The sequence below is a fragment of the Battus philenor genome, unplaced genomic scaffold, assembly GCF_028537555.1.
Source record: "Battus philenor isolate CCGP_79_NKW_IND1 unplaced genomic scaffold, ilBatPhil1.0.hap1 SCAF_24, whole genome shotgun sequence".
Classification (NCBI taxonomy): Eukaryota; Metazoa; Arthropoda; class Insecta; order Lepidoptera; family Papilionidae; genus Battus; species Battus philenor.
In genome coordinates, this window is record NW_027181687.1 from 8,640,191 (window position 1) to 8,784,369 (window position 144,179).

The window sequence follows — 144,179 nt, forward strand, 5'->3', positions numbered from 1 at the left end:
AAAGGTCGATGTGCAATATTTATCGCCGGGTACTGTACAAAAATTTGTATTGACTATAGCAACAAAATGGGTACCATTTAATTTATACTGTAATAAAATAAGGAGAGTGATTAATAGATAAAATTTACCATACAACATTCTTTTAACACTCCAGAACTGATGACCGAACACTGCATATGAATTTTGTTAATTCTTTATTTGTATCTTATAATCATAACTAAATTTTCAAATAAGTAATGTTGACACAATCGTCCAAAACCATTACTAGATAGGAACATACCAATAATAAAAATATCAGAATATTACAGTGTATATAATTTCACTCTTTATTTTATAGGCTAGGATGTTAATAAAATGACAAGATACAGTAATACTCTTTATAACACGGTACTTCTATAACGCGATTTCATGTCCCCTGTACAAAACAAACCCCCTATATCGCGGGAATTTTTCTAAAGATTTATAGTGATTTGTTAGCTATTATTTTTATTTATACTGACGAAGTTAAAAATATAATCTTAAGTAATGAAAATACCAAAAGTTCAAATAGTGAAACATTTCAATTATCCTCCAATATTTATAATCTTGTGTAAAAAATATTCTGAGATACATGATAAATACAAGAAATAAAAGTAAACTCATGGGTGTGAGAGTATACGTACTTTTAATATTTAATTTTAAAAAATTATGGAAACAGTTCCGACCGAAAATAAACAAGTCATTAATTCGTTTTTAGAATCATGTAATTAATTTTGAATTATTTTGGTAGCTGTGTAGTATGTTTAAGAATTTTTATTTGATGTATTTAAATTTTATAATATAAACTCATATTTTATTCTTCTTTTATATTCAATTTTAACTATATCCTTCATTGAAAAAAAAATTAAACTGTACATACCGCATTATATGACCATGTTATATGGAGATTACTGTATTTTATTTTCATGTTTGTATTTTCAAATTACTATGGCAGTAGTAGTTTACTTGCCTATTTATTACTCTTAATAAATGTAACTTATTTCATTCAGTTTAAATATATAACTTGATAAATACCTTGTAAATTTATTAGAATTTTTTTATAACACAGCAAGTTTTTACTTCACATTAGAGATTTCCAAATTATCTTTGCTAAAAAATATGGAGGCCCCATGACTTTAAAACCAGTATTTTTTTCTGCGTTTATACAAAATATTTACAAATTTAAAAATGTTGCAATTTATTCATTAACTAAACTTAAAATTGTATTCAGTAAATATTATGTGTTTTTTAATACTTCAGCACAAATTGATATAACAATTTGATACATCTCTTATTGAGTGCTGAAGGATAAGATAATTAATACCTGAAACCCGAAAAGACCGAGCTAAAAAAAATGCAAAACCATATGTATTTTTAAGACAACATTTTTTTAAATAACAATAATAACCTGGCAAATGCATCATTTCCAAAACTCTCTAGTCTTTAACATAGAAACATTCTTTGACATTTTTTTTACATATTAATAAAACCTTTCTAAATATTGTTGAGGTACTTTGAAAGCATCAAGTAATAACTTATTTTAATTAATAAGGGTCAAATTTTACACCCAGTCCCAGTCAACTCCTAAAGTCATTTTTCGTCTATATACACCCTTAAGAAACATATTTCGATCCGATTTCGACTACTTTGGGAATCTTTACTCTTAATAATTATTATTTTATTATAATTATTCTTAAAAAATGCGATTGTATCACACAAAATATGATAGAGAATATTAAAAATATGCCTTCAATTGAATTTACACAATTTTGAAACTCTTCACAAAGCAATTTTTACCTTTGTCTACCCTAAATATTATTTTTATCAATTCTGACTTTAGTTATGATTGTGGTAAAAAATTTCAATGAAAATTCAATAAAATAAAAATATGTTTAAGTGAGTTATGTTCTGTCAATGATATTATGATGACAGGCTTATAAGTTTAAAAACCAATATTAAATATAGAATTCTCTTCACGGCATATTTCTCGTTATAACCATAGATAGGAAAATTGGATGCGTGTCTGCCTATAGTTTTTCTGGCTTAGATGTTATGGAGAGGGCTTTATATATTACTAATATATATATTAATGTAAAAGCAAAATTTTCGGAGAGCTACTCGCACATGCGAATATATTTAGTTTATATATACGTGTCCCTCGCCCAAACAGGATTCTTATGATTATAAAAAGAGTTTACCGTATTATATTTTACAACGAAATTAAGGAAATCAGCATCCCGATATCGTATCTCTGGCTATAAGGTTTATCAAACAAAAATACAGTAATGAATGAGAATAAAATTATTATTATTGTTACTCTCAGCCGCATGCAATTTCATGAAACATCGCAAATTACAAAAAAATTTAAAAAGTATGACATTAAAAAAGTTTTTATAATATTTCCTAATTAGAATAGTAACATACATTACTAGACACCAAATAAAATTTAAATAATTGTTATATGAATACTTTATTATTATCAGGAATTTCTTCTTCCAGTAGTTTTTCATTTATTTATCAATAAAAATATTAGATAGCATTTGTTAAGGCGATAAACTTTAAATGTAAATTCTATGATATAGCTTGAGACAACTATATCAAGATGTTACATCAAAAACCAAAATTTTATAAATTGTTGCATTTATTTTCCAATAAATAAAAAAAATATTAGGGTTTGTAAATCATTTATTTCGAATTGTTGTATAAATATTTCCTTCTGAATAAATGTTTTCATGTATAAATTATAAGTTTTTCTTTTTTAAATATCCATAAATTATTAATAGTATGAGACTGAAAATCATAAAATCATTAGAAGGTTTTGGTCAGTATCTCATGGTTTTATATATTTAAAAGTAGTTCAAACCATAGATAATTTTATACAAATTAATCATAAGACAAATATTTGAAATTCAATAACAATAATAGCAAGAAATATAGCAAGTTTTAATTGTTATGAAATCGGTATTTGTCTGTTTGATTCAGTTATTAACTATTTTTATAGTTTGTTTAAACTTTCTACCTTAACTTGAAATTTGACTAAATTACTACATAATGAATTTATTTTATTTATAGGTTGGTCATTTGGATGCCTATTTCCCTGAAGTTAATTCCCACGTAACAAATATATGAAGCTTCATTAACTTTCTGATAGATAAATAAACTAAGGAAAACATTTTTAGAGCGGTTTATTGTCTCACTGACACATGTACCCTGCTACTGCTTTTCAGTAATTCCATGTCAAGACAAAACATAGGTAAATATGCATCCATATAAGATCTGTTCCTGAATTTACATCATAACAATGTATAGAAAATAAACTTCCACAATAATCTCTCATTATTCTTGGAAACAATTATATGTAGTTCTTTAGTTTTAAAATAGATGTTATATTTAAAATTCATTTCACTAACAGCACTTTTATATTCAAGCACTCTTTTATATTGTACACTACTGAATTAACTTTACGTATAATATTTGTTAAAGTTTCGTTAAAAAAAAATTAAAAATTATTGAAATCACTTGGTAACGTATTTTATTATTTAATATATCTTGTCTTGTGTATCATTTAATGTGTAAAAAAATTTAAACGGGTTTCGCTATTTTCTCTTTAGATGTGAGTGCAGCTATTTTCCCCCTTTCGGGTTTTTAGAACTATTTCGATTAACAAATCATTACAGAAAGTTAGGCTTAAATGCGGAAATCCTAGACAAATATTTAAAAATTCACAAGATTTTTATATTCAGGCTAATGTTATATAATCTCGAATTTACTTAAGAATCGTTACGTACCCCATTTATTTTTATTTTATCTTGCTTATCTTATTATTTAAAAGATATATTAAAGAGAAATAGTTTCATTTAATTCCTTGGTAAGTTCTAATTACTTATATTATTACACATCGCCTGAATTGGAATATAAGTGTATTCACATAATTGAGAGAAAATCTTTATCTTAGAAAAAAATAGACGCTGATCTAAGTATATATAGTACTAATGTATTTTTTTAGCTAAAAATAAAAAATACATTATTCATTAGGAAAAATTGTTCAATTGATGCCCCTTTTTTCAAATTAGATTTTTGAACTGTTCTGAATGTTTTCAATTTTTTTTCGGCGCTAGAAACAAAATAAAATATGCATCAATAATATTTTAATTTTACTACTAAGAAAAAGTGTTTTAATATTTATATAATGTAGCAACAATAGCTTTATCATTAATTTATTTTATTTAAATATCTTTCGTATAACTTAAAAGAAAATTTGCAGTATTCGATAAATTTTAATATGGCAACCCTGTCAAAATATATCGTCAGCAGTCAGCCATTGTCACCATTTTAAATCTCCTGTCACTTCGTTGCTGTCAAACACCGAGCAGTAGTCGCAAGTTGTTGGTAGCGGCTGTACCTTTAACAAACCACAAATCCAATAGTAACATTGCATCAAAATGAGTTACAAAATACAAGAGTACAAAGACACAATCGAGAGAAGCCTGAGGGACAAAAGCAAGCCATGGACTAAATACTTTGACAAAGCCGAACATAAAACCGGCATCAACAGGGTGTATCTATTCGTAGGTGAGTTTAGAATTTAAAACCGTTTATTTATATCTTTAGCGGAGTATTTTGACGTTTGTTTTTTGTCGACAGGGGCCGTCGCTTTTACGGGTTTATATTTAGTATTTGGATTTGGAGCCGAGTTGATATGCAACTCTATTGGATTCGTGTACCCAGCGTACATGTCAATGAAGGCTCTGGAATCGCCACAGAAAGACGATGACACTAAATGGCTGACCTATTGGGTGGTGTACGCATGTTTCTCCGTTGTCGAATACTTTTCCGACTTTATTGTGGGCTGGTTTCCACTTTACTGGTTGATTAAGGTTAGTATTAACTGTTCCATATGTTCGCCATTTTGCGTGTAACAAGCCTGCCTTTTTTTTTCTTGTGTTCAAAGTTTGAACAGCAATATTGCAATACCATCTTGACAAGTGGTATAAGTATATTTTATTGAAATTTGTTATTTTTAGTCTGCATGACCTAGTAGATTCCAAGTTATGACATTATTTAAATAAAATAGAAATCAATGAATTGCCATGTTACACTCATCTATTGTCTTCATTTATACAAAGTATGATATGGTTTTTTGAATATTAATTTATATCTATAATATGAGATAATATTTTCTTAGTGAATGTAATATATGACAGTGACATATTCTGTCCCACACTTTTTCTTATCATAGATATTTAATCTGAACATTGAGATATCATCACTTGACAAACTTTTATAATGGAAAATCCTTTGAATAGAAACATCATTTTTTTTTCGTTAAAATATATGTGTTTTTAATAACATTTGAGTTTGTTAAGTAAAACATAGCTAGGAATAAAATGATGTGATTGCCTATCTAATCATACATTTTTTGAAATTGTCATCAAAAAAAATTTTTAAACCAATAGTTCTAATAAATCTTTAACAATGCAGTTGCTGCTTAAGAGAACTTATTATTACATTTACTCACTATTGACTGTAATTTGTAATTCTTTAGAAATTGCATAATATTTTGTAATGTAAATGTATATTGAATACAAAGTGACAATATTATATAATGTCCCTAGTAGTAGTAGTAGTAGTATTAGGGTATATCTCTGTGCTTAATAATGGAATTGGTACAACCTTGAAAATAAATCATTAAATATAATAATTATTATGGTGTCTCACTATGAAAATATCTTAGTTAATTAACATGCTATAATGGAGTTTTAGTAGTTATTGTTATTCCTGGCAAATTTGAAAGCCTATTAAAATTGTATATTAATCTAAATTACTATTTATGGCAATGTTACATACATGTTTTATCCAAACAAAGTAATAAATGAAGGTCAAATCACATGATGTAATCACATATCCTTGTCTTAAAATGAATAAATCTATCATTTTGTGTAATTTGTTAATTCTGTGATAATGTTCATGTACTTTTCACAATGTACTTTATTGTGTAATAATTTTTAGGTTTCTAAATATGTTATTCAGTACAATATTGGTTATACAAGTAAAGCTTTGTAGAGGTAAATGTATGTCATTATGTACTCTGTCCTTGCAGATTTTATACTGTCAGTAGTTATTGGTCTGTTGCATTTTAATTGAAAAAATAAATATGTGTAACATATTTTACTCATCACTTAATACTGGTGGAAATAGATGAAAAAGCATTAAAGCTTTTTGTTGTTCATTGGATTATTGTTGTGGGAAGAAATTACTTTATTTACATTGTTAATAATTTTTCTTATCTTATGGCTATGGATATAACATGCAAAATTTGACATTTAAAACACTGTCAAGTAGTGATAAAAATATGTTTGTTGATTATTTTTAACTGCAGCCATTTATCAATCTACTCTGTTATCTCATCATTTAGTGGCAAACACAGGAAATTATGGTTACTGAACAATTTACTTTGTACATTTTTGCACTTATTTAATATTTCTTTAAATAAGATACATGATTGCAACAAACAAAATCACTATCATTATGAATATTGAAATCCCATAAATCAATGTTGATTTGGTGATTTACAGGTTATGGGTAACTAAGAAAATTAATAAAAAAAAAACCTATATTACATACTTTCAAAATCAGTTCCATTCAATGAATGAAATGTATGCATCAATATACAATCTGTGATCTTCTTAATTATCACTACTAAAAATCCCTACTCTTTTATACTTTTAAACTATAATTTTACTATTAGTAACCCTTCTATCAATGACATAAAAGTTGATATCATAACGGTTAGTTTTTTTAGAAATATCCATTATTCATCATGCTAAATACCCATTATTCATCGTGCTAAAAAATTATGATTACTTTCATTTTTTAAAAAGAAACAATTTTTTTTAATGTTTAACTGTAATTAGCCCTGCCCTATTGCCAGGTTACATCTTGACATTCATTTATGGTACATTGTGTATATAAACTACTTATGCAATGCCTAGATTTAAAGTTAAGTTCTCATTTTACACTATGAGGAAAAAACTCCTCACAAAGACACAGTTCGAGTTACAAGGCCACAATACTTTATTCATTAGTGTTAATTACATTTTAATTATAACAAAGCATTGTGTGTTTATTTCCATTATCACTCATTTCTTAATGAGTACAGTATATCCAGAGGTTTGAATTTTTGATATGTATTTACATATATTTTATGTGCTGGCTTACTATGGAAAGCATTTTTGTGTCCAAAAAATCCAGGATCTTAGCGAGAGGGGTATGTGGTAAATTTACCTGCTTCTTAGCAAGCAGAGAACCTAAACATTGTATTGTACATAATTTTTTTTATTAAAAACCAATTTAATTAACTGTAAGTTAGAAAATTGAAGTGGCGGTGGGCAGGCCACTATTGGGAATTTTGGGTTATGGAGTGGAGATCTTAGGCTGAAAAGCACATCACATGAAGTTCACTCACATTGAAGACAAATGACCTTGATAAGGATGTTGGAAAATATTAGATACATGCCATGAATGGTGAACTCATTGAAGCCTCTAATGATTTTTTTTAATTAAAATCACTTTAGGCAAAAGTATATCAGAATGTTTGATTTTTTATTATGACAGAACAATATAATTTTTTGTCTATGTTCTTGTATATCAGCACAAGAAAACTTTAATGAACTTTCTATATTTTATTACTGGCTCTTGGACTATAACAAATAGAAAGTTGTTTCAGAATCAGATTTTTATGTCTTTTTTTGCAGTGCATCTTCATCATTTGGTGTTACTTGCCCACTGAATACAATGGCTCATTGATTATTTACCACCGCATCATCCGTCCTTACTATATGAAGCATCATGATCAAATTGACAATTTGGCCAGCTCTGGTATGTGAAAATGTTAATTGTTTCCTGTCTGTAATTTCATAGTGTTTCTATTGTAATTTAAAACATCATTGCCTATATTTCTATTGTACAAGTATTATCCTTTAGTTATTTCTACTACCTAAAGGAGCATATAAAAATGGAATTGTTAATATTACTGTAAAAGATATCTTGGTAGAAATGCAGGTTATGAATTTTTGTGTTTTGTAGATAGATTAAGAATTTTAGATTTTTTGATACAATATAATGTTGAACATTTTACACTGTTGCGAACAAGGTGTATTTTCCATATACTATATTTTAATCTGTCTACAAATTTTCTTCATAATTTTGATTTAAAATTTTCAAATTGCATGACAAGTTTTTTAAGGAGCAACACAGTCCTTAGTGAGAAAAAAAATATTTTTTTAAACAATAAGGATTTGGTTGAATTTAAATTGGCATGATTAATAAATTTCGGTATTGGATATGGGGGTTTGGTTACAAAATTTTACTAATAAATCGGTAATACATAATTTACAATGAATAATTGTTGGATAAATGTGGATATGACAAATTACCATTTTTAAAATTCTTATATACAAAGTGTTTTATGTCAAATGTATTTTGATTGCATTTGCCTGTTTTTAGACCCTTTACAAAAGATTATCAGAGATGCAAACAAGCATATGGATAAGACTCTAAAAGCCTTCAGTAAAAAGATTGATGAGTTACATAATGATTAAGTTTTTACAGCAAATTTAATCACAGGTATTATCAGGACAAAATATTGATGCTTTGCATGTCAATCATTCTGAATGTATAAAGCGGTCGAAAAAATGTTTTGACTGGATTTGCTAATGTCCAAATATTCTATATTCAATTTAAGAATATAAAAAGCCATGTCACTGCTTGATACAGATACTTGAGACAAAGGCGGTCCAGTCATCTGATACCTTTTTTTCTACCGACATACTTGATTGGTTTGCTTGTTGGCTGTCATGGGGCTTTGCTGTATTTTATTCGTTTTTGACTTTCTATAAATGTTTGAAATTCTCACAAACTGTTTGATTATTACAATTATGAAACATATATCTCTGTGTACCTTTCCTCAATTAAAATATTTATTTCTCATTCTGTTTAAATATTTTTATCTACATTTCGAATGTTTTATTTTGATAGTGATTTATATGAAATTAGCTTTGACATTTATAGCATACATGGCATTTTATTAATAAACAAATGTTTGAATAAATGTATGTGTGAATTTGTTAGGTCCCGTAAGCTAAATTGTATATATATATATTGTTATAAACAACATGTCATATCTATACTTATCACAACATTTTACATTTTGATTTTTTTAATTTTTTATTTGGAAATGAATTTAAATAATAATAACTCGAAGGAATTGGATCACTGACTTATGTATAACTGAGACATTGTATTCTTGTGCCACTTGGCAACGGATCAACAATTTCCTCAGTAAAATCTTAATTTTGTGTTTGAAATTCCCCAATCAGTAATTAAAGCTTATACATGCTGTCTTATATCCCTGATATATTTATAATTATAAAGGTTGCAAGAACATTGCAACAAGTTTTCTACTTTTTTGGTTTTTTTCCACCTGGACAGGGAAATCACAATTTCAGGTAGCAAATGTTCAAATGTTTGTGCACGATGTTAATAAAAGGCTAAACACCTCCATGAGGAAATTGAGTTCGTAATACTGTATGTTTTTTTAATTTTTTTGGTAGACAATACATTATTTAGATTGTCCAATAAATTAACATCAAGTCATATTCTGTGTTAGGGTAGGTAGTAGGTAACCTTGTGCATGTAAACATAAAACTTATGCTCATTTTCAAAGTTCTAATGTAGTAATAATGTCGCGTTCAAAATCAGATCGCCGCGTTTTGTTAAAAAAAAAATGTAAAAAGATTAGTCACAGTTATTTATATTACTACGACGTGACAATATAAATAAAAATCGTTAATGCTTCTGAATGGTATTAATTTTAAAAATACGTCACCTTTTTTTAAATTATTCCTGTAGGTAAGCCACTACCACCTGCTCTATCACTCAATGCTAGCTTGAATTGTTGATATATGAGACAACCTGTATACATTTACAGTATCTCTATAAATATAAAAAAGTTTAGATACTTTTGTTTAATTTGTATATTTCATAAAACCATTAACCATGTACAACAGATATAAAAAACCAAATACAGTCATCACATGTGTAGAATCATTTACTTTCTATTTGTTCATAATATTTTTTCATTTAATTTATGTGGTTTGTTTGATTTTGTCCTATTATTTATTTTTAACATTGGGTCACCTTTTTTAGGTAAACAAGATTAGAGCACATACACACATTAGCTTCCACTGATATGTAAGTAAACAACCAATGGGCGGACATCTTTCTGTTTTTAACAATGCAATGATAAAAAGTTACTAATCAACGTAGTCTAAAATACATGTTGGATTAAATCATACTTTTCAATTAAAAAGGCGTAAAGCGTAATATTTTAAAGGTTCCGAAAGACTCCGTTTTACTACAGAGCTACCGCAAACATTGTACCGCGCGTAAGGTATGCGCGCGGCGTGACGGTGAGAACAACGGCCGCTCCATTCCGTCAGCCGCCGTAATGGCGGATGACAGCGGCCTCGGTAGCATTATATTAACGTTTGTTGAGTCACTTTTTATCTGAACATAACAATGTCTTGCAGTGATTACTAATCCAATTAATTCTTATTCGTTTTATGTTCATTTATTAGCTCGTAAATGTTATCAAGAATATGTCTATTAACTTTCAAACGAACTCATTTTATTTTTCATCAATACCAGAAAGTGACGAATCAATCATGTATGACTGAAAATTAGATACAATTTGATTCAAAAAGGGCTATGCACGGGATTACTTTACGAGATCCAATTAGGAATAATGGTATCCGTAGACGAATGAAAGCAACCGACATAGCCCAGTGAATTAGCAAGTTGAACTGGCAGGGGCAGACCAGAGTGTCGGCAGAGCTTCTTGAATGGAGACTACTTTTTTTTTAGTATGTAACCCGATATAAAAAAATGACATAATGCCCAAAGCATTATGTCATTTTTTTATCATATTACTTCCTGGTAAAACAAATATTTTGTATATCTTGAATTTTGTAAGAGTCACTGCGAGACAAGATAGAGATAAGACTGTTTTTTTTAATCAAGTAATTGTCACGTATTTATAGCCTATTTTCACTTCATATCAGATTCATTAATTAACATGTAGTATTTATCTATATAACATCTGTAATTGATTATTACAATTACTATCACTATATATACCATATTCGAGTTAATATCAGAATTATAAAATAGATTAAAGAAGACACAGAACGAATATAATAGACACAGAACTATAGAATAGATTATAAAACATATCTCATTGGTTAGTGATAGCAAAGGATCCGTGTAGATTGCATGTTTTTATGATGATGGTTTCTGTTAACCCTATAACTCTGCATGATTTTGGAATTGATAAATTAGTTGAAAATCCTGACAGCTTCTACAGAGTTCGGAAGTCCTTTGTGAGAGTTTAGGCTTTTACAACTTGGTTCCAAATACTGTTCTATTCGTTCCACTAAATAAGTTTTAAGGTTTTGTCACTTTCTATCTAATGACAAAAATTCTTGGGGACAATCGGCTCTGCCTCCATCTGCTCACGACATATGTAATACGTCTGAAAATGAAAATTCAATTTCAATATTTATTAGAAAACCCAAAAAATAGATCTGGGAGTGTTTTAGAAACCTAGAAGACTAGGTGTTTTGAAAAAAAAATATTTATATTGACGAAATATAAAAATTTAGCCACATGTAAACACATCTTTACATTTATTTTCAATTATTGGCTCTTATTCTTGTCCCTTTCGTTTGCAATAGTACATTTAAAATAGGCTATATTAACTATGTTCGGAGAATAAAGTGAAGCAGTATGTACTGTGGTATATGTTTTTTTAATAATTTTGGTAATATGTCCAGATTAGCTTTTCTTTTCATCTATTTGCATGAACAGATTTGTTTTTAATAACTTTTTAAAGATTTTCTTGACTAACATAAATTACAAAAATGGTTTATGACTTGCATTGTTAATATAGCAAAGGTTTGTCTATGCCCTTTATTAGTCGTTACTTCCGCTTCGCATATAACTCTTAACAAAATTTTAATGCTTTGATTTAGTGAATAATTTCAACTAGTGTTAATAATCATTAAAACATTTGAATACCTTCAAACTCTTAATTTCACATTAAAAAATATTTTCTGTTTCTTGAAGTTATAAAGGTAAAGAATGTTTCAATGGATTGGTACTAATATTTAAAATTAAACCTTTGTTATTTATCGAAAAGGATTCATTACAAATAAACTGGGAATCCTATATGACAATATTAATGAGGTTTATCAATATTTTTTTTACTTGTGATAAACCTAACTCATCCTAAAAGTAAAGCTGGTATTAGATACCTTTTAATTGCTTGTTTTACAGTAACTAATATAAATTAAAGTTTAATAAGAGTGAATAATAATTTACCTTCAAATAAACTCTTTGAGGTACTTTATATTTATATGAATATTATGGTTTTGATTAACTAACATTTTATTTTACAGCCAGTCGCATGGTATCTCAAGCAGTTTCAGGAAAAAGCAAATAGTTTTTTTTTGAATAACGGAGGCAAAAGTACAAAAAATCTTACTGGCATCCATTTTTATATACGAGCTTTATGCCTACTACCTTTTAATGGCTTGTACATTTTTATACCTTTAGGTTTTTGTAAATTTGTGAGAAAAAGATTGTCATATTAACATTTATTGCACTATTCACTTGAAGTTCATTGATTTATTAATATACATCTTTAAATAAAAAGACACTAATCTCTTTTTCACAAGTAAATCGGTTTCGTTTTCAATTTTTTTATAAGTTCTACCGATTTTTTTTTCGGTCATATATAGGACACTACTGCGTGACTTACAAATACATATTGTAAATGTTAATATGACTTGCAACTTATAGATTATTTACACACATTTGGACTTTGTAAATTTATAATCCATGTAATTATTAAATCCATAAAATGGGATATTGTTGGATCAAAAAAAATTGTAAGCTCATTATAAATCATAATAAATATACTTTTGTTTACATAATCACGATTATTTTTACTCTGTAGTTTGGTTTAATCTAGTGGTTTGGTATGAACGTGATTATTTTAATTATGTATTAAATTCTAAGTATTTTTTCATTCTTTTTTCTTGAAACATGTTCATTAAATTTAAATTTTCATTAGATAAATAAGTGGATTGTGGATATGACTTATATTCCTCACCTCATATTTACGTTGTAGAACAATGGTTTTCATGTTTTTTTATCTTTATTTCCAAAATAGATTTGCATAAGTGAAGAAAGTATTGTGTATTTTTGTTGATTTGATTTTTATTCCAATAAGAATGATATTGTTAAGTAGTAAAAAAAATTGATAGATGCATTTCCCGCCAAGCTTCGTGTGTAGCTATTCTTAGTAATTTAAATGAAGCATTTATTAATGTGTGTACTAGGCCATTGTTTTTGTGTCAAATTACGAATTTTATGAAATCCACGTCGCCTTGCGTAATGCTTGCAATATAGTGTGCCTTTGAAAATTTTGGCTGTCGATGTTTTATACTCACCAAGGATTTGTTATTGAAATTTTTTCACAAAATAAAGAGGAATTCAAAGTATTTGTGTTGTTTTATTTTTGAACTATTTACAATCGCTACAGCCGAATGATTTGAAAAAAACCAAGAATCGCCTGAGCGATACGCGAACATGGACTCCTATTTTCGCAGCTACAATCGGTCGTGAAACGGCCAGCATAAATAACAATTTGCTTATAAATATTGTAAGAACAAATTACAAATTAAACTTATATGCTAACTAATCTAACTGTCCACTTCGAAGTGTGAAGATACTCCATCTTGTCCTTAATAATATTGCTTATAAAAACACTTCTGGTCACGTAGTGCTGCATCAGCAGTTATCAGCTAGTTCCCATGCTTCGAATTTAAATTCAAACGCTCAAGAATGATTTTGCATAAAAAATATTGTGGCCGTAGTATTCAGCAATACAAAGCGTGAACGCTACAGAGGTAAATCTTGCAAGGATTTTTTCTATGATCTTGTATAAGGAAAAATCCTTCCAGTATGTAACTATAATATCGATGGGTGTCTGGAACAAAACCGCAATTGCAAAAATGCAATTTTACAATAAAAAGAGTAAGTGAAATCTTGAATACCTTCTTAACTATAGGGCATAGCAAAAAGGTTTTTATGACAAAATATGCAGTATTTTTTTTTTCTCTATTGGCAGCAAAATTTAAGTCTGAAATTAAAAAACGTTAAAAAAACTTTTTATAATCATACGAGGGTCAAACTGAAAGTTCTTAGAAAATCAAAAACTAAGCATTCTAGCAAGTTATTAGTTTTATTATAACTTTTCAAAATAGCGTCCATTTACATCAATACATCGCTGCATTCGATGGAACCATTGAGAAAAGCACCTTGCCCACTCGGCCTTAGGGGTCTCTTCGACGGCGTTTTGAAACGCAGCCACTGCTTCTTCGGCGTCCATAAAATGTTTTCCTCGAAGTTTTTCTTTTATTTTCGGGAATAAATAAAAACCGCAGGGTGCGAGGTCGGGGCTATACGGCGGGTGACCCAGTAATTCCACGTCTGAGGTCGCCAAATAGTCGATCGTTTGCCTGGCGGTGTGCGACGAGACATTGTCGTGATGAAGGAGGATCCTGCTGCGAGGTCGTTTCTCTCGAACTTTTTCCAAGACAAGTGGCAAACAGTTGTTAGTGTACCACTCTGCATTAACCGTTTTCTGATCCTCTAAGACAACTGTCGCGTAATGACCTGTCTTTTCGAAGAACGAGGCTACCATCTTTTTTCCAAGACTTCGACCTCTCTTCACTTTAGCTGGCAACTCTTCGGAAGGAAACACCCACTGAGCAGACTGTCTTTTGGTTTCCGGATCATAACAGTAAATCCAGCTTTCGTCACCCGTTAGTATGTCGAACACAGCATTTGAGTCACCTCCGTTAAATTTTTGGATCATTTCTCGGCACCAATCAACACGGCGGAGTTTTTGAGCCTCGGTCAAATTATGCGGTGTCCAGCGGGCACAAAGCTTCCTGACCGCTAAATGTTCATGGAGGATTTTGTGCACTTGACTCATACCTATGCCTAGACTTGTCCGAATCTGCTGATAGGTCACTCTTTTGTCAGTCTCTATCATACGCCGCACAACACTGATATTGTCTTCAGTCGTCGCTGTAGAAGGCCGTCCCTCACGCAAATCATCGGTGAGATTAGTTCGACCACGTTTGAATTCATTAAACCAGTTGTAAACTGTGGCACGAGATGGGGCTTCATCGTGAAAAGCCAATCGAAGTCTATCATAACTTTCTTGTTGACTTATATGACATCGAAAGTCATAAAAAATCATTGCACGAAAATTTTCTCGGCTTAAATTCATTCTGACGTGCACAGACAATTTTCAATTTGCCGCCAAATCGTAAAACAAATGACAAATGAATGAAATGTATACTCAATATTATTGGTAAAGAGTTCTATTTTCAAAATTTAAACTTATTTTTTTAATATAATGCTTTTAAGTTGCCAGTTCTAAAAACTTTCAGTTTGGCCCTCGTATTGTGGCACCGTCTATTGGAAATAGTTTCCGTAAAGTACAGCGGCTTTATTACGGGAAAAAAATATAAAACTTACCGATCCGTTATAGTCTTTTGCGACCTTTTACACTGTGTAAAAGAATTGTGATGAATACTGTAATAGCATATTGCTTGAATTTATTTAGCTTGCTAGAATTTATGTCGACGTAAGTGAACTAATTTATTTGTGCGGAATTTCCAGTTTCGATGCGCCGGATACGATGTCGTAATGTTGCACCTACAGAAGTTTATTTTTCTTTAGGTCATGTTTTATGCACGCGTGCATCGAGTCACCTTCATTTTGACTAAGCCCGGTCTCAAAGAATCTATGACTAATAGTCATCTGAAACTTTGGAGCTAAATGAAGAGCAAATATGGAACAATTCTTATTGTGCCTGGGTCATCCATCCGAAATAATGAACATTTGGTAACTGATCATTAATGTTCATTTTTCAAAAACTTCAACAAGCACAGAATTTCAAAAGTTCCTCTCTTCGCAATTTTCAAATGCCACATGTAACAATAGCCTAGCTTACAACTCACATTAAACATGGTGAATACATCAATCATTATTTATACAAATGGAACATTCTACTAATATTTAAATCCTTTTGTAAGTACAATTTTTGGCAGGCTTTCCTGACATAAAGGGCTATTTCTTTAGGAAATAGCTCAAATTGTTTCACTACGCTGGCTTCAGTTTAAGAAGTATAAATATAAGATTTAATTAAGAATTATTTACAGTAAAGTTTTTTTTTTAAATAGTCGATCGGTTATTACTGCAATGATTATTATTTTTAAATTTAATTTCAATTTAATCAAGCAACATACAGTACCATAACTTGTAATATAATATTTTCTTGCCTGTAAAGCTGTTGTTAATAAAAATAAATAAGAAGTCGACAGACTAGTGTAGTAATGTGTAAAAAAATTCACATGATGTAATTCCTACCATAAATCATGAAAATGGCTTAATTGGAAAACTTCCGCTATGGCGACAGCTGTTTTGTTCCAAGCACCCATCAATATGTAATAAACAAACCTTTATAAAGTTCGGTTTTGACACACTAGCATTCTTCTTTTGGCGTAATTGATTCAAAGTCTACAGAATCTTTAAATGTCAATAAGGCATTAGATTAGAACTAATTAGAAAAACATCCTTAACGCAAAGGATGATTACAAGAAATCTTCAAGTGTTCCTGAGTTTGTTTGTCATCTTTGGTATATCACTCTGCAAATTTTGAAAAGAAGTATTAAGATATTTGCTTGATAAAGTAAATGATTTTTTTGTATTGAAATAGATGGTGTTTATATACATACATCATAAAAATATTGGGAATGTGGAACAAACTAAATAAATATTTGCATTTGAATTTTGAATTGTAACAACAATTGTACCATTTTAATGAATCTGCTTCTGATGTGCTTTTTCTAAAGTGTTCAAATATATGCAAGTTGTTTATCAAGTTAAAAGAACGCAAGTGAAAAACCTTGTGAAATTGCTAAAACTAAACTTTACTATAACAAAAAGATAGCTTGAAAATACATCATGCAGTATCTGCTGCCTTAACATTTGCTTCTGCTTCCTTCTGTTTCTCTAAATCTTCTCTTTCTTTCCTTCTATTTCTCCATGCAGTCATGTAAGAGCGGGGGTGAATAGGAAAGAATCCAGACAGGCCTGAAAAATAATGAATATTTCAATTTTAGTAGCAGTTAATACTACACTTAATTAATTATATAAAGTTAATTAAACTATTATTTAATCTCAAAGATTACTTGATGCATTATCAAGAAAATATACCTGTGAGCTTGTATGACATGTTAAATTAAAATTGCTTTTTATACTGATAACCTGACCATATGTTCCCAAAGAGGCATTAAAGATACCCGGTGGAAGCTTTTTATAGGACCAGTAGCATCTCCGAAGGTAAATAGGAGGAATCAGAAATCCCATTGATTTTTTTTTTCAAAGAGGAGGTTGTTTAAAAGATTTGGAATCTATGATCAGAACCAAGGATTGGCAAATTTGTCATCCAAAAGAGGAAAAAAAAAGAACTTAAAAGTAATGTTAAAATTTAAAATTAATTCTACAAGCTTTCTTTTAAAATAGCTATTATTGCTGTAATAAAAAATATTTTAAAAAATAATTTGGGATCATAAAATAAATCTAAATTAATACATTTTCAACTACATTTGTAATAAAACCTTTGTAGATATAACATAGAATCAATCTACTTAAATGTAAATATTTAATTCAAACTATCTTATATGAAACATGGCTTTGCTTTTTAAATTTTCATAATCCTGCTTGATTTTTTTTATTATTTATCCAGTCAGTCACTGAGTATTTCATAAGAGAACTGTATAATAGTACTTAGTCACATATGTACCTGAAGTAGACTACATGGTTATATTATTCAGTACACTAGCATTAATAAATTTTCTATAAATAAATGTACACCTTACCAAGTAACTCTGCAACCGGTGTTGTAACATGGGCACCTTGTCCAAGCCAGAATTTTATTCTTTCTAAATTAAGAGCCACCAGTTTTTCATTGTTAAAATTTGCCATTGGGTCATATGAACCGAGTTGTTCTATCACTGGCTGGCTGTTTAACCTTCTCCTCTGAAAAAGTAAGGTTTAATTTATTAAACTTTTAAATATATATGTATATATAGGAATGTATTGCTATGATAGGCCAGGATGCCTATGCATCCTGGCCATTCCACTTTTATTCATTTTTTTTAAATTAATAAATAAATAAACATTATGAATACCCATACGGAAACAATCATCATCATTAGCCATAAGCCTCCCCTACACATATCCAACAAGTTGTATGGGTGTTTCCAAATGAAAATAACAGGGCATCTGTTCACTTTGTGGTTGTTACAAAAACAATAGGAAGATAAACTGTTAAAAAACCTACTGCTTATATATATATACATGCTTATGAAAAATATTACATAATAATTTAGAGTAATGTGTAATTTTTCCTATAACTTATTAATACAGCTATGATTATAATGAATAAGATACAGAATCTCACTATGAATCAAACAGTAGAGCTATACTTGACTAGAGACAAATATGGGATGTTTTTGAAAGAACCTGAATTTTTTTTAGCCATTCTGAAACTTCAAAAAGACTTGAGCATCCAATACCCAAGATTCAGATAGCTAAAGCAACCACAGATTAAAAATTAAGTTCCTTAACATAACACATTATCTCTGTAATTGGTCCCTCAGAATCTGTACCTTAAAATACTCCTTACGTTAAATTAACTCACATTTAGCTCAGCACTATGTCTCCTCAGTTTTCCTGTACATTGTGCGGAGTAATATATGCTAACTAACAAAACATTTGAAATGTATGGGTGTACAGAGGAATACTGAGAAAATTGTGACTTGATAATGTATCTTATGATGAAAGGTTGGAGAATCAGTAAGAGTGAGGCCTTGAGTACAATTAAAAGCTTAAAGCTGCTAAACCTTATTCATATATAGTGTAATGAATAACACTATCTCCAATTAACATAGTTTTAATAGCACCAGAACACTGGCCATAACTGCAGCGCCGAATATAAATAGCCGCAAACTTCGGAAGAAGATGGCACCATATGAAGTAGCAAATCTCTTTCTGTTGGTGACTAAAGATGATTATAAGAACATAACTGAAACTTACGTGCGTAACAGATATATGAAAAAAAGGTCTATTTGTGCATCCTTGACGAATAAGCCGGATAGATTTCGCAGCTTTTACAAAGTATTTTCCAGTTCCACTGGCCGGAGGCAGAGGCATGGTTGATAGATATAACCAGTTAAAAAAAAATTACGACTAATACCAGAGTAAATATTATAACTAATTATTCAAAACTATATTTTGACAACTTAACCTAAAAATTTAAGCGTTCAGAAATAATGAAACATATTTCAGATTATACAAAACATGAGAGCATATTTTCAACCTAACGTAATTTTTTTTAGCCAATTACAATTTACAAACTTAAATTGCAGTAGTAAATGAAGAAGCTGTAGTACACCAGAGATATTTAGAGAAATATTTTCGCCTTCGTTATTAAAGCGAGGATTCTAACGTTTCCTTAACAGAGCAAAACTCCTGTACTATAAAAATATTTGATCTGTCTGTATTTTATGTAGTATGGATTTCAGTACAAAGGCAAGAAGGCAAGGCAAGAATGTTACTAAAGTTGAAACAAAACAGACAAAAAATAAGTTTTAATTGCTACTGATATGCAATAATATTGTAGTAGAGAAAAAATAAATAAAGGAAAATGGTTAGGGACGTCAGTCTTAAAAAATGCATATATTTTTTTGTTTATAATTGTTCAGGGGAATTTGATGTTTTGGTTCATAAATGAATAACAGTCTGTTATCTATGACAGGTTCGTTATTTTTTACTTATTTTCTTGCAATTATACATTTTAACGTTTTATTGGTAAAAATATTAATGAGGTACCAAAGTTTATCAATAGAGTCGCTATTTATTACCATAACAAAATTCGCGTATGATCATATCGTGTTATGTGAAAACATAGCACAACGTAAATTTTAGTTATATAGTCGTTGACTTATAATTTAATTAATTAAATAAAATATTTGTGCGGAATAAACAGCTTGGTTGTTCCATATAGAATGATTGACCGAAATACATGGTCGATTTACACAAATGTTACAATAATATCATGAAGAGTTCCTCAGTCGCGCGGCTTTTGCTTTTGAGTGACTCGTTGTGGCGACTTTGTCAACGTCATTCCGTTGTACTTTAAGTGTTATTTGAAGTGCCCCGCCTGTCAACAAGACGATTGTTCCTACTTCGCTTAAAATGTAGGATCGTTCGAGACTAGCAGATTTTTTGACTTCGTTTTTAGGGTCTCTCGTTTAAGCCCTATCACGAGCAGACGGGGCTTTATGTATATAAAATCGTTTTCATTTTTTTATTTTCCTTACTTATAAATATATAATGTCTTTCATTCTTTCTTATAATTAACTTTAAAATTTCTTTTATTCCTTTCCGTACTTTCCTTCCATACATCGCCTCACTTCCTTCGCATTCCCTTTAGGGTTCTGTAATATTACATATATATTTTTATCTTTATTCGTTATTTTAACATTTCTTTAACAATTTTTTAATTATTAAGTCTTACTTATGTTCTTACTATCTGTAACGCACTTAATTTACATTTATAATATCACAGGTATTTTATCACCTTGTTTATTACTATCTATTATTCTTAGCTTTAACCTTTTTTCACAAATTCAAAAAGATCTGGCGATACTCGTCTTTACTAACATCATCAATCTTATTCTCTCTGGTAACCGAGATTGGAAATGCTGCTCTTTCTGCGCCAAATACACGATTACCGGTGATCAGGCGCATCACAGTCTGGTCCACACCCGGATCACAGATTCGCGAGGGACTCTCTTTCCGAGTTTGAACCTATGCAGGTATTCGGAGAATCTAATAGACTCGCAGTTTGACAATTAGGCCTTTCTTCAAATGTAGCAGTTATATGCTGACATTTACTAGTTTGTCAATGGCCTATAAACTACTTTTTTTTAGACATCGTCCCATCCTTTCTTTACTGGAAGTAGTTCTTTAGCCAGAGGCCGTCTGTGTTATTGTAAATGTGACTTACGTGCCGTCAAAAGATACTGCGTAGACATTACTGTTCTGGATTGAGGGCACCGAAACTAGTGGATAGTGCCAAGCTTATATAACGCATGTAATGCGTGTTATTGTCGAAGACATTATTTTAATATATTTATATAACCTGTCGCTAACTTGGCAATATAGTGCCTAACTTAGTACTTTTTAAAATAATAAGAAAAACATTATATTTGGCGGGAGATGTCTCATCATCTTCATCATTTCAACTATAAGACGTTCACTGCTGGACACAGGTCTCCTTCATAGATATCCTATAGGTCCGATTACAATTGACCTTTATCCAAATTTTATCGCGCCTTATGCGCGAACTACCCTGTGCTTGCCGGTCCCCGCTCTCCACTCTAGAACCTTTAGGCTTCAGCGGTCAACCAGTGCCACTTAAGCTGGAAAATCAGTGGGTTATGTCGAATATTTTCGATGGTATAAATATTTTATTTGGTTTAGAAGACATCTACCTAGACAAGATCTGGCTTTAGAAACCTTTTTTCTGCTTTTCCCAACGCCAATGCTTTATCAAGTATGGTATTAGTTTTTTTTGTCCGCTGCTATTACAGATCTCTCGTACAATCCTGTTATGGGTTCACAGGGAGATTTCTTTTTCTAATTAATCTATTCGTTTTCTTTTTCTTATTATTTCCTCATTCATCTTTTATCCGCCTCAATATCTCTCACTCGCTCCTCCTTCACACGTTCCTGCTTCTCCTTCATAATCTTTCATTCCTTTACCTTTCATGCATAGCGTCTTTTGTTTTACCATTCCCTCCTGGAAAGCTTTTTTATTTTGTTGTTGTAAGTTTCTATTTTGTTTATCTGTATTTTTAACAATTGTGCTCATAGTTTTTTTTCTTTTATTCTTATATCTATATTTCTATCACAATTTTTTAACATTTATTTTTGTATTACAGTTATTTTCTCTTTACCCTTTTAAAGATTGTTATTTGTTATCTTTTATTACCTTACCTACTTGCATTCTGACATATTCTAGGAAGAACTAGCAATTTTCCTCTTGCTCTATTAAAGAAGTGATGTTTCCCTCCTCTATTCTCTGTAGTAATGATATTAGCTAGACAATAGCAACCGGCCAAGTTCAGGTTCGGACCTCTCGGGCGCCCTTGTGTCGGAATATTAAGCGGCACTACTATTATCGGCATGTGACAACTCAAGCCGAGGTCCTCTCATGGGGGCCTCTGCGCTTAGTCACTCCGTGGAGCGATCAATGAAGCGATCTAAGAACTCGGCGCCCTACCAATCAATGAAATAGTTGTATGAGTCCCGAGCAAAGACTCCACCGAAAACCCTCAAGCATCGCTACTTTGAAAGAAGGCTTAGGCCAGGCGCATTCTGCACCGAACCACCTCAAACTCGAGTAATCTGCAAATGCTATTTGGGCAGCATTGAGAGTCCATTCCAAAAAAAGAACCTAAGTGCCAGAAAAACTGCGATACTTAATGATTTTAATAACACCTCCATTGTAAAATCATTTTACTAAATTTTACAAACAGCTTTAATTTTTTTCTTACCGTATATAATCCTGCAACTTACCGTTTAACCTACCGTTCTCCGGGAAGGAGTCGAGATGGATGTTTATGGGGTATAGCGGGGTTTCCACATTTCCTCACGCGGCCTCTGAAAAAATCTGACATTTGTGAAATTTAAGACGGCGGCCACACCGCGGGTAACGATTTTTTTTCTCCTACATTTTTTAATGATATCGTTGTCATTTTCAGGTTATTGAGGGAACAAGATGGCCGCCGAGATCTCGCATACCTGTGTTCAAGCGCTCGCTTCGCGGTCGCGTGATGTAGGTTTTGTCAAAATTTTTTTCTTTTACGGAAATATCTCCAATTTTACCTCCCCGGATGAATTTTTATTTCGCCCTCCCAAAAGCACCCACCCTGTCGCTGTCGGTTTACTGATATTTAACCATTTTTGTCAACGTCTAGTGGCAGCACTGGCCACAGGATTTTTTCCTTCTATCGGAAGCTTCACCCAAGTCTCACTCCCGCAACGTCGGAGATAGAGGTAGGCAATGTATGAGGCATTTTTTCATACTCTGTAGTGTATTTACAAAAATATGATATTAAGCATACGTAAGATGGCAGCCGCGCTTCGTGACTTGAGTTTTTTGCTTTTTCCATTTTCCCCGAGATCGGTTTTGTTTTCGGCGAATTAGTAAATTGGCAATACGGTCAATGTTGAAAACACAAGAAAAACAAAATAGCCGCCGAGGCATTCGAGTTTCAAATTCATCAATTTCGGAGATTAGTTTGCGGGCTCGCATCGGGTAGGGTTACGAATAGAATTTGGACATAAACCTTTTATCCCCCTTTCAGGTGCCCATAATTTGACAGTTGGGAAAGATTTTTTTAAAACTGATTCGGATTTCCAGAGTGATTCGTGTGGCACCTTTCAAAAAATAGCACTTTTCGAAGAGAAATATCTGTGTTGTAGACTACGTAGAACTGGCTACGGTTTGTAAGAAGCGGCTATGAAGATCATTGAGTTGTATTACCATATGTAGTTTGTTTCTCGCTATTAAAGCAAATTTTGGACCTATTATTTAAAAACATGAAAAGTTGGAGTGGATTTTTTGATTAAACGACTGCACCGAATAATGTGACGTAGCTATAACAATACCTTTGACTGTTTACGTCGTTAGCGACTGGCAACACCAGCTGCAGGATTTTTTTTCGTCTTCTCACATTTCCCTACAGCCGAAAATATAGGTGAGGGATGAAATATATTTATAACAATGTTGCTCCGTTTAGAAATGTGATTTATTTTAATCACATTTCTAAACGTCATACTTTACTTACATAATTTTCGGGCAGTTGCCGTTGTGTCACAAGTATATCATGTAACAGAAAATTATCGGAGCTAATAAATTGTATAAGATGGAAATAATATGTCGTATTGCCATACGAAACAAAAAGGTTTTTATTCAAGAATATGAAAAGTAAAAGGAAACACATTTGAGATGAAAATTTTGCTTCAGGCGACGTGTTGCAGTTGTAGCGATAACATTTGACCATTTTTATCGCTAACAACTGGCAGCACTATCACAGGATCGGCTTTTCACTTTTTCGCGTTTCCGAATCCAAAGCCTAAAGTATAAGTGGGGCTTTAAAACAATGTATGACAATATTGCTTGATTTAATCGGTAAAAGTAGTTACGCAATAACTATACATGAAGAATCTTCTAATCAATCGGTCCAATATTGAAATTGATCAATCAATAATTGGTGTTAAATAGAAGGCGTGGGTTGTCATGTCGGAACCAGGTTAATGACCTTAATAAAAAATAAAAATGGCGTTATTAGTATTAGTGCTAAAATATGTAATAGCAAAATTAATAATTTATTATGATACATTGATGTGATAAGGGCAGTTAAATAAAAGCAAAGTATAAATTAAATTATGATTAAATTTTTTGTTTTGCTGTGCAATAATTTAAATATCGCCTTCCTGCAGATATAAGTATAAGAACAAATAGTTAAGACATTAAATTTATTGTTTTAATAATACTAAATTTATTATTTTGTGTCGCACTTAATAGCTAAAATGTACTGATATATTTGTTTAACACGGTTGTTAGAGTTAAATAAATATGAGATTTGTGACTTTGAAAAATTTCACTTTCTGTGAGATCAAGTCGCGGAAGTATATAAAGTTTTTCTTTCTATACCTTTTTTAATATCATGTACGATCACTAAACATGACCGGTCGAATTAAATATAAGTTGAATAATCTCACAGTATTATATTTATGAGTAGGATATTATATGTAAGTGTGTAGGCTTTTGGCAGGTGAGTAGGTGCACGCGTGCTACGCAGCAGCGCGCAGACGGAGCAACCCAGTACATATTATAAAATTTAATTAATATACGTGTCATAATATTTATTACAATGGTCTATTAAAAATCTCGTATACCTACACAAAAAAGACCTAATAGATTTCCTTAAAAAAGAACAAACGTTCATTTATTTTAAAAAAAATCCAAATTTTATAATCATACAAACAAAACTATAAAATAAATTGGTATTTACGTAGTTAACAACGCCTCTACAGATTTGGCGATTTTTAAATCCTGTCAATCCACACCTAAAATTTTTGCTACATATTATTAATAAAATACCATAACTAAAAAATGAAGTAAATAAACCTTACCTTATGTACTGTTGCGCGGTGGCGTTAATACTGAAGTACTCAGAAATTAAAATAATGATACGTAGTTGACTTTTATCAAAATAGTACTTACAGATATTTGTTAAATAAAGTGTAAAAATTACGCTTACGTTCCATGTAACATCGAGTCGTAATACAAAAGGATGATATCGATAAAATCGCCAACACAACACTCGCCTCTTCCCGATTGCAGCCCGCCTGTGACCGACATAACTTCGACCTTACTATAGACAGAGATGTGAATATACCAGCGCCGGGCGTGCGAGGAGCGCGGACAAAGTAACTAGGTCACGGGATAAAAAGCGTCTTGAAGTGACATTCTTAGATTTAAGCGCTATACTGCTGAAAATATTCGGTAAAGGGATTCTGAATCGGTGAACTAAAAATAGGCATCTGCCCTAAGATAATTAACTACATAAAACTATTACATTTTTCGTTAAAAATAACAATTGATCGATGGTTGTAAATAAAATATGTAGATTTTAAATTTAATTTTTCGATTTTTTAATCGATTTTCAAATCGTACTCTTTACAAACATTTTATTTCAAAGCTATTTTCTGACAGGGGTTTAGGAATTTATGCAAAGAAATTACTTTAATTGTTGGATATGTTGTACTAAGGTTTTTAACCTTAGTTTGCAAATAATTATTTTTTTTATTATTGAAAACTTAGCAAGTTGTAATGTATATTTACGTTTTATTCTTAAAGTGTGTTTATTTGCTTGTCTGTACAATAGATAAGTTGTACATAAATATTTTCATGATCATCAGCATGTTTGAAACTGACGTCCACGACCGGCCCCAACAATTGGCATGATGGCCGGTAAAAATGATAAGTAAATGTATTTATTGAAACTTTTCATATTTTCGAATCTTGACGTAATTTTGTGTTTTTAAAGTCATTTAATGTATAATATTTATTTGTCAGTAACCCGTCATTACCTTAGTATATTGTTCCCAATATTTCAGATTAATTAAAAACACTGCGACTCGTATTGTAATTTTGTTTGTTTCTTTTAACGCCAATTAATGATTATTTGCTTGACCATAATGTAGATTAGTTGCATAAAAATATTCCCATCATCATGCAAGTCATAAGGATCGCCATGATGACCGGTGTTAATGATGTTTAACATCTTTGAGCCGTTATGTAATTTGGGTTTTTAAACTAAATGAGTGTTAATTTCTTTGTCTGCAGGGCCTGCCATAGATTAGTTGTATAAAAATGTCAGTGCCCTACACCCTATTTCAGATTTATTGAATTAAGCGCAGCCGTATCCCCGGTGTCGCTTCAGCGGCTGGATGTGGCGCGGGGCGAAGGCGAGGGTGGGGGAGGCGCATGCGCGGACGCGTCCCGATCGATTCGCGAGGCGTCCCGCTCAGTGTTCGCGCAGCCGTCACGCAGTGCACAATGCGCTCCCACTGACGCGGGGGGAAACACGTCAAGCTGTATCTCCGCGAGTACGCCGGGGAGGACGAGCGGCCGCCGTGCCGGGAGGACTGGCGGCGGCCGGAGTGGTCCGGGACGCGCGGCCGCCTGCCGCAGGTGGACCGCAGCCCCTCCCGCCGGAGCCCGTACCTCGCGCGCGATGACGAGCCGTCGCCGGCGCCCGACGAGCGCGGGCGCTCCGCCTCGGCCGGCGCCCACCACCGCGCGCGCCCACGCCCGTTGCGCTACCAGTCGCTGGAGCGCGACTACGACCGCTCCTACGCGCCGCCGCCGCCCCCCGAAGACGACTACTACCGTCGCGAGCCGCCGCCGCTTTTCCTCGGCGAGCTGCAGTCCCAGAACTCCGACCTGCAGCGTGAGCTCGGAAACCTCAAGAAGGAGCTCGAACTGACCAATCAGAAACTGGGCTCCAGCATGCATAGCATAAAGACCTTCTGGAGCCCAGAACTCAAAAAGGAGCGGGCGCTAAGGAAAGAGGAGAGCGCAAAATACAGCCTCATCAATGACCAACTCAAACTACTCAATCAAGAAAACCAAGTAAGTTACATTTGTAAGAAACTAACTCTTGGCTTCGATATAAGACTTCGTACTGCCAAAAGTCATTGCCCTGTCGTATTCTCGTAGAAAAAATAAATTAATGTAATATATTTCAGAATGATCGTTTCGTTCAGCATGATTGGCAATCGGTGTAAAAGTTTTGAAGCTTTTTGCTGATAATTGAGGTGTTCATTCAGGCCTTCTAAGCTTTTACACCAATAACTCGTCATATAATGGAACAAAGTGCGGATCAACAAGCGCAGCGCAAGAAGTATACGACCAAGGTGGACAGGATACCTTGTCAAAGTAGTCTGAAGATGTTGGACGCAGGCAGCTTCCAACTGGAGATATTGGAAATCAACGACGAAAACTTATGTGGACGTTCTTTTGCTAAAATGATGACGATAACGCCTTCAAATTGGAACACAGCTTACACGCTTCTCTTTTGCTGCAAAAATTAACTATTGGCACTAGACTCTTTGTTATTAGATCAAACTACACACTCTCAATGTACGGTCTTCTTAACAAAACCATACTAGCACCGCGGGCTTCAACACTATTCGAAGTGTCTCCGCGACACCTACGCCCGCATTCATAAGCGATATTCCCACTGTTGCTTTTCCCACAAGACTGAAGTCTAGTCGTATTCCGTTCTAACACAATGGTAAACTGTCACAGTTACACATAATAATCATAAAATAATCGAGAAATAGAGTATATAAAATCTGTTCTCATTGGATAATTTTTTCTTTTCTGACATTAGTATCTTTAGGTTAGGTGTTACTACGTCACACGCATGCCTGAAGTCGATTCCACTTACGTCCACAGATCAATGGAGCTACATTCATTTCGTATTTCCGCTTACAAGTTCAGAGACATTAAAACTAATTTTGTAACATACTAGATGGTGTCTATGATATTACGAAATTGTTAAATTTTATTTTAAATTAGAATGTCTTGAAATTCAGTCGTCGTGCTGAAAAAATAAATTCGTCATAAAGTTTATGCCGACAAAGGCTTTTGATGTATCAAATTTTACGCGCCCCAGTCGACGGCGAGATGAAATGACATCATCGGGGACTACCCTAATCAAATAAGGCGTTTAAATTACGTAACCCAGTTAAGAGTATACCATTTACAACAGGATCAGAACGATCATATTCTCCTTAACCTACATACTCGTTTCATACGAACAATACTATTATATTAAATAAGCTAAACAAAGAAAAGTACAAATACAATTTAAGTAATTCACTCGGGATTTAAATCGATTTGAGTCACGACAAAAATCGATTAAACTTAATCGATTATTTGTCTTAATTGTTTGACATATAATTAATATTCATTATTCATGAAAATGAAGGAACAACATTGGCGTGATACAAAAACAGGTTTTTTAAGAGATCCACGAAAAATTATGCACTTCTAAAATGTCGGTTGGACTTCATCTATCAGTATAGGCACATAGAAATTTAAAAGCTTAGCGAATGTTACTTATGATCTCTTTTTTAGATTTTTGGTAATATGGTAAAAATGTAGGTGGTCTATCGGAACCTGTACAATTTTGAAAGTGATCAACGAGCAAAAAAGAGTACTGATATTTTTGTTCTAAATATTCTTTAATGCAATATAAGATAAATTGTTTAGCAGCGAACAAATAATTTGTGCAAGTCATTGTCAATTAATATCGAATCCCCTGAAGCAAATAATCTGGTTGTTAAAACCAGCCAGCATTAATACGTTCTTGTTTCGGTCCGTTTGTTTTAGTAATCAGAATAACGATTCCCGTGCTAAATCTTATTATCATTGGATTTTTAATTTAAACATAATTTTTAGCGATATTAAAATGACGGCAAGTGGCATTTAGTCTAAGAAAAAATAACTTTATACTTGACTATATTTCTATAATATTAGAGTTCTTCTACTGAATAAACATGAACGCTTTGTTCACTATCTATCGTTGCGTAATTCACAAATGGGCGCAAAAGGAAATGGTGACGTTTAATCTACGGAGTAGACATTTTACGCTCGATAAAATCTTAACCAGACCGAAAATTTTATTATATAGTTAATAGTCACAAGTACAACGATATTTCACTGTTTTTGGGCAGCGTTCGGGAAACTGCGAAACATCTCTTTAATTGCCTAAAGAAAAAAATCTACAACAAATGTCTGTTACTGGTAATGGCCCACGATATATGGCCTCTTACTTCTGGCCTCCTTGGCAAGATCATAGTTGCTCAATGAACAACGAGGAGAGCTATACTCGGGATTTCTCAGCGAGATTGAATTAAGAACAAGGATATCCTTACACGAATGAAAGTAACAGATATAACTCACCGGATTAGTTATTCGATTTGGCAGTAAGTAGAGCGCCAAGCACGCAGGACAAATAGCCCCTGGCCTTACGGTTCTGGAGTCGAAACCATGAACCGGCAAGTGTAGTAAAGGACGTCCACGCACAAGGTGGCTTAACTTCACTAGTCTTATTCGAAATCTATGGGAAAGCCTGTATCCAGCAGTGGACGCACTAAATATTCTTTTTATATTTCGCGGTAACCGGGCAGAGTCAAACTGGCTCAAATATAGTGCAGAGAGGTACGAAGCCGCTTTTCTTAATGACTGCCAAACAACTGCTACCGACATCTGTTAGCCTAAAATATGGCCAACCCTTCTACAATTTCTATTATATGCCAAAAAGGTTTGTAACGTCATAAATGATCCAATATTTCAAATTTATATAAATGATGTTTTATTAAGTGGAGAGACTAATGAAATTTCATTAAAAAGCGTTGCAATGTCTGTAATTGAAGATTTAAAATATGCAATTAGTTTTGATTAAAGCCACGCGTTTGGAGGATAAGCGCGAAGGAGCTCCATCTTTAAATTTATGAAGCCGTATTATTAAAACGCTCATCGTGCGTAAATGTTCGTTTGACTTATTTATTGTGTTTTAGAAGATTTCACTTTAAATGAGGAATTAAAACTAGCATTGTATTACCTATTGATTACCATGAAGCCATCTACTCCCCTTTCGGGTTTGTATTGTATATGTTTCTATAGAGACTTCATAAAATTTGTAGCTCCTTTGTGCTAGGTTTTAAAATACACACTCATTATACGTCTCTAAATTATTGAGATAAATAAAGAAAATACTATTGTTGTACAAAGAATTTGATAATTGATAATAAAGTTTAAGATATTTTCGCACATTTGGAACCCTAGTAGCTTTAAACTAAAAGATGTCATTATAGGGGGACGTTTTCTTCTAGTTTTTTTATGAAATTGGTCTCTTCTTGCATTATTCTTATTATGTAGAAAAGTGCGTTCAAAAGAGCAATAATTTTGTTCGATAAATGAAGTACAGTACGATGTGTTTGTTAGCGATTTTTTCATCTATTTATAGTTTAGTTGGTTTATATAAAGGTTTGAATGTATAGCTCATTTGACAGCAAAAAGTTGTAAAGCATATCTCCAATCCACCTGGATAAAGAATTAACTCTAAAATATGTTAAATTAATTTACTTTATTTATTGGAATACGTAAGAATGATAACTTCTGTTAGTACAAAGTCTGAAGGCACTGATAGTACATGATAATTAACTTTAATATTAAGTAATCTGAAATGCTGTACCTATGTATTTAGTCTGATAATAGTAAACATTATAGAAATACGTTGGTAGAGTCAAATGATTTCATTTTAGTCTGCGTGCCGTAACTTAATATACTTTAGTCTAACACGCTCCAATGGCTTGGTGAACACATCCGGACATATATTTTAATAGGTCTATTGTTACTCATTGTCCAATAATTATTCAAAGTTTATAATAGTTATTAAAAATGATAAACAATAACGTTTTTACGCTTCGAATATATTAAGAACATACGCAACTGTTTAATTATATTGAAAAGCTTTTATTAGCGCACGCGAAACTGTATTAATAGCAGCTAAAAAAGAAACGCTATTTTTAGAGCAGTCTCGTGCTATAGAAAAATAACAAACTGAAACGAGAATTTTACGTATCAACATTAATCGTAGAGTGTTAAACGTTTTTAAACTAAATTTAAACCTTCTTTTGGTAGTTTTAAGAGACATTTGCAGATTCTGCGGGTTCAAGTGGCAGGATGCGGAGGGCGCTTAACTTAAGATATATTTTAAGGTAGCGAAGCTATAAGTCTTCCGGAGAAGGCTCGGCTCAAGCTGCTAAATACTAAAGAATGACCGGGTTGGGAGGCAGCCGAGGTTAGATAGTTTGGGAGAACACTCCATATAGTGACTACGCCTGAGAGAGAGGAGACGTCAGCTTGTGCTGGCATTTGACGATTACGAATATACTCATTTAGCATTTCTACACACTGGTATAGAGTGGTAGTTGCTCAATTGGCAACAAATACCGCGGGTTGGACACAGTAGGGCGCATATAGTGTTTAGCCTACACATCGTTTTTAGTTCCAAAGCTCGAGGGCTCCTTCGGGTGTCATAGCTTATTATTATAGCTCTAATAATATTAACAAGAGTTTTTTGCCAACAGTGAGTGTAGTTTGACGATGTTGAATGTACTTATTTTTTCTTTAAATAAATATGTGATAAATGAAAAAAAAAACAATATTTAACAACTACAGAATAAATACCTTATTGATACATTTTTTAGTAATATACATGTAAAAAAAAACTATAAAAGTTTGTGAATCCCATCAAAAAGTTTACAAAGTTGTAGACATAAATGATTTCAATTGAAGTTACCTGCAATTGTTTTTTACTTAGTAACTTCGCGGGGAACGCATTTATTCTTTGTGTAATCAAGAAACCTTTTTCCTTTCCAACTCGCGTACCATGGAAATGAATTTAAAATAAAAGAATTCGCTTATTTTCTAAAGAGAATAACTTACGAACTCTGACCATGGACTTACATCTATAGAAGTTTCTTTTGTTATATAATAATAGTTAAAACACCAACATGTCAGAATTATGAACTTTTTTAAATTGTTAAATAAATTCCTAATATATCAACATGGCAGTTATTAACATTGTAACTGCCAATTTGCCACTATATGCAATGCTAGTCCAGTGGTAGGTCGCAGGTTCGGCTTCCGGGAAACAATCTTAAATGATTTCAACTTTGTGCATTAATTATATTAGATTGCCACTGCTCATTAAACAAGTTTCCAGAGAATATTCAGCAGCGTCCCCTGCGTACCATAATACTACACTGTGATCGCCAACCCGCCTTCCGAGCGTGGCTTGGTATATACTCCATAGATGTTTTCTGGCGAGTCTTATGCCCTGCATCAAGCATCTGTGGTGTGAAACGATGACGACGAAATCAATAATGTTTTAAACAGTAATAAGTCAATGTATAATAAAAATAGCAAAAAATTAATACATATTCACGAAGTTTAAAAATAATATGCAATTTTTGGACAAATAATTTAACACTGCATTATAGACGGTTTGAAGTAGAAAAAATAATAATGTATATGGACATTAAAATTTAAGTTCTAATGTAATTAAAATTCTGTCACTCTGTATGTTTTAACAAAGCTATAAATTTACAGTTCATTTGTCAATGAAAAACTTTAAAACTTTTATATCTATTTAAAATCAACCTGTATTAAGTTATTTTGAAATATGTTACATATTTTATTTTAGATTGGAATACGACAGACCAATAACTGACGGGATAGTAAACAATAAACAATTTTAATATACATCAATACGAATTTTGAAATCGATTTTTTTTACATTTGACATCGAATGAGCTATACATTGACTCCCTTTAATGTTTTTACCCTTATAACCAATTATCATGTATTCTATTTTAAAAATGTGTGTAATAAATATTATCTGCCTACCCTAGTTCTAATCATTCAAACTTATCTTTCATGACCCGAATATTGTTGCCAAAAAAAAGTATTTGGCTCAGCGTCAGAACAAGGCTTAAATCATCCCTAGTTACAAACGCCCTCATTCCTTATTTGGCAGAGATCCTTAATAAATAGTTAAATGGTAATAAAGTATATGCGGTAGACGTTTCGGCGACGTCCCTTGGGCTACACTCTGTCTGACGTGATTGCGGCCATGAGTCCCAGTTTTCTGAATTAGGTTATGCTTTGATCGATAATAAGATGAGAGTTTATCTGGTCAACGTAACACTTTAACATTAATTTGCTGAATCTTTTATATCTTTGACAATAACATATCTCATAACATTGAAAAAAATTATTTACATGGCTTTAAATTTTACTTACCTTACTTTTATCTGTGGTGACTCGAATCACGTGAATAAAATAGAAAAGCTTTCCAGCATTTACACTCGCTTCCAATCATTATGTATAAAGTAATCGCTTCGAAATATGACAATTTTTTTAAGGAATGCTTCTAGCAGATCAAAGTCTGTTGGAACAGATAATTAACAATAGTAGCTGCCCTATTTAAAAACATTAAAACGTCCGGCAATTGTAGGCAGCTATAGATAAGCCGTATAAGTTTTATCTACTTATAGAAAGGTTAGACGTTACCCGTCATTAGTGGAACAATAATTAATTTTGATATGAAGTAATTTTCAAAATAATTTTTCTTTTTATTATTTTTTAAGCCGTTGATTATTGCATATGGTATAAATTTATTGACAGCAAAGGGAGCCATACATTCACCCCTTAAACACATAAACAATCATCCTGTATAATCCGACGGATGGATGAATGGAATTTATACATAGTTCATGAAAGCTTAAAGCTTAGCAAGTTGAACTTCGTTAATTTAGCCGAGTAGAACGCAACACTCCAGGAAGAACCTCATTAAAGATGGAGACGCGAGCGAGGGATGAGCTCCAGGTCTATGGAGCATTGTCGGGCTTTAAAAACATTTATGCGTTTAGAAATAGATCTTATTCTTTTGCAGCCTCTAGATTTTTTGAAAAAGTATCCATTATATTATCTTTTGATAATGACAAATATGTTATAAAACAAATAATTAATAATACGATTTGAATCCATTGTATTTATACAGTATGATTGGTTTTTGGTGTAAAAGCTAAAATTTTTTTGATCAGGAACTTATTTCGAAGTTTTGATTAATTGTAAGTAATTTATTTGTATTATTTACTACTTTATTACGTATATTATTTTTTTTATTTACTAAATTTTTAGTACAATACGACTAAAACTGTATACTCCTTTATACAAACTATTTTTAATTGTAGAATAGAATGTAGAACCTGTTATACGTATATATATGACAGTGAAGCAGATTCACTTACATAATTTTGGAGGTTATAATTAGTAGTAGGAAGCCAGCTTCTTATGCATCAAAGTTTCTTGAAATTTTTTTAAATTCGTCTAACAGCGTAACAATGTCTTGAGGTTCAAGCTATAATTATCTCCTTTTTGTATAATGAACAAAACGTCATCATCATTACAGCTGGTACACGCACACTACCGATCAACTCGCATGAAGCATGTGTCTACTCCACAATAATAAATTTTTAATAATTACACGATTTCACAGTGCGGTCAAGCCGACATGTTATGCCAATGCTGTTGGTGTGCCAAAAACATAAATAATTGTTATTAATATGAGAAATTATGAATGTGAAATAGAGTAGTTTTTTTAAAAAATAATGGTAATATTTACACATACGTACATATATAAATAAATTAATATACTTGATATCTACTAATGGAAGACGACATGACAAAATATTAGGGGCACCGAAAAGTAATGTCGTATCTGTCGACATATTTTACATAAAAACCGATTGATTTATTACCTCTCCGGCATTGAAAATTTGTATACTGGATGGTAAAAGGGTGTTCATAACAAAGGTGAATATATTGTTGATTAGAAATAAAAACTTGTTAAAAATTAAGCAATGGGAATTTAGCTTAAAGCGACATTACTTCCCGGATCCCCTAATCAAAAATTAAAGCAGTAATAGATTATGTCGCGGATTGGATTCTCGGTATGTGCACATTTTGTGTGAAGTTTTTTAACTGATCGTAGATGGAGAAAAATATCATAAAGTAACCAGCATATGGAACCATCAATCCTACATATGAAATTTAAAAAATCGCACTAGGTTCTCAAATTCGCGAGCTTTCACCTTTTTCTGACAGAAAGTTTGTATCCTAACTATGGGTTCATTGTGTTCTTTCGCCAATTTTTTCAACACTATTTTTCATAAAATGTAGTAATGTTATATGTTAATCGCAACTGATCAAACTGACAATCGGTACTCACGGGTGTCCTTGAGTCTGAATTTAAAACGCGTTTTCATTTCCGTGACATCCGGTAACATTCCAAACCGTTGCGCCAGGTCTATCCATGGAGCGTCGTGTCAAGCTATCTATGAGGTCGGTGGACTTTCAATCTGCCCTCTGCTCTCTCAAACTCGCGGAATGTGTGAATGTTAATAGGGCAACCGTGATCTTACGTTAAAAGGTTCATTATGAGGCTATTAGCAGGCATATAAAACACGTATTTATGAAATTGTAAATAAGCGCTATTATAGAAACATCAATAATTTTGAAAAAACTCTATCCAGCGTCTTCCAACGACCTTTACATAGTCGTCTGTCCTTGTGAGTGGATGTTCTGCGCTACGCTGTCTTTGGTCTTCATTCCAGAACCTAAAGTCTATCTTTTTTGGTCTATGTGGCCTCCTCGTTCCTAATACAATCTTGTAAAAAAATCGCAACTAAACTCAGGCTCGTTGAGTGACTAAGCTTTTTAACGAGGTCCAGAGGGACCACGTTTCAATTACGTAAATAATATTAGTCATTTCAAAGTAATAAACGATTTAAAAAATGTAATAAAGGTAAAAGTTAGCGAAGTTATTAAAAAAAACACTTCCATTCAACTGCTATCAAAATTAATTAATGGCATAATTCTCGACGAGTGAAGTATGGAAAGAGCGAGAACAATTTCATTAATAATGCCGACTGAAGCTCGTCGAATTGTACAGAGTTAACGAATTGCGATGCAATTGAATCGAGTCGAAGCACTTTTACCACATTTACATTGACCGAAATTTATTCTTGTCCCAAATTTATTCAGAGACTGCAAACCCAGTTCCATAAAAAAACTTTAAGCCCGTATATAAACATACTACTATAATAGTATTATAAATTTAATGTGAAATTTCTCTTTTGACATTCAACTTTTTTTTAATCACTGCCAATATGTTTTTAGTCAGTATTGAAGACAGCCACGAGTTTTTTTGGTTAAAATTAATTTTTCAGATATTTAAAAAAAATTGAGAAAATTGTAATCTTAAATTCTCCATTAAACTCTGATAAAAATTTTAATATACTGTATTTAGATTAAACAGGGTATGTTTAATGTCTAATTTTGTACTGTACTTTTTCTAGAAAATAACAGACATAATCGTTGTTATAAAATTATCTGAAATTAAATGATATTGTTTTTGTTTTTGGAAAAAGGATTATAAGCTAATGAAATTGAAAGCAGCGGAAAATCTTTAGTTGCCGCCATGACAGCTGTCAGTTTTGGCGCGAAGCCAGAGTCATGGCGCGTTGGAAAGTTCCGAGTCGTGGTCGTAGTAGCACCTGTTGACCGGACTATCGCTAAATGTTGTGAATCGCTAATGAGGGTCTTTACACAGAACGTTTAGATAAAAAAATCATTCTTTATCTACTCCTCCTGCTTTTTATACGGCTATTACAAGAAGTCTGTTTTCCACCAGATATCACTGATATACTGTTTCCATAGAGCACTGCCATATGATTTTTTCTTGATAGCCCTTGTTAGTGGGGGTCCTTGTACACTCCCCTGTCTTGGCTACGCAGGGACAATTCTTCAAATAACTTATTCACTTCCTAATTTTATTATCTCCCTCTTCTTTCGTCCTTCTCAATTTTCTCACTCGCTCCTCTTTTTTTATTACCATTCATACATCATCTTTGTCCCTTCAACATTTCTTCCTGGATTGCCTTTTACAATTTTTATTTATTTATTTCGTTTTTCTGTATTTTTTAACATTTCTGCTTTCTATTTTTTTCTTTTATTATTATATCTTATATGTACATAATAATTTTTATTGCTTATTTCTTTCTCACAGATCTTATTGTACCTTTTCCGACTATTTGTTGCGTTTTGTTGTCTTTTGTTATTCTACGAATCACTTTTCTACAATATTCCAGGAAGGTCTGGCGGCTTTCGTTGTATTCCATTAAGAAGGAGATATTGCTCTCCTCTATTCTCTCCTGCAACTGAAATTGGCATAGAACTCGTAACGTGCCAAATGTGGGATAGTCGGTGTTCAGATGCGCCACGGTCTGGTCCACCGCTGGGTCACAAGTACACGAGGAACTCTCTTTGAGTTTAAATCTACGCAGGTACTCAGCGAATGCCCCCTGCTCCGTGAACGTTTGGGCCGAACCGTGTCCAGCTCCAACCGCCGAAGCACGCGGTAGGCCAAGACGGCGTTCGGGAAACATATACGTGTCACCGAAGCCGTTCTACCTTCTTCATTCCTAGTATTACATTCGCTAAACCTGTTCCAGGCTAATCTGTCGCTTGATGAATGAAATAGGGCATCTCTCGTACTCAGGTTTCTTTTACTATTCAAAGTTGCGTCCTTGGCCACCTGGTCTTTTCATAATGTTCTCTCTCACTCTTAACTATAAGGGATGGAAAGTGTCCGATCTTGCGACAGTTTCGAGGGTGGACCGCGAGTCGCTTAGTATAGTTCGTGACTGTACCGACCCGCCAGCCGTTAGATATGATGATGATCATAAAAGATCAAAATTCATGACATGCATAACGAACTAGACTTGCCATTTTGTTAAAATATGTTAGAAAAATTCGATAGAAATCGACGTTTGTCCGATATAATTTTTCACAATTTACAAATGTTTTTCCAATACAATAAAAATATGACGACTTTTATTCGAATTTTTTGTTTTATTTTCATTAGAAAAATGAATGCTATGTTTTTATTGAAAGCTAGTTATAAAATCAGCAGACGACTTACAGAATAATGCGCAAGCTAAGCAAGAAGTAATATCCATTTCATAGAATTCCCTTTGCCGAATAAGCTGCCTTCAAAATTATGTAAACATCCGACGTCCCTTCTAAGAAACAACAACGCGAGGGATATCGGATGGTCACAGCGTCAGTTCTGGGTTAGGCTCCAGGGGAATCGCTGCTCATCAAGGAACTAGTTCAGACTCAGTCTCTAAATCGGCTTTTAGATAAGTTAAACAATGGAATAAGAAATATGTTCCTAACTTACAAGTGAATATAATATACTTATACTTACTTAATGATGTATTTAAAGAATACTTACCTTCAATTCTTTGATGCTTGTCGACCGCACCTTCTCGAATCTTTGGGACCGATTACTGCGACTCATTGGATTGGATAATTTTCAAGGATCACGGCCCTTTACGAAGCGATTTTTAATATTCTCTTTTTATCAGGTATAAAGTGACTTGAAAATGGGTTTTGTGCAAAAAAAAAATTACAATATCACAAGAATTACTTTCCAATTCTTTTTTTATAACTTTACTATTTCAATTTGAATGTTTTTCGTTCAATTTATTATTTAAAGTTTTATGTAGCGCCTCGAGCATAGGCTTCTCAGGGAGCAATCGAGCTTCGCTACCTTAATGGAGGCCTTAGGCTCACTCTGCGCCCCGCAACCTCCAACTCGCGGAATCTACAAATACCAGCTTGGGCAACATCACTGAACATCAACAAGAGGAGGAATATTGTATAGTCGCAAATGAAAGGTTGCATGGCGCTGAACATTGTATCGCATAATATCTAGAGCCTAGAGAAACATTATATTTGTCACATCCATTCACTACAATATTTAAGTACAGATTTTATTTAGTAATTTTACGATTTATATTCAAAAATCGCAATCTATATAAAAGTTCATTTTCATTAATGAACTAGTCCATGTCGGTGACGTTATCAGCTACTATAATAATTTCACAAATAGCGCCTATTTATATGTCAATGAAAAATTTTCTAAATGTGAGCTAATAATACAAATAATGATTCTAAAACGCCCTAGTAAATCCGTTAAATGTGAACATAATTATATTAAAACACGAATATTACCTAATTATATTATAATTGAAATAAAAAGACAATAGGTCGCATCGTCATGGGATTATGTTATTTATGATGTGTTAATAATATATATATTCGCGTGTAATGTTCGTGATAGTATTCAACAGTTTGACAAATTATTCAAGGACGCTAGGCAATGAGTGAAACAGCCATTAATCATAGCGTAATCATGCCTCCCGTTCGCACATTATACGTTTTAGTGATGCGCATTACAATATAATCGAATCATATCGATAAATTTAATTAATTAAAATTAAATTTTTTTACATAAATGTTAGGGGTATTAGATATTATTATCTACTACTACTACTACTATTACTCCGCTAGCTCAGTGACCCAAAGTGGGTCTTGGCCTCCGAAGCGTGAGACTTCCACTTTCCTCTATCTTGCGCCATCGTCTGCCATTGGTTGACATTCAATTCGCGCAAGTCTGCCTCAATCGCTGGATCGATTATTATCGACCAGTATTAATTTGTTAGGCTAACATAGTGTGACGTAATTTCAAAAACAATGTCTGTAGTTAAAAATTATCGTCGGTCACAACCAGGAGTCACTTGCATAGTTCTACAGCAAACGTACGCATTTCAGCAGCGCTAGCTTTAACAGGTTACGCCTCAGGTGATGTTCGAATCTATCGATGACGCTGAGACAGTATCTGAAGCCACGAAAAATTAGTAGATGTCTGACAAAATCAAACAATGAAACAAATATTCATTCTTACAAAAACGCTTTGCTAAGTGCTAAGCCCTTATCAAAATTTATATGTATATTTAAACATGTATTTATACATATTATTGGTTCCAGTTTGCTCTACGTACCATACCAAACTAGGTTCAGCCAGGTGCTGAATTCTATCTAGAACAAACTAGAAACTCAATGCCACGCCAATTTTACTATATTACAATTTCATGTTACCATCTTCTATTTGTTACAAATTAAAATGAAACTAATGACAGATATGTTTACCTGCAATGTAATATTTAATATAATAATATTCATTGACCTTTCACGACTAACATTGATTTTATTTCGTATATAACTGTAAAATTGCTTCGGGGATTTTATTATAAAAGCATATGGAGACTAGCAAATCCTGATAAAGGAGGCAGGAAAGGGAAGATAGGGACGGAGGTGTAGTGTTCAATATTACTGGCTTGTTATTTACATTAAGTCATTCAAGAGACCACTGTACAATTTTTGAGAATCCCTGGCCATACGATCTGTGTGTGAGTATTCGGACCGTAGCTGTTTAACCAGGGACTCAACTCATGCAGTGAATTAAATACTTGCTGTCAAAATTCTGACGTGACGTGTAGTGTGATTTATAAGAGAAGTATTAACAAAAAGTACATAATAAAGTCTCTATGTACCTTGTCACGAGCTTTTTATCGATCTTTTGATGGATGGAACGGTCTGTTATCTCAATGTCTCCAACAAAGAGCCCGGATTGATTTCACGAGGGTCGTTAAGTGCTAAATGAGAAATACGTGTGAGAGTATAATATTTTTTAAAAGAGGCCTTTCACGTTTTTATGTGATTATCTTATACATTATGAATAGTAACTTTAGGATCAAATGACGACAAAGGACGCTATTGTCTGGCTTACAAAAATATTTTTGAAGTTATTGCTCTTATTACGTCATACTAACACAAGACTCCATAAAATTTAACTTCTGAATAACAATTTTTTTTTGTCGTATAATATATAATAAATTATTATTATCAGATTATTTCTGTTCGCCTAGTCAGTCCTTTTTCACATTTTCATTTCTTACATAATTTAAGATCGCATTAAAAGTACTCCAAAAAGGTTATGTTCTATTTAAATAAAAAACGATAAATTAAAAAGAAGATTCCAAATTTAAAAACGAGATGTGCGAAAACATTAAATGCATCGGTAAGCAATATAATGAGATTCAAAAACATTTTATTCCTTTTTGTTACTAAAACGTAAAAAAATTGGCCGCTGTTATTTTCTTTTATTTAAACTCGATACAACTTCGATGACGTAAAAAATAATTTTAATAAGGATATAATAATAACAAAAGTCATTTAAATTTCGATCGCGGTTCGTTTTTGTTCATTAAAACAAATAGGATATCTCATTAGATCAAAAAACTTTTCACGATTTAAGTTGTAATTTGAAGGTTTATGAAATAAGAGCATCTCATCATAATTTAAAAGTAAAGATTTGTAAAGATTATATTTTTCCCGGTCGAGCGATTTTCAAAAGTTTATCCATCGTTAGCTTTCAAAAAATTTCCCTTTTTTCTTTCAAAGAAATAGGTTCAAAGTTTTTTAAACAGCCAAACTCAAAAACTTGGCTGTGAAAACATATTGTGAATTTCTTTGCGGTTCATTACAATTGAAAGAGTTTAGTTAAGAGCTTTACAATCATAATATTTGGATTGAAGTATTTTATTCTCTATTCAGGAATGACTCATAATTTTGAAGTTTTTAAATCATTATAGACATTGTGATTAGAAGTGAGTGTAAAAGCTAAAGGGGGCGAATATATAACTCATTTGTTTTCAATAAATGAGTGGTAAACCCTATTCAAAAATCAATGGACTCACAGATAATAAATAAAGTATTGTAGTAAGTAAAAGCGTTAAAATTCGGATTACTACATATTTAAATTAAATTTTCTTTACTACGGTAATTATTGGGCTGAGTAAATGCTATAATGAACTATTATATATATATATATATATATATATATATAAATAATGAGCTTTTGTTAACAAAAAGCTTTTACACTTATTAATAAGCAATAATAAATATTATACGACGAAAAAGAAAAGAATGCGACAATCATTAAGTTCAGGCTGTACAAAGTCTACAGGAACAGATATTAAACAGTATTTTAAAATGTAGCAGTCCGAATTTTAAATATGCTTATAATTACTATATTATCATAACTTCTTGTATTATTTTTTAAACCAATGATTTTTGGACAGGGCGGGCTATACATTAATAGACAGCTAATGCATTCACCTCCTTAAAATTAAAATAATTTACTCTTTACACTTGTTTGTTATAAATTGTATTCGTCTATTGGTTGTTTTCTAATCTCAAAGGCACAGACATTAGGCTTTATGTTCACCTCTTCGTAATTTTAATAGAAATATATTCTAAATAAATAAATAAAAGGTCCATTGACTAGAAATAAATACTAAAAGACGCAAAGAGAACGAACCGAATAAATTGCGGGGTTCGCTCTCATTAAGTGAAGCCTCATCGACATTTCAACTGTACGCATACAAAATAGGATATGATCCTCTTTAATCTTGGCTTATAATGAGCGGAAACGTCGAAATCAAACGCAATTTTATTAATTTGACAACTCCGGAGTAGAAAAAAATAAAGGTCTCCCTATTCTATTAAAAGAGTACAAAATTTATATTTATTAAATAATAACGTTATTTTGTTTTTTTTTTGAACGATTTTACGAAATGCTTTACCATGGTCCTACCAAAACCGCTGTACCACGCCTAGAAAAGTGCAGTGAGGTGGTGTGGCGAGGTGGGTACGGGGTGTTAACATCAAACTGACAGAACAAACCTGTAGATACTGCCTTTGTATTTTAAATTAAGTTTTTTTTTCGAGCATAAAAAAGATTTAATTAATCAGTCAAAGATAGTACAATTAAGCTGGATACAGAGTCCTTTTTAAATTCTCTTGGCGCACGTCAGGTTAGGTAGCGTCCACTATGCATGAGAATAACCGATATACGAAGATTGCAACGACTTGGAAAGTAAATTTATATTTACGAAAAGTCACCACTTTGTCTTTCACCAAATCCGCACGGGCTTGCGTGGTGGAAGCGCCTGTACACTCTCTCTGTGAAAAGGTGCCTAGATATTACTGTTCAAGTAAGAGTATATAGATATATTTATCACCGAAGTAATCTTTGGTAAACAATTGGAAATGGAAATAAAAATCAAGACCATTGTAAAATATTTTCAATACCATCTTTATGTTACAAACGTAAATAGATACGTGCCGTTGAAAACGTTACGACCGTGCCGAGTATCGCCGCTTCAGGCTAACAGCGCAACGCTATGAAGGCTCTTTACTCCACTAGTTTTATATGCGAATGAATAAGGGCCTTTGTTGGCTCAAGTGATTGCCGAAAAGCGTTTATAAAATAATAATATCTTTTAGTACAGTTACCGAGTCTAATCATATATGTTTTTACTAGTAAAAATACTTTTTTCCTATAACATAAAACCTTTGCTCATTGTTTTTAGCGAATGCGGATCTAATAGTTTCATCGGTACTGAGTTCATGGTACAGTATGTTCCGTGAATAAGTCAGTTAATCTTAAAGACCTTAGACCTTTTCATAACTATATAGTTACTGTACATGATGACTCCATCTTTTGAGCCGTAAGGCATTCACAGCTGCAACCTCCCATCCAATAGATCCAATATGATCGTTCGAAGTTGGCCTTTTGTCCCAATGGATACCCACCCACAGTGAATTACAAGGTGGACTTGTCTCGAGTTTCTCGCTTCGTTCTTTGTCTTTCCGGTGCGCTTCTCTTCAACCAGTATCGATAGCACCTCGGACGCCAAAACTATCATTTTCATTCTACATATCCCTTAAGGGTTCAATCTATGGCTTGCCTTATTATATTGGTTAAAAACCTTACATAGCCTGTGGCCAATCCAAATCCTTTTCATTTCGTTCTATTTATGGCACTTCTCTAAGTCAACGTCAACTATGATTAACGCTGATAATTTATTTTCGGGTATTTTTTTCAGCTACCGTTCTCTTATCGCTTGTACCACACGCCGTATTTGTACATTACCCGCCCGGCTCTTAACGGTGCTTCGGTTAATTGAATCGTGCCGTGCGGTGCCACTAACGACCGAGCCCCGGCCACAACGTCTTCAATGTCTAGGCCTGTTTTGTTTTTCGACGACTGATCTAATAGGCTTAACTAGAATGTCATACCTAAAGCGCGCGATCTACGGGATTCAAATACATGCCACGTACGTATGCGGCAAATTCTACCAAGTAACGCACATCGTTGGAATAACGGACAGAAAATATTCACGAAATTTAATATTAATACTTTAATCAGAAGATCTGCAGAAGACCTAAAGTCATCGACAGTGTTTAAAGTATTTATAAAAAGTGGAAGTGGGCCAGTCGTATCACTCGTGCATCCACTGCCGTTGGAGGTTCTCGAGTGGAGATCACGAGCCGGAAGACGCGGCGTGGGTCGTCTCCCCACTAGGTGAATCGACGACATTGTTAAAGTGACAGTTATACTGACATATTTTAGTGGTAAATGAATTAAAAAATAAATTACTTCATTGAAGATACCATACCTCTTGAATGTGTTCGCCACCAGACTATTTCAATGTTAAGTAATTAAGTAATTTTATATAAAAAATCCTGTCTTGTCCTGTCTAGTTCTAGTCGTTTATTCTTCTTAGGTCTGTGTCATTTATTACCCGAAAATGCCGAATCAGATATTGACGTCAATCAGGGCAATCCATCCTATGTTGAATAATAAACATTTGAATTTGAATTTAGAAGCATTACACGGCAGTTTATTGTAAAGGCGTATACATTTCCCGTAAAATGGTGTTACTTATTTTATAGAGCACAGAATAAGGTATAACAAGCTTATTTTTACTTATAATACTAACGTTATGTGCAAAACTGTTTTTCTTATATTTATTATTATGCACATAGACAAGGTTTTGTACATTGTCTGTGTATTGCTAAAGTTTTCAACTTGATAACCATTTCCAAATGATTCGTAAGTTCCCATGTTATGGCTGTCTCGTTATCAATTGATTGTAAATTTCAAGGCACTTGACAATATCAAGTCGATAACAAATAGAAAATTAGTAAATAGATCGCATTAGAAACCACCCGGGTTTATATTTGTGCTATCAGTTTTCACAATAAATATAAAAATGGAATAAAATAATTTAAATGAAGTTAACAATGATAGTGAAAGTCTGAGTGTACGTATAGTTTACAGTAACACTTAGTTTTAAATCCAAAATTAAAAGTACAATATAAAAAATATTATTAATTGACTCAAGTATCATTTAAAAAGAGCAACTGTTGAGTTTCTGTCTGGCTCTTCACAGCAGATCAGCTTTCTGAGGCGGTGGTAGCTTACTTACGGATTGACTAAACCGACCTTTTTGTAATTTTAATATAATTGACGATTGTAAAGTGTGTGTAAATTTAATTGAAATGAAATCAAGTTTGTCATTAGATAAATTATATAGATAGTGCAAGTAAACTGTTGGTCTACCTATTTAAAATAAAAAACAGTCACAAGTCTCTTTAATGTATTTTTTCAAAACTCGTCAATTCTGTAACATGTTATGTAAGCTTTCATTCAATTTCCTAGTTTTATTTAAAAAAAAACAAGGTCGCTGAAGGAGTCTCAATGTGCAGTGTGCTAAAAAAATTTTCACTTCCTTGCATGTTGGTTAAACCTACCGATTTTTTTTAACCAAAAAACCGAAATAAGGACATACATGATGGTATATTTAGACCGAATAGACTAATAAATGTATATGTCTGGAAATTAAAACATAATCGTGAATGATTTGCTTGCTCATTAAGTCTATTATAAAACAGGACAAAAGGCGCTAGGTTACGGCGCGTGAGGTTTTTTTATTTTTTAAAAGCAATATGCAACAGCAAGCAGTAATTAGAATCAATTGGTTCAACTTTGGGCTTGGGAATCCGCGAACTTTTGAAACGCAATAACCACACACGCCTGAATCTTGCGCCTGTTGTCTTATGTTAAAATAGACTAATGAGCAAGTATATCATACACGATTATATTTTAATTTCCAGGCATATACATTTATTGATCTACCAGTATGTATGCCCTTTTTACGTTTTTTTTTAAAAAAGAAATTGATAATTTTGAAGGGAGATTAATATATATTTATGTATTAGCATTTACACGTATCCTCCAACTTTCAGGTAATTCATTATTCCATGCCAGAAAAAAATGCTTGCCTTTTTCAACCGTCCCCATTCGTCGTCCATTTTAAAATTTCCTTAAAATTACTGATGTGCTGCTTTGAGATAATTATTTTTTTTAAAAGAAAAACCTAAAAAATGTATTACACTTGATTTACATCAACGTTTCGATTGGACAAATTAAAAAGGTTACTTAGAGTGGACTTTAAACCGACGTACGCAGTAACAAAGTAATAAAACATTTCTCGAATGTGTCACGAAAACAAATAAACAGGTCATAGGCATCTCAACGGATGAAATAATGATTATGTATGAGTTTATTGCGCCTTTTTATACTAAGTAGAAAGCCTTATTTTTTATAACTCTTATGTTTACAAGCTGACCTTAAATAATTAAGCTTTTCAATTATACATAAAACAGCGAAATTTAGAGATAATGTAATAAGTACATGAGAAAAGAAAGAGGTCCAAAATTAATGAACCAATTAGTTTTTAAGAAATTATAAGATTTCAAAGGTAATAAGTTTTTTTTTCACTTATTAATAGAGTTTAACAAACGATGCTATCATACTAAGTGAAGAGGCTTTAAATTTTTTATCTTATCAAGGTAATAACTTGCGATAAATATTGAAAAGCTCTAAGAGTTATCCTTTTTTAATATTGTTAAAGGTTGTAATTTTTAGCGAAACAGTTCAAATTACAAACGCTACGACCTGTTGTTAACTGAACTTTACCTTTTCAGTACGTAACCTAAAAAACTGCGAGTTGCATCAAATTCGCCCAGATACCGTCTTCTCTCTCTCTCTTAACCTACATGCAAGGAAGTGAAAATTTTTTAGCCCACTGCACATTGAGACTCCTTCAGCGACCTCGTTTTCAAAAAATAAAACTAGGAAATTGAATAAAAGCTTACATAACATGTTACGGAATTGACGAGTTTTGACAAAATACATTAAAGAGACTTGCGACTTGCCCTTTTTTTAATTTAATTTCTAAATAATTTAATAATAAATTTGATTGCATGTATTCATTCAAATGAACACAAACTTTAAAATGTACAATTATATTAATATTATAAAAAGGTCAGAGCAGTCAGTCCGTGAGTAAGCTACCACCGTTTCCCAACGATGATCTGCTGAGAAGGGCCAGAAACTAAGGTTGCTTTTTTAAATGAAATTTAAGAATTTTAATGAGCATTATATCAACCGCTAATGAGTTAACTATTCAATTTTCATACATTTCGATTAACTAAAAATATTTGAATGCTATGAAAGTTTTATTTGATAATATATTTTTAATTTTAAATTTAAAACATTTAAAAAGAGTAATGAAATGTATAAGATATCATGTGGAACTTTATTACATAGTGTACTCAACACTTAGACTCCTAGTGGCCAAACAGGGACTTTTCGTATCACTCGTTTTCATTGTTAACTTAATTTTATATTATTTTATTAAGTTTTTATATTTAATATAAAATCTGACGGCACAAATATAAACCCGGGTGGTTTCTTATGCAATCTAATTACTAATTTTCTATTTGCTATCGACTTGACGAAACAGCCATAATATGGGAACATAGGAATCATTTAGAAATGGTTATAGAGTTAAAATAAGAGCAATACATAGACAATGTACAAAACCTTGTCTATGTGCATAATAATAAATATAAGAAAAATAATTTTGCACATAACGTTAGTATTATAAGTAAAGATAAGCTTGTTATACCTTTTTCTAGGCTCCATAAAATAAGTAACACCGTTGAATATAGTTCCCTATGTACGCTTTTACAATAAACTGCCCTGTAATGCTTCTAAATTCAAATATTCTTTATTCAACATAGGATGGATTACTCTTAGTGACGCCAAGACAATAATTGCCACAGACCTTAGAAGAACAAACGACTAGAATTCAACAGGGCTATATTTATTAAATCTAGCAATAGGAATTTTCTGAACATTAGGCTCCTAATGTAAAAGAAATTGCCGCAAATACAGAAAGATTAATAACCTCAATGAAGTAGTCTTAGATGTACAAAACCATACAATAAAACCAGTCGAAAAGGCTTATTACAGCTTTCACTGTAATAATAAACTGTCTAAAAGAATAAAAAAAAACCAAAAGAGCCCATTTTGTGTCTATTCTTTGTGTATAAAGTCACTTATAAATTTTTAGAACAGGGTCTCTGCATTTCACGTTAGGAATCTTTAAAATTTTCAATTTATTTTTATTTTATTTACCACTAAATAGTTTATTCACAATTATAGCCTAATACTTATGATTTAACGTAGTGGCCGCGTATTTGCTACCTGGTGTTAGGATAACTGTCACTTTAACAATGTCGTCGGTCGTATTTGAAAACCGTAGATCGAAACGAAACAATGACGGCGTAGTATCATTGATTATTCTTACTATTCATTATTTTCACCATATGTTTTATCGCGAAGAACCTGGCAAAACCAGATGATACAAATAAAAGCCAATAATGCATGATACTAAACCAAGATATCATCAAACTATAATTATAAATTAATAAAGTAAATTGGAATAAAAAAAAACTTAAAACAAATCAAAACGATCAACGGTGTGTGATAGCAGGGGATTTCCACGCGTGAGTAATACAAGAAAAAATCACAGGAGCGTCTTCTTTATAGCCTTTAATACAATAATAATCTTACCTGATCAATCTTTCCTTAAAATAAGTTTGAACGTACTATCGCAAGTACGATTCCTGTATTTGCATAAATCCACATGAGAGCTTCATAGGTCGAGATGAAACGTTTCATTTGAAGAGCTCGGATGTACCCGGATATAACATAGATACGCGGAGCGAATTTTCAACCGTCAGCTGAATACAAATCCGCAATAACCGTGCGGATATACGTACATTTGCATTCCGTAGAGAAATTCGAAAGGGGTGAAATACAATTGTGTTATTTCGCGTATTTACACTAAGGTATTTACACTGGCAAACTTTTATTGCAACATTGTTTAAATTGCAACTGAATTTTTTTATTCATGCCAAATGACAGCTTAATTTAATGAACGATTTCGATCCTTTGATATTAGTTTCAGTACTTATTTGGTGATAGCGCAGGGTGATAACGATAAAGCTTTTACACCTAGAATTGATCACCCATTACATAAATAAGCGCCTAGTACATTTGGCAATGTTGTCTAGAATTATATTGAGTTGTAGAGCGTAAAACATAAAACATTATTTAAAAAATAATTACATAATTTCTATTGTGCGTTAAAAACGGTGGCTTCACTTGCAGAATACAATCAGAAATATCGGTGATTGCAAAATTGAATATTAATTTCGCGTATGAAACTAAATACTTTTTGCTCCAAAAAGAATTTAAATTTAATTATTTTCTATGGACTTTTACATAAAATTTATTACATTATATGACAATCATTGTAAGCAAGGAACCTTAAAATGTTTTTCGTCAGACAAACGTAACTTTTCAAAGCATAACTCAAAAGATAGTTATCACAAAATGTCTCCGAACTTAATGCTATGACGAAGAGCGTCATATAGACAAAATATAAAACCTACCCACTGAATGGGGTGATTACGTAACACCGTTGTACTATTTTCGGCGAGCGAACTGTGAACGGATCAATGACGTCGCCGCGCAGCGCCATCTAGCGGCAAGCTTCGCGAATAAAAATTGAACTCGTGACCCCACTTACCAGGCTACCGCCTAAGGCCGCAGTTACGCTGTCAAAGAACTTTGACAGTGGTACAGGGGCTTTAGAGTTCATTCTACTGAAATACTCCCGTGAGCTAAGTGTCAGTAGGGTAAGAGGGTAAAAACCATACGGGAGTTATAGGGTAGTTATATATAACATTACGGGGGTTCTGCCTTAATCTTTGTAACTTTTTACGTAATAATATCGTATTTATTTAAAATAATTGAATAAAAATTATGTTTTATCACTTATTGAAATCTATGGGAGCGGCCAGAGTCTAACATTGCACCACTGACGGCTGAAATGTAACACAGAAGTATATTGCCAAAATTGTTTATATTCGCAACTTTAGTTTTAGAAGTTTAATATTAAAACATTTCGAGTTTTCCTCACAAAATACGTTAGAATTTTTATTCAAAGAAACGCATCAAGAGGTTTTATACAATATAAATGAAAGACGGATACAAGCAAAGAACTACAACAAAGGATACGAATTGAATAGAAAGAAAGAGGACAGGTCTTCCGCTGCACTTTTCCATTAATTTCTTCCTTGATTTTATTTATCTTTACAATTTAAGATACGAATGGTTTTAGATAGATATGTATTGTTACAAAATAATACCTAAACAATGATATTCATATTTAAATTGTTTTTAACTTGAGAAATTAATAAGTATCTAGATAAAATCTAAATACCAATTTAATTAATTATCATCATTGCAGCCAAAGGACGTCCAGTGCTGGACATCTCGTCTTCCCCATAGATTTGCAATATGACTATGTCAAGGTGGGCTTCATATAGCATCCTCCGACAACCTTTAACATGGTTGTCTGTCCGAAGGTGAACAGGGTGGGTGGATGCCCCACGCTGCGCTTGCCTCGCAATAAGCTCCGAAGCTTAATGTATAAATGAAATTAATTTCAAATAACATCACTAATACATAAATTGCTTGATAGTGTTGTTACGTAATTGGCAAAACGTGTCAATTATCTCTATGTAAAAAGGCCGATGGATATGATGGCCGATAGCCGCTTGGATCTTAAGTTTTCGGAATAGAGCCTGTAGGCGCAGCGTATGACGTCCACCTTCATGGTGAAAAGATGATCTTATTAAGGTTATCGGAAGACGGATCGCAGACTGCTTCTAACCGGACTATTGGAAATCTATGAGTAAGGCCTATTTTCATCAGTGGATGTCTTACAGCTGATATGATAATATAAAAACGGTAGGCCCAAACTTAATGGAAATATCGTATTTTCTGATATTTTTAAATTGAAATATTTACTTTAATGTGTATTAAAATATAATTTATCAAAAAATCTTTCCTAAATCTGAGGCATGTCTGCACCACGCTTTTCTATGAATCCGTACAGCAGTTTTAGTACCACTATAGTAAAACATTATTCTAAACAGAGTCACGACTTACGTCACTACCAATAATCTATTTCCATAAAACATGTCATGTACTCAATAAATCGCAGCAGATTTTTGCTTTACATTACGCCTCTAGTAGAGGTAGACTACAGATGTCCGCACAGATAAAAATTATAATAATAAGTAATGTAAGAATCGTTGTCGCTATCATTTAATTATATTTACAGTTTTAATACCGCCTACTTTCACGTCGTTTTTAATAAATTGATGCAAATTAAAAATTTTCAAATGCTTTCTCGACTTCTCATTAATTTACTTCTTGAAATTAAACTTTTTCTTTTCAAATTAATTTATAAATTTCCAGTTGCTAGTGATTCAGTAGAACGCAAAGGAATTTGTAAAAGAAGTCTTAAGTAATAAAATAGTCTGCGTAATGATTATATAAAACAGGAATTTCTGAAAGAAAATGGAATATTTTCGCGCTAAAACGTCTTGACGCCATCTTGCGTCCTGGCGTAGATTCTTAAGTAGGCAATCCACGTTCCAAAGACAACATGGCCGCGGTATATTAAAACGTGCCGAGTTGCCAATTTCATAGTTGAATATTTAGCAATTCTAAGTGGGGATTAAAATTTAACTAGCTTGCAGGATATCGACACGGATAGATTTTTTACTTGCCTCTTTAATAATATTATAAGTGTAAAAAAGGGATTTACGACATTTGCTGTAAATTAATGTTTGATACACTCTATCTATAAAATCAAATGTGTCAGAAATAACAGATAACGTTATGATATTATAATAACAAAAATCGTTTCCAAAATTCAGATCACTACATATTAAAAATTAATCATTGTTTACTGTATTGTATTGTTTCTGGTGATGTTAATGCTATTAGCCCTAAGGCTTTTACAGTTTCGTCGGTACGGAGTTCACGGAGCGGAAGGGTCCGTGAACTAGATAATATTGTTTACTATCTGGCCCTGCAAATTTTATACTGCCAAAAGTTACTGGCCTGTCGCATGGCAATAAAAAAATAATGTAGCTATACTTGATTACTTTAAACAGGGATGATTGAAAATAGTTGTAAAAGCTTTAAAGATCTTTGCTGACAAATGAGTTGTACTTTCACTCCTTTAACGCTATTAATTGTAACGAAGTATTTAGCTTTCGTTCTTTGAATAGCGGATTTGGTTTAGAGCAAACGTTTAAGATCGTCAGTCGAATGTTCTAGATTTAAGACATTCTTGTTTTATTAAATAACATTGTCTCTTGTAATAAAGGGAAAGAAAAAACCAGGATATCCCGGTGTATCGGCATTAGGATGATCGCTTGGTGGTGTTTGAGGTATGTCTCGCCCAGTGCACGTTTTATTCGCTGTTTACTCCAAAGTAGAATGCTTTGAACAGGAAATAAAAAATGAACGAAGTCAGATTTGTGAGAAGATATCTTTATATTAACTTAAGGTGTCTCAAGCATTATAACAATAACTTAGTTTAATGTATGACATTAGCTGACGATTTATTGGTTTATTGAGTTTACAACTATTGGTTGTATAGATCTTATACAATCAAAGTGAATTATATTTTTTCAATGATTAACTATGTTTCTTTGTAAATAGGACTATATAATTTTAGACTGCCAAATATAGAATAACTTTCAAGTCACGTCAACTACTTTAGGATTCCCGATCTAAGAATAACAAGAATAGTATTCCAGCTCTTAATATATTTAGATTCTCGTTATACGTAACAAGAAAAATAAAAGTTGAAATCTGGAATACGGTCTAGAAATAGTCTAGCAGCGGAGAAGTCTAAATACCGCCCACAACGTCTGATACACTGTATAGATACGTTAAACTACGTTCTTCGTGAAATCGATAACATCTGAGTGGGCCGATACGAGAAAAGATGGGGGGTGGGCATCGGGAGGGTGTACTACTCCCCCCTCAGATTCCGCTCCCTTGACGGCTGGTTGTAATCTTCTGTCATTTTAGCTAATTTCAATCTCGTTGTGAGTTATTATACGTTCAATTTAGATTGTAGAGAATAATTAATGCCAGCCTCTGTGATAGAGAACTTTGTTTTAAAGTTAGGTTACATCTCTTGTCTGTTCTTTCGGAAGACTCTGCTGATTCTTTAGTATCACGGTTCTGAATATTTTATTTCGTAGGTAAGTTCAACTGTATTTCACTGTAAAGATAATTTAATTGGGATAATTATATTTTCTTTATACGAATGAAACTAATGGTTGGGTTATCGTAGGCTATAGATCTCAAAAAACTTTTTCACATACACATATGAATAGATAAAATATAGTAGACAAGCATAAAATATGGGACTTTCTTCAGGGTAATTATGACATATAATTTTTGAACAGAAGGGGCTAAGGGGCTCGTAGAAGGTCGTTCAAAAACTTGACATAGGCCTTCTCACGAGATTTCCTATAAAACCGTTTAGAACAGGCCTGCAACAAGACTCTTCCGATGACCTTAACAAGATTGTCTGTTGTCTTTTTGAGTGGACGTCCTCCGCTGCTCTTGACGGTGCGTGGTAACCACTCCAGAACTTTAAATCGCTAACGGTCATCTTTGTCACGCTGTAGGGCCTTTTCCTGAACTAGGTAGAATTTTTTGATAAGTTGGCTCTGCACATTGTTTTAAACCAAAAGGAACACTGTATAGAATTTAGTAATAGTCACATTTTATGTATTTTTTATACCTATAAGAAAAATTATGCACAGTTAAAAGGTTGCCATGTGACTCTGCAACTGGAAGAAAGAAAGATCCGTATCAAATAGCGGGAATATCTCTCCCAACTGCCTGCGAAAAGTAAAGGCAAAAAATTGCACAGTAAGCCAAACAGCCTAGCTATAAAATTCGAATTAAAAAATACCCATATCATATTTTTGGAACAAAAAGTTCATCGATAATGGTTTAGAGTCATAAAGCAATAATTTTATACGAAAATTTAGACCGTAAACTAGCGATAAAAGTCAAAATGACGTAAACTCAAAAAAGTCCAATTATTAGATATTGGTTAGACCACAACGTTCTACATTTATTTTGTACAAAAATATTTAGTCCAAAAATAACTCATGTTTGGTATCAGAAAATTGGAAATTGGTTATTAATCGTTTAGTACATTTTATATACCATCGTAAATGAAATTGTCAGATAGATTGATCGCCTTGAAACACAAGTTTATATTTACCCCCAATACACTATTAAAATATCTTTCTTTACAGAGTTTCTTTATGTTTTATGTTTTGTTACAATTTTTTAGAAGTAGATATTATTTCTTGATTTTGAATAATATATAAAGGTATATTATTTATGCGGTGAAGGTAGGAGCGAGGTGTATAGCATAGCCTGAATATCTGAATGACTTAGTCCTTTTAAGAACGAACATCAACTTATTTTTAGAAGACTTCCAAAGCAGCATCGGTGGGATCATTTAACATTTGGTTAGTTGGTAGTGGGGAAGGAGACTGGGCGGTGAAAGTGAACTATAAAACGATGCAAGAGATTTTTTTACGGTACCTGCTACACGGATCATCAACTCTGAACATCGTATCTGGCTTTCCCTACAACGCAATGGATCCGGCGCTCGCATTATGGTTTCATGGAATACTGACAAGTTACATTTCTGTAAATGTAAATAGAGCAGTATTGAAAATATATTTGAACAAAAGCTCGATTGTTTGGTATTCCAGAATTGGAAATAGGCAACGCGAAAAACAATTTCGAATATGGAAAGACAATATTAAAACAATAGCGAGAACATGGATCGTAGAATAGTTTCAAATAGTTGACAAGTAAGGGGGAAGGCCTCAGACGAGAAAAATATTTGGAATTGTCGATGTTTAACTGGAATTGAAATTAATTATTAACAAAAATTAGTCATATCATGATAATATTGATCAATTTTATTTCCATCACTTAAGAAAAATTATAAAACCCATTACTTAACACAAGACACAGCCTGTCTCGTACATCGACATTTTCAACTCATGTGCATTGTTAGAGAGTGCTGAAAGATGATTCGGTAAACATTAGATCTTGGTTATTGTTCATTATCATCATTCCATCCGAGAGACGTCCACTATTAGACAAAGGCCTCTCCTAGATATTTTGAAAAAGTTCGATTGGAAGCGGCCTGTATCCAGCGTCTTCCAACGACTTCAATAAGTTTGTCTTCTTTGTGGATGGACATTCCACGCTGCGCTTGCTTGTCCTTGGTCTCCATTCCAAAATCTGAAGGCCTCAGCGGACATTGGTTCTGCGCGCTAAGTGGTCGCTATATGTCTATCCACTGCCACTTTAACTTGGCGTTTCGCTGGGCTATGTGGGTGACTTTGTCGAAGAATCTCCTCATTCCTGATAAGATCTCGTTGAAAATTCCCGGGCATAGCCGTCTCCATGGCACGTTGCACCATGAGCTTGCCAATGATACTGAGAGCCAGGGACCACGTTTCTATGCCGAAGTCACAACTGGTGGTAGTAACACATATTGGTTGTAGACTTTCCATTTTGAGGCACTGAATTGTATAGCAATTATGTTTTGCGTTTACGTTGTATACTATATGTATATGTACATTTTTTTCTTTTATAATAGGATTGTAGACAGTCCATGATTGGCCTTTTTTGTTCAAGTTCAAATATTTCTTGACTGATTATAATATTTTTGTAAATGCTGGTGAGTGTAAATAAATATATATTTGTTTTACCACACTGCTCGACTTACCGGGATTATATGCAGGGGAACTATGCCCCGCAGCATCTCCAGACACGCGCCGTTTTCACTCCTAATTAACAAAGGACGCCTTGAGAGACACTCGTCCTCTGCCCTGAGTCTGGGAACACGTTTTAAGGGAATTATATGAAGAAAGATTCCCTTGAATTTATGAACATCCTCTTAATTAGATTGAAATAAAAAGGAAAAGATATAATACTATATGTCGACCGGATCCGATCGGATGTTTTTAATTTTTAATTAGAATAATGACTTAAATTATCCTAATTAACACTTGGATCGTAATAAAAGTGATATTTAATTTATTTGTAGTATCATATTTTTCCGTTCTATAAATTATTTAATATTTCATGCTTTTTGCTGACAATTTAGCTGTAGATTCACATATTTGAAGCATTTACGCTGATGACCAATCACTTAATATACATACGAGTACAACAAAGATTCATAATACAAATATTGGATACCTATATAACTGCTAGAGTCAGATACAATCCGGTAAATATGTGACGGGAGAGCCTTATAGCTTCATTATCTTAATAAAGACTAGATGCCTTTAGCGCACTGCCACCTCGAACCTGTGGAATATACAAATTTGGGCAGCAGTGGGAGTCCAGTTCATTAAAGAATAATCTTCCATAATATCAGTTTCAGTTGACTCTTCTTAACTGAAAAATCTATATTTATAAAACATTATATCGTAAATAGGAATAACGATGCTTTTTTATACGTAACAAAGAATAAATTAAAATACTTGTCCATACCTACAATACTTACTATATGATGTCAATCAAAATTAAAAAGGCGTAATAGGATTATATTGATTTTACGAATTGGAGAACTTATTTTATCATCATCATCTTTCTAGCTATAGGATGACCTTTGCTGGACAAAGGTCTCGCCTGTAGATTTCCAATAGGACCGGTTGGATGAGATCTGCATCTGGCGTTCACTTTAACTAGGTCGTATGTTCATCTTGTAGGCGGATGTCTAGGTCTTACTACTACTAACTTTGTTTATTATTAAAATGTTGAATAAGTTTATAAAGTGATGACTCGTGTGATATTTTGTTTTTTTATTTCTTCTAATGGTTTTCTACAGGCCTAATACTATAGAAAGTACAACGTCTCCTTACAGCTAGTAATTATTAATAAATTATTGGTCTTAAGTATAAAGGTAAGGTGGCAAAAAGTAAGCCATCTTTTTTATCTTTTGAAATTCATGTTCTTATTTCCTTCGGGACCGAATTTTAATGAAAAATGAATATGAAAGAAAGCCTAGCGTTTTAGTCGAATTGAAAGGAAATTATTGTGAAAATTGACCAATTCACTTGTGATTTCTCCGAATTGCAAAATTCTTTTAACATATTTATTTCAAAAGACTATTATAATGAGTAAAGCGTTTTTCTTATAAAAAGTACGATCAAAATGATTCTCCAAATAAATCTTTGAAAGCACTTGTGTTGTATATATTGTATAATACGTACATATAATAAATACGTATAATTTCTACTGTGTAGTTTATATTATATAATAGTAAATAGTAATGTATGTTGAACAAGTGACGATCATGAGTCAGTAGACGCTGCGTGGGTAGGCCCCTACTAGGTAGACCGGCACATGGTTAAAGGCTGGTCATCTTTGGGTGAGGCCCATGCCATGCAGTGGGCGTCTACCGGCTGATACGATGATGTAGTTATCTTCATGATACATGTATAAGTACTTATTTAAAATGTATGTACAGCAGTTTCAATCTTCTGTATCATCTTATGGCGTCCGCTTAAATTTTTCCTGGTTACTAAAACTATTAAACCGTTGTCTAGGATATAGCGCAGTTTATGATTAGACCGCTCTTTATAATTCATCCTTTGCCTATTTCATCTGATTTATTCTTATTTCCTGTGTTGAACAATAAAAAGTAAATAATGAAATATTGTATAAACCTGTAGGAATCGATAGAGAATTCCCCGTGCCCCGTGAACATTTAGGCCAGACGCGTGTCCGGTTCCACTGTGCGTAGTACGCGATAAGCAGTCTTGTTGTCTGGGAAGAACATCCTCGTTGTCGAATCCGTCTCGTCTTCTTCATGCCTTTTTAATTTTGAAATTAAAAATTTCATTTAAAAACTAATAGACTATTTTCCTACTTTCTTTTTCTTTATACGGGCTTATTCTAACAATATAAAAATCAATTTTTATTTGAATATTAAAATAATCTCCTTTGGTCTTTGTATTAACAAATATAAACTCACGGATTTTTGCTATATATTTGTACATGGTCTTGTGACAATTACCCACTATTTACCCAAAAATTTATTAATGTTTTTAATCTCTATTTTTGTTTGTAATTATTATTTTCAGGCACAGTCAAGTTTTGTTTTCTACCTAGGTAATAGGGCGTCTGAGTCACACTAATTTTGTAAATTTTTTATCAAAGTAACTTAAGATTAAAATCCTTTGTCCCAAAGTTAAAAAAAATACGTTAAATACCTTAAATTATTAGATAGCACTATAAGAGTTGATCAAAAGACCTCAATCTCAGTCAAATGAATCTGCTGAGAGACGAAATCTGTCCCTTTTTTCTCACGACGTAATTTCGGTCTCAGTTTGATCTTTGTGATGCTTGGGTTTTTCTTTGATTTAATGATTGGATCTAGACTGTAGGATTTATTAAATTTGTGTGGAAAAAAAACCGCGAGATCGGTACAAACACAGGCTCAAACTCGGGAATCTTTTACCCTCAGCAACTCAACCGCTATCTGTCCGTTTTTCGGTCTGGTTACGGTTTTGTGCTCCCGGCTGCCGCAGCTATCGTTGAGTGGCTGTCAAGACTGGTTCTGCGATCTCGTGGTCACGTGCTTTTACTAATTTTGGCCACCAGGAGCCAGGATCTTTTCTGGTGAAGATGCAACCTAGCCCAGCACCTAGTGGCTGAGATACACCTTACAACAGCAGCACTATTTGCAGTTTTTGTGCTTTTTCGGTATTCATAGCACTTTTTTGGTGGCTTTATATGCGCAAATTCAAGTTTCTTTGATACGAGATACCAAATTTTTTGTCGTAACTTTTTTTTAAATATAATAGGGAAAATCCTAGATTTGTACCAATGTATAGGGCACTAAATTGCAAATATTCCCACAGTTCACGTTACACAATTTCTCAATGAAGAATTGTCACCGTTTTATGTTTTGTATTTTTTACTCAATTTTAATTTTTAATACACCGTTGCACTTCTGTTAACGACCCCGATCCCTTGGTCATACAAATCTGACCATTTTTAATAGTGCTCGCGGATACGTCGGTACTTGTAGTACACAAGTCCCGAGAAGAAGAATCGGGAAAAGAAAAAGAATCGGGAACTGTGCGCCATCTTAATGATGGAGCTAGTTGCTTGCACACCTATTCCTTCCGTTTATTAAACTGGGAGTAAAAGACCGCAGTAATAAGTTTTCCTTGAAAGAAGTAAATCGGCGAGTTTAAATTGTTCTTCGAATTTGAATTCTAACGAATATTAACAAATTAACAAAAAAAGTATTGTTGACTGAAATGGTCAGTATTTCTACACGTAACCTTTGAGTTGAAACATTACTGGGGCGTTGGAATTTTTTATTTCTTTCAAAGGCGATTGGCCATAATTATTTGGAACCAGTGTTTTAGGGTATAAAAAATGAATATGAAGTTTTCTGACGCTACCACGCAGTTGCTTGCACACGTAAGCTGTCGGTAAGAAGCAATAAATAATAGCGAATATTCCGCTGGCTTCTATCATGAGCGTAACGTTCGTAGCCGTTCGCTTTGATTATTCACGTACATGCCAATTTACGTGATCGCCGGTCATAGGGAACAGCAACCCCTTCAGTTGTAGAGCTTAGAAATTTGACGTATTTTATTTTTAATTTTATCGAATATTTTGGACAGCGGCCATTGTATTATGGGGTTTTTGCTGCCAGTGTTATATTTTTAATTTATATTTTATTATTTATAAACAACATTTTTCCACATGTTAAAAATAGTCACACCGTATACGATTTGTTTTTAAAGCTTTATATCTTGTGTAATAAGAGCCGGACAAAAACATTAACTAAATTATTTTGGAACAAAAAGCAGTTTAAAAATAACCATTGTCGAATTATCGTTTAGATATTTGAAAAGAAATAAAAAAAATAAAAGAAATTACTTCATGACTAAAACAAATTAATTATAAAGCCAAAGACAAAAGTTTAAGTTTTTTTACTTGTTTCCTTGATGAGGGTGGGGTAGGGGATATTGCTCAATACACAAACCGTTATTGAACTAAACTCCCGTGCATTAGGAAGGTAGGTATTTTTTTGTCCTAGGTTGGGAGCTCTGTCTATAACATTTGCCAAGCGTCATTTTGTCAAAAGTTTGAATATTATTCCGCTCAGTCCAAATAATTTTGAAAGATGTTTTGTATCTCAAACGCGTCAAGGGCCTCGATTGGTGTCAAAATCGTCAAGTTTTTTGGAAAAAAGGCCGCAAAAAATCGATTCATATCTTTCTGCAACCACTGTATTCGCTTATTTTGGCTCCGTGTGACTTCTGTCTATTCAGCAAACGTAAAAGGCTAACGGGACGACGTTTTGACACGACTGATGAGATAAAAACCGAATCGAAGGTATTGAAGGTTATATTCGAAAAACACTATTTCGAAGACAGGAAAAAGCGTTGGCAAAATTGCGTTTTATATAACAAGTATTACTTTGATCTGCATGAAATTGATTTGGAAGAATGAATAAATAATTTAAATTTTAAAAACAAATTCACGCAATTTTTTAAACACAGTATTATTATTTAAAAAAGAAACAATAAATAAGGTTTTGTTCATTTCTTGAATGTTTTTACAGCTTAAATACAAAGCTAAATTTTCACTGGTGAATGCGGTATTTAATATTTCCTTCATTCGAATGTACATTGTAGCTACAAATATTCCTTCTATTTGCAGATGACTGTTAATGAAAATAGCTAAATCCTTAGCTTATTTTGTACCGGTAAAAATAGCTTAACGCGATAACGAATAACATTCTTTTTTAAAGAAAATAAGCGGGAATTTCTAAATAGGTTAGGTAATTATAGTACAGAATAGCTTGCACGAATTTCGTATATCATTCGTGACTTGTTGCTTATACAATTATTTTTAATTAATTGTGTAAAAATACGACGCTTACACTTCTTTCATACAGTAAAATATTTAAGGACACTTATTAATGTACCATTTAAATATACTACCTCAATAACAACATTTTCTATATCAAAACACACATGTATGAGTTCTCGTATGCTTAAATGGAAATCAGCTTTATTTTTGTTCGTGTAAATTCATACCTAGCACAAATATACGCACAAACATATATATATATATATATATATATATATATATATATATATATATATATACATATATAAATATTTATAACATTTTGATGTATTTGATTGATATGTAACCAAAAATATTTCGAGGAAGAAGTCGAACCCAATTTGGCTGGGCAGAGAAAATTTCGAAACATCTTCTTGTCCAATATCCTTTAGTGCCTTCAGACGAAAATCTACGGTTAATTTACGTTACCAGTGATGATTTACGGCATTGAAACGTAGTCCTTTACTTCGGGTCTCTCTGGCAAACTCACTGTTGCAATGATCCATGGATCGGGCCTATGCTCGAGCTGTCTCTTCGAGATCGTAATTGTTTAACGTAATGCAGTGGATTGATAAGTTGATGTGGTATTGACCATGCTATATAGCGCACAGTACAAGTGGTTACTGTGACCTGAATGTTCTAGTATGGAGACACCACCAAGCGCGACGAGGACATCCTCCAATTAGGTAAATAGACGGCCTAATTAAGATCATTGGAAGATGCTTTATAAAGGTCGCGTTCAACGGTAGTCCTATATGATCTACGGTAGCAGCCTACGTCCAGCAATTGACGCCCTACGGCTGAAATGATTAAGTATATAATTTAACCATGAAATTAATTCGTTAGCAATAACATTTGGTTCTATTTTCCAAAGATTCGAATAACACGTAAATATATTATTCAAAGCGAGAATCTTTCCGGCCATCAACTGTAACTGTAACATTAATGTTTAATACGAATAAACGGCGTCGGACCTTCGAAATATCGATTCTGTCGAAATTAAGGAAGGAAATAGGGCAAAGGGATTCGAAAGGGTCGCTTGGGGCTCGACCTTAGTGGCATGCGTAGCGGGAAACAAACAAATATAAATAAAAAAGTCAGCACAGTGTATTACTTGCGTATTGTTATTTGAATTGAAGGTTTTTCCTTTATATACATTCGAACTAATTCGATATGAAATTGCCCTAGGTAGGCAGGTGTGCGCTGAAACTCTTATTCAGACATTGGACTGTCAAAAGTTTTACCCTCAAGCCTCATTTAGACAATGGCTACTACCAAATATTGCTTTTATTTGAACTGAAAAATCTAAGTAATATTGTGACTATATTTACGCTGTCTATTGTATATAGACTTCGCTCAAAGATTTCTAGTAGAGTACCGGTTAAAACCGACATCCAGCATCATCCGACATCCTATGCAAGGTCGTTTTTGTGAAAACAATTGTAAAGAAAAAATAAACTGTTTATAAAATTAAAAAAACTACTAATTTATGTTTATAATGACTTAAGATTTTATATTTTTTTTATATGTCTAAATAACAATAAACCTCTTTTTCTTACGTAAGTTACAAATATTTTTAGACTTCAAAGTGTAAACCTTTTGTAATTAATTTTAAAATATAGTATGTAGTTGAGTCCCTGAAAAACTTTATACATTCGTGCCATCTATTTTATTATCTGTCATATAATACGAGATGCGATGACTCAAAAGATTTGTTCTTACGTAATGTCCCAACATAATGAAATATTAAGTAAACAATAAGACGATGTCTAGACATGAACTTTTTGGATGAATTATTTATATTCAAATGATATCGAAACCATTTTACTTGACGGCATAAAAAGAGAACAAATTTGACAATCTTTCAAATTCAATAATTCTTTATTAAACATAAGATGGATTATGTGTCTTGTTGAAGTCGAGTTGAGTTTACCAGCTATTCAGATAAAATGAGAAGAACATGCGAAAGAAACTAAACGGGTTTATGTAAATTTTTTAATAACTTAAAATTACATAATTTAATGAACATTGAAATAATATGTAGGTTGATACATCGTTTCTATTTGTTTGCTATCTTCTATGAAGTCAATGACACTATAACACTCTAACCACACTAATAAACGCACATAAACATTCTTTTTTTAAAACCGTCAATGAAAGTTTTCTGTACACATTCGGGATCTATTGTAAAAGCACATGTTGTATAAATAAATAAAATTGTAAACATTGCCCGTGGAAAGATTTAGTAAGTCCATCAAAGGAGTATTGGGTACATATAATTTGTTTTTGCGGCTGGTATTAATGTTGTGTTTGTCAGTTTCTAGGATAATCGGTAATGTTTTTATTAACACATTATTATATTATATTATAACATTCTTATTGAGTCTTCGTTACATGATACGGTATGTGATGAAAAGTCATATTTTAGGTTAGATTAGTTAAAACAAAGAATATTTTCAAATCGACAGGATTTTTTTTGTTCACAAATGATAGTCTGATGATGTCAAAAAATGAGTATAGAACATCATTAAAATACATAAAATAGCGTTTAACAATTAATTTTAATAAGTATGAAAATATTTTTATCCATCATTCGCTATTCTAGAATCTCTTTCCGTTGTCACCGGTAATTGTTTCCTTCGTGCTGATTCGAGTTGGGTAGGAGAACTCTTTGTAATATCCCACAACTTGCAACGCGCTATTTTGTTTTCTCACTTTTAATGTACTTGCAGCCAGTCTTTTCGGTCCAATTTACTCTTCTCAGCTCTGTTGGCACAAATTATGCATATATGAGCGAGGAGCAGTTTTGCACTACTGTTAATAATATAGTTTGATTAATAATTGGAATACAAGTAATAATAATTCTTTCATAAAAAATTATTACATTTGCAACGTTCTTCGAAGCGCGCCAAAAGACCATTCCTCAACTACTATGCTATGTTCGATTGGTGCTAACCGCTGTTAGCCTTTCTGGCTTTTAAAGTATTTTCGAATTTAGTAGTCGTGCATCCGAAATCTTTGAACTAATAAATTAAAACAAATATCTACATCAGAGTAATCCTCTACTAGCTCCTCACACTGCTCTCATTACCCCTTGTCATTGTTCGCCATCATGATATTTTTAAAGTGTTGTCATATATTTTTCGAAGAGGAGTTTAACGCAATGTTTCAGTGCAACTAGAAGCAAAATCCAATCCGTAAATCTTTCTACAAACAATGTATTAGCTATCACCATAAGATCGTAGGTAATGTTGAGAAAGCTCTAATTGCTAGATTTAAAAAAAATCAACACTGCTGTACTAAGAGTTATTGCATTTGATTTAGTATTCGATCAAAAAATACAAATATAAATGCAATAGCTTGAAACGGCCCTGTCATTAACATTTAGCATAAATACGCTAACGCTCTGGTAATGCGGTAGCATCATTATAACAGTCGCCTCTCCATTTGTATAATCAGACGTCCACACAAATATTTTTCCATTGTATTGCGTAGAACACACGGTTTTGATTTATAACGTTTCGCACTCGATGTAGGATGTTATTTCAGCACTCTAAACGATTCCTGTTGTTTTTGTAAAAGCATTGCGATTTTTTGCGGCATTAGTGACGTTACACGTAAGCTTTTAGCAAATTAACTATAAGTTTAAAATCAACAACGGCTAAATAAACCGCTATTTATCTTATCGATGGGTTCCATTTTTAAAAATTAAAATCGTTTTGGAAGTTTCCTTTAATGAAACCGAAAATCAAATGCGTAAATTTTAAATGTAAAATACAACTTTGGTAACCTGTATTCAGCTAAAATTATATTTATTATTATAGTCCATAACTGTTATTATTACTTTATAGTTGTATATCTTCATTTATATTTATTATAACGAATCAAAAGTTCAGTATGATGTCAAGGTCACGACTGTGTTTATTTATAAGAAGCGGACCCAACAATTTTAATAGAGATGTTTGTCTGTACTACTGTATGTATATTACTAATATATACACATCATCATACTTAGTCTGGCTACAAATACAAATATTTAAAAATAAACATATTACTTTTAAATTTGGAATCTGTCATTTTGAGTTTTCATATTTTCGCTCCAATAATTTGTATCGTAAAATATTTTGTTTTATTAAAATGGAGAGAGGTGATACGGAAAACCGAATCGATATGTTTACATAGAGTAGACTTGGTATGCAATAGAATTTTTAAAATTCTCTATACGCTTGGTATTAATCAAATGTTTGTGTACTAGCCTATAGGTAGGTACGATGAAATTTCTTTTGTTTGTGACAGAAAAATATCTGGCCGATCACGTGTGTATGTACGAAAAAGGCAATCAAAGCAGCATGGTTAAGAATTCCAGTGGAGACTCCGAATGGCATATTATATTTTTATATGTAATAAATTTATTACAATTACATATACATATATATTTTTTATTTTTATTTATTACAATTACATATACTAATATTATTACATATACATATATATACACACATACATACATATATATGGCCTGCCAGTTTGCTAAGCGATAATTAATTTTGCCATCATCGAAATTTACTATTACATGCGGAATTAAAAAAATGTTACGAGCGCTCTCAATCTAACCTATAAATATTTACTGGCAATATGTACTCGTCGGTTGGGAAATATTTTAATTTTTTTTTAAATTGGTTCGTTGAAATCTTGCTTGCAGTCCACTCATATGCGGTTGCGTGCTCTAGTGCACGACCGGGTTTTTTTGTAATTGCATTTTACGCTGCATTTGAAATTCGAAAAAGGAACATGCAAACTTTCAATTAACACTTTAATTTGAACTTAGAGAGCTTTGAGTTGAAAGCTACAAAGTAATACTCTAACGTAACTTTTCTTTCTCGAGTTATTTGATTCCCAAACACGCAATTTTTATGTTTTAGTGTTCTTTATAATAAAGGTTGATAAGTAACAGGTTCAACGTGATTATCGATCTCAATAATAACATTTCACGTGAAGAGTTATTACTTTATACCGGCAGTATGAAATAAAAATTAAAAATAAAAGAGAAGTCTTTCTACGTTCGATTTAAGAATTCAAAACAGTATCCTATGTTTTTTTTCACACGTTTTTTATTGTCACACATGTTACAAAGAAGCATTTATATTTTAAACAGCAAGTATGACACACCTCTATTATATGCATAATATGAAGATTGTTTTTCCAAATTTTATTGTTGTCCTTGATAAAACAGCTTTATTACACAACACTGTACATTGAAGTCTGGCATGTACATTTTTAAACTACTCGTACTTAAATATACAGAGTGATTGGTTGTATGTGTCAAACCTTTAGAGGGATGAAAGTATAGGACATTTGCTGTCAAATGATAGACAACATAATAATAATATAGTAAGAAAAAAAAAAGAGTTTTTAAAATTCAAATTGTAAAATTTTGAAATTTATTGTGGTTTACTATCTATACCTGCAGTCTTTATACTGCCAAAAATCTTCCTGTCGCATTATAATAAATTCAAATTATTGTATAGCGATCACTTTATAAATTTATAAAGCTTCATAACTCTTTGATGATAAATAAGCAATATCACACTTTTAAGGTTTTTATATCTAGGACCAATCATGCTGTATATCATTTCAAAAGCTTAAAGGTCCAAAAGAATAAGAAAGTACGTTTACCATAAATTACCAGGATGCAAATTTTTTTTAACAAATATTTTTTTGGATTTGCTCTAAAAAATTACAAACGACAATATCATATATTGATCATGAAATATATAAATTAACGGCAGCTATTAAATAACAACGGTTGACACGGACCCAAAACATTTATCCACATAGAAGATTGGCAACAACAAATTTAAATCAATATCAGTACACAATTACCAAAAAAAAAACTTTATATATTTTCTCCGTCAATCAAATTTCCTTGTTATTTAACGCGTGAATTTGGTTTTACTTGAAGTTGTTTCGTAAAGTTCGTAAATTTTACTGTGTGGTGAATGGAAAAACAAACGTAATTTTAATACTTTTTTTCATGCAAATATTCGATTTTGTATCTTAACAGGGTAATCAGTTATAGATATAATTATTTCTTTCACTTGTTAGTTTCAGGTCAAAGACAAGCACATGGTCGACTTAATTGCACGAAAGATGTAATCCATGCATTACATGTTGAGTAAATATTTCTCTTTAATTTTTCTGCCAGTTCTTTTGGGACTATCATTTATGTTGTTGTTGTTATGCGAATATCTCTTATACAAATAGCATTCCTCTTACTTATTAAAGGAACTATTTTTTTTTCATATTAAGAGCGACAACCCGACGTAATATTACATTGGAAACTAAAAAATATGCGTTTGAGCTTTTTAAGAAGGTACTCCAAAAAGAATAAAAACATCGTTTAAAAAAACTCAACAAGCTACAGCGACACACGTTTAATGATTTTCGTGTTAATTTCTGTAGCGTTAAAATAAGAACGTTCTTCATTACTGGCCACATTGGCCATCAATACTTTTTAGTTTTAATTAAAGTCCGTTCGAATTCAAATTCGAATGCCGATTTGAATTTGGAAGCTAGCACTGATAGTCGCTGCCATTGTGTTTGGATCCATCATGATTTTAAATTGTTTCCATATGCAGAGTAATTGGGAATTGTTGTAAAAGCTTTGAAGGGGTAAATGTATAGCTTACTAAAAATCAATGGTTTGATGATAATACAGTAAGAAAGTGCGATTTCAAATTTCGGAACAAACACGTACACGGGTGGTTTAGCGTTGCCACCGCAATAATAGTTGCGATGTAGTTTTGACATTTAGGAGCCAAGAACTATCTCGTGGTCATATTTTACGTTTGGGTACTTTAGTACTTTAGCTTTGCCCAGCAACAAAGAAAAGAAAAACAGATAAACAATCAAAAGCAAGTCCCCGCTCAGCTAATAACCTCGTCAAGTACGAGTTTCCCCATTAACAAGTTCAAGAATCGATGTTCATCGTAGACACAAGAAAGGTAGTGAAGTTACATCATTAAACTTTACGAAACAACTTCAAGTTAGGTCTAATTCACGCGTTAAGTAACAAGAAAATTAGACAGCTCCGTTTACTTTGATTGGCAGACAAAACATAAAAAGTTTATTCGGTAATTATGTGTTCTGGTGTTGATTTAAATTTGTTGTTGTCAATCTTCGATGTGGATAAATATTTTGGGTCCGTGTCAAACGTTTTTATTTAATAGCTGCCATTAAATAAAAAAAAATCATTGTTCACTGAATACGTCTTTTGTATTTAATTAAATATTTCATGCTCAATACATGATATTGTCGTTTAGTTTTATTAATGAGAATACTAAAAAATTTTAATAAAATAATTTGTAAAGGGGGTAATTTATGGTAAATGTACTTCCTTATTATTTTGGTCTTTTAAACTTTTTAAATGAAATACAGCATGATTGGTCAAAAGTATAAAAGCCTTAAAGGAACGATATTGCTTTTATCCCAGAAAAAAGCTTTAAAGCTTTATACATTTACAAAGTGATTACTCTGTAATGTGTTACAATAATTTGCAATGTATTGGAACGCGACAGCTCGATTTTTGGGAGTACAAAGTCTGCAGGTATAGATAGTAAACTGTAATTAACTTTGTCATTTAACGATCTAAATTTTAAAAACACTTTTTTGAAGAGAAATGTGAAATGAGCTATAGTTTCATCCCTCAGAAGGTTTTATAGCACCCTATATATTTAAAGAGTAACAAAATGTACTTCCCAGACTAAAGTGTGCAGTGTTGTGTCATAAAGCTGTTTTATATCAAGGACAACAGCTAAAATTTTGACGAACAATCTTCATAGTATGCATATGATAGGGGCGTGTCATACTTGCTGTTTAAAATATGAATGCCTCATTGTAATATGCGTGACAATAAAAAACGTAAGAAGAAATAAAACATATAAGACATTGTTTTGAATTCTTAAATCGAACGTAGAAAGACTTCTCTTTTATTTTTAATTTTTATTTCATACTGCCGTTATAAAGTAATAACTCTTCACCTGAAATGTTATTATTGAGATTATTAATCACGTTGAACCTGTTACTTATCGACCTTTACTATAAAGAACACGAAAACATAAAAATTGCGTGTTTGGGAATCAAATAACTCGAGAAAGAAAAATTACGTTAGAGTATTACTTTGTAGCTTTCGACTCAAAGCTTTCTAAGTTCGAATTAAAGTATTAATTGAAAGTTTGCTTTTTCCAAATTCAAATGCACCGTAAAATGGAATTACAAAAAAACCCGTTCGTACACTGGAACACGCAACCACATATGAATGCGCTGCAAGCAAGGTTTCAACGAACCAATTAAAAAAAATATATTTTACAACCGACGAGTACATTGCCAGTAAATATTTATAGGTTAGATTGAGAGCGCTCGTTACATTTTTTAATTCCAAATGTAAAAGTAAATCTCGATGCTGGCTAAATTAATTACCGCTCAGCGAATTGGCAAGTTCAAGTGGCAGCGAGCAGGCCATATAGGGCGGAGAACTGTTGGCCGCTAGCGCCTTAAAGTTTAATAGTGGGGACCGGCAGCGTAGGTCGATCACCAAAAAGGTACACAGGTAACCTTGAGGTGTTCACTGAAACTCAACTATATTAAAAATATTTATTAAAAATAAAATTAACAATCCTGTTTTCATTTTTTTATTTCGAAAAACACACCGGAAGCAATGGACATTGAAGTGGTACAATCTATATATATCAAAATATCAGTATATATGTATATAAACAGTAATCACTTTCAAAAACTTTTTATTTTTTATTTTCATACTACTTTAACAACATCGATTCGGTTTTCTTTATCACCCCAATATATTTTAATGTAACTAAATATTTTACAATGTATTGAAGCGAAAATAAGAAATACAAAATGACAGACTCCAAATTATATATATAATATATATACACACACAAATAGAATGTTTATTATATTTACATACTACTTCTTTTTGGACTGGGACATGTTAATAAATTTATCAATACTAAATTTGTCGGGGCAGCTTATAGATAAACACAATCGTGACCATGCGATCATAATGAACTTTTGATTCGTTGTAGTGAATACAACTGAATATATAAAATAATAGGGTATACCACTGGACTATAGAAATAAATGTAACTTTAAACCGAATATCTGTTACCGAAGCTGTATTATACATTAAAAATATTCACAATTAAAATTTACGCATTTGATTTTCAGTTTCATTAAAAAAAAAACAATCCAAGTGATTTTCATTTTTCAAAATTGAACCCATGGATAGGATAGCGGTTTATTTAGCCGTTGTTAATTTTTATCCGTTAGTTAATTTTCTAAAAGTTCAGGTAACGTCACTAATGTCGCAAAAACGCTTTTACAAAAACAACAGGAATCGTTTAGAGTGCTGAAATATCATCCTACGTCGAGTGCGAAACGTTATAAATCAAAACCGTGTGTGTTCTACGCAATACAATGGAAAAATATTTGTGTGGACGTCTGATTATACAAATGGAGAGGCGACTGTTATAATGATGCTACCGCATTACCAGAGCGTTAGCGTATTTATTGTAATCGTTAATGACAGGGCCGTTTCAAGCTATTGTATTTACATTTTTATTTTTTTGATCGAATGCTAAATCAAATGCAATAATTTGATTTTTTTTTAATATAGCAATTACAGCTTTCTGAACATTATCTGCGATTTTAATATGAAAGCGAATACATTGCCTGTAGAAAGATTGGACTAGATTTTTCTTCTGGTTGCATTAAAACATTGAGTTAAACTCCTCTCCGGAAAAGATAAGGCAACACTTAAAAATATCAAGATGGCGAACAATGACAAGGGGTAATGAGAGCAGTCCGGGGAGCTAGTAGAGGATTACTCTGATATAGATCTTTGTTTTAATTTATGCGTTCAAAGATTTCGGATGCACGACTACTAAATTCGAAGATACTTTAAAAGCCAGAAAAGCTAACAGCACTCAGCGCCAATCGAACATAGCATAGTAGCTGAGGATTGGTCTTTTGGCGCGCTTCGAAGAACGTTGTAAATGTAGTAATTATTCGTGAAAGAATTATTTTTACGTATATTCCAATTATTAACCAAACTATATTATTAACAGTAGTGCAAAACTGTTCCTCGCTCATAGCCTATGCATAATTTGTGCAAACAGAGCTGAGAAGAGTAAATTGGACCGAAAAGACTGGCTGCTATAATTGACAGTAGTGCAAAACTGTTCCACGCTCATAACAGACGCTTTTTTCTGTGCCATAGGTATGAACAGAGCTGAGAACTGTTAATTGGTCCGAAAAGAGCCTGCGAATACATTAAAAGTGAGAAAATAAAATAGCCCGTTGCAAGTTGTTGGATATTACAAAGAGTTCTCCTACCCGAGTCGAATCAGCACGAAGGAAATAATTACCGGCGACAACGGAAAGAGATTCTAGAATAGCGAATGATGAATAAAAATACAGCATTCTTGTATTTTCATACTTATTAAAATTAATTGTAAAAGGCTATTTTATGTATTTTAAATAACGTTCTATAGTCACGTTTTAATATCGGCAGATTATCGTTAATGAACAAAAAAAATCCTGTCGATTTGAAAATATTCTTTGTTTCAACTAAACTAACATAAAATAAGATTTTTCATCACCTACCGTTTCATGTAACACAGACTCGATTAAAATGTATAGTATTTTAATAAAAACATTACCGATTATCCTAGAAACTGTGACATACACAACATTGATACCAGCTGCAAAAACAAATTATATGTACCCGATACTCCACTTAATGGACTTACTAAATCATTCCACGGGCAATGTTTACAATTGGATTTATTTATACAACATGTACTTTTGCAATAGATTCTGAATGTACACAGAAAACTTCCATTGATACATTTAAAAAAAATGTCAAAGAATGTTTGTGTGCGTTTGTGTGTATGGTTGCTTCACTGTAACTGACTTCATTGAAGATAGCACACCTTTGAAACGATGTGTTCTACCGTCAGATTATTTCAATGTTCATTAAATTATGTAATTTTAAATTTTTAAAAAATTAACATAAACCCACTTAGTTTCTTCCGAATGTTCTTCTCATTTCATCCGAACAGCTGGTAAAGTCAACACGACTTCAACAAGACACATAATCCATTTTATGTTTAATGAACAATTATTGAATTTGAATGATTGCCAAAATTTACTCTCTTTTTATACCGTCACGTGAAATGGTTTTTATATCGTTTGAATATAAATGATTCATTCAAAAAGTTTAAGTCTAGACATCATCTTATTGTTTACTTAATATTTCATTATGTTTGGATATTTCGGAACAACAAATCTTTTGAGTCATCACATCTCATATTATATGACAGATAATAAAATAAAAAACGGAGTCTTACTACATATTTTAATATTAACAACTAAAGGTTGGAAAAAAGGTTAAATAAAAAAAGGTTAATAAGTCTAAAAATAATTGTAGCTTACGTGTGAAAACTTATAAAAGATTTATCGTTATTTAAACGTGATATATGATATATTAAGTCTTTCTTAACCTAAATTGATGTTTAATCTGGAGTTTTTTTTATTATTTTGTATTATTTTTATCAACATTGTTTAGTTATGTTTTGTTTATTTTTTCTTTACATTTTTTTCACAAAAACGACATTGTATTCTTTACAATTGTTTTCACAAAAATGACCTTGTATAGGTCGTCGGAAGATGCTGGATGCCGCTTATTGCCAGTACTAATGGAAATCTATGTGAGAGGTCTATGTCCAATAGTCGCGATCTGCGGCTCAATCAACGATGAAAATTAAAATAAATGAAATAAAATTCCACCGATTTATTTACGTGAAATATTCAAAGGTTTCCAACATTATAATTTTTGAGCATAACATTTATTTTTTAATTTCACACAACTGGCACAAGGCACTCCAAATTAATTATGAACTGTATAATTCTTTATAAATTTCACAATACAGAAATTTCATGCGGGGAATCTCCGCGTTGTGTTCTATATACTATGTATATATGGGATAAAAACGTGTTATATTGAACGTGTTATGTGTATCTTTTTAGGAGCATCGCAAACGAGTCTTAATAGTAATAAGTAGACGGTTTTTATTTAAAAAAAACATGTCTGTTTTTAGTTGTCATCATTCCTAATTTAAATCCTTTTCTAATTTCCGAATATCAGTAGCCATGTAAGCTAAGTAAGAATATTAACGTGAGATTAATTATCTGTTATAAGCTAATAGTTATCAATACATCATAATGGTTTATATGGCACTGAAACAAACAGATTAAAAATCGCGAATAAAACATATAAAAAGATAGTTACGTATACAATATATTATTTAGTATTCAGTTTTTTATATTATTTTAATTCCTAACGTTTTTAGTAAACGTTCGTGCATTCTACGATTTTTTCCAGCCATACGTAACTGCTGGTGTCTTGGAGCGTTTCTTTTGTTTCATTTAGTTTTAATTTCCACTACAACGTTTCTCTCGTATTGTTCGAGCTTCACGTTTTATTGTCTTCTAATTTGTCTCCATCCAGTGCTATTGTAACTCGCAACGCCAACAGAATGTGGAGCGAGCGAACATAAAAATATTTCAAGGAACCTTCAAGGTCCGTAAACATTATTCCACTCCATTCTCTTTGCTCCACTATCTATTTAAACTGCGTATAAATTATTTGTTGTATTAAATTTAGTTATTATTATTAAATCTGAAGGCACTGCATGCTGGCAATTTCCATCCGATAGCTTTTAACGGTATTCTCGCTGGTTTTTTTTTATTAAATATTGATATTTATACTGATATAATTTGTAAATTCCGCAAGTGAAATTAGGGAGCTTCCCAAGGAGCCAGGTCTCAGGCGGGTCCAGGTATCATGTAATAAGGAGGTTTAAGGGCCCCAATCGATGAAAATCTTGAGTGGCTTGGGTGACTTTTCGATAATACCTATTTAGAATTTCGACCTATGGGTGTCCGAGAAAGCCAAACCTCGACTTGATCGGTTGCTACTACCTGGCAAAAATTATGATGATAAGAATGGTTACTTTCACCCACTTCGTGTGAATTCGTGTCACTTCGGAAAACATTAGCGCTGGGAGAAGAGGTGTCCAGAATGTGGAAACCGAAGTAGCCGTTTTTCAGCCGTTTCAGGCATTAATTGGAACACTAAACGAGTCTTAAGTTCGTCCAAACTGGTTTACTTCACACCGGCTTTCAAAGTAACTCCACGTCCTCTCAGTCTGATGAAATAAAATAAATAACATAACGGCTGGACATGCCAAGAGAAACTATCTACATTTTTTTAAAGTTTAGAGGAATAAGTTAAACGCCTTCATTCTCCTCCGCACAAAACCGGGTGAAATTGAAAATGTCAACGTACATCGCCGAAAAAATATGTTTACTATTTGTGATAGGACCTGAACTATTTAAGGACCCTCGAAAATATTTGGCGTCCCAACTAAATCTAATTATACCATACATATATATAAGAAACATATAGATATACGAACTCATCACAATATCTTTGGAATCATAAGGCTAAAGCACTTCAAATTTGATCAAAATGTGTCCTTTGCCGAGTTAAGGTCAGCTAACAACGAATTTTATGAAATTCTACCCACAAGAGAGTTTCAATGGGTCTGTTTATTATTAAAAGTCTTTTTTTTTAACTATGGCTCTTAGAGGCTACTTGGCTAAAATATTTTTTGGCATCTTAAAATATAACTAGAATGGATTTTATGAAATTACATCTACAAAAGGCAGTTCCACGAAGCGTGTGGCAGATAGCGATTATTTCATAAACGAAATTAGATACTTGTTGACGGAATAATTAAAAAGAATTTATAACGTTATATAAGTAAATGTGAGTGATTCGAGCACGACTACAAATTTAATATTATTACCTGATAACAATCCTGTTTTATATATGTAATCTATATATAAGTGATTTCACTGTGCCTCTATTGATATTTTAGATCTAGCATTTTTTGTCATTTTTCGTAAAATTATTTTTATTTGCAAATAAATTATTGAAAAATCAAGTTTGTAGGAACAATGTATTAAAACATAAATTCTCAAATAAAAAATACAGTATGTTAAATAAAAATAACGCCTATGGCAATGGAGGCATTTCAACTTTAATTGGAAACTGTCTATTTATATGCAGTTGTGTTATTCTCGCGGCTGCTTGATTCTCGTTATCGGGTCGAAGTGCAACGACTGCTGTGAGAATAATTCTTTTAGAATTTATTTGAAACGTCCGTCAACGGTAACTAAATTAATTAATTGGTATCGTTAAGTTATTATTACGTTTGCTAGATAAGTTTAGCTTTGACAGAGAGGTCGATCGTCAAATCCAATTCAGCTGGGCAGCGATCGAGTAACCATAAAACATCCTCAAGTCCAATAGCCATGACTGCCATAAGACGAACCTTGCTATAAGCTCATAGTCCCTCATTTCTCTTCTAGATCATATCAGCAATGAGGAGATGCGTAGACGAAAAAAGTAACAGACATAGCCTACCGGATTGGCAAGTTAATGTGACAATAGGCAGAATGCATAGCGCGCAAAACGGATGACCGTTGGCGCCTTAAGGTTCTGAAGTACATGCCACATAATCGGCAAGTACAGTGTTAAGCCCTTTTTAAGAATTGGAAGATGATGTTTGCAGACAGGTTCCTAACAGACCTATTGGAAATTTGTAGAGAAGTTCTATGTCCAACAGTGGAAGTCCTACTGCTGAAATGATAATGATAGTATTGCTTAAGTGATAACCTATCCTATGTAGGTATCTCATCAACCCCGATCGAAAGGATCGTAGTATATTTTGACCCTTACTTGATCTTAGTATATAGAAACTACTTCGTGTTGCCTTTGTCTCACAAACAAATTTCATTTAATGCAATCGTTTAAACGAAATACTGGTATAGTTTCTTTTTTTGAAATACACTCAAAAAATAGGATATTCGTATGATCCGAGGTATACGTAAATAAAATATGAATCTTCTAAATGTTTTATGATATAAATCAAAAGTTATTATTTATATCATAAGAAATGAGCTAAGTCAAAATGGCGTCCATTTGTTTCATTATAATAGAACGAAAACAAGAAATACTTCTTACCAATTTTGTTATACTATTGCTTTTGTATTGGTATTTTTGTAATAAAAATATGTAAATCAGTTTTACACATATTTTATTGTTTTCGATTTGTGATATAACGTGACAAACATATTGTATGAAAATTTATTCAAATTATTACATTGTTGTCCTGGAACGATTCGTCTCAATGCTGAGTTTTTTTATTTGATTGTAAACTGTACTCAATTTTACAATATTTTGAATAAACATTGTTCGTACTTTAAAATTTCTTGCAATATTAACGATGTTCTTTAAAAATACACAATACACAAAAAGAAATTTGTAAGCAAATACTTCAGCTATAGGACGTCAAGTGTTGAACTTAGGCTTCCCCTATATTTATTTATATATATTATATTTATTTTTATTTCCAATGAGACCAGTAGTATGTGGTCTGCATCAACTATATGTTTTCTTCCAAGATAGACGTCTTACGCTGCGCTTGCTGGTTCTTGGTCTTCTTCTTCTACGTCTCTAGAACACTAAGGACCCCGTGGCTACTCGTGCGCGCTATGTGGTCTGCCTATTACCGCAATTCAATTTGCCAATCAGCTGGCCTATATCGGTTACATTCGTTAATCTAAATCTCATTTCTCGTTCGACCGCATAGAGAAATCCTGAGCCTTTCCATAACTCGTTGAACAACTTTGAGCTTGCCAACAAGGTCTTAGAGACCAAGTTTTAGATTTTTAGGCGCTACATGGCCCTCTAGATATATTACTGCAAAAGATATCTTCGGCATCATTACCAGCGAGAAGTAATTGTAAATTAATAACGACATATTGATTGGATATAACACTATAACTTTGCGGCATTTACTGCCCAACATCCAATAAACGACCAGCTCCAATCGTAAAACAAATTGAACATTAATTCCTATGAAAAAACCTAAGGAGTCTACGATAAATTATTATATTATATAAACTGAATATAAATGTATACAGCATCTAACTTCTACATCGACAATACATTAATTAAAACGAGAATAATTCAACGAATTTTAAATTTAAATTAAATTTTCATTCCTTTTTAATTGGATTTAACAATTACATTGTTTAAGTAATACACTAAAATGTGTAATTATTGGCCGTAGGCTCTTTTCTGCAATACGTAGTTTGGGTTTGAACCACGCGTTGACTATTTCTGCCAATGAGCAGTATCCTATAGAGAGCAGGAAAAAGGGTGAAATTCACATACGCTTATAGTGTGAGCGGTTATAGATGTACAATACCGGTCCCACACGTACCATATCTGTCCCACACCACCTATGCGACGTTTTGTCATTCGTGCGACAGAGATAACGCTCTACGAAGCCGAAATTAGCCGATTGTTTCTTTCCAAAAGTCGATGTGAAATATTTAAGGGTGGACGAATGCAGATATCTAAATAATTTTAGTCAAAAAATTAATAATTCAGATATCATTAATTATATAATGATTATGATTATTAAAACTTTTTCAAAATTCGGATTATTGCACACTTATTTACTTTTTGTTTACTATTTGTCCGTGCAGACATTTGATCGCCAAAAGTTATTAATATAACACATTAAGAGAAAATATAATATATTGAAACATATATTAAAATGATCACTTTATACATGCCGATGATTGGAAATAGGTGTAAAAAATTTTTGCTGACAACCGAGTTATACACCTTTAAAGCTTTCACATCTACATCCATTACCTTTATTCCTGAGTAATTAAAAGTAATCTAGCTTAGGTAGGATAGTAATAGCAAATCTTTGTCGAGTCTTATTTTCGCTACAATTAATATGTTAACTATACTGTCTATTGAATTTAACTTACACTTAATTTATCATTAAAAAAATCTTTTGACTGTAGAGAGTACTCTAATAAATTGGGATGAAACCGTGATTCGATCTTTTTGCGTACCAATGAAGTTAGCTGGCTAGTCATAAATAAAAAAAAAAACTAAATCCGACCCATTCGAATGATGGTTGCCTTTATGGATCACCGTTATCGTAAAAACCTGCTATTTGCGAAAAAGCATCCGAATACATGCGATAACAATTTTTTTCATGCTACGAACATTATTTAATTGCGCAATTTAGGATATTTATCGTTTTGTCAAAAGTCATCGTTCCATTTTTTTTAAATCCTCCTCTTATTTTACCGTGTTGGAACAATATTTCTGGTAAATGTTTACTAATAAATTATATTATACAGGTGATTTATCACTAAAAAAAAACTACATCTACTTTTAACCAATTTGTATAAAATGATCACTCTGAAATATGTTACATTAATTCTTTTTTTTTGTGACAGGCTATTAACTTATGGTAGTATAGTCTGCAAGAGCAAATAGTACAATTTTTTTTTAAATATATAGTTATCCGAATTATTTATAAATCTATGGAATTATGAATAGGGTGTACGACGAAACATTAATTGTTAGCAAATAAGTAAGAACAATCACCCCTTCAAAGTTTTTACACCTATTAACAAACATTGTTTACACTTTTAAATAAATAATTTAAAAAAATCAAACTTACGTATAATACTAACTGCTATCTTTAAGCTTGCGTAATCAAAATCGAATTAAATAGTTTGTGATAAATAAACTAAAAAAGAGATCGAAAGTATCATTATTTGTATAGATGTGACTTTCTAAAATAACTTTGCGTTCCGTGAGTAATGTAGTCTAAAAGTTTATCGAATATCATCAGTTATTGCAACATTGAAGCCGTTATTGTGTCGTTTGGATCACATTAGGCACAAGAGTTAGATGCCGGCAGCCATCTTGTGCGACTATTAATCATATTCATTTCACTTTCTATGAGACACAGATTTCGTGTTCAGAAGTAATAACTTAGAAGAATTGTTCTTGGTAAGTTTGGTTTATTTATAGAAAAAAATTGATGCTGATATTATTTGTCCAAATAGATATAGTCAAATATGGCTTTGATTTGAACTTATGAAAGATGATAATAATAAAACAATATGTTCTGAAACATGACAGAAATTACATGTTTAGTCCAATATTTATAAAAAGAAGGTAGGATGATATCCATTAGGTAGATGTCTTTATTAAGGTGATCAGATGACGCTGAATGTAAGCAGCTTTCAGTAGTTTTGGAAATCTATGAGGGATGTCCGGTAGTGGATGTCATGCGATTGAAATGATAATGCTATAAAAAGAACAAGCCCAGATACCTTATCCGATGTAGACGAATAAAACAGAATCTTAACGAAGTTATTTTTAGTTGCTTAAAAATAACAAGGACGATATTTGTAAGTTTGTTAAGTAAGAAAAGACCCAATATTCTTCAGGCATCTTCAGGAGTTATGTTACACCGTTTAGACACAGAGTGGCCTGAAGATGCCCCGTGCAGGGGTGAAACACGTGTTGAGTGATTTAACGGTGGTAATTGTGTAATTCGCATTGTTTGCCGCATGCGCATTTATCAGCGGGCTGGCGGGCGGTGCACTATGTTGCACGACTACCACTGCATGTGCGGAAGTGGCTAAATATTGGTCCTTTTCTTACTTAGGATGGACTTCCGCAAAATAACGCCAGATTCCAATAAATATATAAGTTTGTTGTCACAGATCTGAACCCCAATTTTAAAATTTGGTTAAGTCGGTCTGGGTTTTTGTTCGGTGAAAGTAATGCTTTGAAAGAGAGCTTTTTTAAGCCTGGTACGCGAGTCGTCAACCCAGAGTGGCATTCTCTCGGTGAATTCATAGAGTAAGGAAAAATGATGATATTCTGGTGTGTTTTGAATACTTTAGGATTTATCGAACTTTGGTAATTTAGTAATAATAACAAAGTGTTAGCTAATTGTCCTAATTTCTTATACTTCCAGTAATAAAAAATTTGTATTAAATGTATTTTTCTTATTTTTAGAAACAAGCGATGCTAGTGAGGCAGTTGGAAGAAGAACTGAGATTGCGAATGCGGCAACCCGCTCCTGAGTTACAACAACAACTGGAAGCACTGTACGCGGAAAATGAACACTTGCAGAGGGAGATTGCAATATTGAGGGATACCATCAAAGTGAGTCAAACAGAGATGTCAACATTATGGAAAAATTTACAAAGGAAACTTAAATAAATTAGTGTAGAATTTAAAATATTAAACATTCAATTTGGTTCATATGAATTGTCTGATAGTAAGCTGTGATTTTTAAAATAAAACTCAATAATAAAAATGACTTACCTTAATTTTTAAGTTGAAGTTAGACTGGGGAAGTCACACTGCGTGCAGAACGAATATTATTGAATATAGTAGACCACGGAGCAGCAATCACTGCGTAGGATGTGTTCATCCACGAGTTGGATAGATGACCTATTTAAGGCCGTCGGATGACGCTGGATGCTACCTAAATTATCCGCAAACCTATAACCATACCGAAAAAAAAACAAATTTATAATTACATTAACTTAAGATTACTCTTCCAGACCTAGTGCTGTTTATTCCCTTAGATACAGTCGTAGATGAAATGGCATTATATATAATATTAATTACTTTTTTCGCCTTATGGCATTATCAATTATCATAATTATGTTATCTAAATGTTTTTTATCTTTTCATATTTCTTTATTTACTTTATCTTTTTGTATCAACCCGTTCTATTAAAAATCTATAGAGAAGGTCTACGTCGTACCGCTGAAATGATGATGATGATGATGATTACGTAGAGGTTTGATGATTATCACAAATTTCTCTCTCTGCTATTATTAAGTTGAAATAGAGATAAAGGTAATATATAAAAATATGTAATACTTCGTGAAGTAAAATAATTGGTAACTACACCTATAAGATTTTATAGTCAAAATTAGTATTATAACAAAAACTCTTGTCATCACTCGTCCACTTTTTATAGCCGATGTGTCAGCTGCTATTATTTGATACCGTTAAAACATGCGGGTAGTGTCTTTTTTTTTAAATTGTCATGATATTGGGACCTCTCGTTTCCCTATCTTATTTATGGGACAGGGACGTTTTTATCTTTTAATAATTCACTTTCTTTTCTTTTTTAGTTCCATGCTCTTCTGTCATATTTCACATGATCTGTCTTTCTTCTACTTACATTTCCACAATTTCTATCTTTCTTTTCCTTACTTTCTACAGTTTATTCATCGCTTCGTTCCTTACTACCACAGCTTTTGGTTATCACGTGATTTTTACTTTATATTATCTTTTATTTTACATTTTATCACAGAAAACAGTTTTTGTTTTATTTACTTTATAATTATTTCTTATTGTTTTTAGGTACTACCTGTATTAGTTTTGTTTACATTTATTTCATGCGGGTAGTGTTTAGTTGTTTCCCAATAGTTACTCCTAACCATCAGGGTTAAAATTTACTCTTCCCATTCCAACAGTAAATTGTGTTGAGCGGCATTTTTAATGGCAGTAATTTTTATACAAACTTCTAATTTTTTTTCCTTTTCTTTTTACGAACAAAAAGACAACTGACAGTTACCAGTCCAACTAATGTATTCTGTATGTAAACAACCGGTGACATCTACGAAGAAAAAAATAATAATATTAGTAATTCAAATCGCTATTTGTTTTGTTTTAATGGAACACAACATCAACTAACGCTTCATTTGGACTTATAACGTGTTATACACTAGTACGTATGTTTTCTTTTCATTATGCTACATAACAGAGACAAACAAAGAGTCAAACCGTCTTTACCATTGGTTCTTTCTAATGAAACTCATATGTCAACTCTGACATTATGTTTTAAAAACAAAGCGTTCTATTTGTTTCTTAATGAGACCTAGTAAAAGCTGACAGGCTAGATTATTGTATTCAATATTAATGAAGTTATTGTGTATCAATTTTTTCTTTAGCATACAGGAAAATATGTAATAATGTGTTCACCCATTTACTTGATTAAAACTTTAGCTTATTACTTTGGAGTTATATTTTTGTTATGGTTGTTTGTTGTCTTGGTTGTTAATTTAATGTTTGAAACGTTTGAGTGTATTGTTTCTGGTTTATGTATAAATAAAAAGTTTCAGTATAAATTTTTTTCTTTCTTATTAGGAACTAGAGCTACGCATCGAAACACAGAAGCAAACATTGCAAGCCCGAGATGAGAGCATCAAAAAATTACTTGAGATGTTGCAGAACAAGGGAATGGGTACGTTCCTAGTGCTAAGACAGTAAACAAAGAAGGACTTAAAGATGACGCTAAATTGAATCAACTGTAAGACGAAGTACAATTTAAAACGATTTCAGGTAAAGAAGAGGAAAGACAAATGTTCCAACAGATGCAGGCTATGGCACAAAAGCAGGTAATTATTAGCTTCCACTCCGCTGTCTGGTGTTGCATGCTTTGTGAAGTGAGCTTTCCACTTTAACACAGAGAGTCAACAGTCTGGAAAGTTCACGGCAACTAGTTTCGTTTCCTACTCTATGACCCGGCCGTATGTACTGCATGCCTCTAAGCTTGTTCATATCTATGTACGAATAGTTAAGTACACATGGGCGTTTTATTTTGTGATACCTTTATCAGATCACTGTTTCTGTTAGAGTTGCTCTTGATAGTAACATTTTCATTCATTTATTTCTCAGCCGAATGTGATGTCGCGTCGCCTGTTTGTGTAAGATCGTTCGTTCTCTCCTCTGGCTTCATTGAATCCGATCAACTCTCGCTTTATTCTTCACACCCGCGGTCGCCTTGCCGTCCGACACTCCGAGCTTCCCCGAGCACTAGTTATCCATTTTTTTTCTAGCTCCTCCACCATCCACACCACGACAATACAAAATTTAAGCTCCGAGGCGAATTCGTCACACACGACAGAGATTCAAAACCGACACGTACACGATCACGATACTGCATGTTTAGCGAGTTCATCCCCGTCACGACCGTCTCGTGCCGTCGCCGGGCGGACAGCGATCATTGTTTAGACAAGTAATGTGTAACGCCTTCGACTGGGGCTGCGTCGGAGCGGACAGAGGACTCGCGAAGGAACGCAGCCCCACGGCACGCGAGGCGGCGGCGGCTGACCGAGTCCGTCCCGCAGGAGCTCAAGGCGACGGCGGACACGCTGCGGGCGCTGCAGGCGCAGCTGGAGCGCGCGCTGGCCGCGGCCGGGCTGCCCGGCGGCAGCGCGGGCGCCACGCTCACCGCCGTGCTCGAGACCAAGGAAGCGCGCATCGCCACGCTCGAGCGGCAGGTGGCCCTGCTCGAGAGCGAGCTGGCCGCGCTCGCGTCGCCGCCGCCGCCCTCGCTCGCGCCGTCCCACGCCTCGCTTTACGATAAGGCCGACCCTCCCTTCAAGAGACAAGTAAGTTTCCTGCTCGACGATGTGCACGTCGCCAGAGACGGCCGCGCCGCGCGCCGCCCCGCCGCGCCCGCCGTCGTCCGCCGCGCCCCGCCATACCGACTCAATTTCTCGCTCTGACTCCGAACGACTACGTATAATATTCCTTACCAAATATTTTTATGTCCGACTTGTTCATTGTTAAAACTATTATACTAAATGTAAGAGAAGATTTATATTCTTGAACGATTATATTTTTGTTATTTAGGGCTTTAGGCAGAGCGTTGATGTAAATGTCTATTGTATGTGTACGCGTGAGGTTTGCGTTGAGAACAAATGTTTAGAGTTAGACCGTTTCGAATAAAGACTGCCGAGGTCGAAGCATCGAATCGACTCCTTCCAGTTCGTTCTTAACCATTCTCGTTTCACGTTCAGCTTTCGGTGTTTCAGTCATTGTTCAGTGTAGCCGCGACACCCATCTATAGACTAGTTCACCAGGCCCGGCCTCTCATCTAGTGGTCATGTTTCATCAGTGTTTCACTGTAACGGTAGATAAATGTATCACAACGTAGGCGCCCGTGCATACAACTCTATGTTACTGCCGTACTTTAGTCTGGAAAGCTTTCTACAACCGCTCTGACAAACCTCCTTTCATCGTTTCCATTCGTTAGTTAGTTTAGAAAGTTTTCCAGTTGTCCATTTTTCTACTGTTGATACTTTCACAACTCTATGGCGACTGTTTTGATATGTATTGTTACGTGAAGAGGGGAGTGCATGATGTTTGCAGGTTTATTGAAGTAATGTCGAAATGTCTTCCACGCCGCGTTGTTGTCGAATGTTTTCATTGGGCGCTGGAAGCGTTTCTATTTATAAGAATAGTTGATAAAGCTTGCTCCGCTTTTCATACATCGAACTAATATCACTGACCCGTGTTTACTATTTGGAGTTTATGTCAGTATTGTGTAGTCTAATACTTCTAACATCAACATCATTTTTGCCATTACTGTTGCCTTAGTAGATAGTGTTTATATCATGCTCAGTACCCGCTAACCGATTTTGACTAATCAAATGTTTGGCTTTATTAAATTCTATACCGACTTTCGGGTGGATGGTGGAATGATGAGCAGCTGGATGAGTTCCGGTTGGAGATCCAGCGGAGGGACCAGGAGATTTTGGCGATGGCTGCGAAGATGAAGGCGCTGGAGGAACAGCACCAAGACTACCAGCGTCACATCGCGGTGCTCAAGGAGTCGCTTTGCGCTAAAGAAGAGCACTACAGCATGTTGCAAACTGACGTTAGTTCCGTTTTGGATGGTGATAATGCTTTTAGTGAAACATACCCTACTATTTTACATTAAAGAATTGTTTATTTAACATACGATAGATTACATCTCTAATTGACGTCAGAATGAATCTACAATCTGTTCGGATAATAAATGCCACAGATCTGAGAACGGGCGAAATTAAACTTGCCTAACTATATATATATATTTAAATATGTTCGAAATTAAGTAATATTTCTAATATCCTAAAGTACAAAAACTTTGTATTTACTATTGGTATTTATATTGTGTTTGTTACTTCATGTAGTCAAACATTACATTGTCATACACGTAATAAGAAGGAGTAGTTAATATTTTAATTTCGTTATGATAGATCGAATATCTTCTCAAGACATTTGTAACTATTCACTATAAGTTATTAATAGCGGAAAATATGAATAATTAATTATGATAACCCATAGGTGGAAGAACTGAAAGCACGCTTAGAAGAAAAGAGCAGGTTGGTTGAGAAGAAAACAGCAGCGGCGCTCGCTGCTGCCCATGAGCTCGCAGAACTAAGAGACCACTCAGAAATAAAAGATCGGAAGATCAACGTGCTGCAGAGAAAGGTAAAGAGAAAGAAAAGATTGAAATTATGTTGCTAGCATTTATGTATTATTAAGAACAAAATTTAGTTGTTTTAAGTAGTTTAATGTTTTTTGCACTAGCTATGTAATATATATAGTACGATCGATAGAAACAGTATTTATCGTGTAATGAAGTAATTTCATTATTGATTTATTTGACTCGTGAAACGCCTGAAAGATTGTTCAAATAGATTTGACGTATGGAATGCTAGTTTTAATTTTTTATTTGGAGTACGTATGTTATCATATGTGTATAAATATGTAACAACTTATATATACCCGCTTCCTGTGCCTCGTGAGGCCTTTGCGGGTGTCATTCCATGAAATCCACCCTTGGTTATTCTTAATATGCCAAAAAAAATAATTGGCGAAAAGAATATTCCTACCAAATTTAAAATCCGAAGCCTTATGGTTCGAAAGATATCGTAATATTTCAGAAAGTGGTAATATCTTGTATATTTTATCAACGCAATGTATTTTGTTAAGATTTCCTATACAAACCTAAGTTTGAAAGAAAAAAAGATTTCTCACCGAATTATCTATTACACTCTTTTTAAAATACTAAATGTATGTTTGGTATAAACTTAGTATTACTTTTACTATGATGCAGTATTATATTTTAAATAAAAAAAAGTTTACTTAATTTTGTTTGATCTCAATATATTATATTACTACTCATGTGTGTGCGTTTTACGTTAACTTATACACAAAGTATAAAGGGGAATATTAATTTATTTCTTATCTTTATTGCCATAAAAAATCCGAACATTAATAGGTCTCATTGTGAGTGATGAAGAAATTCTTAATGGATTCTATCTACAGGCTAATGGGCTATTCATTTTTATTGGACTTCTTAAGAGTTATAAAACGTCTTCCCAAAAACTTTGTCTAAGATTAAATTTAGGACGTCAATGATAATTCCAAAAGTTTGCTGATTTTCTGTACAATCTCTTTTTGTTTTAACAATTGTAAGAGTAAAGTGAAATGTATGTTTAATTCAACTTCTTCTCGAGTGAATGGCTTATTTAAAATTAATTACATTTGTTATAAACATGTAAAGATAAAGTTTATATGGTCCTGTTCATGTCATCCTGGTCAGTCCATTACGGGGGATTATCCTCCCCCATAACGTTCTAATAAGGTCCCGTAGCTACTGCATTCAGAGTATCCCGACGACTTTAACAAAGTCGTCTTTCCTCCTCGGAGGTAGATCTCATACGCTATACTTGCTGGTCCGTGGCCTATATAGAAATTTTAAACCTCAGCGGTCATCAGTTCTGGGAGCTATGTGACACGCCTACTACAACTTCAACTTGCTAATCCGCTGTCAGTTTTTTTTAGTAAAGTCTTGTCTGTATTAATAAATTCTGGGACAAAGTGTTATCAAATAAAACAAAGAAGTAAATCTCATTGTAGATGACAAAATAGGACCCTTTGGACCCTGAGTTCAACCTTCCCAGACAGCTTGCATTCGGAATGGTAAACGCATTATGAGTGACGGCCCAAATCTAGATCTTTCTCAGTCTTTAGTGCTTAATTACTCCATGCATCGTTCATGTAAGAATCTTAGACCGTATTTGCCTACCAATCCGATTAAATAGATAGTAATAGTCTGAGACGAGATTACTCATATCCAAACCGAGGCCCCTGATTGAACCCTCGAGATAAGCTAAAACCAGCTAAAGCATTTAGCAATAATTAAAAAAATATCTATAGGTGCTTATAATTTATACGAAATAAAAATTACAAAAACTATATTACTGTTTATCTTTTTAAACTTTTACAAAGGTAGAAATGAAACGTTGGTTTAAATTGAGACAATACAATACCCTGCGATAAACATTGCACATCGACCTTAAGAAAGAGACAGACGGCTAATTTCGGCTTCGTAGAGCATTATCTCTGTCCCACACTACCTATAATATAATATAGTTGTATCGATCAATTGCTAAATGTAAAGCTGCTATATAAATAATTATTTATTTACTTGTACGTATTTTTTTATTATATGTACAAACATTTTTTTCTTTGGTAACAGATTACGCTTCATGTTATTCTTACCAAAAATGTAATAAAACTTGAGATTAATTTTATAAGTAAATTAATAACATCTTGTGTACTTCATAACATTAAATTTTACGTTTAATTATAAAGTAACAATAATAATAAAAAATATTTGTTAAAATATTGAATCATAAAAATTAAAGAATACAATATTTTAGGTATTTTTCACATACAAAAACTTCGTGTATACGAATATTAATAGTTACATAAATTGTATGGTAATGTTAAAATTATGTATTTGCTTGATATGTGCACTTTACTTTTTAATAAATATTTTATTTGTCCGTTTCGTATAAAACATTTTTTTTCCTTTTATGTTTTTCACCCTCACTACGTTTTGTATTCATTTTGTTCTACCCGTATAATTTTAAAATGAACGTTTTTGCCTCGTTGTGTTTTTCTTTGTGTTAAATATTCAATGCTAGTTTTTGTGTCAAGGTATGTTATTTAATTTATTGCTTTTTATTTTCTGGCTTTTATTTTTTTACATCTTTTTCTCTGATACTTTTGATTGCAGAAATGAAACATGTATTAATTTTCAGATCGAGAATTTAGAAGATCTTTTGAAAGAAAAAGATAACCAAGTGGATATGGCCCGAGCTAGATTGAACGCAATGCAAGCACATCATTGCTCTTCTGAAGGTGCATTATCTTCACTAGAAGAAGTGATCGGAGATAAAGAAAAGCAAATCCAACAACTAAGAGAACAAAGAGATAGGGCTGAACACGAGAAAAATGAGGAAAGAGAGTTACACGAAAGAGAAATAGCGGAATACAAAATGAAACTGCATGCGCTGGAAAGTGAAGTTGAAAAGCTTGGAGCTAGATTGGAAAGGGCGCAAGCGGAGAAAGATCGTCTCGAAGCGAAATTAGAAAGCTCTCAATCAGAGCTAGGTAAATCAAAAGCTGAACTCGATAAAGCTGCTAGTGAAGTGGGTAGATCAGGAGCAGACTGGGAAGCTGCGAAACAACGCTTAGCGCGACTTGAATTAGAAAACGAAAGACTCAAACATGAGTTGGAAAGGTCTCAAACCACTTTTGGCAGAAGCACATTGACAACTTCCCAAGAGTTGGACAGGGTTCAAGAAAAGGCCGATAAGTCCGCTGCAGAACTGAGGCGGACTCAGGCCGAGTTGCGAGTGACTCAGGCGGACGCAGAAAGGGCTCGGTCAGAAGCAAGTGCACTGCAGGACAAGCTGGAGAAATCTCAAGGGGAAGTCTATCGTCTCAAAGCAAAATTAGAAAATGCACAAACCGAACAAGATAGTCTGAAAGAGGAATATGATCGGTAAGTTATGACAAAATGACAACCACATGGGTAGACGATAGACACAGCGTAGGTACACTAGGCGGACCGACAAAATAGTTCAGGTAGCGAAAAATTGCTGAATCGAGTCCATTTTCGACGAAGGCCAGTGGGCGTCTATGTGTTAACATGATGATGATGGATAAGTTCTCATTTACGACTCATTACTCAGTAATGTACCTACTTTTTATAATCTAATTCAAAGTTTTGTAAACGAGTATTGATTTCCAATAATAAATATGACATATATGTAACAATATAAAAAAATAATAAAATTATTCGTGTGAAATAATTATATGTTATTACAATTGGAAATCATATTTATTTTTGCTTTGCAGTAAGGTAAAAACTATCGTATATATTGTTTACTTTTTGCCTTGGTACTTTGAAAGAACAAAATTACAATAAATAAACTTCCCTCTTGAATTATTTAAAACTTTTTATAAAATACTGTATGATATTTCTGAACAAAATTATGTTCGAAAAACAATTTGCACGTGTAAAAACGCAAATTTATTACTCCACATGTTCCAGTTGATTTTAATTTCAAGTAAAAGCTTTTTTTCAACTAACACGCTACGATAATATGTCACAGCAATCGAAGATGTTGAGTAAATTTTCAAAAATTGGTTTTAAATGTCTTTTTTCCATGAACAGGGTGCAGTCATCAATAAGTCGGCTGCATTCGGAAAGAGACAAAGCTATAGCGGAGCTAGAAAAGGCTAGAGAGGAGCTAGAGAGAACACAGGCTACTCTTGGAAAAGCTCAATTACAACAGGACAAATTACAGGCCTCCTTAGATTCCGCTCATTCTGAGATCGATAAGCTCCAAGAGAAATTGGACAAAGCCTCCGTGGAAGTGCGTAAGGTAAGCAATTGGTATGGTTTGCACATCAGGATTCTTAATGTATTGTACGAAAGCACTATAATTATATTAATCGAACATTATTTCAATGTTACTTGAAAAGAATTATAATAATTCCGTTTTGGTTATTATATTTTAAAAAATGTTAAATATTTAAAGCGTTATTAACGCGATATGGCTATGCTAAAAGCAGATAAATTAAATATATCTGTACAAAATATTTTTTTTCTACGAGTATATAGTGTAGTTTCTCTCAGATTACGATCTTGTTTCGACAACATGTATTAAAGTTATTTTTACAACAATCATAATAGAACTTGGGTGTTAATTTCTCCACTAATGTATATTTTGATTTAAAAGTGAACATAAAAATATACGCGTATGTGTTTGGGCTCTTCTTAGATCCGGATGTGTTTGGAAACGTCGTAGCTTTAAGTTAAAGGATGCCATTATTAAACAGGAGTTCAATCTAATTCTAGATTATATTAAATTGATGCTCGTCTGGCATTCTACTCATAACGTATCCAAGTGGTAACTAAATAATCGTGTTGTATGAGGATAATAGAATTAAAACTTATTTAATTTTTAAAGGATTTAACAATAACTTGAGTTATACGTCATGTTTTATACTGTGAGTGACATATTACTTAAACAGAAAGGCTTAGTTGTAATCTCGACAGACTTGACGTTTAGTGTTACATTTATTACTAAAATAATTTATATATTTTTTAAATGTATTTGTAGATATTATCAATAAAGATTCTTATAAGAGAGTACAAGATTTTTGTGAAGCGCAAAACAGATATTGATCTATAGTTCATTAGTCTCCTTTTTCATAAATAACTTTATGGTTATCTTTATCGATTCGCAAATGACTTTACGACTCAAGAAACATAAGAAAAAAATTGTCAACTAAATGAAACGACGACATCAACAGGCTTTCGTGTATTTTTTTAGTATAGCAATGCTTTCGTTAGGAGCCATCGAGGCGTGTGATTTATTTTTAAACATTCAAATGTTTTTTGCTGAGCACAAGCATCACGAGCAGTGATAGCCCAGCGGTAGAGCACCTGCGAACCCAGGTTGCGGGTTTGATTCTCGGGATACAATCACATATTATTCACATTTTATGCATTATTTATATAGAATTTCTGTAGCTCAGATTGGCTCAAGTTTCCAGAGGATGGACAAAAGCATCCTCTATGGCAATTATGGTACATCTCCCTATATAGATATCTTTGTGCGAGACCTAAGCCCTACAGTGGGCGTCTATATGCTTTTGTTAATATTTGATTTTTTTTTTATTCGGCCTCCATGAGATCGACCGACGACATAGTCAAAGTCGCTGGAAATCCCTGGATACGGGCAGTGCAAGATCAGTCATCGTGGCGATCTTTGGGGAAGTCCTGTACCTTGTAGTGGGCGTCTGTCGGCTGACAAGATATTGATGATGATGCGATATTTACACATTTACGCATTCATTGAAATTTTACTTTAATTAAAACATTGTTTTGGTGCGTTCTGTAAGATTATCATTAATTTTATAGCTTCAAGTTGACCGAGAGAAGCAAGCTTATGATTTCGAGTCTATACAATCACAACTGGACAAAGCACTGGGACAAGCAGCCAGGTTGCAAAAAGAGAGAGATACCGCTCAGCTGGACGCTGACAGATTCCACGACAAGCACGAGAAGGCACAGGTGAGATCTAGAGATTTTGGCAAGAATGAGCTCATTCTTTGTATTTCAAACATACTGTTACATACTGTTAATGTAAAACTCAATATGTAAAATGTGCTACGACTTGTTAAAAAAATATTCAAAGTAACTTTACATTTAGCCTCAAAATTTCATCAATAACTGTAGAAAAAATGGGGTCAGAAAAAAATTCAATGAAGAAATATAAATAAGTAAGGTAGTACAGTACTACAAGAAAATAAAAATAAAGATACTTTTATGAAAATATTATAATTACATTCGTATTCCATATATAATTTAAATATATAATGAATACATTAACCATGAATTTAGTACTACTTATATTACTGATCAAGTATATTTAAGTACTGACCAGACTTCGTTGCGACTATCAGTCAGTATAATATTTAAATTACTAATTTTAATATATATATATATATATATATATATACATATATATATATATATATATATATATATATATCGTATTAAATAAACCATTTTAACTCAAGAACGGCTGGAATAATTAAAATTTTCTTTTAGTATAACTTTGTCGAGAATAAGATAACAAGAGCAACGAACCAATTGTAATGCTTTTTTATGTACATTCAACGCGATCTTTATTATTTTTGTATGATAACTCGAGTGTTTATCAAAAAAAAAAAAAAAACTAAAATTTTAATTTCTACACAAGCCATTCCAGTCATTACGTATGTACTAACCTCTTTAGAAGAACTTCAAAACGCAGACTTACTTTGTCGCTCTGCAAATAATAGTGAATACTCTCCACCAAGTGTCCTCGTTAAATTTTCTTTACATGTTACATCACGTCGCACCGCTGCCAAGAAACTTATCGAAAACTATTTCAGGAACTGCACTTATCGACTCGGATGTTCACAAAATGGCCGCCTTGCAAAATGCATAAAATATCGTATTAAATTTATCGATCGAAAATTTCATATATGAAAAACCAAAAAGATTTCCAGTCATAATTTTTTATTATTTACAAAATTATATTTTATTATAATACTTAGCAAATTATTAATTATTTATTTATTAAAATACGATATTCTTTTGATACAAAAGTTGTCAAAAGAATGTTTGGTTTCATAATTTGCTATAATATTTTGTCTATTACCAAATATCTTATAAAAAATTTCTAAACATATAAGTTCATATTTTAAAGGTAATCAATAAATCAAATTTTTAAAATTAAGGTACATTACATAACATCGAATTAATGTCTTATTTAATCTAACCTTATGGTATTTATTTAAATTCTTAGAACAAGAGCAATTATACCGAAAAACGGTGATGAAAAGATTTACTCATTGGACAAGTAGGTCGTCAATTAAAATTAAAATGTTTGTATTTTTACTACTCGCTTTTAGTGGACAAATTATATTTTAAAAAAATTGTTGCAAAATTTCAAAATAATATAAAAAAACAAATCTTAAAGTAAGTGTATCGTTGTAACAAATTTAATTTCCGTCCATGTTAAGAAATGACTTGAATTATTTTAAATCGTCTATTGATTTTTTTTTTATTAATTTGAAATTAACATTATCCAAGATCTGTTTTCAATTTCCAATATAATAAAAGCTCAAAAATTATATGCAAAATTAAAATTAATAAAGATGCAAGAAGATCAAGCTCTTCTTACTAATTAAAATATAAATCGATGCCAATTTATATGTATCATTTTATGCCACTTTAAATTACGTGAAATCCAAACACCACTCAGTATTAACTAACGAGTATCTAAAGGATTTCTGAGAAATGCTATGACCATTTTTTTACCAAATTTCAAAGAATCATCCAGAGAAGTAATGTTCATGTATATAATATTAAAATTTAAATTCAATACTCAAATATTCTCAATCAATATTCTTCTTCATTCTCTTATTCATACTATATCTCACTATCTCTCTTTAAAATAAGATAATTGTGACGAATTGATAACGATCTTTTACGGAAGTATGCCTATTATTTATGTTTTTATATATACTAACGTGAAGACTTAAAAAGGTAACGTTTTCCAGGCATTGGTGGCTCGTATACAAAAGGAACGTGATGCAGCACTAGCAGAGGCTGCAAGTTGCCGCGAGAGAGCTGAAGCTGCGGCGGCAGCCGCTAACAGGGCTGCCAGGGATCGAGACAGTGCCGCTACTGAATTGGACGTGCTGAGAGAAAGATGGGAAAAGGCCCACCAACAGCACCAAAAGTTAACGGTGAGGTTATATGAGCTCTTTTAAACGAGACCGGAATGCTTTTTAACTTCATTATCATTACAGTCGTTAGGATGTCCACTGCTGGACATAGGCCTTTCCCGTAGATTAACAATAACACCGTTTGGAAAGAAGGTTGCCCATCTGCATTGTAAGTGAACCCTCCTGCACCGCTATTGGCGACGCGTGGTCTTCAATCTAAAACATTAAAGCGCCGGTGGTAATTTGTTCTGCGCGTTTTCCGTCCTTGCCAATACCGATTCAACTTGCCAATCAGCAAATTCAGGTTCTATTAATCCAATGATTATATAAAGTTTTAAGGACGATTTTTCTCGTAAAATTTCTACCCGTGAGTATAAATATTAGTATATTTAAATTATTCTGCAGCTCTTTATATCATAAAATATTATGTACTATATTTCTCCTTGTTATAGTGTAACATAATCTTGTTTTTTTAAATCAAATCTTGAATTAATTATTCTAAGGTTTTATGATCAATCGCAGACGAAACTAAGAAAGAAAAAACTCTCAGTTGTAAGAAATATGGCTAATGACTATTTGCAATTTGTTAATGTAGAAGTTGTTTAATTCCAGATGGAGCGAGATGATGCATTGACAGAACTTGAAATATTGAAAGAGAAACTTGATAAAGCATTGTATTCCACACAAAAGACTATAGAAGAAAAAGAGACAGCGCACAAAGAATATGAAAAAATGCTTGAAAAATATGATAGGTAAGTTTAATATTTTCTATTTCTCACCAGCAATTTATATTACAACCAGATTACTAAAAGTTATTCTCTTTTTCAGGTCGCAGAACGAAATTTATAGATTGCAGAACAAGATAGATATTTTAGAGGCCGATAAAGATCGTATTGAGCTTGAACTGGAAAAGCAGGTTCATTTAGCTACAAAATCTCGAGAAGAGCAAAGAAAGTTACAAGATGAATTGGCTAGATTACAGGAAATGTATGACAGAGCATCTTTACAGCTTGGCAGGACAAAGGAGTTGGAAGAAAAAGCAAAGGAAGACATGGATAGAATGAGTGTTGACATTGAAATGGTTCGAGAACGATATGAAAAGGGCCAGATAGAACTACGAAGGCTTCAGGCAGAAAAAGAAAAATTAGTAGCGGACAGTGAAAGACTTCAATTTGAATATGATCGTGCTATGACACAGTGTGGTAAAGCACAAGCGTCCAATGAAAAAACTCAAGAAGAAATGGCAAGAGTACAAATAGAGCTCGAAAAAATGTACGACAAGAATGATAAAGTGTCTTCAGAGTTAAGAAGAGTTCAGGCTGAGCTGGATAAAGTAAAACAGGACGCTACTGGAGCAAGAGAAGAAGCTGAGCGATACGCATCTCGTTATGGCAAATATCACGACAGCAAAGAAGAGCATGAGAGGACAAAGTTGGAGGTGGAACGTCTACGCACGCGGTTAGAGAAGACAACACTAGAGTTGGAGAGGGCACGCAAAGCTGAGGAAGAGGTGTCCCGTCTACGCTCGGAGCTCGAACGCGTCGAAGGCCTCCGAGGTAAATACCAATTCGAACAGGATAAATGGAGTAACGAAATAAACAGAATGCAGGCGGAACTGGACAAGCATCGTGAGCGCTACGAGTCGTCGCAAGCTGAAATACAACGTCTTCAAGCCGAAAAGGAGCAAGCGGAGACCAAACTGCACGAATCTAACATTCAGTTGGAGCTTTCCAAGAGCGAAGTTGCGAAACTCGGCGCGGCGTTAGAAAAGCAGAGAACAGATTTAGAACGGGCACATATAGAGTGCGAGAAGTTTAGAGACCGATGCGAGAAATTGAAATTGCGTTCAGAGCAATTGGACAAGGAAAATGAGAGACTTAAAGGTGAACTGCAGCAAATAGAACGAATGAAGCTACAAGCCGTTGCGGGAGATAAAGCAAGAACTGAAGATAGACTAGAAATTGAACGACTTAGAGATAAATTGGAGAAAGCCATTCAGGCTAGAGATGCGACAGAGATGGAGGCCGGCCGCTTAGCGAAAGAACTTGAAAAGTCGCAGATGCATCTTGCTAAGTATCAGGAAACAAATGAAACTACACGAGTGGAATACGATAGGATGACAAATGAGTTAGGCCGAATGCATGAGCGACTTGAACGTACGATTCTCGAAATGCGGCAGATTGAACAGGAAAGAGATGCACTTAGAGCGGAAATACAAAACACAAGGCGTAATATTGAACAACAGCAGAGGACTTTAGATCATCGAACGCAAGAGACGTTAGTGAAGTTACAACAAGAGCTAGCACAATCTGTCCGCGACAGAGAAAAAATGGCGTCTATACTAGAGCAGAGGGACAAGCAAGCCGATGCCATAGAAAAACAAATTGTAAAACTAGAAGCAGACACGAAGCAATTGACCATCGAAAGAGATCAATTAGTGGCGCAGCTAGAAAAATCACAGGATATGCTTGTGAACTTCCAACGAGAGTTGAATGCATCAGAGGCTGAACTGCAAAAACAGCGTGAAGAAGTTCGCAGACTGAAAGAAGAACAAAGAAAAGTTGTCCAAGATTCCGAACGTGGTACTAAAACCGTCCTTGAGAGTCGTGACCGCGAAATTGCGAAATTGCAACAACAGATGCAGGCAGTCAGTAAAGAAAAAGAAGCGTTCAAGCAAAGAGCCGAGAAAGCGGAGAAGGAGGCTCAAAAAGTGGGTGAAATCGATAAATGGCGGGCCGCTGTGGAAGCGGAGAAGACTAAAGCGATCGCAGCGGAGAAGGCGTACTCAGAGTGCCATCAGAGATTGCAGTCGTTAGAGAAACAGTTCCAGGCGCAACAGCAACAATTGCAACAGCTACAAGCGCGGGGACCATCCGACGTCCGAGAAGTTCAGAAGCAGCTTGAAGCGGCGCAAGCGGAGGCGCGCTCACTGGCCGTGGAAAGGGAGCGTTGCCAGTCGCAGTTGGAGATGCTCGTTCAAGAATTGGAAAAGAGCCAGGTCAGTTGGAGGATCGCCCGGCGACGAGCGGCTGTCGGGACGGCATTGCGTGGTTGAATCGAGCTTGCCTATATAAATTTCGTAAATCAGTTGACGATTGGTAATTGACTAAAGAGAACAAACTTGATTGAACCGCTTCCGAGTCGCGTGCGTTGTCTGCTTAAATCATTGCACCGGTGTATCGAGTAGCTTTTGGTTTCGATGTTCATACATTTTTTTGGTTCTGGATCATTGCCGGTTGTCATGTACATTGTTGTTGTATAGTAGCATGCCACCCACAGCCCGCTGGGCATCCTCCAACCCCTCATTATAATTATTCGTATTTATTTTATTAGTTTCATCATCGCAAATATTGGACGTCGAGTATCATATGATATCTTCAAATGACGTTACTGCACCAGACATTTCACATCACAGTGCACTAATCCAAGCCTGTTAATTGGTGTCGAGTAAAATGTTCGGTGCATTGCAAAGGGCTTGTCTATCGACTTATTAATTTGTATTGTCTCTTTCAGCCGTACATGCTATGTTTTACTGTGTACATGCGACATTGTTCATCGTGCGAATTAAACATATTTGAACTGAGAGATTATTTTTGTCATTCAATTGGTTGCTGCGCAAATATAGTTTGCAGAGTTACATGTATAAATTTATGCTTACATTGGGCTTGGAAAATTCGATATAAAAATCGTTTTTGCAAATATATCAAGCTTTTCAAGAAAATAAAACTTTGGCTACACAAAAAAATGAATCAAATGTGGAGCAATATTTTCACCGTTTGCTATTTTATTGCATTCTGCTTTGGTATTTGAAATCATATTCAAAACTAAATAATTATGCTTATGTTAAAATAGTAATATTAAGTGAATATTTCGCTCTATTTATGTATTTGTTTTTTCAAGTACTAAGATTTTTTCTTCTGGATAACAGCTCGATCTCCGCGAAGCGAACAAGAAATTACAAACGGTTGGCGCACAGAACGCCAGAGCTGGGGAAGATTCAGCGCAAGCTAGAAAGCAACTACAAGAAGAGATGAAGAAGCTGGAAGACATGAAGAGACAGTTTGATGAGCAGAGACGAGCGGTAGAGAATAAGAGGAGAGACGTGGAAGAAAAAGAGAAATCGCTGACAGAACTGGACCGACAGTTGAAGAAGAGAAAAGAACAAATGGACCAAATGGAAGCATCTTTGAGGAAGGTAAAATAAATATTACTTTAAATACTACTCTTAACTAGCTTTCCCCAGTCGCTTGGGGGTGTAATTTCATAAAACCCATTCTTAGTTATTTTTCACATGCCGAAACAAAATCCATTCATTTCCATTTATCCTTTTACACTGAAAGAGCTGTAGTTCGAAAATAAGTGTTTTTAATGAAAGCCCGCTTAACCTCTCTTAGTGGAATTTCGTTCAATCCGTCCTAAACTGACCTTTACTCGGCGAAAGGATAATGGTTACCAAATTAAACCCAAGCTTGTGTTAGTGCTCTTTTTGTTTATGCGATAAATTGTAATTTTAAACAAATAGGAATATAATAAATTTAATAATAAAATAGATAGATAAGGTCTTGTATATCTGGTTACCATGACATTCAAAAGCTTCTAATGAAATAATGTCGCAAAATCTGATCATCGACTACTTGGTAATTGAAAAAAAGTAATCACAAACTAAGTAACGAAAGCTATTTTCAATCAGTTTCCACAAGAAAAATACCGCTATGCCTAAAGACAAATACCTTTGATTGATGTGCAAAGCCAGTGATGACACGATCCGGGACGTTGTCGCTTACGATGAGTTTCATAAAAAGCTAATGGTCACCCAGAGAGTGAAGGAGAGGGCTATGCTCGGAGTTTTGCTGCGAGATCAAATCAAAAATGATAAGATCTGCAGAAGAACTAAGGTCAGCGACGTAGCGTAATTGTGAATCGGCATTTGGTGTGGCACATCGCTCATGCAACCGATAGCGTTTGAGACCGAAAGGTTTTCGAGTGGCGGTCAAGCGCCGGTAGACGCGGCTTGGTCAGGCCCCCCACTAGGTTGACCAGCGACATAGTTGAGATCGGAAGACGTCTCTGGATGCGGGCAGCGCAAGACCGATCTTTGGGGGTAGCTTATACCTTGCTTTGGACGTCTATTGGCTGAAAAGAAAGAGAAGACCACAAGGAAGTTCGCATAATAAAGGATTCTTCGTTATAACGGTACCTAGTTATTACGCTATAACAAAGGATATATATCACTGGCATCAATATTGTGCCCTAAATTCTTCTCCTTTTATGTTGTGCTATGATAATTTGTCTTTTTTTAAACTTTTGAAAAATTAAAAATTTGTTGCAACTGATTTTTATACCTTCTTAAATGTTGAACTTTGTAAGCAGCACAGCCCTATTTCTAACTTTTGTATTGTTCTATCTATAGATCTGCCATATGTGTATTAATTAAGTTAGTCTAAATAATTAACTCATAATAGCGAGTATTAAAATTCAAAATCTGTTAAGTAGTTACAACAATGTTAGAATATTTAAACTTCGGGTTTACCAATCAAATATACCGCTCGTTGTACTTTGCAACCGTATGTCGTTTGATATAACGTTTCAACCATTAACGCCAGTGTATTATCAAGAAGAAGATTCTCATCTAGATCTCATCTAGTTAGTTATAGATTCTCGTCTAAGGTATTTAGTTAATTTCGACGTGGAGGTCACCGCAAAAATAAAAACACAACACTAAATTGTGTTGAAAAAACTATTTTTTAAAGTTACTCCTGAAATTTTAGCGGTTTTCAATGTGTATATATAAGTTGAAATTAATCGTATTTTGTTGTTTTATCATATTATTATGAAAATGAATGTATTCTCTACTATGTAACTACATTATTATTAATCAATAATTGCAAACTATTTAAGGCTGGCGGAAGCGCGGCTGCGGTGACAGAGATGAACCGCAAGTTGACAGACACGCAGAAAGAAGCAGATCAACTGAAGCAGAATCTGAAACAGAGCGAAGAAGAATCTAAACGTCTCACTGCTGAAACTGAGAGACTTCTGCAGCTCGTACAGATGTCGCAAGAAGAACAGGCGCAGAAGGAGAAACAAATTATGGATTTGCAGCAGTGAGTTCTTGTATTTTTATTTTATGTTTGCAGAATTAACATGTTTGACATTTGTGACATCATTGTTTTATGTATAAAATCACTATTCGAAAAATTATGAACCTCTATAAAATGTATTGAAAATGGTATTACACTAATTAACCCATACATTGTATACATGATGATTAGTTTTTGTTGTCAATTAATATCTGGTACACCCTATCCAAAAAACAATAGTTTCAGAAATAGGGATGTTACTATTAATTATATTTATGATTAAAATTAATTATTGCTTACTTTCGATCCCAACAGACTTTGTACAGAAGTTATTCGCCCGTCACATTCCAATAAAAAAAAAACATATTTTATAGTTATCACTATATACATGGCAAATGAGATTGGAAATATGCATATGAGCTTTATAGCTTTTTGCTGACAAATGAGTTATACAATTACCCCCTTAAAAGGTTTTTCATCTATAAATAATCACATTGTATATGATTTTGATACAACTTGTGTAGTTTTTATTTTTCAAGCACATATTGACGATTCTCGACTTTGATGGATAAAATTACTTTTAAGACTTTAGACCGTTAATAACCACCTAGATAAGAATTTGACTGTGAACTGAACTTACATTTAATCTTTATTTTGCTTTGCTTAAAACAGATCAATCAGGAATCTACAAGCCAAACTGAAAAGTCAGCAACAAGCACAAGCACAAAGAGAAGAGGTATGTATTCTGTACAATTTTATCTTTATTTCTAATCCTACTAACATTTATAATGTTACCTTAACAAAAATTAAGGAATCATTCATAACTAATCTATAGCAGACCAAATTATTTTTCAATGATTTATCTTTGTATTGCATATTTATTGTCTTTGCATTTCTCAACGCAATAAATAAATAGAACATTGCAAACTAAAACAATGCTTAGGTTTTTTTAAAGCTCATAGATGGCGCAGTTAGCTGATGTTTAATGATCCTTTAAAATCAAACATGTATTTATTATAGGTTTTAAGTGCGTACCACTAAACAAACATTAGTATAATATTACATTTATGCATTGTTTTTATTCAGGAACAATACATATTTTAAGAAAATTTAAATACTTGTGTTAAATTTGATCATATAAATTTATTGCGTTAATAGACCAAAGAGACTACATATTTTGTACGCATATTTATCTAGTTACAATTGCACCGGAATAATAAACAATTATAAGTTGAAAGAAAATTATAGATATAGAAATATTTAAAAATAAAACATTCTTATGTCAGTAATGACATTAGAAGTTTTTTTTTTAATGATTCCATATTAATCTTACAAACAATATGATGTTATCATAAAAATACTTTTTGTAACATTTATATTCTTAGAAAATATATTATTATTTATGTTTAAAATTTAAATAAGTTTATATGGTTAATAATTTATTTAAAAATATAAATTACGTACGTGTTTCCATTTTAATAGTAAAATATAAAATGTTCAATGACTTTGAATTTGAATTACTAATTTTACATACATCGATATCTTTTTTTTAAATTTAGAATGTAATTATATGGATCTCTTTGGTTAACTTTTCCTGTTTAAGTGTGTTAAAACTACTAACCAACTAACTTGTTTCTTTTGCACGCTCCAGGCCGGACCCGCAGGCTTCCTCAAAAGCTTTTTCTAAGTTAACCTTCATATCAAGACTGTCGTTCGTTTCTGTTATCTTTTTACTTTCCACGTTTTCCTTTCCTCCGATTGTCGCGCGACGTGCGCGAACTGTCTACGTCTCCTTCATGTCTTTCGGCATCGACATCACAATTAAGCTTTACAGTCGCAATTCGTGTTAGGTAATGTTATGAATATTTGTATTGAATATATTAAAAAGTGTTCAGATAATAATAAACTTTCCTCACTCGTTGGTGAACAATGTATACAGGTTTCGATTTCGCAGTACGATCGTTTTTAACCAGCACACAATTAATGTAACTGTTAGTTTAGCCATAATTTCTAAGTGTTGTTTTAAAAAGAAATATATAACAATTGAAATAATCGTGTTCAGCGGGAATTATTATTTAAGTAAAAAAAAAAAAAACAATATTGTAAAACTGTTAAGTACTCATGTATCTAGATAGAGCGTGTAAGTTGTCCATTAGTCGATGTTAATCAGCTTACTATCTTGTGCGAAATATCAATTGGCTATACATGTTTAACTTCTTTCGAGTAATTTTTTTTAAGTTTTTATTGTTAAAAGTTTGTTAACGATGATAATAATAATGATTACTTTTTATTTATTTATTTTTTGTTTTTATTATTTCTTTCATCTGTCCTCCCTTGAATTAGGAATTGACGCGGGCGAAACTAGACGAATTAGGAACTATGAGCGGTGAACTGTCGAACGTTCTTAAAGAAAGAGATTATCTTAAATCTAAATTAGAAGATAGTAGAATGAAGGTAATCGATTTAGAAATAGAACTCAACCAGTCGTCACTGATACTATCAGAAGTACTTAAAATTTCTGACGGACAATTAAGTAATATAAAGAAAAGCAGAAGTTACTTTGAACTGCAGAAGAGTGGTAAGGTAGTGGATAGATTGGACAAATGTAAATTTAGTCAGAGTGCAAGGGAGCTAAATGTTATGCCTATAAAAGAGAGAAAATCGCCGCCCCCTAATGTGCACAAATTAACGCGAAAAATTTCAGAGTTATCAAGGGAGATAGGAATAAAGAATTCTAAAATTATCGAACAGCAAAGATGTATATCGATATTAGAGAATGCTTTAAGGGAAAACAATAATATAGCTGAATTCGAACAACTATTAGCTGTTGTTCGAAGTAAAGATGAAAGGATTAACGAACTGGAGAAAATGGTTAACAAAAAAGCCATCACATTGTCTTCGGACTACAAAGACTGTAGAATATTAGAACTGGAAGACGCACTTAAAGAGTCCTTTATGATAGCAGCGGAGAGAGAGAAAGTATTTAACGAAGAGGAACAGACAAGAATTGTAACGTTACAGAAGGTAAGCTTTATTATTTTTCTTAAATTAGGATAATAACTCTGTTCTATTTTTTATCATGAGCTGCTGAAACATTAGGTGTGCACGCTACTAGACGGTGGGGAGTATTGGGTGCTCCGTTCCATCAATCCGCTGTCAACGCTCACGGCTTCGCTCCTGCTCATTTCCTGGTCCCCAGTCGCTGCGCTTTTTTAAGGCACAGTGGTTTCATTAGATCTACATCAGACATGATACTTTCAAAAATTGTGTACACATTTGACTAATCAGATATTAATACGCCAAGTCAAGGTTCGACCCTCTCGGGCGCCATTGTCGGAATGCTAAGTGGGCGTTTTCGACTTATGACAGTCTGACCCTAGGTCCCATTGTAGATGCCCTTGAGCCTAGTTACTGTAACAGCACGAGCCAAGGCACCTATTGGAGCCATTTGTCATGCCACTTTAAGCGGAATCTGCTAATGTAATCAGACAGCAGTGAGAGTCCAGTGTTAAAAATATAATTCTCTCTTGTAAATCTCGAAATATCGGGATTTATTAACAAAAATGTATTCTATTTTACCCTGAACATAGTAAACACAAGAGTTGACATATGAAGTGCAAGTCTTACTCGACATACTGCATAATTAATAATGATTGGAAAAGAAACTAAATAACGTAACGTGATTATTGTTCACAAATTTTAATTAAGTTAACACCTAAAATAATTACAAACAATTATTTTTCTTATAATGACAACTTAAAACTTTATGATTTGTAGGTTATCTATAGGACAAATAATGTTTACACTGAACATGAAAAAATAAAAAAATACTTCACATGTTTTATAAATGGCTTCAAAAGTTAAATTGATTATTTCAGATGAGGAAAATGGAACAGAGAATACGATCTCTGCAGAACGCTTCAGCCCTAAATTGCGAGACATGCTCCTCCGTGCTTAAGCGATTGAAGTTTCTAGAAGATGCTCTTCAGTTGTGCCAAAGGAAAAAGCAAGCGGTACTGCAGCATTCATCGCATGTGATGTGAGTAAATAGTCAAAAATATAAACGGATTCATAGGAAGTCCTCTGCTGGACATATGATACCTCGATAGATTTCTAATAAGACCGACTGGAAACTACCTGTATTTAGTGCGTTTTTCAAGAACCTTAAAAAGTTACCTGTCCAACTTTTGGGTGGAAAATTTACGCTTCGCTTGCTGATCCTTGTACTCTACTCAAGAATGTTTAGGCTCTGTGTCTCCTGTATCTTACTCGATTATATCTAATAGGATTAAAAAAAGAAGGTGTATTTAATAATTTATTCATAAAGCAGTATTATTTTAAATATAGAAAATAATAAACAGGATATATGGTAATTTGAATATGTGACTATGAATATAATGTGTTATATTTCCCATTCAGTCAGACTTTATTGGAAGAAGTGATCAGCGAAAAGGATTCCAGGATAGCAGAGCTGGAGATGAAGGGAGTATTGGACGAGACCGAGACAAAAGCTTGCGACGCACTGAAGAGCGAGCGAGACAGATTGCTGCATATACTTAAAAATGAGGTGTTGCATTTTTATATAACTATTACCATCTCTCTCTAAGCGACGTGGATACCGTGATTTAAAACTCAAAACTCTGTTTATTTTGCCTTTGCCGGTATTCTACAATGCCTTTGTGCTATTTGCCCGTTATCATTCACATCTGATTTCAGGTAGTACAATGCTTAAAACTAAATCTAGGCCTTCTGGCATATTATCTTCACCTTTGTTGTGATGAAACCAGGATAGTTGACGTTAACTTGTATGATGTTACGCAGCGTAGGTTATATCGATTCACAAATAAATCGAACAGATCGATATTTCCAAGGCGGGTCATGTGTCTTCAAGTGACACGCGTGAAAAAGTGACGTCAGGGGAAAGTCGCCACAACCTCTATACAATAATTAAGTCTTCCTAGCGAGCCTAGAACTCCAGCTTTTATTTCACAAGATAGTGAGGCTATGAGGTCAATTCTTCATGCTTTAAGAAGTTATTCCATTCCATTATTACCATGAATGATATATAATATTTATTTATTTTAAAAATAAATCGAAATCAACTTGACTAATGCAACACGCCCGATTTATTTAAAATATTACGTTAAAAGCACTTCTTAAAGACAATACTTGTCACTATAGACTCCCAATAACTGTACTTGCACAAGGAACTGATTTGACATATTTGTTCTGCTAATAGACCGAATTTAAAATCCTAACGTTTTATATTTTTTTTCAATAAATAAAAATCACTCATGCAACGGAACAAGAGCAGGTCATTCTGAATAAAAATATTTGTTTCTATAAAAATGTTTATTTCTAGTTTTTCATATTGTTTTCAGAACGAATGGATAGTTGACTCTCAGCGGGAAGTGTCAGTAGAGCCACCGTCGCAAGATGGCGCCTCGCTGCCGGTGGACCTCACTCTGGCTGACGGACTCATAGCCGTCTGCGAAGACAATGTAATCGTCTGGGTATCGTAAATGGAGGACATATTGAGAATGCGGGTGATTCTTTTTGTGTTGCCCTTTAAAAATATTAAAATGAGAATAGACGTCTCTTCGTAGCATTGTACGGTCAGAGAGATTTTTGTTTTTAATCTACATTTTTAATTATAATTTATAACATTATTTCGTAACATTTGTTATTGTGTGTTATTTAATTATATTAGTTTCGTTTTGCTGCTTTCATATATCTCGCATTTACCGTTTGAATCTGATTTAATTTGAATCTTTGTTTAAATTCATGAAATAACCTAAAATCATTTTTCATATGAATAATTATTTTAATACGCGCGGGGTATAACAAACAAATTTTTGAATGAACTAAACTTAATAATGTTTTATTATTTTACTTTGCTATATTAGAAACATGCACGTAACATAAAGTAGGAATTGAAAATTTTCTTTTATAAATCATATCAAAAACTATGGTTGTTGCTGTGTTGCCAGTTTTCTAGTTTTAGCTGTCCACATAACTTAATTTTCAGTTTACACTTTTATTGAAATAAAAAAAACAATAATTAAACGTAATTTTTTGTCTATGTTACTTATAATGTTATTTCAGATTTTTAAAAGATGTTTCTGTGTATAGCTGCCCAATTCACTCTTTTAAACAATTTGTAATAAATGTATGATATATATTATGATACATAAAAAGGAAAGAATAATACGACAATAAATTAATTGTTTGCGCCCTTTAGTATTCCTTCTCAATAACATATTTTTTTAATTTTTGATCTATAAGCTACTCTTTGCAGGAGACGATTTAGTGTTTAATAGAATAATACTCTCAATCCGTAAATATTAAGTTCTATTTCTCTACAAACACATGTCATAGTTTAAAACTCTATACTCATTTCAAATCGTACACTTAAGTCAGTGCTACAATTAAATAAAAAGAAACTCACATTAAGTCTTCATTGATAATAAATATATAAATAGGTATTGCTATTTGTTAATGAAAGCCTAAATATATAATTTACTTCCTTTGCATTAAAATATATTTTGTATAGCACAAGCCAACACTTAGGCACTCTATGCTAAATATTACTATGTTATATAGATATAATTCATTTATTATTCAGTCCTTATTATATGGATTGTTCAGTTTCACAAATTAAATATGTGGGAGTATTTAAAAAGTAAAATGTAGGGATTTCTTATAAACTTAACTGCTCTGGTCACCTTAATAAACAAATCGTGTCTTTCATAACCACTAATAACTAAAATACATACCAGAGTAGAAAATTTATTGCTTTCTATACTATTTTGTTTTAAATATTAATTTGATTTATACTTGCAATTGGTATTTGCTTTTTTTTAACAAAAATTTTAACATCTATCATAAAACAGACTTTTAAGAATAATTGTATCGTTTTGTCATTTTGAGTCTTAGCTTAAAAGATTATTATTACCTTATTCATAATTTTTGGTTAAATATATAAAAAAAAGTCGACGCATAAAATTATTAAAATAGAATAATATTTATTTGGTTTTAATGCAATGCAAGAATACTGAAAATTGATATAACCCCAACTTTATATAGGATAGAGTAAAATGTGTTCAGTAAATGTAAAATATAATAGTATCAAAAGTAACGTTAAATTAAAAATTTGTTGTGATATATTTTAAAATAATTTTTAATTAATGTAATGTGTTGTCAATTATAATTAAAGTATTCAAACGAAAAAAGAATAATTCGCTTGCTATCAACACAACGTTTTTTCAATGCACTAAATCGACGCTTTAAAAAAAAAATTTACTCGTATATACGAATATATCGAAAGCTTGCCGATTTAAAGGAATTGATTTATGTCTATAGTTCCTATGTATCAATGAGTTTATGTGTTCATTATCTAAACTAGAAAACTTATTTACGCTGCGATTTTTTTTAATTCCCTGATGCGTGCAATATAAAATTTTATTTAAAAAAGCGCCCTCTACATAGATACAAGATGGCTGATCTGTCAATCAAGTGCATCGTATAAAACTTCCCGCTTTTTCAATGTTTTCTGATAAATTTTAATATTTGTGTAATAATTTATTGAGTTATAATTTTAGACTACGGTGTCAAAGGCCATAATCGTATTCAACGGGCATTAGGTTGACTTTGAATGTTTTACACATAACGTAATTGCAGGAGGAGGACATCCCGGCGACAGTGCTATGACATCAGAAAGCTAAGTTTAACGTAATTATGTTGTGGCCTTAGCCCCATCACCGCATTTGTCACCATCACCCCGCTACCTTACCATCATCTGCTTCTCACCAACATTAATATTCAAAATTTGGTGTTAATACTTTGACTATCCGAACGCGTTCTCGCGGACAATTTCATGTTTATACCAAAGACGTTTATTTGTAAATAAAGATTTCAGTTACTTTTTTTTTGTTTCATTTTGTTATGTAATATTTTAATTATGTTATTATAGATTTTCTATTATAGTTGCTGAAACGTAAGTTTCGTAGAGCAAAAGGCAAAATTTATATTAAATCTAAAGGACTTCTATACTAACGTCATGAGTACGAAATTGCTTAGAATGCTTTTAAAGCATTTTGTTTTGAAACTTGTTGATACTCTATATAACAATACTTAGTTTATTTATATATATTATTCAACTGCAAGTGGTCTCTAGAGCTGTCGAGCGATCATTGATATAACTCAATTAACGAGGCTTCTCAGCAATATTTCATTCGAAGGATTCGTTTGAATTTAACGTCAATATATGGTTATTTTTATCGCCATATTACCTTCGGCGTATCGTATTGTTCTGTGCGCTATTAATAATAAAATTGTTATAAACCTGTATACCTAATGTAAGCAATAATATTCGTATAAACTTATAGGAATTTTCACAATTGATGTCTATTTTTATCTGTCAGACAGTAGTGAAATTTATATTGATTTAGTGGACGTTTAAAATGTGTATTCTAACGTAGTGAGATTTTAGCGGAAATTTTCTATTCTGTCAAACGACTGACTTCGCAGACAAATAAATTGTTTAGATGAAATTTTGATTTTTACGTTCCGATCGCATATAATTAGATATAGAACACGAAACACGAGGTTTTTATTCGCAATTTAATGATAGGTTATCCACTTGGCCCTTTGTTTAAATACATATCATGCACAACGCAAAGTTTGTATTGCGTACAGTCTTCATATCATTCTTTTACTATTAACTTAGCTTTCAGAGCAAATGTTATTGATGTTAAGAACAATTGAGGGATAATGCTTCAATCAAAAAGCACTGCCTTACATACTAAGTACGTTTTTAATTTGTTTCGTCTAGTCTTTATTCCGCTTTGTGCGCCGAGACCGAGCCGAGACGTCACCTCGGTCCGGCGGCGCGCCTACAAGTGGCAAAGACTATATTTAGCGGCAGCTATTTTATAAATACCCACATCTATTAAAGTATTTTGTGGATATAAATCGCGAGCTTTTTATAAGATCTTTACAACATATGTGATAAACATTACCGTTTAAAGCGATATCCAATTTTTGAATCAAAGTTAAAAATAGTCACTACCTCCTATTTATCAAATTATACATTGAGTTACGTTGTGAAAGATTTTATTCTTGTTAATATTAGTTGTACGTTTGAATTTATTTCATAAATTGGATCATCCGCAAATTGTATTACAACATCGAAATTATTACTATTTTCTGTAAACTGCCTTCTAAAATAAGGACAATGGCCAATTTATATTTAATAAAGTTACGTAGTTTTCCCTCCAGTTTATCTTTTTGAATGAATGTCAGTAGATATAGATGACAGTATGAAATAAAAGTATTTTTAATCTGTTTCGGGTCCAAACTGACCATTGTCCTTTCTAGCTTCTATTCCTACACTGTTCAAATGAAAGTTTTTGTTGTAACTACATAACGAAGTTAAATAGTATGTGTTGAATACGGCTTTTTATACACGTCGCATGTAGTATGTATTCTTATGTAAAATGTAGGTGGGATGTATAGACGCTGCAATGTTTCGTTGACATATAACAACTTGTTCTTTTTTATTTTCCAAAATCATTCAGTACCATCCGGTTCGAACTCTTCGGCTACTTTCGACTAAGCGTTGCAGCAAAACTTTTTGTATCGACTCAAGTGTAGCTAATTGAATGACGTCACAATAATTATTACGGTGTATTGTCAATGAATATTAGTTACTTGTTATACATACGATATATACTGTGGGTCTTATTGTTTCACACGTTGTATTGACCGAGATTATGCTGGAAATATAAAATACATGTTCTTTGAAAATATAATATCTTCATATACGGAGTGATGTTGTTTTCTTTATCCTTAATCCTGAATTGATTACTACTGAATTGATTAGTACTGTGAATCTGGATTACTTTAGTGCAGCGCTCTTACGAGACTTCTAAAAACAAACATAGTTTAGAAAGCAAGGTGCAGCAGTAAAACGCGCCGGAAGGGACCGTTAAGAACTTATGGGGGCGCAAATCCATTATCATCCTAAATAGAAACGTTGCTGGAATTTTTTCCGCCATTTCTCCCAGAGCTATCGCTTTCCCTAGTGGTAATAATGTTAGCTAGGCAATAATCAAATCGAAGTTCAGCCCTGGATGTCCTTAAGTCAGAATGTATCGAGTGGAGCCACTCCATGGAGCACAATAAAGCGATCTTAGAGCGCCGCAGTCTCCCAGTGCAACAATATTACGTATAATATTACGGCTGAGATTCCTGAGGGAGTCTTCAAGCTTAAGAAAGATAAGGCGCAGCACCTTCCGCGCTCTGACGCCTAAATCTACTTTACAAAAGCTATTTTACATTTTATTTAAATGGCACTTTAATTCAATCTAACTTTGTTTTTTATTATTTTTTCATATTAAACTCTCTTGGAAGGTAATTTTGCCGACTTCTGGACTAGTAATTGCGATCCATTCGATTTTCTGACTTTTTTTAAGTGATAAAATTACGGTTAAAAAGAACAACGCGAGAACTTGACTATGAAAAATTCAGTATGGTGTCCATCCATTTCAGTATGGTGCTATACAAACATTTGTAATGCAATAGGTATAACACGCAGCCTTGCCTGTATACAGTGTGATATGAAATAGTACATATATATATATATATATATATATATATATATATATATATATATATACACATTTTTTTTCATATATACATATTAAATTTATTTTACAGCTATGAGTCGCCATTATTGTATCTACGAAAAAATAAACGTCACAAGTGACACATTATAATTAAAATAAAATCGTTTTCAATTATTTTGATTTAGGTGTGCAAGTCCGCGATGTAATCTAAAATTAATGTTATAAATTATATGTATAGTTTGTAATTTCATGTTGAAAAATATTTATCCTTTAAATATAATGTTTTTCACAATTGAAGCAGTATTAACATCTGCTATATTTTGAATAACAAAAAACAATAACGAAACAGGAACGTTTAATTAAAGCGCCATCTATTAATCGGTTTATTAAATAAGTCTGATTACTATTAATCACTAGATGTCTCTTAGTATGCGAATTAAAATTAAATATTATTTGAGTTAATTTAATTGATTTTTTTATCAATTAAAAGTTAAACAACATTTTACATTGTTGGTTATTTTATCAAAACAAACTTTGTACATGCATATAGCTCTAAGAACTCTTTTTTCCGTAAATCTAATTTCGCTATCCATCACTAGATGGCACGGTCCAAACATTTTACGTTTCCGTCGTGAAGTTTTAATAATTTTTGGCATACTAAAAATCTATTTATTACTTTTGACAAATATGTAATACGTATGCCATCACAAGATATTTTCGAAATTAGATTTTAAAAAGTAATTTTATTAGTTGGCTTTTGTGCTAAAAACAAAACTATGTAAAAAAAATCTTATTAAAGAAATGCTTGAAAAAATACCGTAATTCTTAAGTAAAATTAAGTATCAATGTGCTATGTGGATCAAACCATAACTAGATGAAACGAAACCTACATTTCAGGTTAAGATATGTAATTCCTGCGTTCCATAGACATGTATGCACTTCCAAATATGGACGCGGAATGCAAATGCTGTCCCTTGCGATCATGGAACATTAACTTGATCGACAGAAAACAGTTCTTACATAAAATATTATTGATATAAAGTATAGCATACGAAATCATTAACATTTAGTATTGCGTCTGGCGGCAGAACTGTGTTGAAATTAAAAAGTGGATGTAGTTCGCCTTGAAAAGGTCTTTCTTTAGCTTCTCTAAAATATCATCTGTTTCCTCACGAAACGATAGAAGTCTATTCCTTAATAGCAATTAGTATTTCTTTATGGTCGTCACAAATTAAAACTAAACTTGTTTTCTATGATTCTAATATCAAAAAGTATTAACCGAGTCATTTGCCGATTGTTAGATGACAAGCAGCATTTTAAAATACAAAATACTGGAATATATTCGCTATTCGCTCAACGATCAATGGAGAAATTTTCGCTATGAATTTTCGGGAGGACATCCGTAGATGAACAAGAGTAACAAATATAGATCAGCGCATTTGCAAGTTGAAGTGGTAGCGGGAGGTGAAATACATCATCGAAAGACGCTGGATGCGAGTCACCTGCAACAGGTTCTATAGGAAATTTATGCGGGAGACTTATGTCCAGCTGTAGACGTTCTACGGCTGAAATAAATGAATGATAGTGATAATAAGACTATTTGAAGCAACATTTTATAAATTACAAAAACAATTATTAATGACAAAAAAATGTCTTCAAATTAAACCATAATTTCGTAAATGAAGTCGCGTGTTGAAACTAACTTTCTGTTATATATGGTTTAATTAAAAATGTGATTATGAAAAAAATAAATATTGGCAACTTTGGGGCATTTCGCGACAGCACGCACGCAAAGTCGATTGACTGCCGGCGAGACGCCCTGTCACATGTTAGGTAGATACCATAGTACGTAACTTGGCGATAATTAAATCAACTACTTAATAATAACTTTCACAAAATCTGGATATAATAAAGGAATTTAAATAGCAACTCGGGTTTCAACAATAAATTTTATCAGCATTTATTTATTTATTCTAAGGTCCTTCACAGCTGACACATCATACTTAAGCGAATACAGATGTTAAAAAAAATGTTATGAAGATTATTAAATATATTAAGTAACATGACGGTCCAGATTATTAATCAATTGAAATTATATTATTAAATTGAACTTAAAAGTAAAAAAAGCGAAACAGAAAATATTATATTGTAATATATTATATTATATTATAATAGGCTATTATGAAAGTGTTTACGGAACATGTATGTTGAGTTTATGCGAAACAAGTTTTTTTAATAATTCTATATATTGTATATACATATATTTTTAATAATATATGTATATACATGAACAGCATACAGTTAAGTTATAAATATATAAATTAATTGTTTGGTGTTGTATTATAGCTCAATATTTCCTTTAGAAGAATTGTGCTACTGCTGAGATATTTTTGAAAGTGTGGTATGAATATTTGATTAATTAATTAATGAATGTTATATATAATATAAAGTAGACATCAAACATTAATTAAAGATCATATATAAACAAACAATGGTCAGCAATTCACTCGTTGGAAGTTCCTTCTCTACATATTTCCAGCAGGACCGGTTGAAAGCGGTTTATATTTGGATGTTATATCTGGACGACCTTGTTCGACGTTGTTGTTTAGTTGTCACTAGAGGCTAGTGTCTGCTGACAACTTAACAAAGCCGTTAGTCTTGTGGGTGGACATCCTTGAATAAGCTTGCTGCTTGGGGGTTCACTCCAGAACCTTTAAGTTCACGGACCTTTCCGATCTGTGGACTCAGTTCCGATGAAACTGTAAAAGCTCCTGGGTTAACAGCATCAACTTCAACCAAACCCAAGCGAAACAACTCTAGAACCTTAAAGACTATTTTCGTTGTTTTATACATTTCTGAGGCGGTGGAAATATCTAGTGTCAAACTATTAAGATAGCACAGGGTCTATCCTAGGAAGTCTGAACGACGCATACTGTTCATGACTATTCATTTTAAATATTAGAAAGGCTGTGGTGCGATATGAACCAAATTTCGACAAGCTTCCACCAGCAAAACGCCTTCTAGTTGGCCACTGAGGAAGTTTTCACTATCATCATTTCCGTACCTGCCGCACATTGGTCTTCGCATAGACTTCCAATAACATCGATCTGAAGTGGCCTGCATCAAGCGTTTTTCGAAGACCTTAACAGGGTCATCTGTCTTTACGGCTCTATTGTGGGTAAGAAACCCGCATAGTACTGTCCTCCCCTAAAAGGTATAATATCTTAGTAACATCCAGAAAATACCACTTCAATATGAAAAATAAAAACTTTTTTATTATAATATTTATAGTTATTCAATCGAATATAACTATTAAGAAATTAAAATTAAAAATTGTCTCCGTTATTACATATTTCGCTAAAATATAAATTTACTCTTGTTTATGTTGGCAAATTAGCTATCGCAAAATTGTCTGAACTAATAAAAACTAATATAAGTCACCCGCTACCGCTTGTTAGTGTGAACCCAGCGTTACTGTCAACTGACGGAAGCGGGCTACGCGAACGGAAGCAGGTGCGTGTGACTTCCTGTGCGTTGCGTGCGCACACGCAGCGTGCTGCTGAATTTGTTTAAATAGGCTCAAATCGAATTATCCTACTTGTTTAAGTTAAAAAGTTTATATTGATGCAAATATCTGTTAGAGAGTTAAATAAGCTACGACCCATGTTTTCAGAATACAAAACCCTGATTAGATGTTTCTACTTGTCCTGTTAATATAATACAACAGTACAATACACTTCCATGTAAAAGCATTTATATTATTTTAAAACAAAGTTAAGCTCATAAAACAAAAAATCGTGTTATAATATGAAGGATTTATTAAGTGATAATATGGCTTAAGCATGAATTGTTCTAACTACTCTATTTAAAATATTGTAAAAGTTACGACAAAAAACCCATCGGAGTGTGGTGTCGGCTCTTCGATCAGGGCATGCCTCGAACATTTGTCGCTTTGAGTTAAGGCATATCTTCTAGAGGAGTTCAATCTGATTATAGATTCTAACAAATTGAGTTCTGGCATTCTTCTCACGATAAATACACGTGGTCATTATAACTGACCCTATGTGAATGATAATATAAATAAATAAATGAGTGTTTATATACTTTTTACATATATAGGATATAAAAATAAATCAGATTAAATAGGCATAAGGGAGGTTTCGAGAGAGGGAGGAGTCAGAATAGTCTTCACCCTTCAGCCTTCAACTTTATCGACTCAGTTTTCAAAATGGCCTTTGACTGTGCTGAAAATAGCTAATAGAAGTCGTACGTAGCCAAATCAGGAATACGAAGGTTTCGGAACGATATGAGTCGAGTCTTAGACGCTTTTTTTTCAAATAATTGAGCGATATTAGATCCAATCGAGAATTGACTCGTTTAAGACACAAAACTTTCCTGAAAATGGTTTGGGTCGAGCCAAATTATATCGTATATGTATTTCTATTTTGTGGTTAATTTTAGTGGTGTTTGCTTTTGGAACTTTATGATTTATATGAAAATAGAAAAATTGGGGCTGTACACGACTTAAGTAATAAAAGGACTAATAACATATATAGCTGAGTCATCGGTAACTAGAAAAAAAAAAAAATATATATATATATATATATATATATATATATATATATATATATATATATATATATATAAACACGTGTTGAGTCATTTAACGGTGGTAGTTGTGTAATTCGCATTGTTTGCCGCACGCGCATTTATCAGCGGGCTGGCGGGCGGTGTACTTTATTGCACGACTTGCAACATAGCGGAAGTAGCTATATATTACTCCTTTTCTTACTTAGGATGGACTTACGCAAAGTAACGCCTGAATTCATTAGCTACACGACTTAGTTCAGGTCAGAAGACGTTGGATGCATTCCTCTTCCAACAGATTCTATTGGAAATCTCACGTATAGGCTTTTGTTCAACAGCAGATGCTATAGCTGAAATGAAGATGAATACTCATGTTTCTAATGAACAATACTAACAGATAAATACAGATTTTTTTCTGTCTGAATTTAAATTGTTAATTTGTTCGCATTTATAGATAATGTAGGCTTGAGAGAAGGGCGCGGAAGGTTGTTAGCCTAGACCTTATTTGCGTAAGTTACCTCGATGGCTCTCTCCGGAATTTTGCCTTAGGTCATTACATCACATGCAATGTCACAGGATTGGGAAGTACTGCAAATCCATTCTCAACGTATATGTAAAGTTACTAACACTTTTTTAGATACCAGTAGTAAAGAATCTAGCCACATATTTCTACGGTGCAATGGTTTTAGTAAAGGTGTGTGCAATTCTTGCCAACCCGTATTCTCTTCATCTGTAACACGGCTGACGAGAACAACTCTAGCTTATAAGAAACCACGTAATTACACGTCACGAAATTCCAGAAGATTCGTTCGAAACTAAATGCTCGGAATATTAAACCCAGCCGCGTTGGACAGCAAACCCTTAATTATGCAATCCATTCGAATTAACGACGCCTCCGAATGTACATAAATAACGAACAAAAAATGTTCATAATCGCTTTTTAATCCGCTAGCCGCGGCGGCGAGCGCTTTCGTGGTACGGGCTTTGCTTTCGATACCCTTATTTAATTTGCTATTAAAGGACGATAGGAGAATGACGTTATTTATGGAAAGACATACAATATCCGGCGATAAATATTGCACATCGACCTTTGGAAAGAGACAATCAGCTAATTTTGCCTTTTTCTCTACGAAGCCGAAATTAGTCGATTGTCTTTTTCCAAAGGTCGATGTGCAATATTTATCACCAGGTACTGTACATGGGTTTTAAGAATAACAAAATTACAAATAAACATTTTTTCATTTGTTCATTTGGTTTATATAATCATATCCGAGCGTTTCATAAAATCAATCGTTTTTCAGTGGTAATTCAGGCTTTGGCGCATATAATACACGTGGAATACCCACAACGCTTTGAGAAAAAAAATGTCAGGAAATGCGAACAGAAGATTAAAAAATTAAGAAATATCTAAAACCTTCATTCACATAATTAGTAAGTTAATAAGCGAACCAAAGCTCTTGTATGTTCTTATTTGCCAATTTATAGTCTAATGGCTTGTCGATGAAAAAAATTACCTTGTGTCCATAATTAGACACTTGTGACAGTTGCCGCAAACTTAAAATCACTACACTTGCTTGATTTTAGAGAATGTCGCCATCACACGCTTAGAAATGCTTTATGAAAGTGATCATTCATGCCCCGACCTCAAATTCATATGCCTGTGTTTTTCAGTGCACAAGCAAAACAAAGAATGCGCACAAAGTTGTGGTTATGTTACACGTACTTGTGACCAAAAGCCGTAACTTTTCAGATAGCCTACTAGAGTTTACAAACCAAGTCAAATATTATTTCATCTATGCGCTTAAATTTGTGACAATTTGCCGAAGATTGCCAAGCATGTAAACTGGGCTTTGGTTATAAAAAAAGCTAATTCTTTCTTGCATCTAGAGAAAAGGTGAGGTCAAATACAATGACATTAACGCGAGATACGTAGCCATCCTCGCTGCGATTTCGCAGGCCCCGGGCGTCGGTCGATCGGTCGGACGAGGACGATATTACACCAATTAGGCTAACTACAAGCACGCAGCCGGGATTAGATCGCCGCGAGCTAAATATGCGGCTGGGGCAGCGATCAAACCTAACTGCGAACTGAATTTTCCGTTAAAATCCAAATGTCTGCCATTTCTATTGAACATGGGTACACGAACTTTTGTTTCTAGGCAACAGTATTAATGTATATAAATAAATAAGAATGAACGAAAGCAACGAGCAATGAAGAGAACTATGCCCGGGATTTCTTTACGACTTTCAATTAGGAATGAAAAAATACATAGACGAACATAAGTAAGCTATAGAGCACAGCGGATTACCAAGTTGAAGTAGGGAGGGTATTAATTTTTTTTGTATCAGGACTTTCACTGCTGCCCTGCAGATTCCACGACATCTAGAGATGCTGTCATCTCCTATCTTCTAGCCCTGTGGCTAGATGACGCCTAGCCTATTACCTCTTTTAAGGTAGCGAAGCATGTGGGCTCCCAGAGGAGCTAGTTCTAGCTACATACTACTATTTCACAAATATTTTTTCACGGTCTTTTTTTTATTACCTTTCCTTCTTTCATTCATTACATAATCTGTCTTTCTACTTCTTTCATTCCACAATTTTCTCAATCTTTCTCTTCCATCCATTCTCAACCACTACATTCTAGTTATCTTTATTTATAAAAAAATCATACACTTTTGCATCTTTTAAATGCGTATTTAATAACGTCTCGCGAAAATTTTCAAATTTCGAATCATAGCTCTGACTATCAAAGAACTTGGCCACCCCTGATATATACTATGGGATCTCTGCACCATCTTTGCGTGTTTCCTAATGGTCGTACCATCACAATGACGTCGTGCGTTCAACAAATTGAATATATTTTTATTCAAATATTCACGGAGTTAAAGTCAATAGTTAAATTTGCGGGAAGTCCCCGGATGCGGGCAGCGGTCCGGTCATCGATGCGATCTGGGGGCTCCCCCCTATGCCTGTGCCATGTGATATGACGATTATGATGAATCAAGGAGATACCAAAGAGCCTTCGTATTCAATTCCGGGATCAGTAACTTCGTTTTTTCTGTTCTAGATCGATATGTCTAATAACATTGGAATGCATTGACCGGACGCAGTGTGAACGAACTGAAACTTTGATACAGAGACCCAATCTGTAAAACTACAAACATTCATGGCGACTCGATGCATTTTTAGACTTATCTCTATTTAAACTTTGATTTGGTTAGCTAAGCCTGTTTGTAAAACGGCAAAATAGTAATAGAGATGAATATTTTTCTTCAATCGTAAATACTATGTTAAAATAAATTAAGATAATATTACTTACACACCTCAAGTAATAAACAGCATATAAACAGGTTAATTTCTTTTTAAAACTCGATATTCTTGTGTATCTTGCTATAGTAAGTCTGGCAGGCAAATAATCGAAAGCATTATAAAAGTTGTAATCAAATAATAAAAACTTTTAAAGCCTGTGTCCAGCTTGTAAAAATCCAAGGCACTAACACTTTTATATTGGCCATCTTGAATGTTCAATCGAATTTAAATAATCTGATACTAACTACACTATAAAATATTTCTTAAAAAAAGTATCCTATTTGTAAAGAAAATTAATTATGCGTTTATATGTGATTTATTTTTAAAAGATGGGAAGGTATATATTTAAAGAGTTATATATTTATATACGTTACTCGCGGTTCCTTTTTTAAAAAGCTCCCAAGTAACGTACATAAAGATTTCTTTATATGCAGTTCCTCTTTTAAAATATATGCTGGTCTTTTAAAGATGCATTTACATGCGCTCCCTTTTTGATCTTAAATTTTTTTAACTACAAATAAATATGAATTTATACCTGAATACTGTAAATCTTACATCTGACATGACAGCTTATAGAATATTACATAAGAAATAGGTAACGTTGGTAAGTGGCAAAAACGCAATACATGTAAACACATTCTTTACTCGTTATAACTACACAATGTATTAAGTTATTTATTTTCCGGTATTAACTTTTCCTAGCTTTCGGTGTTATAAAAATGATTGGACATATATATAAAAGCTTTTTGCCGGTAAATGAACTATAAATTCACCTCTTTAACAAATTTAACGAATCGTTCTGTATATTTGGGTATATGTTATGCTATTGTAGTAATGTTTGTTGCAGACGAACAAAGTTTCAATTTCTCAGTTGACATCATCGTCTGTTTTAGCCGCAACATATATATATGTGTACATAGAGAACATTTAATCAACTCGTATGTCACGCACACTGCCTGCAACGATGTGAATGTGTGCGTAAATGCAACGGAGATGGCCGATATGTGAAAAGCATACACCAGTAACGGTCGACCAAAAAGTTCTCGTATCACATACGTATACCTCACGCTATTATGATCTTTATGTTTAATACGAAAAGGCGTGTTTTGTGTGCGTTTTTTATCAAGCACGCCGGTCGCTACGCTGACCACCTCATAATGTAGAGTGGACCACGGATGGTTTAAATATACTGTATTCTATACAACTTGATACTTTATATTATTTCTTAATATTTGAACGAGGTGTTTTCGGAGGAGTGATATTTTGCTCTTTAGGTTTTAATTAGTGTATTCGTCTTGGTATGACAACAATTTTTAAAAAAATGAATATTTACTCAAACACATTTCTAAGTACAATGGATGTAGTATCCAGATAAAGAAGGAAATTAGTTATTTTGTAAATTTACAAAATTGTGTCTTTGGTTTGGTTACATAGATTATAGATTTTTTTATTAAATAGATTAGTAATGTAATAGTTTCTTCTTATTTATTTATATACGTTTATGAATTCGTATTAAAAGGATATTTAATCCAAGTACAACTAGTTTCAATTGAAAATAAATGGTGACAGGATGAAAAAGACTCAAAAAAATAATCAAAACATATTTAATAGAAACTACACTTTGATTTTTTAATACAATATATGACCGAGAAGTGATGTTTAATCTTCTTTTACTTATTTTCAGCCGAAGAACGCCGAATGCACGACATAGGCCTCCTCCAAATTCGTCACGGTTCCGCGACCTTAATTACGTCGTCGGTCCTTCACGTTGGTATCTCAACCTTCAGACTACCAATTCTTTGAGCTACCTCGGTCACCTTGGACCTTCTATAAATCTCCTTATTTCTGATTCGATTTCGCAGCGAAACTCCGAGTCTAGCTGTCTCCAATACTTCTTGGGTGCCTTGATCCTTTTTATGAAGCTCACGTCTCACTGATCTGTAGGTTATCACCGGCAACATACACTGATCAAAGACCTTCGTCTTTGGGCATTTGATTACTTAATTAATCAACGATTTTCCAATACTTCAAGTAATGTTATTCCGAGGCATAGGCATAAAGAAATGGTTTCACAATTTACAACTTGTATTACTTTAAAGAGATATTGGAATTGGTACAAAGTTACGTACATAATCATGTAGTTAAAAGCTTGTAGGTACTTTCATTTCCTTTGATATTACAAAACCACTGCGATTTTGTGGCAGATGTGCGTGTCATCAATTCATATTACGCACTTAAACTCACTAAATATATGAATACCTTTAAACTTCAAAGTTAAAATATGGGATAGTTATTTAATTTAGTAGTCTTAAACATTTCTCGATCATGCCGATACAGAAATAACAACAAGGATCTAAGGCTGTATGCACTAGAGTTCTCTCAGTTTTCGCAAAAAATATCTAAGAAGACCGTTGGTTTTAACCAGTAAAAGCCTGGTTGCCTTTTCCGCAGTGTTAAGTTATTTTTTTAAGATTTTCCCAAAAGATTATAAAAAAGGTAAGCAGAGATTAATGAGAACGTAAATCTTAGCATAAAACGCAAGACGTAAGACGTTAGTGTCTTTCTAATATCTGTCTGCCTACTTTTGGATGAATGTTTAGTCCATTATCCAATGCACGTTACCAAGTATATGTCATCTAGTTAATACAGGTAATAATTCACCTTGAATGAAATAGTCTTCTGGCATATTTTTTACCAAGACATTCTTAAAAAAATCCTCGCTATTATAAAAATACTATTTTATATTTACTATATATTTTACCGTAATTATTGTCAATGTATATCATTGATTTTATGTTTTATTTTTGTTTTAGATATAATGACGATAACCATTTTGTTATATCTAATTAAAAAAACGTGCAATGTCTGTGATGTTTTCGTATATTTACGTTTACATTGTAGATTAGCCTTAAAATCAATGAAATTAATAAAATAGAGAAAAAATCGGATTTGATAAAATAAAAATATTTATATTCATCAAGTATCAAAACTGATTAAGCCATAGATCTAGTTACCCGTACTATACCATTGCGTGGATACTCTTCCCAGCTCATAGGCACACGCATATGTAAATTATTCCACAGCAGACCACAAAGAGCCGTTATAACGAGAATACATCGTATATGTATAGGCATAAGAACCTAAATCGTTTGTTTTGTTATATTAAAACGGTTTCATGTTGGATAGAATAAAATTAGTATTCTTATTACGCAATGCGGTTAAAATGACAGGACGAACTGTATTATGTACGGAACGCCTAACTACAGAAGGATATAGACAATCGAATCCTGAAGCATAAATGATAATGTAAAATGAAAATTTTTATTACATATTTGTAGAAAATGAAAAGCGCTTTCAAAATTCAGATTACTACATATTAAATATCGCTTACTATCTGTCCCTGCAGACCTTTGTATTGACAAAAGTTATTTGCCAGTCGCATTTTAATTGAAAAAAAAAAATTAACTATAACATATTTCAGATTGAGAACTTATTAAATTGTGATTGGAAATGGTTATAAAAGTTTTAAAGCCCTTTGCTGACAAATGAACTACACGTTCATCTCATACAAAACTTTTGCACCTATAAGCTGTCATCCTGTATATTATGACACTGCAACGTGGTAGCTCACAACGGGCTTCATTGGCAGTTGCTCAACGAGCCAGAGAGAGGGCTATGCCCAGGACTTTGGGACGAAATCGAATCAGGAATGAACAGATTCGTAGACAAATGATTATGAATGAATGGCAGTTGTATAATTCGCATTGTTTGCCGCATACGCATTTATCAGCGGGCGGTGCACTTTGTTGCACGACTACCACTGCATGTGCGGAAGTGGCTAAATATTGGTCTTTTTCTTACTTAGATGGACTTCCACAAGGTAAAGCCTGATTCCATTAAATGTTGTTATAATTATGAATTTAATTATGTTGCGTTGCCACTGTTTGTCTCATCGTTTGGTATTTCACTTCTTTTTTAAGGTTTTATCTATTCTAATTTCCCTATGTTCTTTCACTTCAAAACTTGTCACGCCCAGTAACGTTACATTAATAGTGTCTTCGCGATAAGAAAATAATGCTTCATCATTGTCATTCAGCTTTACATCACCCTTGGCTCATCGTTCATGCCATCATTCATAATCGTTTCATCCGCAGAATGTACCTATCCTTATACCTATATACTTTTTTTAATCTGTTTTCCAGAGACGTCTATGCCTTTGTTTTACAATCACAGTTGATACTTTCCATCTCCTTTCTAATTTTTTCAAATTGTTTGTAATTTATAGTGTGATGGTATTTTGCAAACAAATTATTTGAATTTGTGTAACCTATATCTAAAATAAAAATGATGGTCGATCGCGATTGTAAATGCAAGGATAAATTTCATTTACTTTATGATGTACCTCCGGATAATCAACTTTGTTAATATATTTTCCTATCTGCTCAATCTTACCTATAGCTATCGACAAAGTCAATTTTTATTCCAGAGCTGTGTTCAAATTCACCAGCTGTCGCGTGCACTTGAAAAAGTACGAACAGGTTTCTCTATTATCATCTAATTGGTGACGGTTTAGGAGCATTAATAGGTGACGCGGTATTTTTTTCACTGACAAATGCCGTTCGTCCTTTTGGTATTTACCTCTGCACCGAGTTTCAGGCCGTAAAGCGCAGAAGGATAGTTTATACCTCTTTACAAGACATCTTGTTACTAACTTAAACAACTTATTACAAAAAAATAAGGTTACCCTAATACCTATGCAAATACATATAGCCGAGAGCTTAAAGGGACTTCAGAATGAAGCTTAGGCCTTGAACAGCCATGATGATATTCAACACAGTCTTCCCTTGACCAGCAGATGACCTTAGTTTCACTCGGTAAGACATTAATAACCTTGTCGAAACATGTTTTCGTATAAAGGGGAATTCCCCCACAAAGTAAAGGGGTCTATAAATTACCGGTTGGAAGCATGACGTACAGTGTACAGATGGAACAACAAAAGGGTGGAATAACATCAGGTGAATTGCTTGCTACCCTTGTAAAAAAAAACTAGCCAAAACAGATTAAAATGTATCAAGTTTTGTAAATACAGTACTTATATAATATAGAAACAGTGGCCGTTAGTTTTAGCAAGATCTAAATTAATACGTGTCAAAATGTGATGCTATTTATGGGAATCCAGTACAACTGGTTGTGAAATCTAATAACATTACTTAAGATTTCGATCACCATCACCATTTCAGGCTTTAGACGCCCGCTGCCTTCATCCATCGGCATTCCGTGACCTTGACTATGTTGTTTGTCCACCTAACAAGAGCCCACCCACGACTACCAGCGTGTGGTCCTGGTACAATACTTAATCTAAAAGAAAAACATGCTAACCATGTATTTCATTAGATAAACAAGGTTGCTATGGGTTACGTATCAAGTAGTAAAAGAGTGCAATAAAATTGCGTAAAATGCAGCAGGCCCACGCCATGTCTGCCGGTTCGTGGTCACCACTGAAGAACTTTCCATCTCAACAATCATCGGTTGCAATTTTTCGAGCTACATTGCTGATATTGGTTCGAATTTTGAGTTTCTTTGCAAATTTAAGATTGCCAACCGTCAGGCTTTATATCACTTTACTCTATTTTATTTTAATTTCTCTAATGAAGACATTTGCGATGTAAAATTCATATTCGAAGGCTTATATTTTTAGCCGCAGAGCAATTGGCCGTCGGGACCTCAAGGTTCTAGAGTAGAGACGGATCGGCAAGTGCAGTGTAAGACGTCCGCCCACAAGGTGGATACACGACCTTAGGTCAAAAGTCACCAGATACCCGTCCTTGTGAAAATATATTATGAAGCCCTATCTCCAGCTGTGGGCGTTTTATGGCTGAAATGATTATGATGATATTTTTATATACCACTTTGTTAAAAAAAAATAAGGAAAATCGTCATTCAAAACTGGGGCAGGTAAATTTTGATCCTCGGGTTGCTAGGAATGTCTATAATTTTCCAAGCGTCTGTTTGTCAAAAAGTTTCATTATTTCCGAGTTACACGTGTTTTTGTCAATAACGTCAAGTCTCGTTTGTTGTTATATGTGATCAAATTTTAGAAAAAATTAGGGTTAAAAAATCTACACATATCGTTCCGCAACCATCGTATTCGCCTGATTTGCCCCTGTGCAACATCTGGCTATTCAGCAAACTCAACAGGCCAATGCGGGGATCGCGTTTTGAAACTTTGAGAAGAAAAAAACCAAATCAAAGAAGATCTTCGAGGCTGTACCGGAAAAAGACTATACCGACTGTTTCGAACACTGAAAAAGGCGTTGGCATAAGTGCCTTTTACCGGATGGAGATTACTTTGAAGAGGATAAAATAGATTTAAAACAATGCATAAGATTTACATTTTATAAACAAGTTCACCTTACTTTTTAATCACAATATCGTATATCAGACTTTTTTTTATTTTTATACAATTGACGTTTTAAATACTAATTGTAGATACCATTTGAATTTTACCACAACTACTATATACTTACAGTTTACTTATAAACTACCTTATCTTTACAGTTTAAGAAAAAAAATCAAGTGCAAAAAGTTAATTGCCATATAAATAATTTAAAAAAACATCAAGCCAAAAATTAATTTCTCCTAATGTAAAGAAATCGGAGTTAAATTTATGTTATACGCATGTTGTGTGAAAGACATCAGATAAACAAAGGTTTTCCTGGAAATTACTAATAAAAATGCTTATTTTTTGCTTATAAAGACGTTAAAAATGTTATTTCAAGACAAGAATTTGATATTTTGGTCATGGCATAAAATACTATTTTTATTTCCATAATAACAAATCCACGACTAATATTTAAGATAAAATACCTGGTAATAACATAAAAACTAAATAAATACTATAAACATAAGTCTTATTACATCAAAAAAGCGTGAAAAGTAAAGCAGATTGAAAAATAACAGAACGCAACATCAATTAAGACGTTCCGATCGTTCCATTTTTAAATTTTTCCCGCCGAATTTCCAAAAGACAACTGCGGTTACGTCAACGGCTTTTTTTATCATTAATGTTCCATTTTCAAAATCAACATTCGAACGTTACCGTTAAAAACAAACGCGACTGGGTCCTGGGCCGCCGAAAAAGGATACCTACGTACTGTGTATACGTAGAGGCGAACGAAAGTTACTGTTATCTTGGCATATCCTCTCTAGGCGAGGCGTCTATAAAGTACGCGATTTATTATCTCACGCTTCCCGAACAACGGTATTCCGTTCTTGATGCGCGCGCCGCTCCCCCCTCGCTGCTATTGTTACGAAGTTCCCATAAAGCTCCGCATTAGAGGTGCAGAATTATTCTATCTCTGGCCTCTACTTCGATCGCTTATATCTCGGCTATACATTCGAATATTGTTACAATTCTTCCACCAATCACTTGAACAAAAAATTACAATTTTTTTGATATATAAACCATATCCATAAATAGCGTGTAAATGTTGAAACAAGGATCTCTTAAATAAATACCTTATCTCTCTGGCGCGTATTTTAAATGCGGTGCTTTATAGACGTGAACGTCCATGTTGGACTGAGTTTGTCCCGAGCGGAAGGGACGTGAATAAACTCGATACTTACCGAGTCTCAGAGCAACCCTTCGTCTTATTCTCTATCCTTGTCTTACGCGACGGTTGGCTGCGCTCTTCTGAGTTAAGCATGCGCTCCACATACAGCTGAATTTTAATATTTAGGTATATTTAAAATTAATATTAGAATGTGATTTTCGTACTACTTCCTATTTTTGATTCAATATGCTGTTATTATTGGTAGTTAGTGGAAAGAAATGTCGATACTACAAATTCATTTGGAGCGACATTATCCAAATATATTTTAAATGGAATAGCAGCTACTGTCGGATTTATAGTTATTTATTACATAAAGCTTTAATATTGTTTCCGTAAAATTGATTTAGTAACAAATAATGTATACTAAAGCCCCGTTCTAAATTCAAAATTCAAAGTAAGAAAAACAGGTTTTGAACTTTTTTCGCTTTGCTAAATTATAGCAATATCACATGCTATCAAAATAGGTACACAATATATTCTACACCTTTTAACAAAATGTTACGAAATTGCTACTGTAAACAAAATACTAGGCAATCTACGATATCTATTATTTTTTATAGTGAGACCGAAACAGCTGTACTGCGCGATACGTATGTACGCATTCATAACGCGATACAGCGATTCCGTTTGGAGTATACATAATAAACCTTTTCTTCTTTATCCATAAAATATGAAGAAAGCCAGACAACATCGCCAAATTACTAATGTACTAAAGTTTACTTAAGAAAATCTTTAAAAAGATTATAATAACGCTGGTTATAAATAAATAGCACCGAGGGGGCAACTCGTAAACATCGCCGCCAGAGGCTGTCAGGAGAGAGACATCTTTTAATGAAGAAAACAATATAGAAGGTCTGTAATCAATAGAAATATACAATTTACACAAACGACAAAAAAAATAGTTAATATTTCTTGTATTGTGACAACTTGGCAACGAAAGAAGCAAACATAACCCTTTGCTTATCCTGGATGTGAAAACCAGAGAGACGTGGAGGTAACTCGTTAGTTCCATCACAAGAGATTATCAGAGCAGGGATAAATTTTAAGTAATAAAAAAGATAATATTTAAAAAGACCTGTAAATCAATAAAACGTTATTAAGTAAAGAAAAAATTTACATCAAAACGAAGAAAAAAAAGTGAATAATTTTTTTTATAGTAGATTGTATCTTGCAGTGTGTCACAGGCGTTAAGCCCGCGCCGTCCCGCTGCCGCGCGCCTACGTAGTTATAGCGCGAATGTACTTTTGCCCACTTTGAAATATCGCACTTGTCCCGCAGAAGGGAGCAACTTACGCAAACAGTTCACTTCGATCTTATAAAAGCAACAATAATAACTATGTATAACGTTTGATATATCAAAAAATATCTTTCATACCTATTTCAGTTTGCAGAAGTAAAAATCTTGATCCACGTAATGTGTAATCCTGTCCCAAAGATCGCCACGATGACCCTTTCTCGCGCTACCCGCAATCAACGACTTCCAACGGCCTTGGCTATGTCACCAGGCGTCCAGAATAAGAGAATCTAAGCAATAGTAGACAGGTTTTCTCTATCCTAAATGAAATTAATATCATGAGAAGAATAAAGAGAAGAATGATATAAATAGAAAAAAAAAGTATGAGCAGTTCGCCGTGGCGATGTATGTCAACATGTCCTGTTACATTATGAGCGTTACTCAAAGTAAGTCGTCAGTCAACAAGGCGACCGTTCTCTCTTCCCTTATTGTCGTTTGTTGTTTGTCGGAACATGTGGTTTATGATTTGGGCGATTATAACTGCACTCCTGTAAATTTTATCATTGATAACATTAGAAGATTAATTACCTAGGATAGAATATATTAGTACGAATTTAAAAAGTACTTATTTTGTGGAGTTCAGGAGTAGAATTAAATAAATTACCAAAGTACAAATTAAAAAAAAATCGTCTCACTCTCCCATTCACATCTCGGGATTTTTCTTGAAACAAAAGTGCATTCCAAAATAAGTTGACGGTTGCGGTATGATCGAAGGTACGGCACAAATGTTGTACACATAGTGTTATAACTTCTTATAAAAAATGAATATCCTAGAAACAAAACTCCGAAAGCAAGATTTTAGGATAGTAAATTGTTTTCTATAATAAGCCAACACTTAAGGTAAACATGCAAATAATTCATCCTTACTAATGTCAAAATAGCAGCCAACCCACATTAATTATTCTTATAACGTACTTCAAGCAACGTTTTTTGGTGTCGGTTTTAATTATTTTTTGATCTTGCTGATTTTTTTCTGTGTAATATTTTACAAAAAGGCATTGCATGTAACAAAACAGCTACAATATACAAAGCAAGGGTAAAAGTAGTTTAGATTTGAAATTTAAATAAAAAATAACTTTAAAGTTAAAAAAAAATTCTTAAGAAAATTTCATTAACACACTTTTTCGGCGAGCGTCTGACGGGCTGTCTAGAAGCGGGCGCTTTTTTTTACATCCAGAGCCCATCCGAGGAGCGGAAAACAAAAAGACTGGATTTATTTTTTTATTATTTTATTTATTCCCTTTTTATTCCTGTATTTTATTTACGTAAAATTTTTGCATATCGTTCTCTCGTTCAAGTTATTGTTTTTATATCGTTTACGGGTTTCGCGCCCTTTCGCCATTTTCTATGGAATGTCAACTGTCACGACAATGATCGGCGGGAATTCAAAGAATGAGCGGCAAAAAAGTTAAGCTACGTGTGCGGCAAAGGAAACATGATCGAACTGCCAGTATCATAGAGGTTCATTGTGAATTTTACGAAAAGTTATTTCGAGACCACCTATGTGCAGACTGGTTGAAACGTAAAAAATACATTCCTGCTGTCAATTGCATTCACATACGTTTTATTATTACTCTGCGTTTATAAAAGTATTAAACATTAAGTTTACATGAATATTATCTCGACATTATTCCTGTAATTCGCACGAATTAGTAACTATACATAAATCTTTGTGTAAAAATGTTTTACATATTAATTGTTTGATTCTCCATAATTATTTATGCTATTTTTGTACCATAATTATCATTTAAGCCGCTTGTCCTATAGATTTCCAATGGGAGCAACAGGAAGCGGTATACATCCAGCGTCTTCCGACGACCTTCACAGGTTCGTCTGTCTGGCACCCGACCTTGAAGTTGGCCGTTGTTCTCTGGACTTGTCGGTCCTAGTCTCTACTTCACAACCTTAAGGCCCCAGCGACGATCTGAAAACCATTACAAGTTTTATTTTATAATGAAAATCTTTCATAACTATATGGTCCTACTTTAAGCTGTTTTGGAGGTCTTTTTAAAAAGAATCTTTTATAGATTTTCCTTTAATAATCAAACAATATTTTGTAACATACTTTCCTATGAAAAAGATTTCGATGTAAAACTTGGTTGCCGGTAACATAAAATTACGTTGTCGTACATATAGAAATATGATTTCGTAGTCTATGTTAAGAACGTCGATATGTTTTTTTTTATTATTTAATGTTCAAATAATTTTCTGAATAGCAGTACGATACATACACACGTCTACATTTTTTGTCATTGACAACTATCGTGTGCCGATTATTTGGGCATGAAGCAAAACTTTAAAGGTTCTTACCCCAGACTTCGGGACGGGCTAAAATAGCACAGCGCTAGGGAAGATCGCGTGAGAATCCCTGACCGGGATATACCATGGTCCCCCTTCATAGCGCAGAGGGCGATCATCGGGGGTTTTAGTAAGTGGGGATCCCACATAACCCTGTTCTCCTCCCAAAGGCAGGGTATCTTGAACATCCAGAAAACTTCTTCCGAAATAAAAAAATAAAGAGTCTTCCAGATTGCTGGAGATCGGAATCTTTAGATTGGTCGGTAAAATAACATATTCTTACAGATTGGGATGTCGCCAAACTTGCTCATGCAAACATCTCAAAGAGTTACTAATTTCACCGTTTAAGGCACCGTTTTCTGATTGGACAGTGGTCACTCGAAGTCCAAAGCAGCATTCCACTGGTCGCCGCTACCACATTATTTGAACATCTGGAAAGTATAACCTATATGTATAAATTCTACGGGAAATAAGAATCAAAACGAGGCTTTATAAAAACTTGCGCGGGAACAACTACGACATGAATCCTTTTTTTGTGTTTAATTTTAAGACCACTGATGCAGACCGCTTCCAGTTGGCCCTATTCAAAGTTCATGGGAAAGGCCAGGACATCAGAGGGATGTCCTCTTTGAAGTAATGAAGCTGAAGTAATGAACTAGACCAGAGTTCCTCAAACTTTTTTGTGCCGTAGACCCCTTGCCATGTTTTTCCGTGTTGGGTAGACCCCCTACTTACGTGATATTAATTTCCTGTAAATTTCTTAATGTAATGAAGTTTAGTGTTAAAAACTTCAAGTAAAAATACATGTTAATTTATACATTTATTAATTGAATTTAAATTAAAACTATTCAAAACAAAATTTTGTATCTGTTATGTAAAATATACGTAACATTAAATAAACATGAAATAAACTATAATAATAAAAATAACATAAGCAATAAGTCAATATTTTTAGTGAGAAGGATGAACCTGATGCTTTAATAATAAATTATCAACATTTGGCGTCAATTCAATCTGTTTTGATATTATAAGGTAGTATGATGTAAGTAAATAGGTACTATCAGTGTATGTATTGAGATCCACTATCGTGGACCCCCATTTCATTTCATGGACCCCGATTTTTTTTTTCGCTAACGTAGACCCCTTGCAGGTTGTCATAGACCCCTAGGGGTCGATAAAGACCACTTCGGGAATCACTGAATTAGACTATGGTTCCGGTGCCATTACTGGCTATTGCTTTTGTCTTATAATAATTTAAAAGGTTAAATAAAGAATATGTTAAAATTTTGACTTTTTTTTTTTTTGCTTCTTGAGTATATAAGCTGATAGATTAAATAATACTACAGACAATAACATCTGTCAAGGTCCGTAGATACAGTTGCGATGTTTTATGCAATAAGTGGGCAAATGGGTTAACGACCTCAACGTGTGCCGGTTGAGAACACAACTCGCGTGCGTGGAATTAATCAGTTGGATCTATGCAGACGTGACGTTTCTACGATTTCCTTAAGGTATTATAACTTGCATGACGTCTGTCCGACAGAAATTTTACCGAAAAACCGAAACAGTCATAAATTTCGGTGGATTATTTCTAACATTTTTATGACAGTCGTAAAATGTCCAATATTTGACATATAGGCCTCCACCAGGGATTTACAATAGGAACGATAGAAAGAGGCTTGCATCCAGTCTCTTCTAATAACTTTAACAACGTCGTCTGTACACGCTGGTGAATGTCCTACATCACCATTACCTGTCCGTGGTCTTCAGTCCAGAACCTTAAGGCTAGTAGCTAGTTCTATGGGGTATGTATACCTGTCCATTCCACTCAACTTGCCAATTCGCTGAGCTGTTGGTTTCTTTCGTTCGTCTACGAATCTTCACATTCCTTTCAAGCATAGCTCGTGGAAAATGCGTTTTTTTAATGAACAACTAAGTCCCGTTACAAAATATTAAGTCAGTGATCTTTATTGTTCAAAAAAATCATGTCACGCTTAGTATTCCGACACAAATGCTTCCGAGAGAGCCACACCTCGGCTTGTTCGGTTGCTATTGCCAGGCTAATATCACTACTGCCACTTCGGAAAGCGGCAGCGCTGGGAGAAGTGGCGGAAGAAACTCCAGCATCGCTTCTATTTATCCGGGGGCGTCCCCTGTGGCGTCCCGTGTGAAGTACGATCCGACGTCATTTCCGACGACACCGGTTGGTTTTCGAATGGCGACGATGACGGTGTACAGTGTACGCTGGTTTGATTGTTGTCGCATCATTCAGAAACTCCAATACGTGTTTCGGACACTAGACGATGCGGCGTTTGAATGTAACGGGTGTAATTATATAATAGATGCCACCTCCATTAGTGAATTAATTTTAAAAATTTCGTTTCTCTGATAACGGACAAACAATTTATCTGTTAGTTTAAAGTTTTATTTATTTATTCATTCATCTTTATTAAAAATTATAACAACCTTTGGACTAAAAAGGGTGTTCGACTTGTTCCGATATAAAATTTCACTTCGGTGATACGGTCTCTCGACCAAACATTTTTCGGTGATTCCTCCGGACATAGAATTTAGTAGTTGGATAGCCTTGAAGTGGTCAGTGTGCTTAAACACTATTGTCTGGAAGTATTCGTAGATGTAGTTGCTGTTAGGCAGGGGGGCTTTTACAGGTTCATCGGAAATAAGTTCGCGAAATTCAAGGGTCCGGGAATTTTGGTACTTATGATGCTGATTTATCGATACAACTTGTTGCAAAAGAGTCCAGAGGGAAAATGAATTGTGTAAGAAAAATCTCATTAAAGTACTTGTTACCTATTTAATTCGGCCTGGATCGAGAGTTTTTCTTTAGATTCATGTCGTATAAATAATTTCAATTAAACACAATAAGGAAAGACTGAACCGTCATCGCAAAAGCGAAATTAAGACGCGATCGCTTAGACGTTTACGAAATGTAGTGCTGATGTGAAATACCTGAGATTTTGTGGACTGTATTCCGCACAAACGAGTCAATTCTATGCTATTTCAAAATCAAAATCCAACTTTCTAAAGGCATGCCCTAGAATAATGATAAGAAATTTTTTTTCTATATTTTTTGTGGAATATATTTATAAAGTCTAATCAACGTGAACGGCTAAAGATGCTCTTAACACCTTTTATTTTTGTTTTTATTTTTTCGATAAATAATGCTTGACAGCCAGTGTCAAGTGTTTTATTTATTCTATGATTTGTTTAAAAGAAAAAAAGTGTTGTTACTACGTTTCTTGCAATATTTCCGACTAGTTTTTTATATAATAAAATTTGGCCTTAGCAAAAATAGTCCAATTGGGAGAGCTCTTCTCGAGTTTTGCGCTTGGTAACACATTTGGCAATTCATTTACGCAACTTTAATGCACGGACCGTCAATTCGATACCATCGTTTAGCATTCTAAAAATAGCATGTGCTAAAAGCTATCGTCCATTCAACCGTATCTGCTATTTATGCGCGGACAAACAAAGAACCGGTAAACCTGTTAGAACCGGTCACTAAACACACAAATGCGACGCCGTTGCGCCCTTTACCCCAATCTATCACTGTTGCATCTATACGTTATCACGCATCTTATCGATAAAACTACCTTATCAAGAAAAAAGGACGATGTTGAATTGTTAATTTTTATATTGATTATAGATAATTTAAAATTTAAACATATTTTTAATAGTCACAGAAGGCCAACTAAAGGTTTTCAATTAAAGAAATAAGTACAGTTTTTACAGTACAGGAGTCAAGACACAACAATTTTTTTCATATTTAATAGAATCAGGCGTTACCTAAGTACGAAAAGGACCAATATTTAGTCACTTCCGCACATGCAGTGGTAGTCGTGCAACAAAGTGCACCGCCCGCCAGCCCGCTGATAAATGCGTATGCGGCAAACAATGCGAATCACACTACCGCTACCGCCAAATCACTCAACACGTGCTTCACCCCTTCACGGGACATCTTCAGGAGTTATGTTACACCGATTAGTGCCAAACACAGAGAGTCACAGAGAGATTTTTTTCATCATCATAACGTCAGCGGTAACATGTCCTCGTCTGGATATAAGCCTTTCTAATATATTTACAATAGGACAGGCTAGAAGTGGCCTGACATTCATAAGCTTATCTGTCAACTTCTGGGTGGTCGTACTGCGCTGCCGGTTCGTGATATTCACTCTAGAGTCCCATAGCCCCATGAGCCGTCTAATTTGTGTACTATGTGAAGTGTCTATGGAAAAAAAAACTATTCAAACTTTTACAGTAATAAAAAAATAAATCCATATTGTCGTATATTGTTGAATTGATGGTTAGCTTTTTTAAGAAATAGCAGTAGACCAGCGATCTTAGGTCGCGGGTTCGATTCTCGGAAAACAATCTTTAATAATGCACACATTTTGCATTAATTATATAGGATTTCCACTGCTTCCGAGCGCCTTCCAGAAATCAGAGAAATAAATAAAAAGGACTTTACCTGAGTTGCAATGTCTCTGCCCCATATATGGCAGAAGGAAATGAGAGATCCCCAAAAGGAGGTGCTTTAAAAAAAAGAAATAAAAACCGCCTGTGAAGCATGGCGATTATGTTATTTTGCTGCATGCTGGACGGACGACCTTATTAATGTCGTTGGAAGATGTTGGATGAAGGCCGCTGTCAAACGCAGTGGCGTACCTAGAACTTTTGCCGCCCGGGGCGATCTCCAGTTTGCCGCCCTTTCTATTATATGTCAATCAAATAGTGGTTTTTGATTTAAAAAAATATTGATATAACACTTCAAAGTAATTATACAAACTTTTCAAAAGAAACGACATTTATAAACTGACATCAAAAAATTTTAGTTAGGAAAAATTGCCGAACAAAGTCGTAAAGATCCTGTTACGAATTCAACGATTTTTAATGAATACAATAAAATAAAATTATTATCTTGTTCTTGAATTAGAATCCAAAATTTACACTAAAATGCATTTATATACACCGAGGAATAATATTCGAAATCATAAAGTTAATCATAATTTATATAAATCAAATAACTATTAAACTTATAATAATTATTTATTATTCAAGAAAGAAAATAAATTTGAAATGAAAAAGTTGCTTTTTACAACTATAAGTAAATATAAAAAATGCCGCCCGGTGCGGACCGCACCCACCGCCCCCCCCTAGGTACGCCACTGGTCAAACGTATCAACCAACAAACGTATGTATCATACAGCTGAAACGATGATACGTGATATACCTTTAAAAGATAAATTGTATCTACGCTTGTATATATAAAACGTACTACGAAGTCGATTTTAACTACCCACTATAGTAAATAATTGTTTTAAATTTAATTGTTAAATCACTTATTTCTGAGCTGGGTGCCGCGGTGTGGTCAGGACCCCATTAGTCGCTGGATGCGGGCTGCCTTAGACCGTGCATAGTGGCGATCCGTAGTGAAGGCTTATTCCTTGCTGTGCTCTTATTTACGCCGTTATTCTGATGATGATCACCCACAGATCTTGTCGGCATGGATAAACGCGAATAAATCACAGAAGAGGTAATTTTATAAATGTGTTTCCTCTAGGGGGCCGAGAACACTTCACGTATGGTGGTCCCGGACACAGTCTCCCGGTTTGTGAATTAATTAAAAACTTGATGTATAAAATATTGCGCAGTAGAATCCACGTACGGTCCGACGGGCAAACATTCTGTTTACATAAACGAGAAGTACAGTCGACGACAAACTTGTTACCATCACTTAATTTAATTATAAAATAATATATATTTTTTTAATTTTAATACTAAATACCTTGGCGTACTACTGTTGACCTATCGCAGTTCTATTTATCTATTATTTAATATTTTAACAATAAACAATAAGTACTTACGAAAATAAATGATCTGTTTAATACATTACACGATTTTAAAAACCATGCGGTTATTTTTTTAGTGTGATTGTGATTGATTTATGATTACACCTTTAATTAACTTTTTTGGTTTTCATTGACGATAAATGTATGAAAAACAAGAACAAAATCTAAGAAGAGTATTTTTTTCTTTTTTTTTTATCTCCGTTGTTTTCCATCCTCTGGAAACTTGTTTGTGAGTGGTTGCAATCCTGTGTAATTAAATTACAAAGTGTGAATTATACAAGATTGTGTCCCAGAAAACGGACCCGCGACCTACGATCGCAAGTCGCAGTCCTTGGCCACTGGGCTACTACTACTCTTCAGTTTATTACTACGTTATTATATTTATATTATAATTCACTTTCTTGATAAAGATGATACTTATAAAGTAAACAATGCTTAATAAACACAATGTTATAAATAAAAATTACGAATTTTCAAATATCATTTTTTATATACATTTTGAAATTTCGTTTTCCTTTTTGTAATCCATATGTTTGTCTGTTAAACGACATAGTTAAATCAATTGGAAAACTTAAGAAATTCTAATTGTTATGGGATTTTTTTTATAATAGCTCTTTTTAATTTTCTCCACAACTGTACATTAAAGAGTATCTACGAATATACACGTATATATGTCTAGCATTTATAATATATATACGCAGCTACACCCGCTGTGTTTAAAGCAAACACGCCCGAGGCTGAACGTGGCCCTTGATGCGAGTACAATCAGGCCATATATAACTCTATGTATGGCGGCTTCTGCATAAATATGTTAGTTAATTATTATTAAGGTAAACAACCTCTTTGTTGTTTAACGACAGTGACAGATGTACAAAAACATTATTGACCTGAATCAACTTTAAAATTAAAATGTTTTGTAAGATATTGTGCATATATTAATTAATATTTATATATTAAAATGAACCATAAGCTTATATATACGTATATATTATTTAATTAATATTAAGATATACTACCTCTTTGTTGTGTGACGACAATGACAGATGTTTTAAAAAAGAAAACTACGATGACATGTCAACTTCGAAATTGGCGGGAAGTGTAATGATTACCTATTGGACGTTTTGTTATAAGACAACTCTGTTGACAATGATATCAATTATATTTATGTGTATTTTGTGGTGGATATGTGACAATTGATCTAATTAGTTGAATACAAATATGATAGTAAAAGCGTGAGTGGAATGTAGTCTTCATCGACTACACAATGAAATATAACTGTAGTTTTGATTTCATTGTTAAAGAACACTATTTAAAAAAAAAAAACAATGCTCTGAGATGGCTCGCTAAATATATGACGTTGTAAAAAAGGCACTTCTGACAGCTGTCATTTTGATGTCATTCCAGTGGGCGCGATCTGTATGTAGTCACAAGATTTAGGATATGAAGTTGTTGTTTTTTAATTAATTCCATTCAAATTTAATATATAAATGCTTCTGGAATATTCACTCCTGCTTTGATGTAATGAAACCAGGATGTATATTGTTACGTAGCGTAGGTTATATCGATCCTCGTGTAGATCGTACAGATCGATATTTCTAAGGCAGGTCGTGTGTCTTCATGTAACGCACGTGTGAAAGAGCTGTCAGGGACGGTAGGGAAGTCGAATTTCATTTCAACATTCAATATTAATAGGGAGAGGGAGACAGAGAAAGTCGCTGCATATTTATAAGAGGAATTCTTTGTTTTAACAAACCACGTTTCGAATATGCGGTACTTAGATATTACATGGATTAACTGAATGTGTGCCCGGTCCATCGCGTTATAGGGGGAGGGGTTGGGCAGGGCACCTGGGGCTGACAAACCGCGTAGCAGGTTCATGCAGTGTCGTTTGCCTTCACCTACCAGATTCCTGCCCTTATCTAATCAAATCCCTAATCATCATACCAATGCTACTTTGGAAGCCCTTACATTGGATTGTAAGAAGCGTAGATTTAAAGTAAAAATCATCTAAGTATAGATAATTCAAGTCATCTTGGCGCGTGTCGTTGAGTGTGCGTTATGCTTCGTTACTGTAACTACTCCGTGTGCGTGACAGAAGGTACAGCATATATAGTAAATTTTAATAATATAATGGCATAATTATTTATTTTCTATCAATACAAGAATTATATTACTCATATTAGAAAAGTAAAAGTTTGTGAATACGTTTGGAACGTTGCAAGTTTGTTCGAAGCAAACTGAAAACGATAAAAGAAACGGCTAAACCGATTAAGATGAAATTCTGATTACATCATCATTGTCATATCAGCTCACTGGATGCCATTATTTGCCCCCCCCCCCCCCGCTTTGCCCTGCCCGCATACTGCGATTTCTCGCTACCCTGACTCCTCGGTCCACCAAGTAAGAGGGCCTGATCACACTGCATTCACCGGCTCCTGATTGCACACCTTGCAACCTCAATGGCTGTAGATTACACGAATTTTGTGCTCCAGTCACTGCCACGTCTGAATTTCTTGAAGCTGTGTCAGTGATTAGATCTCGCAGCAAAGTTCCGAGCATAGCCATTGCTCTCTGAAAGACAACTTGGACTTACCTAACTGGACGGTATTGCCTAGAAATATAAAATAATATGTAATAAAATATTTCCTTCTTTAGGTAAGTTATTGGACTCTTGTTTTTTTTTTAAATTAAGGAAAAAAGTCATTTTCCATGCTGGCTTTGACCGCATAATAAGGTGATAACAATATCTAGCTCGTACGACAGCTGTCTTGTTACTGCCACACAATGCTACATTTTTATGGGATTCTGTTAGCCTTTTTGATGCTATTCATTCCTAAACTATAATATATCTGCCACATTCACCATTGTCTTTTCATCTGTAAAACGTCCACTGGAGGACGTAGGTCTCTCTAAGAGATGTTCAAAAAAAAAAAACCGTCCAGAAGCGGACTCCGAGGACCTTTACAAGGTCTCTTTCACAACTACTATAAAATTATAAATTCTTTAGGCCAGGTTATGTGATAGACGATCTTATGGAAATTGTTGTCCAAGGTAGAATTCCAGAGGTTCTAGTTTCAAAACTTTTGCAGCTTTACAATAAACGTATCAGCTGAAGGCTTCACGGAATCGCCCCTTAATGTTCTGAACCGCAAGCTAATAAATAAAGTATAAAATCTACGTCAGACTGGAGGCCTGACGTCTTGTAAAGAATTAGTGATATCTACACGGTTGCGGCAACACATTGCAAAGTTAGTTGAATACAAGCACTCGCACACATAAACCTGCGAGCAAAGATGAGTTGAAATATACAATACTATGTTAAATGCGGGAAAGTCTATTCACTTTGCGTTCTCTTTCGTGTTATGTTGTGTCGTTACGTATTCTGTAATAGAACGATTTTCCCTCGTTCGTCGAATGCAAATTAATATTATCAGTTGCACGGACTTTGCGTTGTGAATGTACGAATCAGGTATGCGATTGCACGCAGATGTGGCGTGTGACTTGCGATAGTACTGCGGATAAGGATAGTAAATTAAGATCGTAAACCGCGGGTTCAATACCTGATTGTCGTTTTATTTATTTAAATAATAGCTTCGCCTTGTTTATTACTGATAAACGCTGTTTGGTTTTTGAATTTACGGTTTCTTATGTATAGTATATCATCATAATTTAAGCCGAAGGAAGTCCACTGCTGAATAAAAGCTTATGTTTTAGATTTCTAAAAGTCGGAAATGGCATCTACTGTGCCATGTGTCAGATGACGCTTCTATTGCCAGATTTTAAAAAATGTCAAAGAACATTTTTGCGTGTGGTTACTAAACTGTAAGTGAATATCGCTATCAAGCTATTTCAATATTTATTAAACATGTAATTATATTATTTTAAAATATACATAATCTCGTTGAGTTTCTTTCGCTTGTTTTTCTCAAGTCTGAGGCATATATTATCCGGACAGGTGGCAGGCTTAACTTTATTAATAGTAGATGCAATCTATCTTAAGTTGAATAAATAACTTTTAAATTTGAATTTCAATCTAGCTAATGTGTACACGCAAACATATTTTTAAGCGGTGAGTATATAAAAAAATCTTGTAGAAAATAATTGAAAACCTTATGAAATTTCTAGGTATTGGTGAGCCGTATATATATATATATATATATATATATATATATATATATATATATATATATATATATATACGGCTCACCAATACATATATATATATATATATATATGTATATATATATATATATATATATATATATATATATATATATATATATATATATATATATATATAGATTAAGCTTCGTAGTCTGACAATACGTAAACATTCTTGTAGTAAATAATGGTAAATAATGAAGTAATCAAAATAGCTTTGATCACATTTGTTAACAGTTAACTTCCGATACAAGATCCAACCCAATATTTTTATTGATAATTTCGTAAATTATATTTCAGTTTGATTGAAATTTGACCGTAAACGCTAAAAAAAAGCACACGTAATAAATCGCGCATAAAACCAAAAAAAGCTGGGAGCTTTGGACTTCATACAGAGACGAGCGAGGAGGTGAACGATGCCCTAAGCTTTAGATCTTGGATCATCAGACAGTTGTCAATTGACAGTTAAACGTAGTAGCCAAAGTATGCGACGGAGTTACATCAATTAATTTCTCCATCTCGTTTCTTACATCGGAAAACAAGGGGCACGGATTCACGACATCCATACATATTTTAAATTCCTACAACTGTACCAGCGTATTGAAGCTACTTTTATACTACGAACAGCCTAGGTCTCCTCACAACAACAACCTCACCGCCGTTGTTTTCACCTATCTGTAACTTGGGAGTCTTCAAGTCAAGATTGAATAGGTTTCTTTGAGGCATCATAGACCTTGTCATTACTTAATGCTTTGCCTATAGTCTATATATATATATATATATATATATATATATATATATATATATAAGCGACAGAATAAAAACCGATGTCCATGGAAAAAATTGATCGTATAAATTTACGCTGACGATTGCGTAAATTACCGCATCCATTTTATTAAACTTGGAATGCTTCACACATTTTTGTTTCCGCAACGAACTTACTTTTTTGCATCGCGTGCGTCGTGACAGACAGACGGACGGACAGGGCAATTTATAATATGTCCCTATCGTGCGATCTTAACACGCCATTCAGCGCCCACTTTATCGTGACCCTTCCCGGATTGTACATCTGTTCGTTAAACTAAACTCCAGAAGAGTGTTCGGGGGTCTAAGTTCATTGGTAATGTGGAACAACTATAGTCATTATAATGCCGATTTTAAGCGATACCTGACTAGAAGTTGTCGAGGTAATTACATTCACGGAAAGTGTTTGGACCATTTCGTGCTTTTTTATTTTTGATTTTTCCTCGACGGCGTTCCAATGACTGGCTAGAACTTTTTGTAATATGTTATTAAGTATTATTGCATTTTGAATTCAAACATATATTACTTTAATTACATATACCTTGAAAGAATATATCCTTTTTGGTGCGGTAATAAATAATTGACAAAAAGTTCGATGACTCCCATAGATAAAAGGTTTGTAAATATAATATTATGACTGAACATATTATAGTTTTTATGTATATGAGATATGTGCGTATGACTTATTAATATAAGAAAAATAGCGATGTACCAGTAAAGATAACTTGTTGTATTTTTCTCTAGGCTACCTATAATCACCAATCTCATATGTGTGCAACTATGTATGGTTTTACAATTCACTAGCGAATATGTCTCTAAATATTATTAATTTAAAAAAAACATTAAATCGTGCTATATCAAAGTTTGCTAATGAATTTCTCTATGCTTTAATAATATCGTAAAAGTGATCACATAAAGAAACCCGTATGAAATGTGGGTTCTTCTCTGATCAGGCGCGTTTGGAACTCTCGTAGATTTAAGTTTAAGAATGCCATAATAGGAGAGTTCAATTTGATTTTAGTTTTTATCAAGTTGCCCTTCTCGTTGCCTTGTTGGTTGTTTTTGTTGATTGGTTGCCTTCTTTCCAACCGACCGTTTTGAAAACACATGTGGAAGACCAATGTACAGCAATGGTCATTCTACGTTTAAAGAGATGATGAATTTTGGGGGCCTCTTGTACTTCCCCTGTCTTGGCTAAAATATTATTTTTTCAGACATTATTATTTGCGTTTTCATCTATTTTCTTCTCAATGTCCTTTATTTATTTATCTTTTTCGGTTCGATCATATCTTTCATTTTTCCTAACCCTTTAATTTATCACTGTAATAATGATTAATTAAAACCATCATTATTTAAAATAAAAAAAACGGATGCATCTTTTTAAAAATTTTACGTACTTGGCTCTATCTTGCGCTTTGTCTTAGTCTTTTAATGCTTTTAATAAATGAATCGGTGTATTTTTAATTAGTTACCTGCTAACAGTAGGTACGCACGCTTGCACCATACGGACTAGTTTTAATACTTTCCCTTGTGGAGGCACTCGGCCATTTTTCATTTTGCTCATTACGCGCAACCCTTTTCGATTCTACCCTTGTAACGTTAGCAGAATAGACACATTGAAATAACAAATTGTTTTTTTTTTATTTTTTTAATATTCAAGAAAACTTTACAGACTAACTAAGCAAATTTAAATAAGACAAAGTATAAAATGAAATTAGTTTGTTCCCTCAAAGATCGCCACGATGAGCTGTCATGCGCTGCCCGCGTTTAGCGTCTTCCCGTGAACTTAACTGTGTCGTCGCTCCATCTAGTGGGGGGCTTACCCACCAGCTAGTGGTCGCCTTGGAAAACCTTTCGCAAAATATAAATATACATTTAGATTAAGTAATACAGTACAAGAAACTTTAACATAAGGTTTTTGAAGATCAAAGTTAATTTATAGCTATGTAAGAATGTCTGTTGTATTTTCTCTTGATCAAGCCATAACATAAAAACGTCTTTACATATTTCATTCATTTTCTTTTTATGTCTTACCTAATACTAAATATTTACATATTCATTGTACAATAAATCGCAAAAAATGGAGTCGTGAAGTGTTCGGAGCATCAATAATGACAATCCGTACTCATAAAAATATGAAACTAAAAATATTGTTTATCTAAAGGCACTATTATAGATATTATGTTTTGAAAACAATTTTTATTTTATTTATTATGGGTCATATTGATTATTTATAGCTAAGACAAAATAAAAGGTCTCAAGATCTGGTGAGGAGACCAGGAATCGGTTAGCGGAACAATTAACGTGCACCTACAAGATGGTCTGGTCTTCTTTAATTTCGTCGTGGGTCGTAGCTTCTACCGGTTCTATTAAAAACCTAGGAGAGAGGCATATGTCTAGCAGTAAACGTCCTTTCACTGTAATTATAGTGATGATGAAGACAAGATAACGCCTTCACTTAATAATAATATTAAAACAGTTTTGAGACTTTTTAAAATTTCTATGTAATAGTTTGTTGACTGTACTTACTCCCCATCGCGGTAAAGTCCCGGAGGCATTTTTCATCCCGGCTTGATTAAATCCACCCGCCCGCTACTAATATACGGAACCTGCATATTGCAACTATTGTCAATGCTGCCAACATAACCTGCTTCGTTTATACGCACAGATTAAATAACTCGTGTAATATTGCCGGCATTGGAGGTTAATTACAATACATTTGATATTTAATCGAATTATATATAACGAGACAAAGTAGCATAGGAATTTCTTTTGTGTATATCATAGTGGAAATAGAACGGGTTTATCAATATCTGGAAAACCTGGCCAGTGCCATGAGATTCGCTGCAGAACAGTTTGTTTTTGGACCGGGCTATCATTGCTGTGGAAATGGAATTCCACAGGTTTCAGGTAGCAGGACGCAGTGGGCGACTTGCCTAAAACCACTCGAGGGTTTCCGGGGGCCCTACTCTTTGGGCTCGGGCCGCATTCTACTATTTTACCGTACTGGAAGGCTGCCGAGCTCTAAGATCACTTTCAATGGACACTACATGGAGTGACTAGTATCAAGGGCCCTCACGAGGGAACCTCGACTTGGACTGTCACACATTAATAACGTCCGCTTAACATTTCTGGCCAAACCTCCGCTTCTTCGATTGTTATTGCCTGATAAATATCACTACTATCGCTTTGGAACGCGTTGGTGCTGAGAGAAAAAGTTGCGATTAAAACTCCAGCAACTTCATATAGGTCGGCGACCCCTGTGATGTACGATTCTACCTTGATTTCGACGAGACCGATTGTTTATGGAATGTCGACGATAACGGTGTGCAGTGTACATGGCTTGTCCTATATTTGTCGCGTCGTATTTGAAACTCGAGTACGTGTCTAGGTCATAGGACGGTGCGACGTTTGGATGTATCAGGTGTGATTCTATTGTAGATGGCGACACAAGAATACTGAATCTTTTAAAAACCAAGGACATTATTATTGT

At 33.5% G+C, this 144,179-nt stretch overlaps 3 protein-coding genes and 1 long non-coding RNA gene across 8 annotated transcripts; 2 read left to right on the forward strand and 2 right to left on the reverse strand.

Moving 5' to 3' along the window:
* Positions 1 to 4,343: 4,343 nt before the first annotated feature.
* Positions 4,344 to 13,640, forward strand: LOC137924596 (receptor expression-enhancing protein 5-like). Of its 4 annotated transcripts, XR_011107595.1 has the most exons (6): positions 4,344 to 4,590; positions 4,663 to 4,895; positions 7,773 to 7,896; positions 8,524 to 8,643; positions 10,225 to 10,269; positions 12,534 to 12,576. XR_011107595.1 is itself a non-coding variant. In XM_068768009.1 (5 exons), the coding sequence occupies exons 1-4, from the start codon at positions 4,461 to 4,463 to the stop codon at positions 8,616 to 8,618; spliced, it is 582 nt and encodes a 193-aa protein (XP_068624110.1). In that variant the 5' UTR covers positions 4,344 to 4,460; the 3' UTR covers positions 8,619 to 8,643; positions 12,534 to 13,640. The 4 variants fall into 4 exon arrangements, 3 of the variants coding, with proteins under 3 accessions (XP_068624110.1, XP_068624111.1, XP_068624112.1); XM_068768009.1 differs by lacking the exon at positions 10,225 to 10,269 and having other exon boundaries at positions 12,534 to 13,640; XM_068768011.1 differs by lacking the exon at positions 8,524 to 8,643 and having other exon boundaries at positions 4,345 to 4,590; positions 12,534 to 13,640.
* A 3,491-nt stretch (positions 13,641 to 17,131) lies between these two features.
* mRpS16 (mitochondrial ribosomal protein S16) lies at positions 17,132 to 38,885 on the reverse strand. 2 transcript variants are annotated; one of them, XM_068768117.1, is made up of 3 exons: positions 38,805 to 38,885; positions 18,099 to 18,258; positions 17,132 to 17,310 (listed from the first exon to the last, which is right to left on the reverse strand). In XM_068768117.1, the coding sequence occupies exons 1-3, from the start codon at positions 38,868 to 38,870 to the stop codon at positions 17,180 to 17,182; spliced, it is 357 nt and encodes a 118-aa protein (XP_068624218.1). In that variant the 5' UTR covers positions 38,871 to 38,885; the 3' UTR covers positions 17,132 to 17,179. The 2 variants fall into 2 exon arrangements, with proteins under 2 accessions (XP_068624218.1, XP_068624217.1); XM_068768116.1 differs by lacking the exon at positions 38,805 to 38,885 and adding an exon at positions 19,318 to 19,448.
* LOC137924697 (trichohyalin-like) lies at positions 27,284 to 109,883 on the forward strand. The gene is made up of 21 exons (XM_068768118.1): positions 27,284 to 27,496; positions 80,614 to 80,763; positions 82,768 to 82,864; positions 82,963 to 83,018; positions 83,751 to 84,014; positions 85,118 to 85,285; positions 85,735 to 85,881; positions 88,506 to 89,251; positions 89,927 to 90,137; positions 91,682 to 91,834; positions 93,874 to 94,062; positions 94,654 to 94,793; positions 94,870 to 97,039; positions 97,970 to 98,236; positions 99,940 to 100,145; positions 100,794 to 100,857; positions 102,465 to 103,145; positions 104,000 to 104,160; positions 104,541 to 104,688; positions 105,503 to 105,634; positions 107,802 to 109,883. The coding sequence occupies exons 1-21, from the start codon at positions 27,374 to 27,376 to the stop codon at positions 107,829 to 107,831; spliced, it is 6,303 nt and encodes a 2,100-aa protein (XP_068624219.1). The 5' UTR covers positions 27,284 to 27,373; the 3' UTR covers positions 107,832 to 109,883.
* On the reverse strand, positions 58,370 to 92,659 carry LOC137924698 (uncharacterized). Its single transcript, XR_011107600.1, has 3 exons — positions 92,586 to 92,659; positions 80,926 to 81,105; positions 58,370 to 58,489 (listed from the first exon to the last, which is right to left on the reverse strand). It is a non-coding gene; the product is annotated as an uncharacterized lncRNA (long non-coding RNA).
* Positions 109,884 to 144,179: the final 34,296 nt, after the last annotated feature.

Bases quoted from the DNA above. Each gene is read 5' to 3' on its own strand.
- LOC137924596 (XM_068768009.1), top strand. From the start codon at position 4,461: ATGAGTTACAAAATACAAGAGTACAAAGACACAATCGAGAGAAGCCTG. The intron at 4,896-7,772 runs GTTAGTATTAAC...CTTTTTTTGCAG, and splicing joins CACTTTACTGGTTGATTAAG to TGCATCTTCATCATTTGGTG. The intron at 7,897-8,523 runs GTATGTGAAAAT...GCCTGTTTTTAG, and splicing joins TGACAATTTGGCCAGCTCTG to ACCCTTTACAAAAGATTATC.
- mRpS16 (XM_068768116.1), bottom strand. From the start codon at position 19,434: ATGCCTCTGCCTCCGGCCAGTGGAACTGGAAAATACTTTGTAAAAGCT. The intron at 18,259-19,317 runs GTAAGTTTCAGT...TTACTTTTTCAG, and splicing joins TTCATATATCTGTTACGCAC to AGGAGAAGGTTAAACAGCCA. The intron at 17,311-18,098 runs GTAAGGTGTACA...ATTATTTTTCAG, and splicing joins ACCGGTTGCAGAGTTACTTG to GCCTGTCTGGATTCTTTCCT.
- LOC137924697 (XM_068768118.1), top strand. From the start codon at position 27,374: ATGCATAGCATAAAGACCTTCTGGAGCCCAGAACTCAAAAAGGAGCGG. The intron at 98,237-99,939 runs GTAAAATAAATA...AAACTATTTAAG, and splicing joins TGGAAGCATCTTTGAGGAAG to GCTGGCGGAAGCGCGGCTGC. The intron at 104,161-104,540 runs GTGAGTAAATAG...TTTCCCATTCAG, and splicing joins CAGCATTCATCGCATGTGAT to TCAGACTTTATTGGAAGAAG.